Below are 144,179 nucleotides of genomic sequence, written 5' to 3'. Positions count from 1 at the left end.
CAGACAGAAAGCTACCTCCTATCCACCAGGACCATGTGCCACCCTGACAGACAGAAAGCTACCTTCTATCCAGCAGGACTTTCTTTGACCCACTGTGCTGCCCAGGCCTGTTACAGTCTCTCTGAATCTGGAGGAGGGGGAGGGCAGAGTGTGGCCAGTCTCCGGAGGTTTTCCATTATCTTGTCCATCTTGTACTGGCGCCAGCATGATGGAGTGAGGGCCTTTCTGAACTCCCTCCATAATGACACGTTTTCCCCCACCTCTCTTAATAACCCAGGCACCTCTCTCAGCAGGATGATGCAACAGTTCGTCTTCTCCTCCAGCTCGTCCTCCAGGCTCTCCAGCCGCTCGTTGACTGCGTCTCTGCTGGAGGCCTCCTCGTTCATTTTCTGTTCCAGCATCTGGATCCTGTCCTCCGCCTCTGATAGCTGAAGCCTGACATCCTGTAGTTGGTTTGTCAGAGTGTCAGCCCTCAACGTTTCAGCCTGCAGATGACTGGTCTTAGACGCGATGATGTCTCTCCCGTACTCAATGTCTTTCTGCAGGACCTGGATGTTGCCTTGCTCAGTCTGCAGTTTGAATTCCAGGTCACTGACGTAGCTGGTCTGTTCCTGCAGCTGATTGGTCAAGGACTCTATCTGCAGGAAGGTATCAGTGTCCTTTCTAGAGGCGTCTCTCTGGAGGACCCATATATCCTTCTTGAGAGAGTCTATCTCGGCAGACAGCCTCTGTCGGACCTCCTGAGCCTCTCTCTGCTGGGAGCCAGACCTCGACACTTCATCCTTCAGTCGATCATTCTGAGAAGACACAAGATCCAAGAGCTCTTGTATTTTCCCAGAATCGGCCGATTCCTGCTCTGGTGCTCTGGAGGCTGGACGTGAATTCTCCAGCTGCATCCTGAGGTCTTCTATCTCCCTCTCCTTGTCCTGTTGGGCCTTTTCCTGAGCCTTTATTTGATCATGCTGTAACTCCAGCTGATCCTGTAAAGCTTTCAGGTGCATGTTGCCTTGCTCAGTCTGCAGTTTGGATTCCAGGTCACGGATGTAGCTGGTCTGTTCCTGCAGCTGATTGGTCAAGGACTCTATTTGCAGGGAGCTATCAGTGTCCTTTCTAGAGGCGTCTCTCTGGAGGACACATATATCCTTCTTGAGAGAGTTTATCTCGGCAGACAGCCTCTGTCGGACCTCCTGAACCTCTCTCTGCAGGGAGTCAGACCTCGACACTTCATCCTTCAACTGATTATTCTGAGAAGACACAAGATCCAAGAGCTCTTGTATTTTCCCAGGATCAGCTGATTCCTGCTCTGGTGCTCTGGAGGCTGGACGTGAATTCTCCAGCTGCATCCTGAGGTCTTTTATCTCCCTCTCCTTGTCCTGTTGGGCCTTTTCCTGAGCCTTTATTTGATCACGCTGTAACTCCAGCTGATCCTTTAAAGCTTTCAGCTGCATGGCTTCTTTTTTGGAGGCCTTTTCTGGCATGGTCTTGTTCCTCTGCTCCAGGACCTCGTTCCGAGCTCTCAGGGTCCTGGTCTCCTGTTCCAAGACTTCCATCTGAGCTCTCAGGGTCTTCTCGTGGTGTGAAACCCCTGAGGCTTTGTCCTGGAGCTTTTTATTCTGAGCTTCAATGACCCCGATGAGCTCCTCTTTGGTCTTATACGGATAAAGGCCAAAGTTCACCTCAGTGAAGGATGGATTCAGGTGCTTCAGCTGTTCCTTCAGCATCCTGATCTGTTTTTCACTCTCCATCCTCCGGTTATTCTCTGCCTTCACCGCCTCAAGGAGATCATTAATCTTTTTGTCTTTTTGGTTATTCTCGGTCTGTAATTTGGCTTTTGATTGTTTCTCCTCTTCCAGCTTGGAGGACACGTCTTTTAGCTCAAGGGACACCTCTTTGAGTTTGCCGGTCCGGTCTCTGAGCTTACTTTTTAGACTCTCAATGTCCCGCATCCAAGGAGGGCGATCATGGCCCTGGAGTGGTGGGCGAGGGGGTCCATGTTGTTGATTAGGGGGTCCATGGTGTGGTGGACCAGGGGGACCTCTGTACGGCAGATATGAGGGTCTGTTATTCGGTGGGGGAGGGGGTCCACGGTTGGGATATGGTGGTCGTGGGGGTCCGTGATAAGGGTAGCGTGGAGGAGGGGGTCCCCGGTAGTGATTTTGGTACTGCCTGGGACCTCTTTCCTCCCTTTCTTGGGGAGCATTTTTTTGCTCCTCAGTTTTGACCTCTTCTGCCTGGATTCGATCGCTGCTTGGCTCAGGCATTGTATCGACCATTTTTTCGTCCTCAATCTCTATAGACTCGGTGTTTTCAAGTTCCTTGTCCATTAAATCTCCCCAGCTAACTGAAGTAGTCGTGGTGTTTTCAGACATTTCCTTTGTTTGAAAAACAGCCTTGAAATCAAAAAGTCTTAAGACTTCTCGCTGAACGATAATCTCTGACCTGCGCTGTAAATCAACCTCGAAATCAAAAAGTTTGAAGACTTCTTGCTGATCACTGATCTGCTCCTTAAGTCTGCAGTGTTTGAGGTTTGCCTAGTATATATAGCCTTCTAAGAGTGACATCATCAAAGCCATTTGCTTTGATGATGTCACAACATGTCTAATTCCATTTAGGAATTCCCGTTTCCTTGGTTACCAATTTGAAATCAAATGTAAACAAACATGGCCGCCCCAGCATTTAATGCAAGGTGCAACACTAATCAACAGTTCTATCAGGAAAAATAAAATGACTAGTACTGTTTTGAAATGTCAGTAAATTGTGTTTTATTCAGTTTTAACTCAGTAGTGTTTTAAAGCTCCTGTGAGCCGTTGGCAGTCCCGCAGGCAGATTCACTAAATTCAGGAAATGTTATCCTGTGTAAACAGTCAGGAAGCATCTGAAATCCCAATGACAACTAAACACTGAAAAAAAAAAAAAAAAATTTCAGAAAGGTTGGGGCACTGGGTGTAAAAGGAGCATTCTAGAGAGGCAGAGTCTCTCAGAAGTAATGATGGGCAAGAATGACAGTGTTCAAAATTATAAACCATGTTATACCAAGAGCTGTGAGTGCAGCAACAAAGGGTCTTTTCATACTTGAGAGCCAAGATCAAGGTTCACATTTTTGGTGCATTATATATAAACTTGCAGGGCTGAAATGATTCCTCGAACTATTCGGGTGATTCGAATCAAAAAATTCCTCAAGGCAAATTATCTGCTTCGAGGCTTCGCTTAAATCAGTCATGTATCCATATACACCCATACTGTACATCCTGGACATCGCGCCGTTTGTTGCACGGCGAGCTGTGTTTCACATGGACAGCTATTTGTGAGGCACAATGTACTTGTTTTCGCTGTTACTATAACGCAACATGCATGATACGAGGCGTGAAAATCATGAAGGAAGAGAGGTTGATGCAGCGATGCTTACAGGCACGCTTCCTGCGTTTTTACGCAGCCACTGCCTGCGGCTGGCAGATATGGCACTATGCCGGTGCAGATCTCCAAGTTGATCTTGCCTGCATGACTCGCTGGAGTGAGGCAGTGCTTAGTTTGTGTCTGCAGACTGAAGGGAATTTCATAAACTTCTGGTTTATTGGTCCGACGGTTTCACGGAACACCGTCAGGCGTCATGATTCAAGTCCTGTTCTGGGGCTTTCCCTCTCTCCCTCTATCTCTATCTTTCTTCCGCTAGCACACATCATACATTTAATTATAAATTATTTAAGATTCAGCGCACTGACGTCTTGATTGCAGCGTATTTTACAAAAAGTGTCAGCATCCCAAATAATGTTATAAGACTTACATTGATAATAAATTGACACCAATTAAATAGAAACACGCTATTGCCACAGACATTGACTGAGACTAAATAGGTCAAAGTTCATCATCATGTAGTCAGAATTCAACAGGTCACTGAAGCAGCTTTATCCCTTAAAATGTGTTCTCCATGTCAGTGGATGGTCTTACAAGGTCATATTTTTATGATGGATGAACTCACAAACAAAAATGTGCTCAAATTAAAAGTGAAAACACTTTGAAATACAGACCATTTCCTGTAATCTAAAGGTTCACCTTTCAGACATCATCAGACCACTGTGTGAATGATGGAGCTTTATTGTTGCTATAATGTGAAATATTACATGCATGTATAAAGTAGAGGATGTTAATATGATTGTGTCCCTTTACTTAAATGAAAAATTGGAAAATAAAAATAAACTACAATAGAAGAAATAAAGTGTTGGTACCCAAAATTTCCTGGGAGAGGATCCTTAAAACCCCAAACATGGCATAATCTAATGTCATTATTTAACTTCCTTTCCTTGTAACGTTAAGAAATTTAAACTGTCATTAAGCACTTCATTGCACTTTGTAAAATACACTTTCTTTAAAGAATAATACCAATTTTTAATATAGAAGTAGTTTATTTAAGGGACCCAGCTTCTTTTCTCATTTCTCATTCATTAGTACTACTTCTCTTGAAAAACCCAAAGTGACCGATTAAAAAATGCAATATTTCTTATCAGAGCACTCGATTAATCGACAGAAGAATCGACAGAGTACTCAACAACAAAAAGAATCGATTACTGCAGCCCTAATCTCAACATGGCAAAATTTGCCAACTCTTCCATGCAATTTCTTGTAGGGTGACCCTTCAGGTCCGTCTTCCCAAAATGTTTATCTTCTTCCATTGAACTCATTCTTTTATAGATTTAGACGTTTGCTTTGGGTAAGTGTCAAACCAAATGGATAAAGCTCTTTCCAGCATTAGCCTAGCATTAGTTCACACAAGACATGATAGTCATACGCCTAGCCATGATCAGCCGACAGCCAGCTGATCCTGATTATCATCTCTCAGCTCGCACAATTCTTTCTCTTAACACAGCTGTGTATTTAAACATGACTTACTTCTCACAAATCCCTGTTTGCATTAATGCTAATACACCACCTTGCTGCTGTTAGCAAAACTTCACCTCCTCCACCCCAGCTCCCTCTTTGATGGCATCAAACTTGTTGCACCCTCATATTCAGATCCATGCTAATATGGATTACTTTCTTTTGAACTAATTTTATTGTATTCAATATGCATTGTCATCTATATGGAGGTTTCTAGCCATGTGCTCCCTGGAAAGTCAAAGCATGCTGCCTGACTAACCTAGAGAGCATCTTTTGAGCAATGCCTTCCCTGCCAAGTAAAACTGTGTATCCATTTCCAATGAAACAGTTAAATGTATGACAAGAGTGTTCCCGACTGACCTGATGTTTCTGTGCCAAAATTGACTGGTATTTCGAATAGTACATAATTCATTCCACTTTAAAACTGTAAAGCTCGGGCGCACAGGTAGTCGAGTGGTTTAAGGCGCTATCCATGTATGCAGGCGGCCCAGATTCAAATCCGGCCTGTGGCCCTTCACCGCACTCTCCCCACTCTCTTCCCTATTTCCGAGTCTATCCACTGTCGTTCATCTAATAAAGGCATGAAAAAGGCCCAAAAATAAAGCTTTAAAAAAATCTGTTAAGCTGTAAAGTACTAACTTTCCTTCATTCCCTCTCTGTACCCCACTTCCTGCACCCCATAAGGCATTCCCACATCATCGGGATCGCAAACAACCTATTGGTGGCATTTGATGCTCATATAGGATGCTGTCAACTTTTTAAAGAAAAATTGTATTAAAGTGCATCTTAAACCCTGTATTTTACGCTACCTTACTCAGGTACACATGAATACACTTAAAGATGTGACTACAGTGGGGGATTCACAGGCTTTACATTAGATTTTCTGATAGAAAAAGATCTGCTTTTCACAGCCCACACTGTTGTCATGGGTTGAAGTCCAACCCTCGATATTTGCTGCACGTCTTAAATAAGTTAGTTAAGTCACATACCTTACATACTAAGGTAAAGAAAAGCCTACACTGACATATAATGAGAGTGAAACACTGTAATGGCTAATGACACTGTTTGGGATCTTCAATGTTAAATTGGCACAGGAGTCAGTGAACAGAAAGCCTGTGATCTTTATTCTTATGCTCTTTCTCTTTGCTCTTCTTATAGCTACCCTGCCACTGTGATGTTGCCGCCCTGCAGACAGATAACAGCCTGCACGGCCTACAAAAGAGTCAGGTAATTCTTTAGTCTCCGATTGGCTGATAACAAATGGCACATGCAGGAGTATGTTAGACCAAATGTTACCCAACAATACTTCTGAAATAAATAAAATAGACAAGTATAAAGAAAAAAATGATGATTGCCTTGGAATCAAATTTAATAAACATGTGAATTACTTTGCACTCAGTTGAATTGCATCAAAAGAGAAATAGTGTATCCTTTTTGCAAATATCTTTGTGTTGAACAACACACTTTTGCTTGATGTCTCATAAACACAGTGCCTGTTTGTCAGAGCGAATGTGTGTATTACGCATGAACCAGAGAACACTACCTTTTAGTTCCTGTCGAGGCTCCCTGCAGGTTTCTCTGCACCTCTCCTATTTCACTTCAAATGCACACTGAATAAACACTCCAGCACTTTTCTCACTTTCAGACAAACCAACATACACAGAAACACACTTCCTCATGACTGCCAAGCTGACTACCTGCTGAGTGTTTCACAATGAGAAACTCCAGCTCTGCGTAAGAAAAAAAAACAAGCGTGTGATCCCCGTCCAACCTTCTGCACTTCTTTTTTCCCTCCTCTGAGTTGTGAAATAGGGTTTACCCAGCTTTGAAATGACAGTTGAAATCTCTCCTGTATTCTCTTGATACTGGTAGGTTATGTATCCTCCAAGATTTAATAAAAACTAATGACTTTTAAGTGGAAAGATGTGCTCACTTTTTTAGACTTTTAATACTGGGGTACAGACGATTGTTGTTTCTACACATTTAACTTACTTTCTAAAGAAAATAAAAGCTACAGTCTTTGAGCTGAAATGTTTAAGTTATATGTGTGTTTTATACGTGGTTATTTAACACCTTGTTTCATTGGTTTTATATCAGAAATTATACAACCTCAATTTCAAAAAAGTTAGGGTACTGTATAAAATGTAAACCATTTAATGAAAAAATATTGGCTCATTTTGAATTTGTTCACCAATTTGTGATCCAAAATGTGTCTAAAAATTGTGGAACAGTTTCAGAAAAACATAAAATTGCAAAAACTATCCCACCATCTACAGTACGTACTATCATCAAAAGATTCAGAGAATCTGGAGAAGTCTCTGTGCACAAGGGACAAGCCTGAAAGGATTGGATGCCAGTGATCTTTGAATGCTCAGACGTCAATGCATTAAAGACAGGCATGATTCTGCACTGAAAACCACTGCATGGGCTCAGGAACACTTCGGTCTGTCAGCACTGTTCGCCATGCCATCCACAAATGCCAGTTAAAGCTGTATCACGTAAAGAAGCCATATGTGAAAAATATCCAGAAACACAACTGTCTTCTCTGGACCAACGTGCATTTAAGATGGACCAAGGTAAAATCGAAAACTGTTCTGTGGTCAGATGAATCAAAATTTGAAAGACTTTTTCAAACTATGGACATCGTATCCTGTAGGGCCCTATGATTTCTGCATTAAAGGAATCATGGACAGAATCAGCCAATAAAAATGGAAACTACTATTTATATCACAGAAATTGACTTAATTGGACTGAAATGTTGTTTTTTGTGAGAAAGAGGATGTTTATTTGAGGAGATATTGTGCCACCCTCCTAAACAGTACAAGTATGTCAAAGTAGCCGCACTAAACACCAGTACCAGAGTTTTTCCTCATCATCCCAGAGAGACATAGACAGCTTTAGAAATACACATAACACGGTCGGTCCATGTCCAACTTCCCAATATTTATGTGAAGTGTAAAACTATATATTAGGGGTACCAATTACCCTCGCAGTTAGAACGAAGGCTATAGTCTTCAACGGTTTCAAGTCTGACCTGAGGATCCTTTCCTTCATGTCATTCTCAACTCTCCCACTCCCTGATTTCCTACTTTATACACTGTCCTAACCAAATAAAGGCAAAAGACCAATAAAATGAATGAAAAATAAATCAAACTTATGTTGCATAGTATTTGTTTAGAGTATTCCTAGTGTTATACAGAGATGATTGGTATCCAGAAAAAAATCAATATGTAAACCTCAAAAAAAAAAGTCAGAAGCAAAAAGTTTCTCTGTACCTTTAGTCCTCAGGGGTAAGCTCAGTCTGTCCACCTGCTTCTTTGGGATCAACATCCTGTCATGCACACTGAACCACACAGAGCAAAGAAGGACTGAAGTACTGATCACCCTGTCACAATCAACCACAATTATCATCAAATGAAAAGGCAACCACACTCCACCATCTTCACAATTGCCCCAATTTAGACCAAACTACCGGACCACTCACAGCTCCCACAGAACGACCTGCCAGTGATTTCTGAAGTAAAAGCCAAGGCTGTGATGACCAGGGATCTCCCAGATCTTCACGTCTGTCCCAACAATTTGTTGACTGATAATCATTGTGATGGACAGGTGGTGGCCATGGTTCAATGAAGTTCAAAAGCAAAACTGATTTCCTTTACATAAATCATTTGCACTAAAACAGCCTCTCAGGCAAAGAGAAATCTGTTAGCTCGTGACAAATCTCTGTTTTTTCTATGCTCTCCTGTCCTATCCTGTTGTATCATGCTACAGAGTGGTTCAAGGCATGGGCTTATTGTGAATGTGCCCTAAGTTAAAGCATTTTCATCTGTCTACAGCAAGTATTCATTAATCTGCATAATAATAAATGACAATAGAAACATATTGCAAAGACGCCCATTTGAATGTTTCTCTCGCTTAACTGCATTGTTTTGATTTATGTTTACAGTTTCATATTTCCTTGCATTTGTTGTAACACCCAGCAGAATTAAAATGGAACTGTTTCTGCTCTGTTGAATCACTTCACATCGTTTTACATTATGTTGCATTTCACACATGGAAACTAGGTAATACCAAAGCCAGGCAGCCAGGAAATATATCATTCATGGTTTGGATCATTGATCATGTTGAGATGGGTTTCATATCACTCTATAGGGAAAGATATTCATCTGCATGTACAACATGAAAAAGGAAGAGGACAGTAATCCGACTGCATCCTCCTTGTTTGAGGCCTAAAGCACACAAACTCCTGCATGTTTATACAGTTCTGTGAGAGGGTATTTGCCTCCACTTCAGATCATCAAACAAATCCAAATATTTGACAGAGATAGCCAGAGTTAATAGTTTTTAAATGATGGTTTCATTCATTAAGGGAAAAAGGCCATCCAAACCTTCGTGGCCCTATGTAAAAAAGTAATCTCCTGCCTACACTCAAAAAAATGAACTAGAGGAATTGTTTACTTTGTAAGAAATTATTATGTTCAGGTAACTTAAAATATATGCATTTGTTGGGTTTAAAGATATTTTTCTAATAAAGTCAATATAAATTTGTCACTTGTTCCCTTTAAAATATATTTGTGTTTTGTTGACATTAAGTATTTAAGTTATCTCTAAGAGGGCTGAAATACTTCTAAACAAACTAGCTGTTTGATATATTAACAAGATATTATCGTGTAGTTTCTACATAATCAATTCATGTTTTAAGGCTTAAAATGAACTATGCTGATTTAGCATAAAATGCAAGAACTTCAAATTTACGCATTTCATTTGTGTTAAGTCAATATAATACCAACAGGTCAGTGAAGCAAATAATTTTTGCCACCTACTCCAGAACAGATGGTGGCAGTAATGAGTCACAAATCTGCATGGCCCACTTCTGCAAGACAGGGAAGCAGGAAAGGGTTAAACATTTGAGAGCTGATTTTAAATCTAAAAGTGCAATTTTAACTCAATTTACAGTAAATGTCCTCCAGTTGATCTAAGCTCTGCCCACTGCCATTTTGAACAGGGTGGGAAGAATTTTCCCATCATGCCTCAGTATTTTAGATGTATTTTAGATGTGTTTTATACGTTTTAGATGTATCTAGAAGTTTAGCTGTATGTAGATGTCGCTTGCTGTACAGTGATCACTGTTGGGATTCCAAGATCCTTGTATGTAGTGATGGTGAGATGAAGCTTCATGAAGCCTTGAAGCTTTCCAGCAAATCAGTTCAGAAAAGGGTTCATTTCTCAAGGCTTCATGTGAACACGAAATCACCTGCAGGCCAAAGTGTGTAAAACAGGCAGCTGTGATCTTTACCATGTGTTCTGTGATACACTGTATTATGTGTCAATATCAGTTGTTTGGGATTACTTTGAATAATGAAAAAAATGTATGACTATAATTTGTTTATATCAATAAAGTGTATTTTCTAGTGAGTTTATAATGACTATGCTATATCATATGCATGTATCATAATAAACATGGGTTGCGTCATATGATATATGTTGAAGGCAGCAGGGGTAATATTCATGTTCTGTGTCACTTTTGGAAAATGGCATTGGTTTAACTGTCTTACTCTCCAAACTATCCAAAATATGCAAACTCAAAACTAACCACAAATCTCCTCTGTCATAACCACACATTTTGAATGGAACCACCTGGGGTTTATACTGCTGTCAAACCTCGCTCAAAGATCTGAACCACTTGCCGAACCAGTCACGTGATACAGCCAGGCAGCGAGGCCTCGGATGTCACCAATGACGTCACTCATCTGAAACGATACAAGCCTATGAACCGCTTCACAGAAATACTTCCTATATTACTCAACACACGCTTTGAAGCATTGGCACAGCATGTAGCATCACTGCTTGTATGTGGAGTAATTTATCAAACATACCTCAGTATTTCTTTCAAGTATGTAGACACCAAGTAAAAACTGAAGAGGCATTTCACAATCTTCATATTAAAAACAAGTGAGAAGTCTATCCAGCATGGCAGTTCCAACTGCCTTTATGTAGCGAGCGTAAGTATCAAGAGCTGTTCTCTTTCAATTTCAGACAACTTTACTAATTCAGAATGGACAATTGCATTTCCCAGCCTACTAAACAACAGTAGGGGTAAGACATTGCAAAGTAATTCATTAGAGCACTTGGACAATATTTTGTAGGGGTGAAATGATTCCTCGAATTATTCGGGTGATTCGATTAAAAAAATTCCTTGAGGCAACTAATCTGCTTCACTTAAATCAGTCCTGTATCCATTATGCCCATGCTGTAAGCCTGGACACAGAGGTCGCGTTTACCAAATATTCTCCGTCATTGACGGATTTTTTTTAAGGATGACGGAGAATTTTGAAGGCTGTCCGTCATTTTGACGGACTGGAATGATGAGGATGAGCCTGCATTTCAGCGCACACACACAGACAGATGCATAGACCTTTTCCATTTTGTAGACATGGACTCTCAAGGAGGTAATTTAATCTATTAAAAATCTTGTAGCCAGTGGGCTCTCTCACTGACCTCAACATCGTAGATTAATGAAAGCGCATAGGTCTCTGTGCTGACAGAGCACTGAGAGGCTTCTGCAGCCTGCAGGTGTTTCAGTACACAGGTCGGCATGCAGAGGCCTTTGCACAATGAGCCTGTTTCATGTTGTTCTAATCATGCCTGCACACTGATGCCGAAATTGTCGTTTATTTCCCTTTTCTTTCATAACAGGTTTGATTTTATGCGAAATGTGTATGTGTCCAAGGTGACCGATGATTCAAAACAGTTCCCGCTGCTTCAACCTCACTTGCTCACCACCAAAGTCTCACTTTAAACACCAAAGTTTGCTCATTTATCATGTGTATATCAACCATGGAAATATTACAGAGAGATGGGTGAATGATGATTCAGATCAGCGCCTGTTGCTTTTATGCTCTCTTGCTACACCATAGTTTCCATGTTATGAAAATATAACAGATAAAGGCATACGTTTCTAGCCTACTCACAGGTCATAACAGAGACGGAATTAAAAAGTTGTTCTCCATCTCTCCAACTTGTCTCTGCGCTATGACGCATGAGCGTGTGCTGTAGGAAGCTCTCTGTCAGGATGGATCCAGCGGGATTTTAAAGAAGTGACAGAGCCACAGGCTAGCAGTATAAAACTATTTGCCACATTCTATAAATTTTTGCAGTCAAGGCAAATACAAACGCACCTGACTCAGTGTGCAAGGTCTGAGTGCGTGACGTTTTTTTGGATTACGACTCCTGTGGAGCAGACAAATGCGCACAGCTCCACAGTGCAGCATTTTAACAACTTGTTATCAGCTATGGTTTTCATATTAACTGTCACGGCTCAGGCCGCCTCCTAGGAATAGTCGGTAATATGGTAAAACCGGGGTATTAAAAATAGCCACGGTATTGCTTAAATTACCGTCATTAAGACGGTGCCATGTGATGAGTGCAGTTTTTTAAATAAATGCCTAGAAAATATGTGTCCCTCTCCACCACCAGCACCACTGCCAAGATGCTTTAACACAGTAAATTAAATCCTGCTTATGATATTATTTCAGTTTAGCAAATGATGAAGGCGCTCAGAGCTATAGCTATAGTCTTGTGTTAAATAGATGCTAATTGGTTATTTTAGTCTCTAACATTCTATAAGCTTCCTATAAAGTGAACTTACAACAGGACAGAACTTGGCATTGCTGCACTACAAGGAAATAATATTAAAGGCCAATCTTTTATCTTTTAAAAAGAACACTGAACATTCCCTAAGCATACTTAACATTCCCTGATCCTATATGATAATAGGTTACTACGTCTCATTTTAGCTCTGGAAGGAGTGGAGGTAAGGGAGAGGAAAAGTGCACATGTCTGTGTGAAGACGAAAAACAGACAAATGTCATTTGCATCTGTGTCCTCAAGTAACTGTTTACTTTTATGATTAACATGCTTACCTGTTGATCAGTTCCAGCATCTCATCCCAAAAATGGATACCGCCCAATCTTACTGCCTCCAGTTTTATCTGTTACCCTTGTGTCCCCTCCCCCTGTTTGTCTTTATAATAATAATAATAATAATAATAATAATAATAATAATACATTTTATTTATAAGCGCCTTTCTGAACACTCAAGGTCACTTTACAGATAAAAGCAAACATCTTTGTGTTTGTGCCTCACCTGACTATCAGCAATCAAGCACCTGGCTGGATCACCTGGATCACACAACTGCATTCCATCTACTCATCTGCCTCAGTACAAGAAGCCTGGTTTCAGAGTCATATGTCTTCTCAGTGGTATTGTTTGACGTTGCAATTTTAAGTTCAGGGTTTTCTGCTGTTTTCTTTTTTCTAGTGTATCTAATATTGTTTTCCCTCATGTTCAGACCCTGCTACCTCTGCCATCACAACTCATCAAGAAAACAACTCATTCTACGGAAAGCCAGCAGCACTATAATTCATCTGTCTCCTCAGCTCTACCCAAACCAAACCAACCAGCCAGCCAACAACCTTGCCACTTTGCCAGACTCTGCAATAAACCACCTTAAAACTGTTCTACCTTCAAAACTTCAAGCCATAACATTTATCATTTCATAAAAACAAACTTTTGCTTGTATAAATCTGTATTTCCCTTTCCTTCCCTTCTTTCTGCCTTTCCTGTGAAGCATCAGTACTGTTCCTGTTACCCTCCACCTTGTTGGCATCTTGCTGCATACCTGCCAAAAGTAAGCCCACTGCTGTGTTGGTGTGCATGCTTAATTAGCAACTAAGATGATGAGTACATAATTTACTTTGTGGAAATATCCCCACTGTATTGAATTTTTGAAGAAGGGGACAAGAACAGCATCATGTTGAAACAGAAGTTTAAGAGCTTATGTTGTATTGTTTTAATTGAAACGGTGGTGTCTATTACTGTAGTCCTCTGCCAGGTTCATTGTCACATTGTGACCATATGAAAGAGCTGTAAAGGTTATGAAGCGTCTGTTATTCCTGTTATAAGGCTGCATAGTTACAGGTGATGGGCTGTAAACTAAGCTGTAGAGAGACGGTGGAGTCAACACATTCAAAGACAGAGGTGCCACCAGGACAACATAACTAATGTGTAATAAGTCACAGGTTTACATTTTCGGTAACACAAAAGTAATCTAGCATGTTGCGGTTCTCATGTTGTAAAACTAACTTAACAGTCTCTTAAATGGCAGTTATCTTGTAATGCAACAAGTTATTGTTAATTTACTTAACACTGTTGATTACCTTTACAAGAAACCTGGAGAGAATCATTGGTGAATCTGCCTGCTGCATCTTGAGAGACAATATGTAAACTGTACCAGAGTGCCAAGCTTGGCAGAGATATCACGTCTAAATGAGAAGGTGGAAATGAAGAATGGAATGCAGTGTTTACAGTGAGTATATATAAGATTAAAAAAGTCTAATTAAAAAACTGCATTTCAACTATAACAAGTTTAAGACTTGAAACATAACCTTGAGTCTTTATAATGACCCCTGCGCTTCCCAAAAATAGTTTGGAAAAAACTTTTTGAGATTCCACTTTGGAGAACTGGAAATCTCCTTTTCTCCCCATCTAAGTGCCACTTATGAGCAGTCACAATCATTTTAAAAGCAGACTATCTTCTACTAGCCATCAGCGCACTACAAGAGGAACAAGAGCAACACAGTCACCCCGTTGCTTTTCTCTGTCTTTATCCCTCTCTTCTCGTCTTCTTCAACATCAAGCCTGATTCGCGTTAAACTGATCATTCCAGGGTTATGCACTGAAGCCTGTGGCTACTGTCAACAAGGCCTCCAGTCAGACAAAGACAGAGACCATGGCATTGAAAAAGAAATAAAAACACTCCAGATGAGGCTGCAGCATGCTGCCTATGGCTCTTTCTAGACCTGTTCTATAGAGTGACACTCCTGTAGCTCTATGAGGGCAGGACATCTGAGATGTAGCACTGCTTGCTACAAGGCAACTTCACAGTCAGATCTAAAAGGGCACTGCAGGGCGACAGTAAAACAGAGCAGAAGAGAGACAGAGACAGAGAGCTGTGCAGGAAAAGAAAGCAAGCAAAATGAAAAACAACAGCAAGGCTCTGAAAAGACAGGGACAAAAGAGCTTTCCCCCTGCTGCCTGCGCCTCAGACATGACTAATAAATCACCTTTATACCATCAATCACCAGGCATCAAGTGCGGGACTCACATGATTGATCCAGATGCCTTCAAACCAAAGAAAAAACAGAGCAGATAGAGAGACTGGGCACTGTCATGTATGCAGGGGAGCACACAAGGCTCTGTATAGACACACAAGCGATTATAAGCCCTGTACAAAGTGAAAATTACCATCTCACATCAAGGTAAATGATAATTTACCAACTTTTTGTAAGACTTTGCAGTGCAGAAAATGACACAATTCAGATTAAGAATACAGTTTATTTTTAATTCTTCAGAACTTCAGACTTACTAGCAGACTCATACAGTGTACAGTAGCAGATACAGTGTAACAGGTTTTACCCGCATGTCCTGAGTAGTTATTGGGTCTTCACTGAAGACAAAACATTAAAAGAGGTCTCTAAATAGAACATCCAAAAGCCAAATCCAACTGCAAAAACTTTAATAAGACTCAGTGGAACCAATGGACAACTGACCACAAAGTCAGTATAACAACTGCCAAAACCTTTTTGAAGGTTTGCCTGAGGTCAAATGAGGATTAAAATGTCCAATAAGAAGTGATGGCTGGAAATTTTTTATTAAATTAAGATTTAGCATGGGCAAATATAGAAATATAGCCATGTTTGAGTTTCCACTTTACCCTTGAGGCATGCTAGAATCTAAATTTGCAAATTAAACTGCCAAAATACTGGTCTTACTATGGAATCTGTTTTTACTCTGTTTCCTTACACTACAAAAATTCCAATGATTTGATTGGGTATGTTCTACATTTAGAAGACCCAGAAAAGATGTAAAGACTACATATAAAATCCAGTCTGGTAAACATTTAGATTTTGGCTCCCTCAGAGGAGCTAAAAAGTGTAAACACAAGTCTGATAATGAAAGACACATCCTACGGATGTGTTGGGCTGTATTATCAGTGATGTTTCCTGGGTTTGTTGGGTGTTTTGGGTCTCATACAATACCATACAATACAATACAACACAATACAATAACTTTATTTATCCCCGAAGGGAAATTTGGCTGTCTGGAGTCTCATCTGTTTATGGTAGAATATAGTCTTATTGCTGATGGTATGAAAGATCTTCTATATCTTTCTGTCCTGCAGTGAAGAGAGAGGAGCCGTCCACCACCGTTGTTTCTTTGGTCATTTAATGAGATATGAAGTGGATGATCCATGTTCCCCAGAATGGCCTCCACCTTCTTCATTCTCATTCATAACACCCTCATCTTCATGATCTAACTAGGGTAAGTGATCAAGCCTGGACTTGTGTCCCAGATGAATAAGCCTGAGAAAGCCTCTTCTTAAATCCAGCCACTGAGGCCTTCTATGCTGCCATTGCAGTCATCATGGCTGTTCTTCTATGTGCATTCTCCTGCCCAGCAGGGTGTGTACACTGTGGAGACAGTGCCAGCGAAGCCCCTGCAGCCTACTTCCACTGGATGGCAGTGTGCTGACCACCCATTTCCAGCATACCTTGAAACAGTGCTGTGAAAATGTGACCAAAGCTGGTAAAAACTCCTGCAAGTCGTCTGAGGTCATTTTTGAGGTTTTTTTACACTTTATGAAAGCATAGATTCCAAGCTTTCAAATGGTGTACCATACACCTTAATCCGAGCATATTTTACAAAGATATGCTCATTTGAATGTTAACTTCTAGTTCCTGTTTGTTCTGAGAAAACCAGGCTCAAAGTTGCAGGAATTTTCCTACCTTCAGGCAGGCCAGGTAATGGGCGTGAACAATAGGGCCACATTTACATAAAGTCCACCCAAACCAAGCTTCTGAATCGGACTGGCGACGCTCATCAAAATATTCCCATAGGAAATCCGCCTTCATCAAACTTTCACTGTCGAGTGATCCTGAAGTTGTCCCAAGGCTGTTGATAATTCTTGCCGCTTCTTCATCATCTCTTCTACTTTCCCTTGCTGCAGGGTGCATCTTGAGGCTTGTTAATAAAAGGTGATAACTAGAAACAGCTGTATTTACGTGGAGGGGTGGCGTTTGAGCCATGCAGTGTTTGTTATTGTCCATCTCAATGGGCGAAACTGGGAACAATGCCATGCTGAGTGGCCAGTTATCACCCAGCAGTTTCGCTTTCCCCTCCCCTCAATCTCCCCGCAGCAACTTTGAAAACAGGGCATTTTAAAACCCAAAACTGACGCTTTTAAATGTCACATTTGTGTTACTTTTTTCATCAATGAGAAGTTTAAATGTCGGACTTGCATAAAATGAGAAAAAACGCAAAATGATAATTTTGAAGAAAACGACTTGTATCCATTTTTCTCAACCACCAGAATGCCAACTTGCAGGAACTTTATCAGACTTCGGTCACAATTGTATTTGTCCCCGTCCTATTGTCACACTTAACCTTTAAAACTCACCAAACAAATTTTAATATTAGACAAAGTTACCCCAAGTTAATATAAAATGTAGTTTTTAAATGATGATTTCAATTAATAAATGAAATCATAATTTTAAAAACGCATTTTGAATTTACTCAAGTTGTTCTGTTTAACATTACAATTTGTTGATCTGAAACACTGAAGTGTTACAAAATGCAAAAAAGAAAGATAAATCAGGAAGGGGCAAATACTCTTTCACTGCACTCTCCATGTAGTCTTTCCAAAGCATGGCCAATTCTCTCAGGGCAATCTGCCTTGAGGACTCTGACAAGGTGTCAACTTCTGGTGGCAAAGAAGTTCCTGAAATATGTGCTGGGGAATGAGCTGCTAACCCTGGTTGACCATTAGCTGCAAGTCCTGTGTGGTGGCGAGTTGCAGCAGATCTAGGATCAGGTTTTGGCTGTCTTGATGAACGTTATGCAGCTCAGGGAGCAGTGGGGCTCGTTATTTACCATGGCTAAGGAGATACTTTTCCCAACTATCTTTAGCACCTGGTCAGGACACCATCTGTAACAATTCCCTTGGACGTCAGGAAGCTGCCCAGGGTGTACTCATGTGTCCCTCTTCCCAGAGAAGAGGATGCAAGAAGGTGTGTCAGAATTATCTCACAACAGGAGGTTTGCTAGACTCAGCTCATCAGAAGTCATTCAGAGGGAGCCTGCATTCAACCAAACTCTCCCATCTCATCTAACCCTCAGCTGCCTCACACTTGCATCCTGTTAATTCTTGTTTCATCCACTGCTGCTCTAACTTCTTCCTGGATAAGCACTAGCCTGTCCTTGTCCTCTAGGTTAACCTGTTTAGACTGCTGCTACAGAGAGATTACTGAAAGAAAGGAGAGGTTAGGACCATTTGTTACACAGAGTTTAGAGCTTTTATTCAGAATTCAACTTAATGATAGAGTCCCAGGACTGTAAGGAAGTCAAATAAGTTTTGTCAGTACTTTGTATCTCAGCTCAGATGTGCACTGTGGCAGCAGCATCCCACACATCCACTGTGTCCTTACACACAAACACTGCAGGGGGAGAAGAAAAAAGCCCAAACTATATCACAGACAAAGTAACATGTCTCCTCTTGGAGGCGGGTTGCTGTTAGATACGATCAAAATCCCTGTTCTTGAAACAATACATCCTTGCTTCAAAACTTCCTCAAAAAGAGAGGGCTTTGTGAACTCTGACTCCTCGTTTCTCTCGGGAAACCCACCAAAACATTCTCACTCTAATGAAGTTTCTCTTTAATGCTGCTCTCCCTACAGCGAAAACGAGAAGAGAGGGACAAGCAGACGGAGAGGACAGAGCAGCGCTTTGTTGGCCTCCATGGAGGTTGCCTTCAAACGCCTTCTATCCATCGAGGCAAAAGTGCTGAGAAACATGAGAGACTTTTATTTTTAACACAGCTTTCCCTAATCTAATTACCTCAGCAATTAGACTGTGCTGTCATGAAAATGAACCCGCAGAAGGCAGCGCAGGAGTGGTGACATGCTCTGTTTGCCTTGGCCAGCCCAAAGACGGAAAAAGCGCTTCTGAGAGTTGGCAGAAAATTTCATCAGTTATTCTGCCGGTGGCAAGTGTGTGGCCAGTGCTTGTGTCTTTGCCAGCATGTGCGTGTTAAAAAAAGATGCAGGGCAGACATATAGAGCTCTGTCCGTCTCCTGTCTGTTTTTTTAAAGACATTTTTCTTCCCATGTCACTGACTGCTTCTGCTCAGCTTCACATCCAGTCCCACCTCCATTAGGAGACGGGAGTTGTCTGATGCTGCTTTCAGGACCATGTCCATACCTCCTAGGTTCTGTGAGTCACATGTTTGGACTCCAGCCTGAGCTTGCTGGCAAAAGGTAAAGCCACGCACAGACGGAGAGATGAGAGGCAGCACACGGCTTGGTCTAAGTACAGGCTGGCATGGGCAAAAAAAGGAAGAGCAGGGTGAGGAGACAGAAGAATGAACAGATAGAGAGAGAGGCGCCAGGATGACAAGGAGAGCTGGTTGTTATGTGGCAATGCAACAGTGGGGAAAAAACTCATATTTCACATCACTTGTCCTTGTTTAGAGCTCTGCGTATGAATGTGGTTGTGTCTATGTGTGAGTGCAGCTCATCTCTTTACTGCCCAGTCTCCCAGAACACTCTGTCTCACTACAAAGTCAAACCAAACCTGATTTATTATGTGTTTCCCTTGACAGGACATTATGGCTGCTGATTAGCATACACTGGTGGGCGGAGAGTATGCATTACACACACACACTCAGATATGCTGGGTTCATTATATTCAGCAGGCCAGTGCACTGCGCACTATATTCCTTAACAAAAACGCTGGTTTGTGTGGTGCTCAGGTAAAATTACCATAAAAACTGCAGCATCAGTAAAGCTTTGACAGATGCAATAGTAACACAGAAATAATGTGCCCATGATGACAAATGTGCACACAAGAGACAATCAGGCATCATTTTTTCACCTACACCGGTTCTTGGACATCTGTTGCACTTGGCCAATTAAGCATTCCTAAATCTCATGACACTCATCACACCCGCAGATTTTCAGGCATGTCTCCAAGTTTTGATTCAACTGCCACAGACCAAACATACTGTATGTGCTCACACATACACTTAAATACAAGGGTCTGTTATTGTCCCTTTTCAGGGTGTCAGTCAAAGAGATAGCAGAAATAAAGGCCGTAGAGTCCCAAACATCACCACTAAAACATTTTTGTCCACATACGTGTCCATCCACTTCATTTCTGAACTGCAGTTTATTGTTGACTATGAAAAATTTCTTAAAGTTAAATACTAAGTTAAATGTCAGTACCTGAAGGTATAAAGTTGTCTTTCAAAAACAGTTGAATTTATAGCTTTCATGTGACATCACACCCTAATGGAACAATCCCCTGCCAGACAAGATTGGCTCCCCTCTAGGACTGGGCGTCAAACCTTCCCCAAGTATAAGCTATTACCACTAGGTGTTAAAATACCAGATTAAACAGGGTCGTGCCAGTGAGTGAGTGCAAGCACAGAGAGCAGAACGCATGCCTCTAACCTTTAACAAAATGATTTGGCTCTAAAAAAAAGAGATGTTTCTGAAGTAAGGATGGGTACTGAATCCGTCACTTTTACAGGTACTCACTGAATTCCACCACTACTACCAACATTGATTCATGTAAAATCAAACGGTGCTATATTCCAGTACTTAAACACACCCTTGTGACTGTGACAGAGATGAAGAGTAGGCGATTTCCAATACAAGACGGGAGCACAGCATTGCATGCACGAGAATGTAATGACAAAGCAAGCACAACTGATAGGAAGAGGTTAAAGGTATGGCTCAACTTTTCAAAACATAATGCAGATTACGCTGCAATATTTGTGACGCAAAGTGCAAGGCTTGCCACGGCAATACTTCAGATTTGAGGAAGCAGTGTGATGACTGATGATTCAAAACCGCTCACTGCTTCTGCTCGCTGCTTCCTTCTCTCTTACTCGCTCACCCCCCTACCTCTCTCTCCCTCTCTTGCACGGAAACCTCACTTTAAACTGTGTAATCTTCCCATTTAACATGTGGGTATCAACCATAGAAATATACCATATAAAGGCACAAGTTTGCTCTCTCAGCCACTCAATCAGAGACTTGATTAAGCTCAAACATGCCAGGTACAGATTGCCTAGTGTGAGTGTCCTAAAAGTTGTTTTCATTTTGCTGTGCCATAGCGTGCGAGTATGCACCAGTATATGTATGAAGCAGTTAGAGGTAGCGTCTACTATCCTAAGAGCTTTTTGCCCTCCAGGCCTACACACTGATCATGTAACTGAAAGATATGAATAATTTAATTTGGGGTTTTGTAGTTGATTTTTAAAAGAGAAGGCCTAAGATGAACACCATTTTCAGAACCTCTATGTTTATAAGATAGACAGCCTGTAATGTATACCCTGAGAACATGGTCTATATGCAACCTGCAAAGCAAAAGCCCGTACTAGAGATAGGTTTCATCCATGTCTGCAGTCCTTCAGTTGACGGTACACCCATGCTCATTGCTCTTGGTTGAAAAAAAACACAGATACACAAAGTTGTATACATAAAACTGCTTTCACATCGGTTGCCTAACCTGCTGTTCACATCAATATCAGCTTTAGAGAGCATCATGGCCCACAGCCTGCCAGTGAAAATCTGTCTTTACAAGTACAGAATAAAATCCTCTTCATTACAGTTTAAAGTGTTCTTTCCACTGCTTTGGCTCAGCACATATAAACAGACGGATGATGGGCATTGGATTTTATGTTAATTCATATTGATATGTGATGTTTACTAAATGTAAAATAGGGCATTGCCTTTGGAAAGTTGTGAATGCAAATCAACAGTGCCTTTCAAATTGCAGGCAGCCATGAGTAAACTTCCTCTAAAACTGGGCAAAGCATATTTCTCCAAAACCCCAGACAATCTCTCTCATGCTGGCGGACGTCCAATGTCTGAGCTCTGAACATTGCTGTTTGGTATTAAATGTTTGGCCGATTTTTCATCTGCACTGAACAGATTTCTACTGGCCTGTCTACACATAAATAAAAGAGTGTTAAATCTGGATTCTCTTTTGGTCCCTGTCATGAAACACGAGCAGACACAACAACTACAAAAGATTATAGATCAAAACTTATATCAGGACAATAAATCATGGAGAAAACTTTTTACCTGGCAGATCTCTGGAGCATAAGTCCTCAGAAAACAACACTGTCTTGTTAGTGCACCAAGCTTTGCCACATGTTGCTGCACCATAGCCTTGCATGAAGCAGCTGTTTCATATTCAATAAGCCAGCTGTCATACGAGCATCACATGAGGAATAGTAACAGAGTTGGGGAAAATTTTTGAAATGTAATCCTTCAGTTCATTCACTGCTTCCACCATCACTTAATTAAACCAACTTCCCCCTCCTTCTCTCACTCTCTCATTTTATTTCCTTCTCATTCTGTCCATCTCTCTCTGCCTCTCTCTCATATTCTCAATATCCCTCGTCCGCTCTCTGCCCTGTGTGACTCCCTGGCTGCAGTTGATTGATGATGAGAGAAATCTCCCAAGGACAGGCGCCTTGTTAAAGACTGGCCAGTGTGTTCTGTCTGTGGGAGCAAATGGGGAATTGAGGGGGTGTGTTAGGGGGGATTACAAAGAAAGGAGCACCCTGATATCACCCAGCTCTGTTTCTATCTTTACTTCATCTTCCTCCACCTTCATATCTCCTTAACTTCCCCTAAACTTTCCTTTTTATATTTCATTCACCTTTCTCCTCTCCCCTGATTCATTTATAGTTCTTTTTTAGCATCTCCACTGTGGGATTGCCTCCTCACCAGGGAGAATGCAGGATGGGGTGATAGCTGTCAGGGGGGAGGAGGTTGGAGATAGGAAGAGGAAAAAGAGGGAGCCCCTGCAGTCTATACCGAGCCCCCTACAAGGCCCCTTCAGGGGGGGCTGCGGTGTATCGGACATGAGACCATCCCAGAGAAAGAGACCCGCTGCAGTCTGATTAATGACGAGGAAGCCGTCGTATTCATCACTGCCCCGCATCAGCCTGGAGAGACACGCTGTTTGTTGCCAAGACTGGTGGCTTTTCTGCCTCTGGATGTGTTTTTTCCCTTCTACTTATCCTGCAATTAATTTAGAATAATGACTGATGAAGCCAGCAGACTCGGAATACATTAAAGGTAAATATGAGATGAATTAAGGATGAGAATAAATTAGATCCAGGAGGAATATAGTGTATTGGCAGGGTATAAAACAATTTGCTGCTCTTCTTCGTCTTACATGATAATAAACTGTTCCGGGTGTTAGGCACTTTTTCATAATCTTGTGACATTTTATGGACTGAAAATAATCATCATTTAATGCTGACTGTTAATCATAGATCGAATAATGAAAATAAGAGAGCAATGACACGTGTCCAGGATAATAATTGGAAGCACCAAAGATTTTTTAAAAAAGCAATTAAATGTTTTTTTCTCTGTGTTTGTTCAATTCTTAAAGACAGCAAGCAGATCTTTGTTCATACAGAATTTAAGGATTCATTAAGCATGTTAGTCTGCTACTTTCTGAAAGACTAAAAAAAAACCACCACTGAGTATGAGGCTATGAGCACCTGAACTAATCATGATAAATTGACACCTTCCATGGTTAATTCAGAGAGCTTGTTGTGAAATGCACGAGCTGCAAGGAAATGTAAATGAATGTAAATAGCTTTGTTTTAATTTACGAGCAGAACTTATTGAGCCTCTGAGTGCCTGATTAAACCTACAGCGTGTGGTGTATACATGGTCACGCAAGGCAGATCATTACTTTGATGTCCTCCTTCACAAACACACACAAATACACACAGAGAGCAGCAAGCTTTGTTATTGTCAGATGCTCATTACAGTGAAGACACTGTGACTCTCTCTGAAATAGTTTTGATTTCTGAACCAAGGCCAAGCTCATGCTTTTTATCCCAAAATAACACACGCTGTAGTGACAACATAAGCAAACTTTGAATGCACATAAAAACAGACTTATTACAAATAATAGATTCACTCTGCATTCAGCCCTTGGCCTTGAATCTGTTCAACTGAATGCATTTCCTTCTAATGCAACTACAAACTTATGTCCTTCTTTCTGCCTTTCCCACATCTAATGCTGTCCTTTTTCTCTCCACTTCCTCATCACTCCTCTCCCAAGGCCCTCCTCAGACTCATACAACATTTATGACTGTCTGGAACATACGCTTCCAGCAGGAAACTGAAGGGCATATCTTCTTATCTTCTTAAAAACTAATACGTATGCTGTGTAACAGCTTGTAGGTATCTGACCGGGAGACTCCCTGTTATGTTTCTTTTTACACTGGAAGGATAGTATCACACCAACACTCCTGTCACTTTGCCCTGCTTAAAACCTCTGCAGGAGAAAATGCGGTCTGGAGTCAGAGACAAGTTCCCCACAGGGACATCAGCCTAATCTAGTCCAGCTTAGCTCCCATGCGATTGCAAATCAGAATATTCCTTGTCTGCTGTGTATCACAAATGCAGTGCAGAGTTCAGCATGGCGGATGGAGCAACAGTGCAAAAGCAGCAGTGGTGGGATAAGCCCCTAAGAAGTGGTACTTCTGGGAAAGCTGCATCAGTAGAGATACACTTGACTTTTTTGTTTTCCTCTACTCTCTTCTGTAGCAGCGCATTGACTGAGCTCTGCAAAGTTTACCAGCGTCAACTTGACAAACTTCTGCACCTGGGATCTGTCTAATATAATCACAGCAGTACAGAGCAGCTTCGCTGCTTTGCTCAAGGGCACCCTGATGGTAGTTGCTGAATCATTTCGGATTGAGATTTGCACCAACAACTTTCCTGTTACAAGCCATTTCTCTGCCCTAATGGCTCCTTCTGCTGCGCTTGGATCCTTTTCAGTAGCAGCATGGTGCCTTGCTTTACAAAAACAACTGTCCTTGTTGCAAAGGTCACTTTTCTAAAGTGTAGCATTGAACTTTATTGTGAAGCTAATCACATACCATGTGTAAATTGATACAAACTGCAATCAGAGGGAAAAGGGTTAGGATCCCAGTGGTTTTAGGAGATGATGATATTTTAAAAAAAATTGTAACACAGGTGGAGGGAGGATAAAATCTTATGAAGTTACAGAGCTAGAGGGTACTGTGGAACTACTTTTAGACTCTATATACAAGCTGAGGGTATGTAGATTTTGACTGATCAAAGGAGAGCCTGTAGGCAAAAATACAATATAACCTCAGAAAGTTATAATCAAACCATTTCAGCATGGCTGAGTTTGTGAAAACTGTGCATACTTTTGTCCTTGAGCTGCAGTTCTGTCAGAAAAGCAACAACAGAAAATAACTATCAGTTTACAGCACATCCTAACAAGCCAACAGCAATGAGGAGACATTACAGCTTTTTGTTTTGATAAAAGGAAGACAGAAACAGGCAACTAAAACTATGTTTTCCCATGTTGCATAGAATTCACCCCCATTACTGGTCTTTCCACAACTAGCCGTCATCCCCTTTGACACCATTTGCAAAGTATTGCCCATGGCAAACTCTGCCATTCCCTTAAACCATGTGTTGTGTGTTTCAAGCCATAACTGCAGTAAACAGTCTGGGTACATTGTTGTTATAATGCCTTTCATTATTACATTGTTTGGAGTGTTTCTCTGTGTACAAACTGCAATCACAAATTTCTCTTACATGGGACAATAAAGAGGGAATCTGAATCGGATCTTTTTCAATTCCAAACACTCAGCTTTGCTAGTAAATGCATGCCCAGTCTGCACAGATTACTTCCTGAATATTCCTTGTAAATGGGTGCAATCTGACACTTTTTGAATCAGTGACAACCTCTAAAGCATATCAAACATGAAGATTTGCTAAATGGAAATATAAATGCAACACTTCTAAAGAAGCAGAAGTTATAAATACTTCAATAAATCAATTCTGAGCATCAGATTGTGACAGATAACTTGTAGCTGCTTCAGAGCTCCATACAGCAGCATGGAGAGATTGAAGCCAGTAACCATAATGGGCGATTTTTACAACGGCCATTTTATTGGACCTCACTCTTTTATGTGGCGCAGAGCCATAATAGACCGCCACTGAAGTCCAAAGTGAGCACACTGGTGCAGCTGAAATGGAGTTTAAAGGAGATTCCATCAGTTAATATTTCAGACAGTCTTAGATTTCACGCCTGTACTCGTCCCATTACTTTCAATCATGTGCGTTAATAATGAAATAGGTGGTTTTCTTTTGTTGCTAATCTATCTTATTTGCTATTCAGCCACTTAAGGCCATTTCACTAGAGCTCATATTAGAATACTGGGCCCAATGGGCATTAATATTGGATGAAGTGGGAATATAATAATGTGAGTTCCTTCACTGGAGGCAAACCGCTCTCCATGCCTTTCTCCCGGGCTCTGCGGCAATATGTATGGAGAAATATTAATTACTGTCGAAGCTTTATGGTTATTATTATGGTTTCACATTATGCAGCTTTGGGGCCATTGGCAGTGGGATGCTAAACATGTGAGAGCCACTTAAGATGATGAGGAGAGAGGGAAGAGGGTTAAAGAAAGAATGGGGCTTTCTTAGACATGCAATTTTTCTTTTTTTGATCTTTTAATGTATTTTTCCTTATTTTTTGAGCCCGTTTCTGTCTCCAGTCAGATAGTGATGCATGTTGTTGGATTTTTATTTTAACTATGTTGATTTTTATATTAATTATGTCGATATTTACAAAATTATTGAGTCTAAACCAATTTCAATTACCAATATATACGGTACAGAACGTTTAGGCATGTTTGGGTCAAAGTTTGAGGCTAAAGTAAGGCGTGTATTTGGCAAGATTGACACAACCCCAGTAGTGCTCTGGATGTTCCTGTATATTTCCAGGGGCATGGGAAAATAATCTGTTGAAAAAATAAAAATGTACACACCTTTAGGGCAGAGTAAGGGGTGGATATGGCAATCAAGCATGGCCTGGGGTACTGTCCGGGTGGGTAGTAGGGTTGTCACAAGCCCCTGGTCATGCCGTGGATGTACCATGGGCCCGAAAACCACCAATGGTGTCTAGGTGTATCACCGGGTGTGAAAAGGTCTGTACAAAAGAGATGCCACTGAGATTAGCTTTGGCTGCCAAGCAACACACAATGTGTAAAGAAATTCTTACATGTCTAAAACCTATGTACACACCTAGTAGTCAACACCTAGAACATAAGTGCACTTTAAAGTTTAAGGATGAACAAAGAAAAAGACTTCAGCCGACATAGGTCTGTTAGCTAGGGCCCGACTGTTTAATCTGCCTGCCAATTTAATCGGCCGATTATAGCCTATTGAAAATAATCAGTAATCGCCCCACTTTTATTTTTGCAAATTAAGACCAGGGGGATACGTGGTTTTACTTGGTTTGGATGTCTGTGTTCTATTATTTGTCCAGTAGAGGGTGCTCCAACTCTTTTAATAAAACACACTCCATATTCATCTCCTTACAGCAGAGACTGCAACTCAGTGCAGCTTGACTGAGCAACAGATTTGTTGAAGAGAACGGTTTACCTCAATGGTAAGTTTATAACTAGTTTGTGAAATAAACAATAACTCCATAAGTTTCCTGTTTTAATTCAACCTGCTTGTCCATGGGTCATGGTGTGCTTCGTGCCTTGTGTTGGTCATGCTTATTTATGTTAGCAAGCTAAAGTTAACCTAGCTTAACATTAGCTCGGTATAAACTTTGGCCTCATCAGCAACAACACAATGAACATAAAGGTGCAATACCCCACAGCAATAATACACTCACTCTTGTAGCCGTATGCCGCCAGATAAGAGCAAAGTAAATCAGAGAGAGTTACGACAAGCGGTCAGGGTGGGGGACTCTGGTCGGAGGTGATTCAAGGGGATTTCAAAGTTCAGAAAGATAGGGGAGAAATTGTGAATGCATATTTAGAGGGCATCAGAGGCGCATTTCAAACCATGTTTCACCAGAGACTTTTGTGTCGATACTTATCTACTTACATGTTACCTGAACAAAATAATAAATATGGCTTTTTTAAATACACTCACTGACCAGTTCATTGGACACATCTATGCAATGTAACGTACACCAATAATCAATTAATCCAAAAATGTTCATGTAAAAGTTTAATCGACCAAAATGTGGTTGTCAGAATTTTCTTATTCCCTAATATCGGCATCGGCCCCCAAAAATCCATATCAGTCGTGCCCTACTGTTGGCCTTGCCTAAACCCTGCAGACTTATTCGTACATACAGCCAGTATTCATGGCAGAGATATATAAGATGTAAATATCGGCATAGATTTTCAGATCTGCTGATAATGATAATTAACTTTTTAAGTTAAAATCTTCTGATACCGATATCTTGCTGGCAATATCATGCATCCCTAATTTTAAAAATATGTTTGTAAACATTTGGTTTTCTCCTCTTACCCATTGCCTTCCCACACCTTTCTTTCCTCCCTTTCTCCTTCTTGCGCTTTATCCTGTTTTTGATAACTTTCTCCTTCCTCCTCAACCTCTGCCTTCCACCCACTCTCTGTCTCCCTCCCCCTCTCACAGGCACAGTGGATCAGAGGGTTTTAGGTGATAAATACCCTGGACCAAGGGCTCACCAGCCACCGATTCCTGCCACTTTACTGTGTCACATTGTGGCCGAGGCCTCATTAAAAAGGCATTAGCCTCCTCTTGGTCCCATGATGGAGACCGTGTCTGGCTCAGTCACTGCCGCGGGGATCTATTTAAAAGTGGCGGCAGGAATGGATAAGGAAAAGAGAGATGGGGGGAAACAGAGAGAAAAAGAGATGGCTGTGTAATGAAAGGGAAGATTTGGCTGGAGCAAGGAAGAAAAAGGCTTCAGTGGTATCATGTGTGGGGATGAACTGAAGTCCAAAAGTCCAAGGAGGAGGAAGCAGAGATAACTAGCTGGAGCAGAGTCCACTTACTCATACCCCATGAGATCATGTGCTTTCAGAATTTAATTGATACCGGCCAATTAAAGACACTCAGGTTTCACCTTGAGGGGGGGTCAGGAGAGGTGGATTCAGGGGTCGGGAAGAGGATGAATGGGGTGCTGGGGGACGAGGAAATGGAGAGGTGCGAGGTGAAGAGAGCAGCATGAAAAACACAAGAGTAAGCGTTTGCAGCACATCATTAGTAAATAAGTAGTCTGGAGGTGATGACAAGAGAGGAAACAGTTGAGGAAGGAGGCTGAGAAGAGAGAGGAGGAAGAGGCTGACAGTTAAGAAGAAGGTTAGGTGGGATAAATGATGCAGCCCTCTTTCGAGCTACTGTTATAGCAACATTTAAAGTGCTGCAAAACAGAAATTCAACATGGTTTTAATTTTAGACTGCAATGGAGAAAAAAATTGAGGAAAATGTCAGTATTTGGCACTTTGTTTTGTATTTCAGTAACAAGTTAAATTGATCCTTAAATTACACACAACAATCCTCTAATGCTTAAGGGTCCATGAACCACAAGAGGCACAAATACATAAAAAATGATGCAATGTTTTACATTTTTTTCATTTTGCTGTCTAATATCCCAAAACAGGATTAGAAGCTGCCGTTAAACCTACATGTTTTTTTAGCAACAAGATCCTGACAACTGTTTTGCTTCAATAACTCTGGACTAAACTAAACAAAGAGAAACCTCATCAAGAGCTATTTTGCAAGGAAACTGAAAAAAAATTACAGGAGGAATAACTTTAAATGACTTCAAGTAAGTTCAACATCTCAGGAGGTTCACAGATGCTAACTTTGAGTGCAGTGAGCCACCTGCACACGCAGATGGTCATTTGAGTGGGTCCAAGAAAAGCTGAGTTGCTCTCTGGTAAACTTTGTGGATATATTTTTGTTTTGCAAATAGTTTTAAGCTTGATAATCTTAATACCACTTTCCCTCATCATAAAGGATGACACATAAGTACAGCATGTGATAACTAAGAGCAGAAAAACTCCACTTTTGTCCAAACGATGCTGACAAGAAGCCTCTGCCCCAAAGAAAGTTTTAAATCTGAGTCCTCCACACATAAAATTAAGTTGATGATTACAGGTTAATGTTTTCTGACGGATATACATTTTCTGAAATATGAATCATCGTACCATATTTGATAAGAATGATTACACATCAACCAATTATTTAGGTGGTGATTTCCTTTAATGATTATCTTCCCCTTACTTTATCATAAATCTAACCTTGCAAAGCTGATGGATTAGCCAGATTTCATGTCTGTCATCAGGCAGATCTGACTTGCAAAACTTCAATCTGAGTTGTCTGTGCCTGGTCAGAGAATGACCTGACCAATCAGCATCACTAGAAGAGAACAAGGTGGTAGCTACTGACAGAGTTTAGCTATACTGCAAGCTGGTAAGTTATGGGATTTAGCCACAGCAGCAGATTCTATCACATTCATAGCATTCCTTTACTAAAAGGGCTAAGAATTGCCCTTAAAGCTTTTCCTGGTGAAAAACACGCTTTTGCTCTTCTTCTGACTGGCCTGGGCATGAGTTTGATTAACAACTGGTTCCACTGATAGTGAACAAGAATAGTGGCTGCCCGTCAAGCTGACTGCCCGTCAAGTTAACTTCCTGGGGCTGCACACGTTGACTAGGTATGGGCAGTAATACAGTAAAACCATATCCCTGGGTATTAAAAAATAGCCATGGCATTGCTTTAATTACAGCCTTGAAGCTGAGTGGTAAGCTGTGTAATGAGCCTATTTTTATAATAAAAGCCTTAAGAATACATGTCTGTATCCACACTGTAGCACTACTGCCTGTGTTTGAGGATGGTTTAAGGTGACATATGAAATCCAGTTAATTACTTTGGGCCAATTTGGCAATGACAAATGGGCACATATCTGTCAGCACATACATATTAGTGCACCATGGTCTGGCACCACACCTGGTCTTCACTAAAGTCATACTGTTAAACAACTGGTTGTACTGTAATCCACATCAGTGTGAGTATTTCTTTTTTCTGTGTCACGATCGTGATGAGAGATGATGAAAAACCACAGGTGCTGTGAGCTGCATAACTGAAGTAATCTCAAGAAACTTTAAAAAAGAGCAGAAGCAGCACTGGGAGTGGAAAGGGATAGGAGAGAGAAAAGTAGGAAGAGGAGAGGGACAGGAGAAATAACAAAGCAACAAATGAAAAACAAATTTATGGCATTCTTTTGGCCATAAACGTATCTCCCACTTTGTAGGATATGGCTATTATTTGTCAATAATGATGGTAGCAATGTGTTAAGAAATGGCAATAACAGCTAAGATTGATAGAAAATAAAACAATGCACTATCAGCATTAGCAGCCAGTGTGATAATTAACCGACCAGCAATTTTTAAAAACATCTACAGTTTTCTTCAGACCTTTTTTATTTGATATGTACATGAAGTTAACTGTTGGTTATTATAGCCTTTAAAGTAGTCTGTAACTTTTAACTAAGCACCCCGTAAAGTGAACTTGCAGCACATTTTTACATCTCATCACTCTGATTCACCCATAATGAATGCAGACATAACATTCACTCAGTCAAATGGATGGACAGATGGATGTGGAATATATCCCATGCAATGGATTTGTTAAATAGTCTATCTAGTTGTGTTAGGTTTTCATAAACTTACAAATATCTCAGCCACCAGAGGGGAAGAAAAAAAATTATAAAACAGCCATTTGGAAAGGCATATTCATCTTAACTGATGAAAAATGCTTTTAATATATTAAAAATAGGCAAATAAAAATCATAAATAAAGGAAAACGTAATGTGCTGTGGTCACAGTTTACCCTGATTTGATAGGTGCTTATTTCATTACATGATATGATGTGATAGAGTAATGAAAATCATGAAATGACAGCAAGATAGTTTGGAGCTTATTTGAAAGTCCTCATGTCTGCTCCAAGTGAGGAAAGGGAAACAGAACGAAAAGTTGCATCCTTATTTATCGAGAATGCAGATTTCAATATATCCACCCTCTGCCCTCCTTAGACAGCCATAGAAGGATGAAGAATAAATGAGCTGATAGCTGTCACCTTCACTGTGTCTGTCCATCCACTGACAGACTAAAAAAGTGAAAAGGCGATTGTGGCAACTCAGTGAATAACTCAGTGGTCAGACAGGTACTCAGGTGCAGAGGAATGTATGAGCTATTAAGGACTTCTGGGTAAAATAGACACTGACAGAATTTTGTCTGAGAGTCAAGGCAACAGGTGAGGAGTACGCTTGGCAGGCAGACAGGTAGACAGAGCTCACACTGTGGCTGAGAGAGCAGACAGGTAGGAGAAAGCTCCAGAAAAAATGCAGATCAAAAGGCTCAGGGTCAAACAGGCAGGCTGGACTCAGGTGGAAGGAAGTAGATCAGCTAATGTGATTTTTGAGAGTAGTTTTTTTTTAAGAAAGTCTACTGTCAGAGGTTACTTCACAGGAAATCAAGTGTTGAGAGAGAGAATGCGAAGCAAGACACTGTGTTAGACCAGGCTGCTATGCCGTGAGTGATTCAGAGGACAGACAGGCACACAAAGTGGAAAGAACGATGTAACTCTGCAGACAGGTAGATAAGAAGTTGTCTTGTAAATAAAATCAATATGTTAGACACAGAACTTTATCTTCTCTCTTTTCCAGCCCTCTGAGGTCTTTTTGTTCTCCCAGGCTGTTTGTTTTGCTTGTTCTCCTTCAAGGATATAATGTCTTCCTTTGTGTTCAGGCCACTTAATGAATCTTCAAACATTTGGTATCTACTGTCTTCCCTGATTCGGTCATAAAACAGCAAAAACAAAGACAAGAGTGTTTACTCTGCTGTTTTTGTGTGCTGTGGAAAACCCCTTGAGAGATTTATCTCCAACAAATTGCATCTGTTGTTTACACAGCTGCATTAGTATAATAAAGTAGAAGTTCTATTACCGTAAAAAAATGAAACTATAGCTATGAATCTTAGCACTTTCCCTCTCATTTTTCACAACACCCACAGTCTGTCATGTCCTCTGAAAGAAATATATTGCTTATCCTCCTGGCACTAAAAACTCTGCATGTCTTTCTTACTCATACTTTGTTTCTGACTTCAATTTTGAACTTAAAACATCATGTTCTTCTCTTTAGGCATACGATTTTTAAGCCAGATCAGTTCGCAGAGTCTTTGGGGCCTATATTCATCAAGCATTTCAATGCCAAGTACTAAAACTTTTGGGGTGAACTTTGAGGTAAGCTGTGTTAGTAGAAGTTTAACAGTTTTGTGCAAAGTTTCATGATAAAAGATGGAGGGCAAAAAAGGTAAGTCTGTCCTACTTAAAGCTAAGGGACCACCTGGACCAGCTGGTCTTGCAGACACACCAGTTTATTTAAAACTGACACTTAATGCTCTTTTTAGCAGAAGCAAAGTTTGGTAAGGAAACTAAGAGCAAGTAATGAAAGGCAAGATACCTAAAATAAGCTATTAGAGGGGAAAGTGTACAAATGCATATCTGAATCACCATTTTAGTTTGCTTTGAACACCTGTACCCCTTGAAATAATCTCAAACTGGCACGACCCAGGCCTTGTGCACACGTAGGCGGGTGTTTTCAAGAACAAAGTTTTTTCTGCAGTTTTGACCTTCCGCATGCATGCAAAAAGCATTTTAGGTCCTTGAAAATGCACTTTTTGGAAAACTTCTTCTGGGGTGAAGATTTTTGGAAAGTCTGTTTACCGCATTTACATGCAGACAGGGAAAATGGAGGTTTATGCACATAATGTCACCAGGCCTGCCCACAGAATTGGCTCGGCCCCTGGAAAACCCAGTACGTGGGCACTTCCCAGAAGTGATCTATTGATAGCATCAATGCAGGTGTGTTGGATCAGTAGCAATGCTGTTAGCGTCCGGATAACAATGACTTCATTTTTGAGCTGAAATATGGGGTAAGCAATCATTAGGTTCTGGTGTTCAAATAATTTATTCATGCCATTTTTAAACCCTTTTTATCACTGGTTCCACCCATTTTGCCAAATTTATTTCCACATTAAACCAAATCCGCCACTTTTTAGACCATTTTAGCTACATTTAAACCTTTTCACTACTTTAGCTACTGATATTTGCAGCTTTTTAAGAGTTCACCACTGCTACTGCCCATTTTGTCACTCTTAGCCTTTTTTTGCCACTTAAAGCCCATTTTTGTTTTATTTAATCAATTTTTGCCACTTTCAACTGCTTTTCACTTTTCTATTGTCCACTTGTGACACTTTTTCATTTTGTTAACCCCTATTTGCTGCTAATCCCTTTTAGACCTCTTTTTTGCCACTTTTAACCAATTTTTGCCACTCTCTCACCACTTTCCACCATTTTATTACTCACATTTGCCACTTCAAACAATTTGTGAAACACTTTTAAACTGCTTTTCACCCTTTAACCGCCTGTTTTTGCCACTTTCATCCTGTTATGTGGACAGGATTATTTTTAATATAGATGAGGTCAAATCTCTGGTTTTAAAAACCAGGACAAGGCTCAATATGACTTGCAGGCAGCACTCCTGCCTCCAATCACCTCATTTGATGCAGCACACCTGATGAAGATCTATAATCAAGAACTTGCTAGGTTAGAGGGATGGCGACATGAAACCTTCAGAACGTCTTTGTACTTTCTACAATTTTAGTTTGTATTTCAGCCTCTCAGTTTTACCGATTTTTTAAAATTAAAATCTAGAAAGTGATTTTTTTTTTGTTTCTGTACCATTTTCCTTTTTTTATAGGTTAAGTCCTTCAACTTATCGTCGGTTTCTGAGTCTGCTTCTGGGTCATCTACTTCCTTGTGTCACCAACATGCCATTTAACTAGATATCAAGCCAAGGTAATCTGATTATCAAAAAACAAAACAAATGAATTTAGTTTGATCAAATTCCTGCCATTTCAGCACCAAGAGAATAAGCAAAAAAAAATGTTTGTATTTTACATACAGTACACAGCTAAAGTACACTATACTTTCTACTGGAGTACAAGCATACCACAGTGAGTCATTCAAAATAGTTTAGTAATGAAAACTAATTTGTCCATAACGTGTCCACATCGTATAAGCCTGATGCATGTATGATTTACATGACCTGCACACTGCTTCAACGCTATGTTCCTTCTATAAAATACCAATGATACTGTTCAGTCTGAAAACAGAACAAGGACTGTTATTCACAAAAAAAATCAAACATTCTCCACAGAAGAGTACACAATGAAAAGAAAGATAAAAGCTATAATGAAATATGAAATAATAAGAAATTAAAATACCTTCAAATAGGTCCTGTCACTCCTGGCTATGTCATTTCAGCTAGCAGCAACAAAAGGAACGTTATATCTGACAAGTACGCTAACGGACAGACAGACACAAATACACACTCACTTCTACTTTTACTCGGTTCTTCAAGATGGTCTGTCTTGACGTGCGAAGCTGGTTGTTATCCAAGTCCAAGTCGTTAAACGTCCCGTTGCACTTGTTGCTGTCATAGAAGTTGCCTCCGGGTCTCCTCACGTCCGTCTCCGTCTCTGCTAGCTTACTGGAAAGTTAGCATTCAGGAAGCTAGGCTAAAAAGTTAGCCGTTACCCATAAGAACAAAGGGAACGAACTGAACTAGTTTTACCTGTTTTTACATTATAAAATGCAGTATACTTCGGCAAGACAGCTACAACAGAGCAAAATTTCTATTTCGCAAACGGCTTGTTTTCCAAAGTTTTGCTAGTTCGCTGCGCTACAGTCATGCCAACTACATTCGTTTAATGACGCACTTAATTTAGCATTTCCACACACCATGAACGAAACTGCCTCATTGTTACTTTTGACCACAGCAGCCACCATAGCACACTAGTAAATACAGAGAGGGAGTAAAAATATTGGCTTTACGTAAAATAAACCCCTCTAGGGATTTTTCCTTATTTTACATTTTTCATTTGGGTAATTTCACATCGTTCTATCAATCATTTGTGTTTCTTACCTGGTTCTTCTATTATTATTACGGTTCTGACAGTAAGGCCCAATATTTAGTGGCCTTTTACTCTGGTTACAGCGTGATCTAAAAATAACTACATTGCAAAGAAGGTGGTTATTTTGTGAGGATTTCTGTTGTGTCAGGGAACCGTCACAGGTAACCAAAACGGGAGTAATTTAAACCATTTTCTGCCCATGCACATTTACAAAGAAAGAGAGTGAGCAGCACAGACTACAATGCCAAAAATGTTTCAGCTGTGCAAAAAATATCATATGTCCAATTGCAGGATCAAAACATATCATTTTAAGGTAAATTCCATATTACCTAAAATCTGGATAATCAAAAGTAAAATGGAAAACTTCTCTGTCATTTTTGCATTGGCATTATTAGACTGCGTGATGGCACTAGTGATCCAAATTTATGTGGGAGAGGAAAGAAAAGCTTTAAGGCTTTTTTTTTTTTTTTTTTTAAATCGTTGTTTCCCAAAGTGTTGGCTAGGGGCCCAAGCAGTTCTGCAGGTGGGCTGTGAAAGGTCATTTCCAATAACTAAAATTCATAGAAATTAAAATGAAAGAAAATAAAACGTGTTGAATGACCAAATATACTTGATTACATATTATTTTTGGCCTCAGGGGCAACAAAAGACAGAAATTTAAACTCATGTCGTCTTTTAATCCTTTATATTGTGTACTGTATACAAATGGTGTCACAGTTTATCTGGTATTGGATTAACTGGTGACACAAGGTTAAACATTCTACTATGCTGCATGCTTCACAATTGAAAGCATTTATCACTCTTTGGAGCCATTAATGCTACTTGGGAAGAGTTTGGTGGGCCTCAGAGTCAGTTTGCAGATATAAATATTTGAAAAAAACTTTTTGACCCCAATAGCACTTTCTGAGCAATGTCAGTGTATCTGGAAGCAAAGCATTTGCACAGAAATTTCCCTGATTATAAAAGAAAAGTGTGATTAATAACAAGTAGATATTTGAGTCGCATGTTCTGGTTTCAGGAAGGTCCCAGAAGATTTTCAGGTCTCAAACTGGGCTGCAGCATATTGAAGATTGGGAAAGGCTGACTTACATAAAAACATTCTTTTTTCTCCCTTACAAAAAGAAACTAAATTTCATGATAAATAAGTGTATAGAAATATGCTGAAACACAAGAAACAAACTGTTAAACCTCCAAAATTTCTGGGCTAGGACACACAAGGTGTACTGGATTTCTTTTAACACCATTTGGGAGGAAGATATAACCCTGTGTGCATATATATTGTAAGAACTGAACTTACCTGGACTAACCTGGACTTAACTGAACTTGTATTATAATTAAGATTTAAATACTTTGTCATTTTTATGACTTGATTAAAAATTGGCCCTCTCATCTCACCATATATACCCATCACATCCTTCCATATTAGAGACTAATGCACCCACATATAGGCTTTACTATATAAATAATGGATTCAACCTGTCCTCAAGCAGCACAGATTCCTTAAATTTACTGCTGAATTGAAAATCTATTGAGAGGAAGGCATATAAGGTTTACCTCTGGAGACTATGTGCATGTCTTAATCAGCTTCAGTGCACAAAACACCTCTCAAACTGACAAAATACATTTAAACTTTGGTATAACTTAACTTTTCACTATAAAACAAGGCTATACAAACTCCAAGCATAAAGAGGAAGTTGCTGAAAAAGCTGGACATTAATGAGACGACAGGAACACAGAGAATTTGCTGATGCACATAAAACTTTCTAATCTAATTAATAATAAAATTCCCCCTTCCCTCCGTATCCCCTCTTATTATGGAAGTCTATTTAATTCATGCTCGGAGGGCGTCGAGTTCCCTGAGGACGCTCTTACAACAACCCTTCACAAAAAAAGGTCAAAGAAAGTTGAAAGGCCATCCGTCCCCAACCTTATTCACTCACAGATGATTTACTTCCTGTGTTTGTAAGCAGGCACTAGTCCAAAGATATTTGTGAGGTGAACTGGGACAGGGGGAAGGATGGTGACAACAGGGTTAAGGTGGTTGTTTATTATTATAACAAATGGCCTAAGGTCAGAGAAAGGCAACCTCATATTGGGGTTAATAATATGAAGCATGATGAAAAACCTATGTAATTAATGCATACATGGATTTATGTATGAAGGTGTGTCTAAACAGGCACATTTAACACACTGGATGTCTGAATTGATTTTAGGACTTATGGCTTGATTTTAAGAGATTAGGCTTCACAAATATGCTGCATTGCTGGTAGTATATCTGTTCATCTAATCAGAGGAAGAAAAAGCATAGAAAGATGCCTGTAGACTACAAAAAGTCTAGAGAAACTTCCATCTGTCTTTGTGCATCAAGTTAATACTGCAATGCTAGACCATTTTTTTATATTTGGACAAAATCAGTAGCAACTGGCTGTATGAGTGTAATAAGAAATCTTTTTGTGATGCATAGCAGATGAGTTATCTTAAGGCCAGTTTCTACACAAAACATTCTGCTTTGAGAAAGTTACACCTAAAGAGTTCAATTCAACACTGCAGCCAATTGTATTTGGCCCAAGCCGGAAGTGGTGTTAAATTAAAGACCCTGCAAAATAAAATCCAAAATTTGTGTCTTATCACACCAGATATGTTGAAATATGGTTGCTGTAAACTAATGAAAACACTTTAGACCATTAGAAAGTTTTTCACCTCTTTCTTGGCGTGGTTTAAGTTGGGTGGAGCTAATATGTGGAAGTTAACAGTCAGTTAAATGCTGTTTTTTTGTTCATTGTGAAGTAAATTTGCCAAATCTATCAGCCACAGTGGTCGATGGATTATTTAAAGCATCATAACAGAGATTTGAGCCAGAAAATGGACCTTGTCTCTTCTTCTAGGGTCAACAAAAGGTAAAGAGGCAGGATAATGGAGTGAGTGCTTTCCAGTTCAGACTGAAGCATTTATTTTTTATTTGAGAAGATTGTATTTCTCCTGAGTGGGCGTGGCTTCATCTCACTCAACAGACACACCCACATCATCCTGGAGCAGATTTTACTGCCTCATTTTTCATGATTTTGAGCCTTAATTTTATAAACATAGAGATGTTTTATTTGACTGAAATTTGACCTGGGGGTTCATAACACAGTGACCTGTCATTAAACAAACCTAAATACAGATCTATTTTCACTTTACAGGGACTTTAACTATTGCTGTAATGTTAGAACTTCAGAGTTAAATGAACTCTTAGTACAGTAAAAATGTAACACTTGCTCACACCGTATAGAGAAGTTAAAACTTAACACAACAGGTTAATAAACTCTGAAGAGTGTTAAAATTATTTTTAACAAAGGTGATAATTTGCTAAATTTAACATTTTGTATTTATCACAGCTCTTCAGTTCTCTAAAAGTGTTAGATTTTAACTCTCAGAGTGTTGTTTTATCATTGAAGTATTATTTAGTGTATTGAAGTATACTTCCTCTAATACCATTTCTCTATCACTAAAGGTGTTAATTTCAAACATTTCCAACAGAACGGATTGATGCACATCACTGACCCTCAATATTTCCTTAATTTTCCAATTCACATAAGGTAAGTGAAGCATCTATGTTAAAACAAGGTAAAGAATCAAATTCATTGCAAGGGAGGGCCCCTTCAGGTGGACTGATTTTTTTATATTGTCTTTATAAATTCACCCTGCAAACCCCAAAATCTGGAAGCGACAAACTCAGTGAAGGACTTTGCAAAAGTGTTTAGCATAAAAAAACAAAACAATCAATCAGAAACATGAGAAAAGGATTCCCAGTAGTCATCACTGTACACGTCAAGACACATTAACACGTTGAAAACCTCTGCCAAAAGGCATCGTGAGAAAACTGCCTGCATATTCCCAGATTACAAATGGCAGTGCTAGGCAAAGCCAAGCTCTGATGACTACTGAGTTGGACTTACCCTGAATGGATCGGCTCTTTCAAACAATCCAACAATGAAGTCGATTTGACTCAGAAGGGAGTTGAAATTAAACTTTGGGTGTTGAATCAGCTGTGACACGTTTAACACTGAGATGTCAACACTGAAACTTGACACCACAAGGTGTATCGTATCAACAGTAAACCCCTGTTTTGTGTTTCATGGATGCATGCCTAATTGCAGATTTTTCCCTTTTGAGGTGAAATTTATCTGTAAAATCAGTTTCCTGTTTAAAAACACCTTATGGAGCATAGATTTTATTGAATAGAGTTCTGAATTCCAAACAAGAGCCAAACATATTCTGGGGCAAGGTATAGAATGACATGTGAGAAAGGAGCCTCAGGCCAGACTTGAACCTGGACTCCCACATACATGAGGCACTCCCATGTTGAATAAAATTGCCTTCAAACTAATAATATCAGAAAATTTTCTGCAGCTTTGACAGTTGAAAATGGCAACCATTCTACAACTAAATGTCTAGTGGTTAAAAATGAAAATAAATGTGCTTCTTTCAGTAATATCAGTGAAACTATTTTGTTTTTTTTCTGTCTTTAATAACTTGTAAACTTACAGCCAGAGCCCAGTATATCAGTTGAACTGTCATTGTCTGAGTGTGCTGAGTTTATATGTGGGTGGTTGCTGCAGTGTATACAGGCGTTTAGAAGGACAGACAGGCATTGCTGAGAGGGGATGTAGCATCAGGGGTGAGGAGAGGTGATATAGCCTGGTGAGCTGTAGTTATGAGTAATGGTCAGTGAACTAGGTTGGGTCAAAGATCAGTAGCTCCAGGCAGTCTAACCTCTAACCTTTTCTCTGGCAGATTTGTGGGTTTGCGGAGTGGTTAAAAGCCCGCCCGGACACACCTTTAACACCGACCGCCTCGTGGAATCAGCCGTATGATGGATTGAGACAGCGCTGAGGTGGTGACTGCCATCTGGGAGGGTGCGATACAGAGGCGAGTGATTGACTGGGATTTAGTGGAGACGGGCTGGACTGTGTGGCCTGACAGGAACTGATAGCCTCGCCATCATCATTCTGAGTCACAATGACAGGGGCGGTCTGAACTCTGTCTGTGAGGTCAGAATTGGCAGGCGACAGATTATAGACAGCTATACTAAGTGCATGCAGGATATTTCAATAACTTTTTGTTATGATTTTAGCTGGGGAAAAGTTTCTTTTTAGTTTCACATGATCAAACTTGGAATATTTAAATAAGTGAAAAATGAGTTATTTTGACTTTTTATAATAATTGTAATTGAATATTTCTATGTATAGACTTTAATAACATCAGTTATTATCGTCTCAGTGATGTCACTCGGTCACTGAAGAGGATGATGGCAGTCAACATGTTAGAAATGTTATCTCTATTAGAGGTGCTGGAAAACATTTAATTCATGTTAGAACCTCAGATATTAATTTCTGTTATTCTGAATTTTAAAAGTACTTGACTTCATCCTGAATCTCTTTTCAACAGAGACGAGTTTTAGCATCACAGTGCTGATATTTTCAACTTAATTTTCCACTGGAATTATGTAGACCTGACTCATTAACTGTGCTGATAGTCATTTTTCTGTGTGCATATTCTGGTTGATAACCACACATAGCACACAGAAAAAATAGGCAAGTCCTCTATTCCCTAGGATCTCCATATGTGGGAGGTGAGAACCAGGTGCGTGAGACATGATGCTCCAGCAGTCAGGCAGTCTGAAAGTTTCACAATGAACTATTTTGCAACTTAAGCGCAAATAAATGTCTTTATTTTAGGTTTGTCTTCGTGTGTTTACATTGTTGTTATCAGCTGATTAAACACTACAAATACTGGCTAAAAGCCCCATTGCCTCAAACACCTGATATGCGTTTTAATTTCAAATTCTAAATTACAGCTCCTTAGTACCAAGACAAGTGGATCTTGAAGCAAACCCCTCTTTGTAACAAGTAGGGATTGTAAATCGGTAAAAAATGGATTCTAAATCAACGCCTGACCCCAGAATCCTGAGATACTGAAAGATTCAGAATCTAGAGCAGCAAAGAGGGGGAACTAAGGCTATAAGCAATGGCCCACCTGCCAATCAAATCAGTCTTTCCCCTAGATATTTCATTAATACAAACTGTTACTCCTAATATAATCAATAAACTGAGTTATGAAACATCCCTAATACAGTTTTGAAATAAACTTAACCAAGCCAGTAGTTTGAACCAGGCTTTAAGCATGTTTCTTCAGTGAGGGCTGTAACATTTTTGGGATCCAGCCTCAAGCAAAGACTTAGGAACTTCAGGTTTCTTGCACTCCTGCGTTGGTTTTGTTTTTAATCTTTGACCTCTAGATCAGCCCATGTGGACGTGGGTGAAATGTCTTCTAGGTGCTACAGGAGCGCTGTGGCAGACTCAAAGTTACGGTACACGTGACCTTTGCCCTTCAACCCACAATATCAGTCCATCTTTGAGTCAGAGTGAAAGTTTGAGCAGAATCTGAAGAAAGTCCCTCAGGCAAACTTGAGTTATGAGGCTATCGACAACAGGATGGATGGACATTTATAGATATCTAGTTATTTGATTCAATATGAGAATGACATTTTGTTATAATCATCGCACAAATTCTTCAGTAATGGCCTGAAGTGGGTTCTGAAATCAGTTTTGAATCAGGCCTAACATCAAAGTGTGTGTTTCTCCCAGATATGACACATTTTGTCAAAGCATTTATTTAGAATGAGGTCAATTAATGGATGAAGGACCACAGTAGTGAAGCCCTGAAACCAAAATCAGCTCATTGTACATATTAATGCACCACCATGGAATGTAATACACAATTTTATGCAGCCAGTTTCTATAATTACTAACACTGTAAGGATTATGGAATGGTTTACTTTACCATTTGATTGTTCGACTGAGACATTTACACTTTTACACATATCTAACATTAATCGACTCATCAGTTCTCTCACATAAAAACAACACACACCTTTTCACTGATTGTGCACATCATATCTCAACAAACAAATCCAGCCTATTATGCTGTCCTTTGAAGCCCTTTTAGTGCACTTAAGACACATTTCGAATTAAAACTGCTCTTTAATTGTTGCAACAAATCTCATCAAGCCCTGTCAACACTTAAACGTCATTAAAATGACATCAAAAATGCATTTTGCCTGCAGCAATATCAGTTGAAACTTTTTTTTAGTCTCTGATGTGAAACAAAGTCATGGAAAACCACACATAGGAAGAATTACATCAATTGTATTTTTCCTATGAGGAAGATGAGACTATAACACGCAACAAAAAGATAATTGATGATAAAAACTCTGACAAAAAGTATGTTTAGTTCCCCAAACATTTCTATATCACAATGTTAATGCTGTTGAAAATGCAAAATCTGTTATATTTACCTATGCCCACTTTATATAAGCAGAGGTGAGAGAGAGGGATGAGCACATGTATGTTCATATGTAAGACAAAAGCCATCCAAACCTACCTGGTCCTATTTGAAATCTGAATGAATGAATGAATGAATGAATGAATTGACTGATTTACCACATTTTTTTGGAAAGCTGAGTTCATTTTTTCTAGCCACACCTTATTACTGCCAGTTGACCTGTTAAATCAAGAAATCCCTTTAATAGACATGAAGTAGGTTAAAAGATCTCACATGTCATGCTGTGATCAAAAGAAATTCAAGAACACATGAGAAACAAAGTCACTGACATCTATCAGTATTGAAAGGGTTACAAAGACATTCCTAAGGCTTTGGGACTCCAGGAAACCATGGTGAGAGCCATTATCCACAAATGGGGAAAACTTTGAAAAGTGGTGAACCCTCCCAGGAGTGGATGGCCACTCCAAGAGCACATGGATGACTCCTCCAGGAGGTCACATAAGAACATCTAAAGACCTGCAGGCCTCACTTGACTCAGTTAAGGTTGGTGTTCATTATTCAACAATAAGAAAGAGACCACTGCTGACCATAAAGAACGCAAACGCTCGTCTCAAGTCTTTTCCCAAGACTTTTGGGAAAATATTCTCTGGACTAATAAGACAGAGGTTGAACTTTATGGAAAGTGGTGCCCTGTTACGGCAAAGATCATCATACCAACAGTCAAACATGGTGGTGGTAGTGTGGTGGTCTGGAGAATGTCCAGCCATCAGTTTGTGACCTCAAGCTCAAGCATACTTTGGTTATGCAGCAGGACAATGACCGAAAACACACCAGTAAGTCCACCTCTGAGTGGCTGAAAAGAAAAAACCAAAATGAAGGTTTTGGAGTGGTCTGGTCATACTCTGGACTTGAATCTTAAACTGGCCATTAATGCTAGAAACCCCTCCACGTGAAGGAATTTAAACAATTCTACTGAGATGAGTGGTCCAAAATTTTGTCACAGCAAAATACTCATTGTCAATTATCTTAAACACTTGCTTACAGTTGTTGCTGCCAAGGGTGGCACAACCTTTCACCTAAAGACTCAAATTAAGACTAAATCTAAAATAGCTTCCAGAATGAACACTGTCGCTCTTGCCATGTGTATGGCTTCCAGATTTTTGATCCCTTCTTTGCCTCTTCCAGTATTTTCCTACTTCTCTTTCCCTTTATCCACCTTAGTTTCCTCTTACACCCTCACGTCCTCTCTATCCCTGTTACACCCACTCTCTGTAAAGCCTATAAATCACGTGGTGATAGATTGGCCCCATTGGGAATGTCTCAACCCGAGGCAGGGAGCGAGGGCGCCTCACCAGATATGGTTCCTCTTTGTTCTGAAACCACGTCATGGGGGGATATTTACATGAAGGGCGCAGATCCCAGTCATCCTGGCTTGAAAAGAGAGGAAAGAAAGGCTTTATTCATGGAAACAGTCCAAGGACAATAAAAGGCTGCGATAACAGATATTTCCAAGGGACCAAATTGCAGGTTATATTTGGACTGAGACCTCTGTTGGGACTGAATACTACGATCGTCTCTATTTATATTGCAGCTTTGTGGTTTCACAGAGAATGGGCCATTCAGGTAAAGTGTGTGTTTGAGTTCAAGAGGCGTAACCTAGAAAGTGAAGCATGTAGGTGTTGTGTGGAAGATGTGCAGGTGTTACTCGTTTCCTGCGGACTCAATCTTTGATAAGTGGTTCATACTGCAGGTCTCAGCACTGATGTCTTTATTCCCTGTTTTTATGTTGACAAGAGTTTGTTTCACACGGTGAATTAGATGCTTCAAAATGACCTTCATCCCAACATGATGGCTCTTCACATCCCCTCGCCAGCCATCACCATGGAAAACTTGTGTGAAAGACCCGCTGTGAGGGGCTCACACCATCCATCACACCTTGTCGGAGACACAGAGGTAGCTGTCATACAACTCAAGAGGCTTGTTTCACTTTTCTAAACTCTTTATCTTTGTTCAGGATGCAACAGGGTCACCTTACATCATCATGATTTTATAAAAGGTTCCTCCACTAGAAGTCACTCATGCCTGAATCTGAACCCCAGGCATGTCTCAAAAATATTTATACAACACAGCAAGGGTTAGAAATTATAACAGCAGGAGTGGCAGAGTTTAAGACAATGCCAGCTGGAGTTATCACCTCATTGTTAATGACTATTATACTCTCTAAGCTACTGACAGGTGCTACACATAAGGCCACCCAAGGTGTCTTTCCAAATGTGACAGTTTGTGTTAAAGATAATCGCCCTGAAGTGTCTAGTGGCATCCCCAAATTCAGGTCTCTCTGTCTATTAAACACAGTCTTAATAGAGGTCGAGAAAAAATCAGTGTCATTGTCTGGACAAGTGGTTATGCTCCCATGTACAGAGATTATTATCTTTGAAGTGAGCCACCTGGGTCCAAGTCTTGTTTCTGCCTTCTTTCTGCACATCATTCCCTGCTCTTGCCTCAGTTTTTAACTCAATCCACCAATCTATCAAAATAAAGGCAAAAAAGCCCAAATCAAATCTAAAAAAATAAATCTGGGCAGCTTTCTGTAACTTAAACAACAGCAACCACAAACTTTGTCTACTATGAAACATCACTCTTTGGAAGTACCATAAGCCATTAGACAAAACCTTTAGACCTTTAAAGATATTAACTTCAGAGTTTGGATGATTTAGCTCCCTTCTGTGGTCATATCAGAAACAAATCATATTGCATATTTTGTTACCACCTATGTCAGGAAAGAACGACACAAAAACTTAATAATATCACATTAAACTTAAGGTTATGGTTAGGGTAAATGTTGAAGTCAGGGTTAGGATAAAAAAATTAAGTTAAAATCCTGACCTGTTAAACCTGATAACAAAACTTTTAATAAAGCTGAATAATAACCACGTAGCTCAAGTTTAAGCTTACAAAGCTACATCAGCAACTTAAGCTTATGCTTCATTTGATACAGCCAATTTAGCTTTATTAGCTACATAGCAACATTACCTCTGCAGCAATGTTAGCTTGAGCTATGTTTGCTAAAATTCACTTTAGGGAAAGGTTAGGATGCCTACAATTAAAACACAAAAGCCTGCCTGACCAGCAAAACCAAATAACAAAACTTTCAATAAAGCTGAATAATAGCTACATAGCTAAAGCTAAAGCTTACAAAGCTACGTCGGCAACTTAAGCTTATGTTACATTTGATGAAGCCACTTTCACTACTTCAGCTACATAGCAATGTTACCTCTGCAGCAATGTAAGCTTTAGCTATGTTTGCTAAAGTTCACTTGAGGGAAAGGTTGGAATACCTACAATTAAAAGTTAACACTGACCTGCAAAACCTAATAACAAAGCTTTTAATAAAGCTGAGAAAATGGCCTGCTTATATGAAAAAAGCTTGTCTTCCATCAAAAACTCTAATTCAGCTAACATAGCCTACATAAGCTACAAGGGTAATGCAACTTATTAGCTAAATCTAAAGCTAACAAGGCTACATTAACTTATAAACTATACAACTAATATAGCTAAAGCTAAAGCTTAAACAAGAACAGGTATGTTAGCTACATTATATTATGGCACACTTGCTAATGCTCGACCCATTTTAGAAGTAGTTATGTGAACAGTGGCTCACTTTAGTTACGTTAGCTTTAGCTAAAACTAAATAGCTACACTGGCTTCTGTAGTAGCATTACCTAAGTAGCTGTAGCCTACACTTTTAACAGTTTTGCAAATCTAATAAAACCGCATTTTTCTGACATAAAAAAGTACTTTGCAAACAGTACTGGGTTAGCGACTTAAGCTAACGCTATATTTTCTAAAGCCAACTTAGCTATGTAAGCTATGTAGCTATGTTAACTCTGTAGCATCATTAGCTTGAGCTATGTTTACTAAAGCTCACGTTGCTTCATAAGCTAGCTACATGGTAACATTACCTTTGTAGCTAGCATGTGATGATAAAGGGAACTGTCAGCTCTAAAGTGTACTTTGGCAGACCATAGTACTATGTCAGGTCTTGAACTAGTGCAAACTATATCCTGTAGCACAAGAGAGGGTGTAAGAGGGCCTGTGATTGGTGCCACTCAATGAAGGTGATCAGTGCATGATGGACTACTGGCTGTGTCCAGTCTGATCTAGGATCAGTGAAGTGCTGTCTAGAGAAGTAAATTGCAGCTAAGATCTTGTTTAAAAGTAGCGCGTAAGTATCCAGCCTTATATTTGCTTACCAAGGTCTTTAAAGTAACATGTTTTTAAAGTAATGCTGCCTGTAAAAACTGTGTCTTTGAGAATGTCATTTTGAAAACTGAAAACACACAGCTGTCTGTTTCTCTCTAAAATGACAAAATATTTAGACATCTGGCTGACAGAAGAAGAAACACCATCATTGCACAAAGATGCTATGAAAGAAACCTTCAAACCAGCACCAAGAAACAAAACATTGAAAACTGTTCTTGAAAACACATCAGACATTCAGAGCAACTGTGTTTCTGTAACAGAAAACAGGAAAATAAAGTCCCTTGCTAAGCCTGCCTGTAATTGCTTTCTATTATGAAGTGGTCAAAGGACAGAACTGATTTAGCAACCTGAAGTTTCACTCCTCCTTCCCTCCTTTGGCTCCAGCCGCTCATGGGAGACAAATCCCTCCGAGAAATCTTCTGCAATAATGCACAATGCACAGCGACAGGGAATGAGACTTTTTAATAAACCAATATAAGGAGAAAATCCCACTAGGAGGCAGGAACAGGAGCCTTTTGTGAAAGTGTCTTGTTTTGTATTACAGTGTGGAGTTTTTTGGTAGGGGGTCTGCTTCAGATAAGAGTAAATAAATCCTTTTATTGCCTTGATTCTTTCAAAGATAGACTCAGCTGTGCAATATAGTCACAATATCAGGGGACTGGAGGCAAATAAGGACAGGAGCAAGGTAAGGAATACATCATATGATTGATATTTTTATACTTCAGGTGCATGCTAAGAGTAGTTTGCAAGCACTAATACAGAAGTTTGTATCACAATGCAAGGCCGAAAGCTGCAGAATTGATGTTTTTCTGAAAATGTGGCAAGAGTATGCATTATTAAAATGATTAAATCTTGTGATAAAGGTTCCCCTGCAGGCTTTGCTTCAGTTAATGATTACACCTTAACTCATAACCTGCAGACATTCTGACCTTTCTAAACTCAGCCTGTTAATAAGGTCATATCTGACAGCAGTGTTTCCTTTCATTACCTCTATGTGACACCTACTCACCCACTCCCATACAGTAGTCCTGACACGTATTGATTGAGTATTAAAACTGCTATAAGGCTCAGCCTCAGATCAATACACAAATACTTCAGAAAATCTCTTTTCTGTAACGTCAAGTCCTCAAGTGGTTTAAATAATTTCTGTCGGCACAGATGATCGCCCCCCTGAAATTACTTTTTTTATTCGTGTCTTATTAGGGTTTATGTGATAATATGGCAGTGATTTATTTCCCCAACTTGGCCTTTTCACTCGTGAACATTTTCTGACGCAGTCCCTCCGTGCAGCAAGTGAAACGGCTTGTCATTCAAGAGTAAGTTTGGTGAAAAGTCCATTTAGTACTTTTTATCCCCTCAAACACCACATATCAGAGAGGGAGAGGCCGAATATCACTCCTCTCAGTCCACTATAACATGCAAGAACCCTTCTCAGGTACATTTACCATTCTATGTTTACGGGAGTTTTTTCCTGATGAATCAATAAAAGTCACTTAAATCACATCTCTTTCCCATTCTGATGCTTAGTCTGAACTTCAGCACATCACGTTAAATATCTACATACCTCAACAACCATCAGTTGCACAGATCTCCACACATAAATATCTACCTGGTTACACCTGCTTCATCTACCAACATCAGCACTACCTATATTTAATGAAGGTTGGTACATCTAAGAGCAGATCAAACTCACCTTTGATAACAAATATCAACACTCTCCTCTGCATCTACCTCTTCTCCCTTGCTGCATCTTACTGTCATCTTTCTGCATCTATCTCGTCTTTTCCTGCTACAACTGCTTCTCAATTCCTACTTCTACCTCTTCTGTCCTCCTGCATCTACCTCTTCCCTCTGTCTGAATCTCCCTCTCCTCTCCTCCTGTACTGATAACTTCTCTCTTGCTGCATCTGCTTTTACCCTCTTGCTCTTCTCTCTATCTGCGTCTCCCTCTCCTCTCGTCCTGTATCTTCTCTGTTCCTGCATCTCCCTCCTCTCTCTACCTGCACCTATCTCTTTCTTTCTTGCTTCATCTTCCTATCCATTCCCTGCATCTTCCTTGTCTCTATTCCTGCCTTCACCTCTTCTTTTTCTGAATCTAGTTCCTTTTCCCTGCACCTACCTTTTTCTGTCTTGCTTTATCTTCCTATCAACTCTCTGCATCTACCTCTTCTCTCTTCCTGCACATGTATCTTCTTTATTGCTGCATCTCCCTATCCTCTTTCTGCATCTTCCTCATCTCTCTGTCCTTATCCTGTGCTCCTCTTTCCGTATCTACCTCTTAGGATAAAAATCGAACATGCTAGACTTTCTTTCTTTCGATGTGAAACTGGACCGTCAGGTCCTGAATCCTTATGACTGTCAGCTCAGGTTGTAAGTGTGCTGAAACCATGTAGTCCTCCCTGAGCTTTAAACAGGCCATTAAAACTGTTAACGACCCTTCCCGTGTTCTACATACAGAGAATGACCCTCTAGCCTCCTTCGGGAGGTTCCCGGCTCCCTGTAGTAGACTGAACAGGTTTAAAACTTCATTTATTCCTGTGTCTAAAAAGCTCTTGAATAGTGGTAGGATATGCCCTGGAGAATGAGTTCTCTTTAAAATTCTGAAGGTCCTTTAGGGACCTGATGTTATTCATCTTATTAGACATTTTTGAAATTATTTTAATACTCACTGTTTCATGTGCACGATGTTAAATATTGACAAGACAGATTACTCTCTTTGTGGGACAATAAAGTTAATGAATCTTGAATCTAAAATGCATTAGTTGCTGCCATATTTGGGTTAACAAGCTTTTGAAGAGGTATACCTAATAAATTGGCCAGTGAGTGCACATTCTTTATATTTAATGAGTATTGTGTATTGTAAAAAAAAAATTATAACAAGTAATTTTGAAAAATAGTCAAAGCTACATAATGTGTCACAACATGGATCGTGTTGTATTAATTTAAAGGACTGAGGCAAAAGGGGAAATAAGCAAGAGAGAAAACACAATCCAGTTGATTCAAAACACATCAGTGTTGGATTGAAGAGAAAAAAACTTCCCTGCAGTGCTTTGATTCTTTCAGGTAAACTTGTTTTACATGAAGCTGAGCATGTCAGCTGTCACTTCTTATAAAAAGAAAAGAAGATAAATAAGAGTCTTTCAGCAGGATGTAATAGCAACAATAATCCGTACTAAACCTGCTGAGCTACGTATTACTGAATTTCTTGGCAGGTGGAACCGCGCTGTAGCTTCGCTCAGTCGCTTTGAATAAAGCTATGATCACTGAAACTTCAAATAAGAACCACTGTACTCAAACATGCCAGGGGAATGCTGAATCGGCTCTACCTCTGCTGTGATTTCAAAGAAGCGCCAATCACGGTGCAAATAATAAGCACTGAAATCCATTTTTGTAGCATTTCTAAGGGAACAACATGCACATGTGGAAGAGGAGAAATCATTTTAATGCATGAACAAGAGCTGGGCAGGAATAAAAATGGCTTGTTAATGTCAAAATATAGGAGGTTTTGGCACGCCGGTAGTCGAGTGGTTAAGGCGCATGCCACATACGCAGGCAACCCGGGTTCGAATCCGGCTCGGGGCACTATTTCCTGCATGTCTCTCTCCCCTGTTTCCGACTCTATCCACTGTCATATCAAATAAAGGCAAAAAGGTCAAAAATAAATCTTAAAAAAAAAAAATGTGGGAGGTTTTAATAGAAATTTGTTAATTTGGGATTCCTGTAATGTCTGTCCTTCATACATAAAAGGAAACATTCAATTTAAAGCATCCAATCCACTAGTTTTAATGTGATGCACTGATTATGCAGCAAGGAGGAGGAAAAACCGCAACTCAGCAACGTAACAGGCATGATGTATTTCTCAGGGTCTTTAATGCTGTGTATTTTTTCCGGAAAAAACAGGCGAGGAAATGGCCACCTGCCACCAGACACTCTAGGGTCGGGCACTTAAAAACACTTTGCACATTTATGCGAGCGAGCGGACAGGAGCCGGGGTCTGAAGGTCGACAGCTCTGTGATGCATGACAGAGGAACACGGCTCTCTGCTAACGGCACGTCGGTGTTGCTTACAGCGAGGTCAGCGATTTACTCACTTCACTCCTCCACTCTGGATTTGTGCTCCAAGACACTCAAGCAGAAACGCAGAGGGATGGGCCAGAAGCCTTTCCGCACTCACCTTGTGTGTGCTGGAAGGGCTGTTATCATGCTTGTGACACTTTGTGTTAAGGGGAGGTAATCGATATTTTACATTGTCAGAGTCACATGTTCAAACTGGCCACAGAGCTATCAGACAACCAGGCAGCCTCCCACAGCTTTCAGCTTGTTTGGAGAGATGAGGCTTTCGTTCACTTTGTATTCAAGTCACTGCAGAAAGAAAATCAGTGAGAATGAAATGCACCCTGTAACCATGCACAAAATTCTTTAAAATGTTGTGGACGAGCTGCATGTGTGAGCTCAATCTGGCATCCACTGACCCACCTCACCAAGATTTCTTCCTGCCAGCCCCCAGGTTACATATTTGCTTGAAGTCTTGTGAACTGATGCAAGAAGAGGGCAAGAAACCTGGGCTGTTTTTAGTTACACACACCTTAAAAGTTCTTGAGTGAAGTCTTCAAGACAAGATATAACACAAAAAAGATGCTGCAGAAATCCAAGATAGCGCTACCAGTAAAACAGAAGGTTTTGATGGACCTAAGCTTTGCTTTGCAGTGCTCATGTGCATTACAAATCCAATGGAGTCTAGTATTTTTAGAGAATGCCATACTTTACTGATAAACACCCTTAGCCTCAGTTGTTTTTTGTTGTGATGCTCACATTGCCTTCAGTTCAACTTTTGGAACAGCAATGTGCTCATCAATGTCACATCTCCCCAACTGGCCATTAGAACCAAGACGGGGATGATACCAGCTTGGTCCTGAAGTGATCATAAAAATACAGGACTGTGCAGAAGTTTTAGGCAAGAATTGAGGGTGTAGCAAGGCGAGTAAGCTGCCTGAGGGCACCATTGGGCTGAAAGGAGGATTAACACAACCCCAATTGTGCTCTAAAAATGTCCTTGCATTTAGGGGCATGGGAAAATAGTCTACACCTTTAGGATGGAGTAGGGGTGGATATGGCAAGTAAGCATGGTTTAGGCTACTGACCAGGCGGGTAGCAGGGTTGCCACAAGCCCCTGAATGTGCTGTAGATGTCCAGAGAGCCCCAAAACCACCGGCAGTCTCCGGGCATATCACCAGGGGGGAAAAGGCCTGGACAAAAGAAATACCATAGAGCCAAGGTCAAGCTACAGCATTGCATGTGTGGAGCTTGACTCTGCCCCCCACCCCCAGTCCTGGGGTCTGGTAGCAAATAGTTAATCTCTGACAGCCACTTTCACAGGCCGTTCATCAAAATGGAAATACACACTAAAACTTTCAAAATAAAATCAGAATAAACTTCCATTTAGGGTAAGGGTAAGGGTTGGGACACCAAAAGGTCAAAGTCAAACCTGACCTGCAAACCTGATTACAAAACATTTAATGAAGCAAAGTAAACAGTCTGCTCACAAAAAAAAAGGTTGTCTCCCTGGATATCACAAATGATTTAATCCTGCAGACCTCCTACTACACGTGTAGCCAGATGAAGGTGAACAAGAGGATGGAGGCTTACCAGTATTTCATGTGTAACTGGGCAAACAGCCTTGGCTTGACTTATTTTTGCTCGGGTGAGTATATCTGCTTGGAATTCACTGTTTTATCTATTTCAACTCTAATTAATTTTACATGGATGCAGTACTGACATCTTCTGTCAAACAAACTCCACTCTACAGAGTGATTTTGTATGTTTCTAGAAATGTTGCCACTCTGATCAGTATTTCTGTCCATTTTACCCGATATTTAAAGTTGATTAACAAAGTGATTGTGGGTTTTTCCCTTATTTTGACTGGCTGTAAGCAGCACAAAACTTAAACATTTAAGCTGACATGAAGTCATCTGAAAACCACTTGTTTTGGGTAGATAGGTAGAGGCCTAGTGTGAAGCATCAGACCCCCCATCATACCATCCACCAGTGTACCAAATAAAGGAGAGGCTGCAAATGAAGACAAATTTATCCCAGAACTTATTTTATCATGTCGCTCTGCTTCAGTGAATCCAAGAGAGACAGGTGTTTCACAAATGATCCAACAATAACCAGCGTCTCACAACAACAGTACAATCCCGCTAACTTCATCTCTGTGTGCCGTGCCCAGAATCACATGTAAACACCTGGAGAGACGCTGATGTCACACCAAGCCTGTGAGCAGAGGTTGTTTATCCTCTGAACTGACCGTGTTTACTGCAGGTAGTGGCAAAAGCAGGTGTTTCTGGAGAGTGTTTAAGACAAACATAAGTGGTGTACATATGGGTTGTAAAGGTGAGGCATATGGGTTCTAAGCACATTTTATAAAAATCAAACATAAGGAAGCAGTGAAAGAATATCACTGAGCATAAGTCAAAGTAGACAGGCTTTATCAAGGTGAAGCAATGAGGAAATGTCAGCTTGTAGGTAAGCTGTTAGAAATAATGTGATTTTTTTAAATTACTTCTGCTTGAATTTGAAATAAGGACCAAGCACAGGTGAATTCCTGGGAACTCCAGAAGCTGTAAGATATGCTTGACAGGATAATTGCTGACTCTAAATTGCCCATAGGTATGAGTGCGAGAATTACTGGGGACTTACCAGGATTGGTGGTATATATGCAATGGAAGTATAAAGAAATACAACCCCAGTTCCAAAAAAGTTGGGGCACTGTGTAAAATCAAAATCAAAAACAGAATGCAGTGACTTGCAAATCTCACAAACCCATATTTCATTCACAATAGAGCATGGCACTGTCATCAGGCCAATACCTTGTATCTCCGTTTTCCACTATCTTAATTTATTTCTTCATAATTCAGTGCTATTGGTCACCCTTTACACCTATCAGTGAGTTTTTACAAATTTTCAACCAAAAAAGTGTCACAAAGATTCTGACTATACCAATTCAGTGTTAAATTATTTGGAAAAAGAGCAGGTTTTTTTCATTCACTGAGAAGTGGGGAGGTTTAGGCCCAATGCCAGCGATAAACAACATATCAAATGTTAAGCTGAGACATTTCACCATTTCAGACGAGATATTAGTTCATTTTGATTTGTAATGACAGCAACACATCTAAAAAGGGACAACAAAGGCTATAGGAGCAAAGCTAGAGGAGCATTTTGCAACTAATTTGCATTATTTATTTAGCTTATAAGCAAATGTAGCTTTGTTAGCTTTAGATTTAGCTAAATAGCTACATTACCTTTGTAGCTAATATAGCTTCATTAGCTTTAGGCTTAGCTACAAAGCTGCGTTTTCATGGAGGACAAGCTTTTTCCCTGCTAGCAGACTGTTTAGTCAGGTTTATTACATGTTTTGTGCTTAGCTTTAGCTAAAACTAACATAACCAATGTAGCTGGATTAGATTTAACTAAAGCTAACACAACTAAAGCAAGCCACTGTTCACACAACAACTTCTAAAATGGGTCTACATTTAGCAAATGCAGTATAATGTGCAATAGCTTTGCTTGCTTTAGCCTTAGCTATTTTAGTTGTTGAGCTTATAGGCTAGTGAATGTTCTTTAGCTCCGTCAGCTTTGGATTTAGCTGAATAGCTGCATTACCTATGAAGCTAATGTAGCTATGTTAGCCTTAGCCATAGCTACGTAGCAGAGATTTCATGAAAGACAAGATTTCACCATTACATGAAATATATTAGCTCATTTTGAATTTGATGGCAGCAACAAAAGTAGGGACATGGCAACAAAAGGCTGGGATAATAAGTGGTCCTGATAAAAAAAAAATAAAAATCTGGTGGAGCATTTTGCAATGATTTAAGTTAAGTGGCAATCAGGAATGCTGCCATCTTTTCTGGGCAAAAGCTTATTTAAAATGGAGTGAGGCAAAATGGAAACTGTTCTGTGGTCAGAACACTTAAAATGGGAACTTGTTTTTGAAAACCACAGGTGCCAGGTCCTTAAATGAAAGAGGAGAGGGACCATCTACAGTTGCTGAGCCTGCTTCTCTGATGTTATAGGTTGCATTAGTGACACATATTTGGCCTAGTTTTCTACTTTGGTTATGCACAGGATGTATTGATTTGTGATTACTTTTATAAGTTACAGCTACGACTGTATGGTTTGCATGGTTGCATAGGTCTTCTGGGAAATAAAGGATATATCTATATAACTAAAAAATCATCAATAGGGGGACTTTAACACAGGTAATCTAACCATCCATACCATCTCCCCCACATTACAGTAGTTCAAATAGAAGCCCATAGCCCATCATGGCTGTCTCCAAAGCTACGGTTAGAGTGTGCTGTTCATAATTAATTGGAGGATGTTATCCTCGTCTATTATGATTAACCTCATTTAAAAATACATTGCATTAATAGGGGAGATTCCATTGGCATTTCTGCTCAAATATGCACCCATTAATCCTACACCCAGCGTATCTCAGATGAGTCATACTAAGTAATAACATCCCCCTCCAAACACAGCCTGTGACAAGGTGAACGGTAAGGCATTTGAACTTATAGCGTGATTTTCTGTTGGAGGACACAAACGCACCCTTTGTCTCCTCCCTGCTCTCCTAATGAATTGGTTTTAGCCTGTTTTGGAGCACATTATCCTTCCCTCTTCTCCTAATTTTCCAATTTGCTGTGTCATTTATACCTAATTGAGGACCGCACTAGGCTGTATTACTCTCACAAATAGGGTGATATAGTTTATTGAAGGTCTGCTTTATACAGAGAGGCTGGTAAACCAAACATCAATTGTAGAGTGTGCAGAAGATGTGGATTTTTACCCAAAGCTGGGGAGCATTGCAAAGAGGCTTTAATTATTTCTCAAAGGCAATCCCGGCCACTGCTCCTGCACTCATTTTATGGTCACTTTCCTTTTCTTTCTCTAGAGGAGGTAATGAATGGGGGGAGAATTCACTTTATTTTATCCCTGCTCTGTCACCCTGCCTGGTATTTGCATTGCATATTTGTCTAACCAAATAAGAAATGCTTGTTTTCAACCTGCCAAAGCCGAGAACCAGCGGAGGAATGAATGACAGCGCAGACCTCAGGTTAGTGCCTCCGCTATTAGTGCTCCTCACATCAGAAGCCTCTGTATGCAGGCTTCGATTCATCCAATTGGAGAAGTGCAAGCTTTCGTCTTTGACTTTTCAAACTATTAATAGCCAGACAATTGCTTACAAAGGAAGTTTTATCAAATCATATACACTAAAGTTTTAGTTAGCATAAATACAGGACAGCATAATAATTTATCCTGCCTCAGTGTTAAATTACATTTAGGAAATTTAAGACAGAGAATACACAGAGAAGAAGTCAAGTAAACTGAAACTGGTTGACAGTCCTTTGTCTGCCTTTGATCTAAATAACCACCATATATTTACTGTGTATGCACAGTTTCAGTAAAACACTGAGATTGTTGGTTAAAACCATTCCACTCACAAGATAGAAAATCTATAAGAGAAAAAACAAATAGGTCAACAATGGGACAGTCCTGAAATCATTGTCCATGATGACTCCACCCCACAATACAACCAGCCAGCCCTGAAGCACTGTGCTGATCGGTTTTTTCCTGTTTTTTAAAGACACCTCGCTGGAAACATGCCATGTGCTAGCCCGCCCTTAAGGCCACCACCATCATCCCCATCCCCCAAAAGTCAATCACCACAGGAATTAATGACTTCAGATCTGTCACCCTGACCTCTGCGGTGATGAAGTCTTTTGAGCACCTTGTGGTGTCACACCTCAAAAGCATCACAGACCCTCTCCTAGAACGCCTGCGGTTCGCCTGCTTTTAACACAATAATCCCAATACAGTAATACAAAGGGACGGGCTCTCCCAACTGAATGTGCAACACTCCACCTGCAGGTGGATCACAGACTTCCTGTCTGACAGGAAGCAGCAGGTAAAGCTGGGAAAACTCTCCTCTGCTCTTCCCCAACAGCTGCACCTCCAGCCACCAGTCAGTCAAGCTCCTAAAATTTGCTGACAACACAACCCTCATCTGACAGACCTCTGGTGGGGACGAGTCCACCTACAGGTGGGAGGTGGACCATCTGGTGACCTGGTGTGGTCTGAACAACCCAGAGCTCATTGCTCCAAAGACAGTGGTTTTAGATTTTAGGAAGGCGCACACCCTCGCCCACATAAACCTCCCAAGTCTCCACTGTGGACTCTTTCCACTTCCTGGGGACCTAATCCCCAATAACCTCAAAATTGCAAATCTCACCATCTATAGAGCATAATATCATCTAAAGATAAAAATAATCTGGAAAAATATCTGTGCACAAGGGACAAAGCCAAAGGTCCAAATTGGATGCTGATGATCTCTGGGGCCTTAGGCAGCACTGCAGTAAGAACAGGCATGACTGTACTGGAAATCACTGCATGGACTCAGGAACACCTCCAGAAACCACTGTCTATTAACACAAATGCAAGATAAAGCTATATCAAGCAAAGAAGGAGCGTGAACACAATCCAGAAACGCCACTGTCTTCTCTGGGCCAAAGCTCATTTAAAATGGACAAAATGGAAAACTGTTCTGTGGTCAGAGAAATCAAAAATTGAAATAATTTTGACGCAGTGTCTCCACCTTGTCAGGATGTGTTGCTGCCATCAAATTCAAAGTGAGCTAAAAGTATAAGACATGCGTTTCTGAGATTTTCTGTTTTAATTAACACTTTACACAGTGCTCTGACTTTTTTTAAATTTGGGTTGTAAATTAGAAGTCTATTTACTCTTTGTTTTACACTTTAATTTGCAAAATCCTTTTTATGTGCAAAAGGCCTATAAATACACATTTTTAGAATTACAGAACAGCATTTCTCATTTTAGTAGCCTGTACATGCTCCTGCTGTCATTTTTCTACCAGCGTCTGTATTTGAGAGCCAGCTTGGGACCACTGAATCAAAGGTTTGTCTCTTTACAATCAACAAATGGTATTAACCTCTTGCTTCGCCCCAGAGCAGCCTGTTATTTCCAGGGCTTCCTTTCCTCAGGATTTTGTTTTTGGCAGCAGATGTTCCTCTCTCCATCCCCGCCTGTTGTCAAGGGTGCCCGAACGACAGAGGGGCCGCCCATCAAAACACCATCAGGGCCCTGCTGGCCTCCAGATGAACACATGCCCAGAATGCATGATGTGGAGGCCGTTCAGTATCATTTAACGCTTCCTCCCGTCTGCCTCTTCACTCTACCATCATCTTGTGTTGTGCTTGCTCTCCATCACCAATCAAGACTGAAAAAAAAAAAATTTGGGTGGCATTTTTTTTGTGACAAACTAACTCAACGGGAAAAAAAGTCTCAACCCCTGGCTGGTTCAAACGAGAGATGGTGGCAGACGGAGGTACGGGAACGTGAATAAATTGATTAGCAGAGCACTTGACGGATGGGATTTATAGGAGGCCTCGACACACCAGAGAATTAATTTTGCTGGCAGAACATGCCTCTGCCAGGTTCATTCGTCTTGGCAGCAAATTTGGCAGATTTCCAGGTCTGGGGGCTCAATTAAGCAGCAGCTCCAGCAGTTAGGGGAGGGAACAGCTTTGTTTTTGAGGAATACACGGCAGTCATGAGTCAGACACGTGTGTTAATGAGGACAGATTTGGGGAATATGAGATGAGATAGAGCATAAGGGAGGGTGAGGTTAGGTGGTTAAAAGGTGACTGAGAGGCTGAAAATTGAGTCAGCTGGAGGCGGGGCTTATGTGGAAAAGAAAGACAAAAGGGAAAGGGAAGAATGGAAATCTAGAGCTCTATTCACTCATGCACCCCTGAATTTTTTTTAACAATCTCATTTCTGCATTGGTTTATGCTCCTGTCTGAGGGTATAATTCCCACGGACCACCAAAATTGGACAAAAGTGGATTAGAAAAATATTGCCTGGTCTGGTTGCTGCCATGTGATTGGCTGATTAGATATTTGTATTAAGCAGATGAACTGGTGTACCTAATAAAGTGATCGGTTGTATCTTGATTTTATATCCTGATCTTATATTTGTAGGCTACAGTGCCTATAAAAAGTATTCGTACCCCTTGGCCGTTTTACCATTTACTGATTTTATAAACGGTCAATATAGTCAGAGTAAAAACAGATTTCTACAAGGTTATATAATCAAAGAAAAATCTGTAATGTAAAACAAGTGACTACATAAATATTCACCCGCTTTTGGAAAGCAAACACTGCATATCACCACAAACAGTGGTGGCAGCATCATGCTGTGGAGGTGCTTCTCGGTGAATCTACTAGATACTGACTTGAAGGGAGTGAATATTTATGCAGTCACTAATTTTACATTACGCATTTTTATTCAGTGGGCATAACTTTGTAGAAATCTGTTTCTTTACTTTGACATTAAAGATGTTTTTTGTCTTTTTGTCAAAAAGCCAAACAAGATTAACAATGATTGATGTATAGCAGTTCAGCATTCAGCGCCCTGAGCACAAAAATTTACCTTGGCATCAGTTGTCTTTGTTGCTGCACTCACCGCGCTCTCAGTGACCCTGCATAGCTGATGGATTGGCTCCATGTCTGTCATCAGGCAGATCTACCTTGCAAAGATCCAGTCTGCTAGTTTGTACCAGGTCTGAAAACAGGCCTAACCAACTAATGTCATGGAGGAGAACAAGGTGGTCACTACGGGCGGGGTTTAGTTGTCCTGGAGGCTGATGGCAATAGCTGCTGCCTGTGTAATGATTGGCTATAGTATAACTACAGCTTTAATAGAAGTGGACAACATTTCTTTATAAAACAAAGAGCAAAGACTAGCACTGAATGCTTTTCATGATGTAGATGTTTTTCACTCTTCTGTCGACCTGCTTGGGCATGAGTTTGCAATCAGTTCGGGTGGGGTTAAGTTGTAACGTAAGCTATTGTGCAACGGGTGCTACCACAGAATGATGTAGCCGTACAAACACATGCCACATGTTTTCATTAAAACAAGAGGAGAAAGCCAAACTGAACACCTCCCTTGGAGGAGAAGAAGTTTTCTCTCTTCTAAAGTTTTATTCACATCACGCTCCACTGTTTACACACGGTGACAACTGGGCATGCCTGCTACCTCATTTTGTCACGTTGCTCTGATTGGCCTGTAATGAATGTGACAGACAAAACTTTTAGTCCAATCACCTACTGAGAATTTTTTGCCCCTCCCAAGTGCCTTATATGGGAGCTTTCCAAAATGAATTTGAAATATCCATGCAACATGACACAGTCTATCTGGCGTGTCAGGTTGAATGCTGAAAAGCTGGTTGTGGACAGGGACACTGACATGTCTATTAAAGACTCAAGAGACTGGTGCTACAGTGTTACATCGACTCTAAAAATCACATACTGCTCCTTTAGAGACTGCTTCTTAGGATCTATTTTCCATCTGTGCTTTAAATCGCCCATTTTCCTTGGACTGTGAACATACAACTACACAGAATGGACTCTAAAACCGTTCTGCTTGTGTTGAAGCATTTCTGCACCGTCTCCCTCCCTCTATCTCAGGTTCCAGTCCCTCATCCTCAACATCTCAGCGGATGATTTATGTCGCAGTGTCGCTCTGTGACCTCAAAATCCGCCCCATCCATACCGCACCTGTCACTGCGCCGCTTCCTGCGTGCTTACTGAAAACCAAGCCATCCGTGGAAAATGGCAATTTTCCACCCACCTAGAGAAAAAAAAAAGGGATCCAATTCATTCAGAGGCAAAACGGGGGAAATTTCTATGATATGTAGAGCAGGTGCGCGAGGGCTCAGCGCTCCGCTAACGAGGGAGCTGAACTGCACGCACCGCTGGCCACAACATCTGTCGTTCACAGGGATGCAGAGTTTGGTTTTTACCTCTGCTGCACAGTTCTCACAGCGAGAGACAGCACAGGATAAAAGATGGATACAGATGGAAGGGACCGGCTCAGCTCGAGCTGGGGGCACAAAGTTCCCTCGCTCTGGCTTGGAAGCATATGATGCACGAGGACTCCGGTGGGAAAAGCAGAGTTATAATGTCTGCCGAGGCCCAAGGTGAGGCCCGGCCTGACCCCGTTCACCGTCCCAGGTGGAAAGCCTAACGAGCTCATCAGACCTAACGAAGCTTAACGAGCTTCTAATTGGCAGCGTTATGATGTCCCTGAAGGTCAGAGTGCAGGTTTGTGTGCCAACAGCGGGACTGGCTGCAACTTCCTGCCAACAGAACGACACGTGACCCAACTAATGTCCCTCAGTGTAAACAAAGTCAGGGAAGGACAAGAGGAAGTTCTTACATAAGCAAAAGCAAGAGTTTGTTCACTTATAATGGAGGAAGTTCATTCATGTGGACAACTTTAATATCTTTAAAGCTGATAATATTTTTCCTTTACAGTGTAGAAATACATCCATAAAATCCATAGTACTGCACAGTAAAAGACTACAACACAATACAGATAAACAACTGAAATCAAAATACAGGCAGTCACAAGTCCAAAACATAGGTGTACCACTACTAAAATAAACCTCAAACTCAGCTGATTGGCAGTGCACCACTCTAATCTTTAGTAACAATCTTGAAACAATTAAAAAAAGACTAAACAACAAAGCTGGATTGTGTACTTTAGCCTTTAGAAACTGATTTTCCCCCAAATGAAACACATTTGTGAAGGTAAAGGTTTTTAAATGGCAAATGAAACGTTGGTTAAAAGTTCTACACTTTTAGATTTATAACGAGATGTTCATTTTCTCCGTCAGTAGTCTGATGTAAAATGGATGTCTATTAACAAACTGTATAGTCAACAGGCATACAGCTTTGACACAGACTGTAGCTGACGAAGCAGAAAAACTAGTCGTTTTTAACCACACATTTTTATATGGTAAAATGCTGCCATCTACTGGTCACTGCGCCAAGATGCAGCCTGCTTAAGGTGTCTGGTAAACCTTTCCAGTGAATTGTGGCAATAAAAATAACACCCATCCATCCATTATTAATGCTTTTAATACTTTTCCAGTGCATGGAGCTCCAGATAAACTGAGCTGTCATCCAGTCCATCATGGACAAGTCTACAAGATTAAGGCAAAGCGGTATATTAAAGATAAATCAAGTTGTTTTCTGATCAAATAGCCAGCAAACTATAATAATAAAATAAGCCCACTATTGCAAATGTATACAGTGACCCTGTACATTTTTGGATATAAATATATCAAAAGAACTCATTGCAAGCAATGAGACATTAAGGAACTGCAGTAGTAGGTGTCATATTTTGGTGGGGGGTTAAGCACCCCCCAGAACCACAAAGGATTCAGTGCCATAGATTAGTTAGTTAAATACTGCCATTTCACACAATAAAACTGAAATAGCTTAACAAATAAAAATATATGAATGTGCATGAATATGTTCAGAAATATCTTATGTTGTTTAAAGAAAAATTTTGATATTTTTAGTTCAGTTTGTTTTTTGTTTGTTGCCTCAGGGCACCATAATGCCGTAAGGCCACTTTTGTGCTGAAGCAGTGGTACTCAACCCAGCATGCATGTTCAGATGCCTGCCTTCTTCAGTACAGCTGAATCAAATGATCCACTTTTTGTCCAGCACCTACAGCCATTTAAATTCCAGTTGATTTAATTGATTATTAATATCATACTGACTGTTTTGTATCAAAGACTTGCCAGTCAGATAGCATCTTAGATGTGCATGAGTAAGTTTTGGTGCATGTGTAGATGACAAACAAAAACGTCCCTGGAAAAGTATCATCAAAGACTCATTAAAGTGTCTGAGACACACTCCACATAAAATTCCCCCAAAAATCCATGAGGGATTCCAAAAGTTCATAGTTTTTCCTGTGAAAATTTATTACATTTTCCTGAAAGGACTGCTGATATGTTCGGAAAATAGTCCTAAATATTCTGCTGAAAATTCCAAAAAATCCTTGGTTCCTTGAGAAAGTCAGAGATTTAATGGAAAAGTTGAGAATATTCCCTAGTTTCTGGGTTAAGAAAACTACACAAAAAAACTTCCTAAACCATTCAGAGAAAACTCATTATAAACTGTCCTAAATTATAAGCAGAAAACTGAAAGATTTCAGTTACATTCAGAAGAAAATTCGTGAAATATTTCTCAGATTTTCCTGGAAAAGACTGCTGAAAGGTTCTATGAAAAGTCCTAGACATCACTGTTGAAAATTTCACAAAGTCCCTGATTCCATGGGAACCATCTTTACTTTTACAGTAAAAGTCCCAAAGAATATTACTAAAAGTTTTCCTTTCTTTTATTTTGGAAAAAGCCTACAGGAACCTGAAATATTGATGAGCAATTCTTACAGCTTATTGCATGTTTCAAGAAAAAAAGTTTACAGTAAAAATCTGATTCCAGAGAAATTCACAGTGATAATAATGGAATAATAGATTGTGATAAGGGCTGACATTATTCAGACTTATATTCAAAGTACTTCGCCAACAAAGTTATATGGCAGGTTTTGAAGGTGAACAGAAAGACGTCTCGCACTCTGCAGGGCTCCAAAAATATAATGAAGAGCTACTCTGTTTGAAACATCACATTGGTGCAATAAATGATTATATTTTTGTAGCCCTGCAGTGTGCGAGATGTCTTTCTGTTCGATGTCAGTCTCTTTTTCGGCTCAGCACCTGCCCACCTAGGTTTGGATGTGTGTGTAGACTTTTTTCTCAGGTTTTGAAGGTGGACGTTTTTGTCCTTAAAGCCCTAAATGTCTTATAAACTTTAAATGTGACACTGCACAAACTGGCATTTAATTGGTTAAAATCCTGAATATGTTCCAGTATTTGGTGAATATGATGAGGATTGATGTTGATTCAAAGATTTAACCCAAAAAAAAGGATTTTTCTAACACTTTGATGAATGTTTTTGGAAGAGGACATTTGTCGTTAAAGACAATATCAAAAGACTAAACTGATAGCAGAGGATTGAGGGATTTTATATTAACTCATGTTCATTATCAGTTTAATGGTTGTTAATAGTCAGAAAGCCTTAAATTTTTTTGTGATGACTTTAACACCAAGGGAAAAAATATAGTTCAGTATATTTATATAGCCCTGCAGTGTGCGAAATGTTTTTGTATTCATCATGTTCTCTTGGACGCTCGCTCACTTTGATTTGGATGTGAATGTTCAAACTTTCCTTTGTGCAATCAACTATAAATTACCACTATATTTTTTTACATTAAATCATAATGAACCATTCCATATTAATTAGAAATAAACCATAGGACACAAATTAAAAGATGTGGTCAAAATCCTTTATCAGCTTTAGAACAAGGGAAAAATATAAAATATGTACAAAAAGGTCATATTTGGCCTAAAGATGTGACTGTATGCTGATTTATGGAAACACAGGATGATTCAACAATGACAAAAATATAACGTACACAAAAATGTAAAAAAGGGATGGACTTGGAAAATAGAGGAAAAAAAGATTTGAGAAAGTAGACCACATGTAAGAGTGAAAACAGCACTAAAATGAAAAAGACCTGAGCAAAAGTCAACAGTAGGATAAAGCCTAAATGACTTTAACTCGTGCAGATGTGACAAAAGTAGTGAAATGACACATCTACACCACATTTAACAGTTCTCATTAGTTGGATGCTTTTCAGTGAATGTACTGTGTAGAAAGAAAACTATATCCAGTAAAAAATAACTAATGGCAAAACCAGTTTTTTTTTTTTTTCAGAACATTTGTGTGTGATAACTTATTTAAAACCCCACCTTTCAGATGTAAAAAAAAGAAGTGTGGCTCAAGTCACACTGACGATAAAAAGCTTCACAATAAAGTCTAAGAAGTAATGTACAAGACTACAGCAGATGGACGGGTCACTCTGACGTTCCACACAGAGTTGTGAGGCGATTCTGTCAAGAAAGAAAAAAAGTTGTTGAGACTAAAAACCTTCAAATTATTCACACAAATGCCAGAGGAATCTTAAAGCAAAAACAGGGCAAAAGAAGCACAGAGCTAAAGAAACGATAAACACCTGCAGCAGTCGAATGCTCCTTAGAGCCGTTTCATCCAGCAGAGACAGATCCACCGAGTCCATCTGACTGGCCAAAAGCTGAATGCTCTGTATCAACAACATCAAAAATAATTGGTTGGTAAACCAGCTTTTAGCATTAGATTAATACAAAGACTTTTATACTGTCCTAATAAACATTTATTTGAAAACGAAAGGCCAACACACAGGCATACAAAGAAAATCTTAAGTTCTTCTGTACCATAGTGACAGAATATTGTCAAGTTTGCAACAAGCATTTATAACCGCATGTATATTAGATGAGAAGTAATTACTGTATGTTGATTTAATTTCTGCTCATTGCCTGATATTCCGGCTTAATTTCTGACTTTAAAAAACATTCTCTTGTTAGATCTCTGAGCCCAGCCCACTGTCACTCACCTCTCCGTTACCGATGGGGACATTGATGACAATGTCTTCATTTCCACCAGCGATGGGAGAGCCATTGACTGAGATGCTGTAGACCCTCTCTTTGTGGCGGGGAACTCTCACAGCGGGGGTCTTAGGCAGCCTGAAATCAGAAGATAGTACATTGAGTGTTAGAAAACTCTAGACTGTGTGTAATGTCACTCTATATAGCAAAAGGAAACTCAAACTTTTCAACTCTACTGCAATTTAAGATCTGGGGGATGTGTGGGCAGAGTGGTTATCCACCAAGTTAGAATTCACATCTATGATTTTAGGTGTTCCTCAAGGACCCATGGTACATCAGTATTGCTATGAGGTTTATTCTCTGCTTTGTTTTTACTAGAGGAGACCCACTATGCCACAGATTTACAAGAGTTTCTGCAGCTCTGTCTTATTGTAACACATTGAACACTTTCAAAAGTGTAGTTTAACTTTATGTAGTGTGGACCACCACAGACAATTTTAAAGTGGTAAATACTCTATATGAGTTTAATTGAGACATTTAATTTTGGAGTGTATTTTACTTTATTACAGAGGTGTGACTTTACCTGAGCAACCTGGTTGGAGATCTATTCTCTTGTTGTTTTTGCCAATAAGGAAAGTTCATATTTACTGTACAACTCCTCAGCAGCTACTATCAGCTACTCAATACCTACAGTAAAATTTAAATGAAATGCCTTTTGCTTTTACTTGAGAAGATTTACAAGCCAGTACTTTTAGTTAAGTAAATTTTGACCAGAGTAACTGTACTTTTACTTGAGTACAATAATCATGTAACTTTTTCCATCTTTGGATTTTTACAGCCAAAAACATTGGTTTTAAAATATCGGCAGGAATTTTCATATGTGCCAATACCGGTATCATGCTCATAATGTCGTGCATCCCTAAGAAAAAACACATTTTTTTTTTGCAACAACTGTTCTTTAAATGAGTATTAAAATTAGTACAAATTCCGGCATTATAGCCAAAAGCAAGTTTGTAATACCTAATATCTGCTTACCTTGGGTCGAAGCGCGGTGTGATGAGAGGAGTCGGTCCCATCATCAGAGAAGAATCCAGTATACTCCTGGCAGGAGTGACCAGTGGCTTCCTGTTTGATCTAATTCAGAGATATCTAACTTTTAGTATGAAGATAATTGATGAAAAAAACAGAGATCGCCTGAATAATAGTGTTCTTACTTTCTGATGGACGTGTTCTGCTTGCTGACAGACAGTGCCTTTGTTCTCTTTGATGTAGTTGGAGGTTTCTTTGCTGCTCTTCCCTGATTTAGGAACAAACATTTAAACGAAATGAAGTAGCTGCATAGGAGCGCTATATCAAGAAAAGGCTCTAATATTTGTGATCACTAATGTTTTTTACCCTTTTGTATATATTTGAATAGAAATAAGCCGTTACCTTTCTTGTGGTGCTGGGGGTGTTTTCATCCTCTGAACTGGACTTGGATCCAACTTTCTTCTTCGACACTGTGAGTTGAATGTCAGATAAATGTAATGAAATACACTTTAAGATTAAATTACATTTCCAAACTTCATTTTTAACTGTATTAAAACATTTGGTCCTTTGTTCCACAGCAGTCTTTTTAGTAGACTTGAAAGGGTGACAAATATTTGGAAAGAAAAACAAAAGCTTCATGTCACATACCTTTCTTGACTGACTTCAGAAGGGCTGCATGGTCCTCAGCAGCCACCACACTCTCAGCAATCGCAGCCTTTTCTTCTGTCTGAAAAAGTGACATTAATGCAAGCCATGTTTATGATACCACAAGGTAACCCTGTAAATCAGTACAAATGATCTGAGACGGACCAACAATCAACTCACTTTTGTGTTATCCACCTCTGGTGACTTGGGTTTCTCAGGCTCTGTAGAGCAATGGGTTAAAAAACATTCATTAATGATAAGGTTTCATTTTTGCAACTATAAACAAGATGTCTGAACTCACTCAGAACAGAACAGAAATGTATAAAAATTCAGCCCATTAAAAATACATAGCCATGCTTTTAAGGAAACTAGCAAAGAGTAGTGAAGAACTCTCTGCCAACTTGGCAAACTTCTCAAATCAATGCTTATGGATTTTAGATTTTCATCTGACCAATCTAAGATAAACTGTATGGACTTACTGAAGTGTTCCATCCACGGCGTTTGCCTGATGGCGCTTGGGAGCTTAATGAGTGCCATGTTGTAACTGTTGTCGACATCTTTCAGCAGCTGGTTGATCTTCTCTTTCATACATATGACTCTGGTTTCCACTGCAAAAACACATCAAGGCTGTTTGTTTACACATGTGCACTTCTGAAAATCTGTAGAAAGTTTCACACGTGCTACCCCTGGAATCTCCCCGAGGTGGTTATTCACACATCTCACAGAGGAGACCATTATTTGTCCGATTAAGACTCATTTCAAGGCACAACATTTAGACCCTTGTGACATTTCAGATTAAATATGGATGTCGCAGAGGTGTGCCGGCTTTGAAGGTAGCACAGTAGGGGAGAGCCAGCAAGGTAGAGAAGCCCTGCATGTGCAATCCACAGATTTTCCACAATTCACCAACATGGGCAGCAGGATATGTTGTAAAAAAGGTAATGCAGACATCACAGCAGAGTCTGAGGCTGTTAATGAAACAGCAAAGGAGGAAATACTAGCAGTCAAGAAACATACAAGTACAAGTACACATTAATGTGCACATATATTGCCAATCACAGTATATGAACATAATCAAACCCTTTCACTTGCTTGCAGGGAATTTTATTGAAAATGTGCTAATCTCTGTAAGTTTTAAGAGGTTTTGTGAATATGAAGGCACCTGAAGCGCTTCTTATGCCTGTATGTAAGATTACAGAAGGTGACAGTTCATGGACTAGGTAAAGGTACTTCCACATTAAGACTTTTTTAGACATTAAACTTGTCATCGCATGATGATGCATCCTTTGCTATTGTAAACTAATATAATAGAAGCAGGATTGCAGATCCGCCTGTTGTCAGTATCATCTTGGGGATGAAAGTACGACATGGGCCACAGCATGGCTGCACAATTTGGCAATAATGTGCATTTGTGATTGTACTGGATAATACTGCAATTATGATAATGCTATATTTCATCAATGGTATGATGAGTCTACTTGCTTGGTTGTCAAGGAAAATGCAGAAAATAACGATAGTTTTGAAGTGTGTATTTCTCAACTAGAAGCATTTAAACATTAAGTTGCACAAAACATACAAGGCCTACATTTTTACAGCAATGCTTTCAAAATACCTTTATATTTTCCCAAACATAAGAGGTTTTCCTGTTTTGAAAATAAAGGGTACTTCTAAAAAGTGCAATAGTGGCTAATGTAATCTTAAAAGCCTTTCTCCAGCCATTTTTGTAAACCTTTCAAGTACAATACTAATGGCAGCCTTTTATGAGATAACTGCAGAGCCTGGTATCTTGATCGCAGCTGTGCACTAAGCCATAGTGTCCTATACATTAGATTTTAGTGGGGGAAAATTTAATCTAACATTTGTTCTCGTGTTGGGCCTGTATATGTAGGTATATAAAGGTGTGTGCCTATGTAGATGTTCAAGCATGTGCATACATTTGTGTAGGTATATATCAATTTATACATATTTATTTCTCTGTTGTATCTGTACTTTTCTCTCACTGGTGTTTGTTTCTATTTTTTGCATTTTCTTTTCTTCAGTGTACAGCGCTTTGGTCAGCTACTACTATTTTTAAATGTGCCACAGAAATAGTTTTGATGTAATTTTGATTTGATTATTTACCCAGTAATATACATAAACTACTTTAACATTTTTTAAATATACTAAGAAATAACACATTCATTGTGTCTGTTTTTAGCTGTGGATGACTGAATATTGTGTGCTTTAACATGAATAAAACATAGACAATAAGTGCAATAAAAACTGCTTATTTCTATATTATTTAACATACAGCGTTTTACATTACAGGTTACTGACAAAAAAGCACTTTTGTGTTTTCTTTTTGGTAATGTGCAATAAAACAGCGCTTTAACAGCCATTTCAGCTGGACTGTAAAACACATACATGATTATTGCAGCTAATTTGTTTTACAATGAATAATCAAAAATAAATCTATTTATAATTCCAGTGTTTGTGTAATTCTTGCTGAGTAAAAATATACAGTTTTAATATCATAGCTATTACCTAGGCATACTAAAACGTGCAATGAGTAACCTGCAGCAAACCTAACAGGTTTAAGGTCTGTGTTATTTCTTACTGAGTGCATTAACAAAAGAATATTACTTGCCGTGTCAACTAAGCAGCTAAATGTAAAGTATATTTACCTTCGCTGTCGAAATCCTGCAGAAAAGCTTCAAGCTTGGCCGTCCTTGGGTTGTTTTTCCGTTTGTTCGTAGTTCTTTTCCTGGGAGCCATTTCTGCCTGGAAAGCAGCGAAATAACGTCTACTTACCAGCGTAAGATCACTAGATAGCTTTACAAACCGTTATTTTCACATGGAAAATAATCTACAAAGGACGGTGCTGTCTACAGATGGATTTAACTTCCATTCATTTTAGTAACGTTTAAGGGTTAGCAGCAAAAGCTAACGTCACTAACTTGGCAAGCTAGCTGGTTAGCAACACGACTACTTTACTCTTAGGAAGAAACTAAACTCGGGGTATTTACCATTTCAGTCAGAAACAGAAAATATAATTCAAAAAAATCTGAATAATAATGTTACATGTGGTAATAATGGCTAGATAAATGGTTATTTACCGAATGGTATTTCCTGCCTCCGACCCTCAACTTTTCCGTCGACCACAAAGCCGATTTCAAACCTTCGCGCGGGGCGGGACCATGACTGAAATCAGCCAATCAGTGGTCGTGGTTGCATTGCGTCACGCAAAATACTCTCTAACCTATCCTAGCAGCAAACGTCAGTGTTTACATCAGTAAAGCGGAAGTGACTCCAAGCAACATGGTAGAAATGTGATGTTTTCAGCAGCTGATGCTATCAATATTCTGGAGACTTTGTGGGATATTTTAAGAGAATGATATCCATCATAACGGACTTGTGAAATTCACCTCTAAAATCCTATTATTGCCTTATCTCTGCTTTGATTCCGTGGTGAATGGATGTTTAAAAGCGCCCAAAATGTCCAAACCTGCACTCCTTTCTCTTCATCAAGCACTTAGGAAAAGTTTTCAGAGTCTGGAAAACAACCAGCGGATCTGGAGGAGCGCGTTGTCCGAGTGCAGCCCTCTCATTGAGTCTCTCGGGAATCTGGTAGAGCAGTCGAGAGCTCTTTCTAATGTCCAACTCTCCAACACACCTCTGAGAGACTTTCCTGATCTGGAGGAGAGGCTGCGGTTCAAACTTCTGCAAGCTACGGATACTGTACTCTTCAAACTCAACGAGAAGATGTGAGTAATTGGAAAATTAGTACAAAAATAACATCATGTGATGTGATTGATTTATAGCTACTCAACAGCAGCAGGCATGTGGTGGTGGTGGGGTTATTTTCTCCCACTTACTTGGGATAGTAGGACCTGAACAGTTGTTGGGAGTCTTTGGTCAGACAGACAGAAATGGTATTAGTCATTGAGAGGTACAGTGGAGTCATTCTGATGCTGGACCACAAGAACTGGTTAAGGGAAAACATCAACTAAATTTACACTAAATGTTCTAAATTAACCGGACTTTTTCCTTTAAAATATACAAACAAATTCTCTGAAATTTCAAAGAAACTGCCTAAGATATCTGTGGAAATCCTTAAACATGTTACTAAAGTATGATATAAACAGTACCCCAAAATTTCTGCAAATATTTCCAAAAAGTTTCAGTGAAACTTTATCATAAAGCCTTCCCTAACTCTGTCATAAAGCCCAAAGATTCTGACAAAAATGACCCCCCATATATTCCATGTCATGTGTGGAAAATTTTCAAGCGAATTCCCCTGAAAATGTCTTATCAAATTCCAAAAAAAATTACAAATAATTTCCCCCAAATTCCTTTCAAAGCTGCAATCCCTGCAGTTTTCACCAGAAAAAGAAACTTGTTGTAAATGGTAGTAGGAATCAGAATATGCAAGTAGGAATTTTACTGTCTGTTTATAGTTGCAATTTATATCAAACTACACTGAAATGCAAAAAAATACCTTTATAAATAAAAACTTGGAGGTAAGCTGGAGTAGCTTTGATTACAGCCATCCACTTTTCAGACATGTTTATTTATCTACAATTTTAAGCTATCTACATACCTGTTGCTCCCCAGGTCCTCTCTTCAGTCCGTCAGAGACTCAATCAGTAACCAGGTCTCTGCAGTCCTCCAGCTTTACGAGCAGAACTCAGACAGTCTGGATCTGATCACTGTGACCGAGCGCTCAGCCACTGCCCCATCAGTCTCTGACATGCTGGGGTGGCTGCAGGATGCCGAGCGTCACTATCGGCAGCAGTATCCTTTCTGTTCATGTTCACATCAGGTTTTGTTTGTGTTACGTTCTGGGACTTTCTTTCCTTAACTGTGGTGTTTAGATTTCTGAGGAGGAAGACTCTGCTGCAGACACTCAGAGCTGATGACCTCTCTTTGATGGAAGCAGCTCCCAAAAGATGGAAATCCATGGAGTCTCCCAGTGCGGAAGCCAGAATCACTGGTAAGGAAGACAAATATGATGTTTCCAACCTCAGGCTTATGCTTCTAACGTACTTCCTAACTGGCCCATAATTCATCATGAGATACAAGCAGTTCATAGCAGATGATATTTAAACATATATATGCTTTTGGTGTTTGGCAAGAATCACTTTTCTTCTCATGGATAAAAAAACACTATGACTTTGTGACATGACTTGATAATAACAAAATCAATAATACAGGATCAGGAGAATCAGGCCAATGTTTACAAATCAATAATTAAGTTTAAATTGAATTTTTGACTCTGAAGATAATAGATATAGATGAAAATATGTTATATACTAGTATATATTTGATTTTTTTTGTTGCCCCCCCCCCCCCTTTTTTTGGACTTATAAAATAAATGATGACTTATAAATCAACCCAAAAGAACTGTCATTAGTGTTGAGGAATCATTCACATAGTCATTGACATAATTTGAACTGATGCCAGTTTATTAAGCGGATGTTTCAGTACAAGCTAAAGCACAGTGTTAACTAGATCTACAGTATAATGGCAGTCACTTTTATTAGCTATCATTGTCAGTAGTGAGGGACATTTAAATATATGATCCTAAAAATCTGGAGGTAAACTGTCATTTTCCCTTTCTTCTTTCAGATACTCTCTGCAAAGTGTCCTTTTTTGTTGCGGCCCAATAACAAGAGGAACATAAGTGGCCCTCTGAGCAGCTCTGACTCTGACTGACTTTCATTCGTGAAAAAGGAGCTTTATCTTAAAAGGAGTATTAAGGACACCGTCACCGATACCTCAGATGGACACTTTTCCTATGGATGCTTGAAAAATTACCAGATTTATCACATAAATGTCCCAAGAGATAATAAATAAAAGCATGGCAGAGGATGTCAGCATCTTTTCACCTCTGATAGATGACGGTGAAATTTGTTGTTGGGAAAAGTGACAAACCAGAGATCAACCAGCACACACGTGAATAAAGAAGGTAGCAAACACCTTTACAGAAGTATATTTTACAAACTTTTATTTCACACTTTGAATGTAGGCACACTCATTGAAGGCTTTATGTGACACATCGAGGTAATGACACAGTCAGAGAATAACTGCTTATGTAATCACTGCAATCTTCACAACACAAGCCATCATAGAAGCCATCATCCCTTTGTTGTGAGCAGACATTAAAGGCAAGAGGCTTTCTTCAGGCTTTTCTAAAAAAAATCACAGTGGAGTAAAAGCACAGATCGGAAAAAAGGAGTGGGCAAAGCCACCCTTTTGATATCCCAATTACAGCAATTTGTTCGTGTCATCTTGTGTTAAACCAACCTCAGGCCCAGGATATGCAGGTAGCAATGTGATCCTAGGCCAGCAGGGACCAGGAAGGGACACTATGGTGCTTTTGCATGAATTCAGGCAACTGGCCCTAGTGTAAGGACACCCTAAAAAATCTGAGCTCCCCTGGGACGTACATGAAAAGTGATACATCAATGTCCAAGTAAAGAATTAATTTAATTGCATTTAGAGATAAATATCACTCTTTCAATACAAGCTTATTTCCCCTTAAATATAGGCCTACACAGACTTGTTTTTACATAAAACACCATAATATAAGCTACCCAATAAGTTTTTTTTATCATAACTTGGTTGAAATGTGCAAATTTTATTTTGACATCTTAAAAGGAAATACAGCCACGCACCCTAGAGACTCAAACCCCAGACTGGGACACAAGACAGTCTGGCTGCAGACAGCAGATCTTAGATGACCCTCCTTGCAGACTACTACTGTGAGATGCCACCATTATCAGGATGGAAATACATGCTAAATCTTAAAAATATAATCGGATTAAACTTCTAGGTTAGGGTTAAGGCAAGGTTTGAGGTAACAGTAAGGCTACCTAAAGTTAAAAGTCAAAAACCTGACCACTTACAGGAAAATAACCTTGTCCTTCATAAAAACACTATAATGTAGCTAAAGCTAACAAAGCTATGTTACCTAGGTAGATAACATAGCTACATAGCTTATGTAGCCAAATCTAAAGCTAATGAAGCTACATTAGCTATGTAAGCTATGTAGGTAATGTAAGTACATAGCTAAATCTAAAGCTTACAAAGCTACATTAGCTATGTAGTTTATGTAGCTTTCATAACAAACATAGCTTAAGCTAAAGCAAACAAAGCTACTAAAGCTACAAGGTAACATAGCTTAGTGCTAACATAGCTAAATCTAAAGCTTATAAAATTAATGAAACTGACAAAGTAGGCTCCATAAGTATTATAGTTATGTAGCTAAATCTAAAACCAAGGTTAGCTTCATAAGCAACATAGGGAATGTAGCTACATAAATAACAAAGCTAAAGCAAACAAAGCTGCATTTGTTACCTGGGAGTGAGCTATGTCTACTAATGCTAGGCCATTTTCAAAGAAGTTACACTAACAGCTCATAGCTACATTGGCTTTAGCTAAAGCTAACAAAGCTAAAACAAGCCACTGTGAACATACCTATTTCTAAAACAGGTATATGCATAATTGAATCCTGGATTAGACATCTGACAAATTTCCTGGCATTTTCTATTTGTTGTTTAGTTTGTAATGTTTGCACTGCGGTTATTTCATGTCTGAGACAAGCAGACTGCAGCCAGACGCCTCTCTGCTAAGGACCAATAGTATGCTTTGCGTCACTTTGAAATTAAAATGTAAAATTAGACCATAATTTAACACTGAACCTGTTTTAAATTAGCCTTATTTAGTCTTTGTTTAAAAAAATCATTACTTAAAGTAATATTTAGTTTTTGTTTTTCTCTTTTCAAAGTTTTATTCTGATTTTGTAGACAAAAAAACCTCAAAAGCAGCCAAGTCTAGTTTTAGTGAACAAGAAGTGACTACATTTTAAATGTAACAACCTGAGATTTGAGTCTTTCCATCTCCTTACAAAATCAAACCTACTTTTCTCAGTTTGTTAGCTTGTTATTGTTCTGTCTTCAACATAGAAGAAAGGTTATCAAATAACACATTTAGCCCTATTTTAGTCAACAAATGAATATTAAAGAAGACTCAATATCTCAAATAAGAGTAAACTCTTAGCTTGTCGGGAAAATGTATTTGCAGGAAAAAATATCAGAAGGGGGTCCTTGTTATCAGACTTTTTGTGCAGCCTGTGGAGTCACCCCAGGCAGGTAAACACAAGCTGTGTCTCATTTTTGGGGTAGCGTCCTCTAAAGGATTCAGTCTTTGTTGCTTACCACTCAGGCTGATTTGGGACAATACAGTCTGGTCCACAGAGGATTCTCTGTTGAGACCTCTTTGCACGTTTTTTTAATATTGGTACTAATAGTTATCAGATCCAGTTCACACTTATTACTTACATTCACTAACGTATTACTCTACCAATTTAGTGTCAGCTGGCTTGTTTGATCTGGAGCGCAATGACTTTTGAGGTATGTTCGACTACAAGGGATGCACCATACTCTTTCCTTTGTTCCTTTGTCTGCTGGGGAGAAGAGGACACATTTGAAGGAGTCTTTGTGTAGGACAGCCTTTGTTGCATTGCTGTGCTGTAATTGGTCATCAAATGTACACTCCAAAGGATGCATCCCCTGAATTGGGACATTGTGATTTCATTTACTCTTACACTTCTTACATCCAGTCTTTGAGTAAATGTCAGATTTCAAAACAGCTTGAATGTTTTAAATACTGCTGACAAGTTTACAGTTGACATTACAGATACAAAAGCAAAGTAAAGGTTCTATGTATATCAATAAATATATAATTATAGATCATAGATTAAAATTCACAGACTTGAGACATGGGAAGGAACCAGAGTTGCAAAGTTTAATCGTATCCATCCCCACTCCACCTGTCCTCTTCCTAGACGTACTCCTTCAAAGGCAGACTGTTGGATGTGATGGGTTTCGGAGGATCTGGCGCCGGTGAATTAGCAAAGCTCCGGCCAATATACCCCCTTCGGTACCTGCCCCCTCTCTCCATAAGAGGGCAGGTGCTGCTCAACACTGCCCCACTAATCATGAGGATAACAGCAGCAGCCCAGCCCAGATAAATAGCCTGACCCAGCTCCCGTTTGTGCATGAGGGGCACGTTGGGGTTGTAGAAATCCTGGACGACGGTGTTAGCAGTCCAGGAAACCGGAATGAGTACGCACAGGCCAGTGAGGATGAAGAGTACGCCACCAGAAAGCGCTATCCCAGCCTTGGCTCGGCGATCGTCCCCAGCACAAGTAGTGCACTTCATGCCGCAGCAGGACACGGTGCAGGAGAGCCAGCCCATGAAGATGGCGAGGCACATGAGGGCGCGGGCGGCCTGGATGTCCGGAGGCAGAGCCAGCATGGAGTCGTACGTCTTGCACTGCATGTGGCCCGTGGTCTGGTAGATGCAGTTCATCCAGATGCCCTCCCACTTGATCTCTGAGGTGAGGATGTTGCTGCCGATGAAGGCCGAGACCTTCCACTGGGGCAGGGCAGTGACGGCTATTGCCATGATCCAGCCGGTCACAGCACAGGTGAAACTGATCAGCTGCATGCCCGTGTTCACCATGATGACCTTGTTTTCTTCTTTGAGCTTCTTTGTAGTCCTTTTAACTTTAAAGTCCACTTTAGAAACCAATAGACAGTCTTTTGAATAAGGTCAAACTTCAGCTTGACTTTTACTTTCAAACTTCCTGCTTTTTTCGGCCCAAACTTTGTCTCTCAGCAGCCATGTTCTCCTCTTTTTCTTTTCCTTTTCAACATCTGCTTCCTACTTTTATCTACTTCCACGTGTCTTCCTCGATTCCCAGCGTTATCCCACTCACTTTTTCTCAGCAACCACCAAAGGATTACTCTCTCAGACACTTTCTCCTCCCTTTCATTCCTGAATTCGACTCAATGCATTATTGAGCAGCCGATAGCTGTGCAGCCACCTGTGGCAGCTTACAGGAGCCCGATCAATCAGGCTTCACTGTCCAGGCCTTTGTGGATGAAATGGGTCTCAGCCAGGCTTTTTATTTTTTCATAGAAGAGGATTCTCCACGTCCAGCTTTGGTTCAAACTCAGGAGTCCAGTTTTTTAACTGCAGTGTCACAGTCCTGGTCGGTGTAGCCTTACCTAAGTGGATCAGACTGATAGAACCTGATACTTGGATTTCAATGCAACTGATGCTGCTATGAGTGTATCCTGTCACAGCAGGGCTCAGATGCTTGATTACACAGAGTAAAAATCCTCAAAATCCAATGTTTAGTCCTGAGAGAATCACTGAATCAAACATCCTGTAGAGAAGAGCAAAGAGATGATATTCCAAGCTGGTTTTGAGCAGGTTTTTCTCAAAAATCTACATCAAACTTTGACTTGAAAACTGTGGTAAAAAAGCACAGATTTACAGAGCAAGACTGGTCATCAGATGCTGCTACTGCTGGCTGAAGAGTCTCCTTGTTGACAATACAGCAGCGCTGGGGTCCAAGCCTTGATGAGGCCACTTCACCCTCCCCCCCGGCTGCTTTCTTTACTGGCAACGCAGCCCAAAAGGGACGCTTTGCCTCCAATAAAGGTGTAAAAACAAATCAGTGCTGTCTTCTTGAAAAAGCATTTTTAGTCCAACAGCGAAAGCAAACTGAACCTCAGCGGGTGAAAAAAAAAAATGGGGAATCAGGAGGGAGGGCAAAAGAGGGTGAGACAACAAAAGGAGGGAGGGATGGATGGATGAGGATGGAGCGCTGTCCGTAGGTGGATCAGTTAACACAAAGACAACAAGCAGGGGGGGCCTCTACGACGAGGATTACACACGTTGCGGTGCTTTCATGCCACACAAACTCGCATGTTTGTTTTAAAGGAGCTTTCACTGAAATGAGCTTTCACTTTTAGCCCTTTTTGTCTCTGATGAAAGGGAGAAAAGCTGCACAAAAGGGGGCATTTAGGCATTTCTTTTTTGTTGTTAAATTCTGAAAAGCCATGTGTTAAATAGACAGGTCACAGGTGCGTAGAAAAAGATAAAAATGACAGTAAGCAGTGTTACATTCAACAGGATTTTTAAAATCCAGCCTCAATTTTTTGTGTATTTTCAATGAAAATCAACAAAGCTGAAACATGAGTGCCCTTAAAGGTCATATAGTATCCATATATGCCTAGAAAAGCAAGAGAGGTGAAAAAAGTAGTCCCTGGATGCGGCATATGGATGTGACAGCCCCTCTTTGTCTTCATATTCACATTTTTTCCCTTCCAGCCCAGACCTCTCTTGCTCCATCTGCATCACACTGAACCTTGGCGTGCCGTTGTGCCGATGAATTAAATATCACGGCATCAAGATCTGCGGTTCGGGTTTCCCTTTCTTCTGAAGCCTCTGCTCGCCTTGGTAACAGTGCCCATGACAACCGGCCAGGACACACAGGAAACAGGAGAGAAGAGGGGACAACACACAAAGGGAAGCAGAGGAAGGTGACACATACCAATGACGGCTGGAGTCCAAAGTGAGCGGAGAGACGGGCAGATGTGGCCGTCTGACTTAAATATGCAATACACAAAATACTACATTTTGCATATTTGTCACACTGAAATGTTTCAGATCATCACAATTTAAATTTAATTTTAGACCAAGATAACCAGAGTAAATACAAAATACTGTCATTAAATTATGATTTCATTTGTTAAGGAGAAAAAGTCATCCAAACCTACCTGGCCCCATGTGAAAAAGTAACTGCCACCCCTTGTTTAATCATTAATTAACTGTGATCAAACCACATTTTTTGGAGGTCGGGGTTCAATTTCACTTGTCAGAATCAGGCTTGATTACTGCCAGACCTGCTGAATCAAGAAATCACTTAAATTGAACCTGTCTGACAAAGTGAAGTAGGCTAAAAGATCTCAAAAAGAAACACATCATGCTGCCATCTAACGAAACTTACTGACATCTATCAGTCTGAAAGGGCTACCTAGCAATTTCAACAGTTTTCGGACTCCAGTGAACCATGGTGAAAGCCATTACCCACAAATGGGGAAAACCTGGAAAAGACACTCCTTTTCAGGAGTGCAGGGCCTACTAAATCTACTCAAAGAGCACATCAACGACTCATCCAGGAGGTCACAAAAGAACCCAGAACAACATCTAAAGACCTGCAGGTCTCCCTTGATTCAGTAATGGTTCGTGTTCATGATTTGACAGTAACAAAGAGACTGGACAAAAATGGCATCCATGGGATAGTTCTGAGGCCAATCATGAATTCTGCCCTCTACCAGAAAATCTTGAAGGAGAATGTCCGGCCATGACTTTGTGACTTCAATCTCAAGGGCACTTGGGTTATGCAGTAGGACAATGAGCTGAAGCACACCAGAAAGTCTACCTGTGGATGCCGTAAAAAAAATAAGGTTTTGGAGTGGCCAAGTCAAAGTCCAGACTTAAGTCTGATCGAGATGCTGTGGCATGACCTTAAACAGGCCATTAATGCTCGGACACCCTCCAACGTGGCTGAAATAAAACAACTCTGCACATTAAATAATAATAAAATTTGTTAAATGATCTGAAACGTGACAAATATGCCAAAAAATACAAAATCAGGAAGAGGGGGAATGCTTTTTCACAACACTGTAAATTATGATGGGAAAACAATCTAAATGTTCTTGACATTGGCTAGTCTCATATGCTGTTCTGATTGTATGTAAAGTAGTGAATAAGGCTTACTGAGTAAGAAAATCAAATATGGCAAAGCCACAAAAATGCCTCATGTAACTGTTCGGAGAACAGCTAGGTCACTGGGTTAGGAAATAGATCATTCATGTTTTACTGCTGTCAGTAATCATGATCCCATTTACCTTAGCAAAGATTGCCATCTAGTGACTAAATACACATAGGCCTCTGTGTTAACTAGTCTAAAAGCTCTTCAAAGCCTGATTAAAGGGTCCTAACTGTTAAAAAATGGGCCCAAATCAATGGTGATGCCTTTATAAATACTGCAGAAGAAAACCAGATATTAGACACCCCCATCAGACTCCCTGATCCCCAGAACCAGCATATAAAAATGTTTCTTTCTGCATTACATCAATGCACATCAGACTTATCTCTTCTATCTACAACTGCACACTGTGTGATATATCCTTTAGAAAATTGCACTATACCCTCTTCACCGGTAAAAATTTTGTCCTTTCTTGCACCTTTGTACATAATTTCATGTTATCTTTTACTTTGTTTTCATTTTGGAACTAGATTTGTCTATAACATATTTAAGTTTATAGCCTCTTATTATTTTTATTCTTCCTCCATGTCATCTGTTTTGCACCAGGAACAAAGTCAGAATCCTTGTATGTGGAAATGTGTTTGGAAATAGGAGCTGATTCTGATTATGTAGCATGGATGGTGAGCTGAATAGGATGGAAGAGCACTTCCTGGTTCAGTATTGCTCAAAATAGCCTACCACTGCTAGCATGATTATTTAAAATTTAAGTGTGCGAAAGAAATAAGTGAACATTGCAGTGAATGAGAAAAATTTTGCTTTAAGAAAAATACTTTTTTTTAAATTGAGTAAATAAAAATTAAGTGGCTGAGTACCTGGTACTTCAATACATTTTTTTTCAGTGAGTATTACTTAAAGATTTATGGATAATCAGTTCTATTCACTAACACGGTTTACATTTTTCAATAAAGGTAAAGAGAACTTTTTAATGATATAATTAAGACAAGAACACACCGGCTTTGTAATGGGCATAAAATACCAATTTATTACTTTGCACATTAACACAAGAATTCCCTGCAGGCTAAAAAAAAAAATGAATTTGAACATGTCACATAATAGCAATACCAGCGTTTGAATGGCCCTCTGCTAGGAGGTGGAGCTACAACATAACCCCGCCTCCTCACAACTGGAAGGATTCCGTTCATTCACAGAATCGGAATGTTCCAACTCTGTGATTCTATTGCTATGAGACAATCAGACACAGCTTCAGAGACCACTAGCAGAAAGGAAAAGAAACAGAGCAAAGCTATAACAAATCCCCCCGAAAAACAGGAACTGAAAGAAGGGCAAATAAAATACACGATACACAATGTCAAATTACAAATCTGTTAAGATATAACAATATATCAAAGTGAGAGGAATTTAAAAATAATTCATGCTCTCTGAATATCGGGGCACAGAAAGATTTATGGATCTTTTTCTAAAAAGGTTAAAAAGAGGGAATCCTGCTCCAGGACCCCGACACAAAGAGGAAGTGCATTCGTGAGGGGTCAGCGTAGTTGCCATGGAGACAGGAGAGCCCCAACCAGGAGGTGTGGCCACAGGTACAAACCAGGAGCGAGGAGACTTAAGTGGACGCTCCCCTGCAGTAACCTGGCAAAGGAGGAGAGGGCTTCGTTCTTTCACATGGTTCACGTTTGAAGAAAGTACCTCGTTTGGATTTGAACACGATGCAAAGATCCGACCCCCTCCCCTCCAGAAAGAGTGTACCTCCTAAAATTACTGACATTTGTGTAGGAATCTTTAAAATGTGTCTTGGAGAGACTGGACAAATATTGCTAGCCTAAAACAGTCCCACTAAATCCATAAACATTTACCCAAAAAAGCATTTATATGTTTTCTTTCTCATAATAAATATGATTCCAAAAAAGTTTTTTTGTCTTTTTTCAAAAAGGACGATACTCTGGCATGCAGGCGAGCAAAGTCTACATTTTGTTACTTGAAAAAAGAAACATTGTCTAAAGCCTACATAACTATTCCACCAAATGCACATTCCCACTGATTGATACAAGCAAATCAAATGAACTAAAAGTTAAAAAAATAAAAAGTACAGAGACACAACTGCGAGAGTAGACCAACAACCACAATGAGTAGAATTATAGCTTTGTTTATCCGTGTTTGAAACTAGAACTGGGTTTAATATTGCTTTGCAATGTTACAAACAGGGAGTGACTGTTCTTCAGACTGGAGTTTCAGGATCTAATCTTGTATAAAAACCCCCTTTAGAGATGCCAGATGAATGTTTAACCACAGCCGGGTTTGCTTAGAGCTAGTGCATGTTTTAAAATCTGATCTGCCCTTTTTTAACAAAAACTTATTGCATGCAATGCCTGGACAACCCCCTTCCCTATTATCGACCCTTGCCTTCCCCTTACCAGCTCTCCTCGGTTCCTGCCCGCGCCAACGCCCACGCCTCCAACAGGCGGGTGCTCAAACTCATTCATAGTAAACCTGCTGCTTTACGGGTGGTTTATTACAAAAGCGTTTTCACTGAGCCGTTCCCCCCCTGATGAGGCGTGCACGTCGACCTCCCTCCCTTCAGTCCCTATCCTGCGTTTTTTCCCCAATTGCGACACCAGGGGGCACCATAAGTGTTTGTACACGGGGTCCGAGGGCAGTGCTTATGCTTATTGTCGATTCATTTAATCCAGTGTTAAAAATGCATAAAAATCTGGAACAAACACAGTCAAATAGCTTTAAGAGACTTTAAGATGGGTATACTTCAAATACACACAGATAATAGAAACCATTTTTAAAAAGTCTAAAAATTCAACTCATTGCCTATCGCTTCAACAGAATCCCTTAATCTAGGTTCACTCTGATTACAATCCCTGATTGTCTCCATCTATCTGATCTTAATCCCACAGAAGCCAGCTGAATGATAAACACAGCGGCAGATCTGGAGTGCTACACGTTACCTTGAACCTGCCGCTAGATTTGACGCTCGTCCTACCGAGGTAGCATCCGTCCTGGGGCCTTACTTCTTCTCATTATGAACCCGAATGCTACAAAATAAAACCCAAAGCTCTACCCCCTTTCACCTGCAGCTCGAAAACTGAAATCTATTCCTGAATCGTACTAGTAACTATAGAACTGGCTTTGTCCGCCAACCTTAAAATTTCATCACAATAGTAACAACATTGACAACAACGATAACAACAACAACATCAATGGTAAACTACTAAGTCTAAACAACAGTTCTTTTTTTAAGATAACCACAAAACATCTTATATTAAACTTTTACAAATCTGCTTTGTTGATTCGTATGTATAAATGCATAAAGGTAAGAGAGATTGAGAGTGCCCTCTGTTGCTTGCCTAGCGTCCCGGGTCAGTGCAATGAGTTGGCCAGTTAGCAAAGGAGACCTCAAAATAAACAAAAAACTACATTGGTTTCCGGCCCTTGAAACTAATACAAAAAGAAAAAAACAAAGTAAAGCAACGCCCAGCAGTGTCGTCATAATATCTTTCAGGTCCAAAAAAAATTAAGATCCTGCTTTCACACAGAAAGGCTGATAAGACCGTATTCTGCGTTTATGCCTTCAGCCGTTCAACAGGTCCCAATGCTGAGCCAGTCACAGGCCAGACCGCGGTTACTACTGCTACACGTCAGACCTGAACTCACTTAATATTCAAAAACACTCAATTACTTCATTTTTTAGGCACACGAAGGCACCTTGTTTCTAGCATTGGCATCAAGCTAACTCATAACTGAACGCATTTCGATTAAGAAGTGATTCAGGGCTGCTACAAATACCCACACCAGCCTCTGTGAGGCCTGTTTTAAGTCATATGTCTCAAAGTTGCTCTATAGATGTAAATATATGCTTATATGTACTGTATGTGTGAATATAAAAACAACAAATCTGAGGCATTTACAGCAGTTATCTCCTTGATTTCCCTTTACAATTCAGTGGCCTGCCATGAAACACACGTGCGCTCACAAACACTCATATACAGCAGAACATGTATATACAGAGATGCACACATACACGCACTCACACATAAAGACTTCTTTGCTAAGATGGGAGGAAAGTAGTAATGGGCATGACACCCAGGTCACCTCGCTTGTAAAAGACGGTAAAGGAGAAAAAGTTAAAACACACGCTCATAAAAAGGAAAAATATATATATATCATTCTCAAAAGGTCGACTCCCCTCCCTCCAGCTCTTTTCCTGTATAGTCCCCTCCCCTCCACCCAATAAACCCAAGACCTTGTGACAGATTTTTGCCCAAAGGGGCTTTGAGGTAAAAGTAGATAAGAGTCCTGCTTAGCTGGGAGAGCTAAAGAGCTGCGCTGACACAAACTGTGCCAATCCACTCCCTTGCTCAGTGTATCTTACAAACACAAGAGTGCAGACATTCAAATAGAAAAAAAACAAACTCAAAATAATGGCTCAACTTGTAGTATGTACGGTTTTGTTTCTTCTTTTGTGCAGTGGAAACCCCTCTGCGGGGCTCGCAGTGCTGGATTGCTGGTTTGAAAAGGCGGCTCGGGTTGGGAACGCTGGTTGGAAATTGTTCCTTGAAACAAAAAAACCTGCCGGGTGTAAAGACGCGGCAGATTCCCCCGTCCAAGAGCCGCTTTGGTGCAGATTCAGAAAATGTAGAATGAGTGTGAAGAGAGAAAGACGGACTACAAGGAGAGAGAGAGAGGTGGCAGAAGAAGAAAGAGAGAAAGAGAGAGAGGTAAATAACAGAGAGAAAGGGAATCCGCGGGTGGACTGGCTGACGTGCTTGCTAGCTCAGGCGAAGTACATGGTGTGCTGGGTATCATAGTGGATCTGGACTGCTTTAGCCAACGCTTGAGGGTCCCGGCCGTTACTTTGGCCCGACACGTGGCTGCCTTCAGCACTGCAAGACACAAAGAGGCAGAGTTTACTTTGAGAGGATGAGGAGGGGGGAAGGATGAAACAAGAGTATGTTCTTACAGTCTGGTGCCTGTAGAAACTCATGAGCCTCTTGTGACCTAAAATCAATCCTAAAACATTTCCTACCATCTACAACATTTGAAATCATCAACTTATGCATCCATTATCAGAGAGACCAAAAATTTAGATCACTTGGTCTAACTTAAAAACAACTAAACAGAAAAAATTTATTCTTAACAGATGCATTTAAGAATGACTAAACACAACCCAAGCGTTCATTACGCTCTATTGCTGAGGCACTGAAAAAGTTTGGAAAGTTTCACCCTAGACTAGCGAGTGAAACCCTGAAAATACTGATGTAAATACAATTTACTACTGGTTTTAAACTCAGCCAGATATGAGATGCTGAGTCTCACCTGTCATGGTCTTTGTCCACCAGGTGATAGCGGGCTCTGAAAGCCACCAGCCGAGCGTAGTAAGCTGGTGCTGGGATGGAGACTGAGCGCGTGCAGCGGACGTAAGTGTGGCACAGCTGGTAGGTGAGGAGCTGCAGTTCATCGGCAGTGAAACAGTTGTCATCCCACAGGACGTGGTAGTGGGAGGGACGACTGGTTCCCTGAGAAGAGAAGGAAGATGCCATGATACATGTAAACACCGTAAATCAAATTTAATCAGGATAGGACAGGTCATAAAAATGTTTTAAGCGTTGGTGTAGTATGGGTGAAAAGTGGCCAAAAATTGCAAAAATGGCCAGATAAAGTAGTAACAAGTGGTTAAAAAAAATTACAGAAGGTGATTAATGAACTATTGCATGAACTGGCATGTATTTCCATCACTTTGGTTATCTGATTTTAAGGATGACCAACTGTTTGTTCTGTTATAATGTTCTTATCTGTTTCTAAAAATCCATACATAAAAATAAAGTAAAGGAAAGCACACTGTTAACAGTATCTGTTTTTCAATGTGCATTAAAAGCTGCACATTAAGAGACAGCAGCAACGTCACTGACATGCCAAAACATTCTCACTGCTCCTCTGCAACGAGCACTTCATTTACTAAGTTGTCTCATGTACCTGAGCAGGGTTTCATCAAGAACCGCCAATGTTGGCAGCAGGGTTTTTGTCTGAATGTTGTATAAAGCAGTGAGGAGCTCCGTTCACCAACATGGTGAGAGAACAACTGTATGTTTAAGCATGGAAATGTCCTCATAGCGATGTTACCAACAGCACAAGTTTGACATCCACTGCTGCCATGTGAACATAGGTGATCATGACTTACACCAGTGAAATCAAACAGTGGACAAAACAGCACACAGTGTGATGTTACATGCCCAAAATCCTGCTCCCATAAACACTGAAAACGCTTTTAAAAAGTGTCACCCTCCATTCATTTTCACTTATAGTGACCTAAAATGCAGTTTGCATGCAAAAAGCACAGAAAAACCGCCGCTTTCAAAAGTACCTGCCTATGTTGTGGATACTGCTGATGACAAAGGCAACAAAAATAATCAGAGTACACTCGTGCACAACTTTTTAATAAGAATGCACAATATTTTACTTTACTGGAGGTTTAGCATGGACCAACAGGACCTACATCAGCTTAGGTCTTGTCTTTATTCATAATAATTTCTTACACTTTAAAGTGTGTTTAAAAAAAATGACAGTTAATTTGATAATTCTCAAACTTTAAATTGTGTGTTTTTGGGACTAGTTGAACTACATTTCAATATCTTTTATCATTATGAGCTATTTTGTAAACATCAGCAAAAATCCAATATTGCGCATCCCTCCTTTTTTAGGCATGAACTCCAACATCGTTGAGGATTAACTCCAAAAACATCAAGTGGGGTAGCGGAGATGGTCAAATTTTAGATTGTCTGAGGTAGCTGCAGTCAAGTGACAATGTGGAAAAATTAAAGGCCAGTTTTAGGAGAACCACATATGCAAGACAGTCTTGCATGTTAAATAGGTGAGTTATTTACTGGAAGCAGTGCTTAAAAATGTGAAGGATAAAAAGAAAGGGTACCTACTTCTTCAGACACTGCTATGAACCAATTATAGATTGGAACGTAATTTAAAAAACTCATAAAAAACTCACAAATGTGTTATGTGGCATGATGTTTATATATTCTTTAGAATCACTGGTTTAACACGGTTACTGTATTATATAAAGAAACGCATGCAGCAGCTGGGTCTGAAAGTGAAACTGATGCAGGAATGCAATAAAGCTGCATTATTTCCAATGACCAGCAGGAGGCAACGCCAAGAGTAGAAAGAAACCAAATTTCTACAGATGTTTTATTAATTATTGAGTTTTATGGTCTAAACCCTTATTTCAAGCTTTATTCAATATTGCATGTTGTTGAATTTGTGAATTTAGGTCCCATTTAGAGTAAACATCAACAAAAAAGGCATATTTGGGGACTTGTCTACCTTGTAATAGATATTTTACTTGAATGTTAACCAGGACAAAGGCTTTGCCTGAATATCAGCCCTCTTGTCTAAACATTGTAATTTTCTGCTTTAAAAGAAGCAGATGGAAACAGACAAAAATCTGCCTGGGGGAATATTTGTACTATTTCTGCTTGTACACAGAAACCTTTAAGGTTTATCAAACCTGAGCTCAGACGGAGCTCTGTTAAAACGCTTTAGCATGCACAATCACTGCAAGGGTCTCTTCCAGTTCCAAATGTACATCCATTTAGACTCTCAGGCAACACATAAGGATAGTTTGTGGGAAATTCATCATTTTGAATAATTACCCAAAAGGTCAAAGTAGCATTCAAGTAATGCTGTTAATGTCTTTAAGCTTCATTACTGTGGCAAACACAGAATCTGATTCAATAGTTGGTTTTCACCATAATTTTAATTTTTTGTGTAACTATGCCAAATCCATGCATGCATGCATTACTTGCCTTGCTGAACTGAAACCCAAACATACAACAGTGGTTTTAAAACCTTTCTATGATAGGTAAAGGTGTGTATCCCTCACCTGAATCCCTGCATGGCTGCACAGGTAGAAGTCAAATTCGGACGGGTGTGTGATGGTGCTGTCCACCGTGGTGCCTGCTGGGACGTTTCCACTCTTCCCGACCTGAAGGGTGACATCAGTAATAACAGTTTAGAGCTATGTCATTAATATGAAATGGTTAAATTAATACACATCAGTTTGGTGAACCGACCCGCTCAGCTTTGTCAGAGCAGAAGAGACGAGTATGATGACGTTTCTGGACCACGATGTAAGTAATGCCTGGCCTGTAATCCTCCTCCAGACTGATACAGGCCTTCCTGATAGCTATCAGCTCTGGCCACGCTACCTGAAATACACGAAAAGAAATGCACATATTCTCTATATTTAAGATCACTGTTGCCATTTAAAAATAAAGCAGTGTCTCCTATAACAGTTCAGAACAGCCTGATCTTATAATGAATCCATCTGTCTTTAATTGCTGTTTAATCACATTTGGACTAAAATATGGCAGAAAAAGTCAAAGATCAGTATGAATTTAAAAGGCATAATCACTCACCTGTTTCATTTGTCCCTCTGACACACCCCCGCGATAATAGATGATCCGTGTGGGCTTGAAGCGCGTTGATTTGTAGAACTGGATGAGAAGCTCCCGCACCATGTTGGTCAGGTCTTGGATCACCTCTTGGCTAAAGAGCTGCTCCTACAGAAAAAAAGCAAAGACAACTGTAAGAGGTTAAAAGGAAAGGGGAAAACTTTGAAAGGAGGAAAACAAGGAGAGATCCGTCCATAAAACTAGATTCAAAATCTGACATATGGTAGTATTAGGGCCGCTGTTTTCTGCACTGGCAGCTCTCACTCTCAATGCAAATCCATTTTAGTCCAGTGTTTTAGTGTCAAGTATCATGAGCGCAAGTATTCACCTAGCATCAGCTGTTTTTATACTGCACTTACTGATGGTTTTTCCTCACTGACTATCAAATTCAAGATGGGGCGGGACTAAAGCGTTGACAAATTTGGTTGGTCAACATCTGCTGGTAATATCAGAACAAGACTCTTTACATTATTTCCATGGTTTCTTGGGGATATTTACTCAAAAATAGAAAAATATTAAGCACTAAAAACTGTTTAAAATTTGACTTTATTGCTGGTGGGACATTGGTTACACCTTGTGTTATTCATGCTGTACACATTTATGACATCGTTTTCTGAAGTGAAGTTGGTGAGGAGTGAGCTATCTCATATTCTTACTATCTTTGATGAGAGTTTCACATGCATATCAGCAATCGTGATGAAACAGGGCAATAAAACAGCACACACTTACGAGGTGCATCCCTTATTTCAAACAGTCTAGCGCACTGATTCTCAACTGGTGGGTGTGACTGGAAAAATACTGTAGCAAAAGTCGATGATGTGCTTTTATTTTGAAGGACATGTCTCCAATTCTTTGTTTGGTCACATCTTTTGTTCCATCTCAAGTCCAAACTGCCCATTTGATACTTAAAACATTTGGTTATGATTTAAATATTTAAGAAATTTGCATCAAAATTTGTACTTAAGGAGGTGTTAGGAAATGGTGGGTCCTTAAGCAAGACAAGTGGTGCAATGGTTCTCCACTGGTGGGTCGCAAATTTGTAAGGATGTAGCAAAAAGTTTGAAAGGAGACCCTAAGTGTACATACAATAAAAAGGTTTCTACATGCTGTTGAAAATCAAATCTAGGAATTTTTAAGACCTTTAAGACCTGAACTGAGATAAATAAATACCAATCTTTGAGCAGCGAATGTCAAAAATGAGAGGAATGAGGTTTCTCAGTACACTGGACTGTTTATGAAATGTCAAACTGAATAGGGCAAAAGAACATTTTTGGTCATAAACGCTCAAATTTGATGATTTTTGGCACATTGAATGCCTTTATTCTTCTAATATCCAGGACACTGAGATTTATCATACCACACTTTTGCTACTGAGCGTATGCTGTGCTGATTCTGAAAAGATTGAATATGAAAAAGCAGAATAGCGCTTTTGTCAGGAAAGACCTGTTCAAATAATGGAGATCTGCAAGAATTTTTAAGTAAACAACCTGGTAGCCCAGATGTTAGCGAACTGGACAACTGTCTCACAGTAGCACCCCCAACACTGAATTCCCTGAATTATGGAGAATATTTATGCAAAGGAGGATGATTAAAATTGTATAAAGTTGCCAGAAACAAAGACTGGACAAGGACTTGTCTTACTCAAAGTGGTTGATAAAATTTAAGCCCTCTCTGGTAAAAATCAGACTTTATGACTTTTTATGGCCCTAAATTTGAAATGTGCAATTTAAAACTATTTAAAACTTCTCAAGGACCTGCAGGAACCCTGCAGTAAATACAGACATGTAATTTTTAGATTTTGCTATGACAAAAAGTAAATTTCAGTATTTGCCACATTTTTTTTACTTATTTATCTCCTTTTCATTGGATGAAAAAGTTGTTTTTTAAAGACAACTAGGAAATTCGTTAAGAAATTGCCAAATTTCTGTGTTGTTTTGGGAACGTAGAGTAAAATAAGATGTTTGCATGATTGTTTTTTGTAAAGATGTGATTTTTAAATATGCTCTGTCCTCTCTCTTTATTTACATGTTGGGTACACTGCAACATTTTTCATCATATAAATTTTACTGGTTGAACATTTTAAAAAATTTAGAACCACTGGTCTAAAGGATACCACTAAGGAAAGCACAAGTCATTTTTTTCTAAACCAGCAACAACAAATCGTGGTGAAAAAAGCTGTGAGACAGAAAAAAGCACCAACTACAGACACAGGCCCTCATAAATATTAAAAAAAAGAACACAATTCTGGTATTTAGGTAAATGTTACAGGGTCGATCCCTTTTAACAGGATAATCAGAAAGTATTGACAATAGATTTGCAGTATCTGACTAGATTTAAGTAAACCAGGCTTGACCTTACCTGTGACATGTCTTGTCTGGACGTCTGTACTCGCACCGTGGCGCAATAACGGCTCGGGTGGCCATCCATGCTGCCCACTACTGCTGCAATGGACGGTTTCTTCCCATCACCTGCTGGAGGATGGGTGACATCTGCACCCAGGAAGATGACCGGCTGCTGGAACACGGAGGGCCTGAAAACACAAAAAGACAGAGACTGAGCAGCCTGGACAAAATTTCTGTCTCATTTGGTGAACCATAAGTAGAAAACTATGTGGAAAATTCTGTTCAGATTCAAACATCCAGACACAAAGTATATGAGGAATTTCACAATTAAGCACCGGCCAAATGATTTCCAGGAACAGCTGCACTTATATGTAAATTATGTAGATTATGACTACATCTTGAACTGCTTTTTACCACATCATTACCCAAGCATCTGAACAATCAATACTCAAGGCCAAAAAGCATTTCAGCCTCCCATCTGGACCGAAACAAAGATCTTTCTAAATGAAGTCTGACCTCTGGTGAGGCACCAGGACGTTGTTGATTCCTCCCAGCTTGGCGTTGATCTTGAGGCACAGGTTGGAGAGGGTCTGAGGGGACGTCTTCACTACGTTCTTTACCTGCACACACTGAGTTGCCATGCCGAGCAGAGTGTCACCCACACGTTTTACCTCAGCTGGAGACCAAAACAAGACGATCAGCATCACAAATAAAGGAATTCAGGGCTTCTAGATACAAAAATTTGAGTTTCTCACCATAGACGGGTGTTTTGCCAGGCAGGATGACCACGATAAGCTGCAGTCCTACGTAAGACATCTTGAGGTGTTTGAACATGGGCTCCACGCTGTCAGCTCCTTGGGCATATTTACAGAAACATGGCTGGCCTTGAATGGGCATCCCAGCATCCTTGGAGATCTTTCGTAGCTGGTCAGTGAAACTCCTTTTCAAAAGCAAAAGCAAAATGCCAATTAGAAATCAGAAAAAAGCAGGACAGAAATGCAGACAGCGTCTTAAAGATATAATACATGAGGGAGAAATTGAGGAACACAGTAAAAGCTATTGACACTCTTCTTAAGCACTGCTTTGAGCTAACACAAACATAAATATTTTATCGTTATTTTTGCAGGGTAAAAAAGCCTAACTGTGTCTTTAAGGAGACAAAAGTGGAAACAGGTAGTAAGACATGAACCATAAGCAGTAAAATGGGAAAACATTTGGATCCTGATACTCTGGCAATCTGTTGAGGTTAAAGATAAGTTCATAAGATCTGACTTTGTTTATTTTTGTTTGATAAACTGTCTAGATAAGATTATCAAACAAAATAATATTTTTCTTATTCCTGGCAGTCAAGAGGGATTATTTCTCCAAGAAAAACAAGGAAATGCCTGGCACACTCTAAAAGATAACTGCGCCAATTTTTGGGTCCACCTTTCAGACCTGATTATTGGATGGTTCTGAAGATTTTCCTGTGGTGTGTTAAGAGTAATCGCTCCCTCTCTGATCTGCCTGGAAGATGATCTGAAACTCAAGCTTATAAATATTAAGCATGTTCAGTATTTATGATCAGAAATCCTGTTGTGTGCACTGAGCACCAAAGACAGCAAAGCAGGCATGAGCAGGATTATTACATGTAAAAGTGCGATGGCTAACAGGTAAAGCTGAGCCAAAGAGGAAGCACAACAAACAAAGCGTTGACAAAAGTAAACCCGTGAAATGGAGGACCAAACGGATTTTTGTCAACACCACAAGGGTTCAAACATGTCTAGTAGAATACATCACAGTTTAACTGACAGAGAGAGAAGCTAGACTGAAAACGCCACCACAAAGGATGTAGTGGCCAACAGCTAGCCACATTTAGCTTGTTCATTTTAAAGTCACTTTTGAACATGCAGGATTTCAGGTTTTGAAAGTGGAGACTTGGGCTGTTGGTGAATTAATCTGTTAGCGTGTGGTGCATCTTGTTACACATCACGCTATGACAAATAAATGTTTTAGATCCGTCATTCACGTGTTGGGTAGCTATTTAAACTTACTGTTTGTGAGCCATTTCTTGAATATGTATTCTTTATTATGACGTGTGCTGCTGACCTCTTGGCCAGGTCACTATTGTGAAAGAGATCTCGATCTTATCAGGTCATCCTCGGGCTAAATAAATAAAAAGATGTCAAATTTTATTAAATCTTACAAATACTTTTGCGAGTGCCAGACTTAGGGAAGGGGGATAAATTGGTAATTCTGAGACTGACAATATCGTTTCCTCGCTAGTAAACAGGTGGCTTTAAAACAACTTTTTGACGGCTGTCGTTGGCTTTTTAAATGAATGACTGATTGTGACTATGTCTTATGGGTTTATTGTAATTTGTATTCCATACCGCCTTTTCATTGTGTATTGCTTTTTTTTTTCTGTATTTACTGTTGGCCTGGTGGATGAATGTGTTTGATGAACGATTTGTTTTACTGTTGACTGCAAAACAAATTACTCCCTACAGGGATAATAAAGAAAACCCTGAACCTTAAAATTGATTTTTTTTTGCTAGCTACCATCATTCTGATAGTTTTATTTCTGTTATTGGCACACAGAATGTTTGTATAAACAACTGCATAAAAATCATGTTATCTCTGCTTGGACAATTTTAAACAAGGAAAAGTTTATTAAAAGAAATGTGTAGGAGAAAAGGGCAGAAAATACTTGCAAAATAAATATAAACGTACAGAAAATAGAAAAAAATAATAGGAACATTTTCTGAACTGATCCATTTCAGTTACTTTTGTCACCAATAATCTGCTTCTTCATGCATGCAGACTGTATTTTATCCAGGTTTTTTTTCTGGTGCCAAGAACAGAACTAGCTACATCATGACATTGCTTTTCTCATGCAAAACATTGTCTTTATAATTTTATAATGCTGATCCACCTTGATCAATTGGTTGAGAGTGTTCAGTAGCAAACTCCGGTCACTATTCTGCTCCTGACAGACAGAAACTCCCATATGACTGTACTCCAGCCCTGTCATGGCAGGGAAACAGCAGCTAAAAACAGTGACTAGTTTCTTGGACTTGAGTTTTTAACAGCAAAATTGCACAACTGGTTTAGGAGACAGCACACGGTCTTTTTTTTTTAGGAAATCTTACTTTGTAATTCACCTCTTATTCACACACTGGCACCTTAAAATGCATGCTTTTACAGATTCATGTGAAACTTGCACTAACTCCATAAAACAGTGCTTTAATTTCTGTACAGGTGTAATTTCTGATTCTAGTTTTTTTTTTTTGCAATTTAAACTATAGCCTATATAAGCTTTATTTATATTACTGAAAGGTTTTTAATTTTATTTTACCCTGTTCATCTTTTATTTTACTCCAACTTTAATGTTCATTTGGACTTAATACTTGTTTTTTTCTAAGGTCTTTTTTAATTGTGCATGCTTACAATGGGTACAATGGGGGAGAGGGGTTGTGTCTACACATATAAGATGTTTCATGTCATATGTCTTGAAAGTTGCTGTTAGATGCTTAAATTTCCCTCAGGAATAATAAAGTATCCATCTATCTGATTATATGCATGTAAATTTGTCTTGTTCTCTTTGTTAATATTTTAGTCATTTGACCCATGATGTGGCAGCTGCTGTTTTTGCCATAGTTAGACGTCTCTCATTGTTCATTATTTTACTCTAAACCATAAAATGTCAACGTCATGGTGGTGCTGTAAAAAGGTCAGGGGATCTCCACATTCATAAGGATACATTATGGTGGAGCCATGACCTTTTCTACATAATTTGGTCCCAATCCATCAAGAACTTGATGATATTTTGGCCCGCAGCAAAGCTGCATACAATGCCCATCACGACAGCTCTGCCTTCAAGAAAACAACTGTATAAACTCCTTTGCATTTACATTGCTCTATCACATTCCCTGGGCTTTTCTAAAAACATTTGCAGGCTCATTATAAAGTCAGACACAACACAGAGATAGACGCCATGACTCACTTGAGCAGGTCCTCCCGGCACTGTTTCTGTGGAGCGAAGCAGGCCACGGCCCACACCTTGATCTCGATGCCGGCGTAGAACTGCTTCCCTCTCATGTCCCACACGCCCTGGTTGGGCGTGGCCACGGTCTTATTCTGCGGAGAGAGTCCCTAACCTCTTAGTCAACCCCCCGATTCCATGAGCCAAGACAAGAGAAACAACAAGCCTAGTCGAACTGTGGTTTCCAGACCACAAAGATACTTAAAAGTCCATCCAGCTCGCCCACAGACATGGTTTAATGTTTGGGGTTTATGGGGGCTCGATTGAGAATAAAATGTCCTATACACACTTCAGAGTGATTTTATACATTCACTAAAGTGTCACTGATGATCTTCATAACAGCCCATATGTGCATTCGTTAATCAGCTATTATGGAAATGCACAATCAGCATTGTAAAACTTATCAAGAGGAGAGAAATGCAGTGTTTTCATCCTCCAATGTAAGGAATCAACAGAGCAGTGCATCTCACAGACACATCATTAGGTGAGTGCTACTACACTCAGTGAGGTTGTGAATACAAATTCAAAAGGCTGTGGCTTTCAAGTTAACAAGATTTTCCCAATGCCATTAAGAGCTTTTATTCTTCCAAACAAGTGAACACAATAAACTACCTCAGAGCGGTATGCTAAGAAAGGTTAAGAACCTCCACGCCTTTGTTTCATCAAAATGATCATCGCTGGACAATTTAAAACTCTGATTAATAAAACTTGTTTTCAATTATGTTACACAAAACACACATGTACGGTTTAACCATCCTACATGCAGATACCTCAGCATCAACTTTTCTGGAAATACTTGTGCAAACACAAACATTTAAAATGAAAGATGTATGTTTCATTCATGCCAAGTGATCACAGAAAGGGAAGAGCTTTAGGTCTACATTTAAGGGCATTTAACTGGAAGCAGATTAGACTCAATATCCCAGCAGACAACCGGTTAAGCCTTTCAGAGAGAGAGAGAGAGGGAGAGGGTGCAGTGATAGGATCTTGTGTAAATTAACAGACGTATACTTCAAAAAGCCAGTGTGGGATTTAAGCCTGGTACTGGCACATTAGGGCTTTTTGAAGCAACAATCTGTTCTAAAATAACTGCTTATAAAGGGTGGGCAGCATACTCTGAACCAATTTGCCTCAGGGATTATTAAAGTTTCATCCTATCTTAGCGGAGTCATTGAACGCTGCATGTGAATGGTGTTAGTCCAACACTTGTAGTTTTTATATATGAAGCTTTTTAAAATCAGACAAGAGATTAAGTTACAATCACCCCCCAGGCTTTTAAGTCATCTCTTTTAGATGGGCCGCATTTTGATGCTGGGTGAATGTGGGTCTTATCCTCCTGTTAGTAGCACATCCATTCTTTCCCTTTTGTACACAAGTTGTGAATCCAAAATCAGCCCTTTACACCACAAAAACAGGCAGAAATGTAGAGTTTAACATCTATAATTATGTAAAAAAGGTACATTCTGCCAGGTTCCTCCTCTATGGAAATGCTGGATGTCCTTTCAGGTGTGTTTTCTTGTTGCAAGTGCTTAAAAATGAGATCTCTCTTAAAGGCTGATTTGTGATTCAGAAGGTGAATCCCAGGAGTCTGCAGAACTTGTCTCTCCTCATCTCAATCCTCCAGTGACAAAGCTAAGGTGTAATATTTACACAATGATCCTCAGCTGTGTGAGTGAAGGGAAAGTCTTTAAGAGATGCATCCGACAGACTGCAGAGATACACCTTAGGATTATAACAGAGGGAAGATCCAGGTCTTATAGGTCAGTACATGATTAAGATGAACCATTTATCTAGACACAACCAGAATTTATAGAAGCAGTTAGCCTTGTAGGACCGATTAGGAGAGAAATATTCAATGCATGTCTTTAAATCATGAGTGTCTGCACATAATAGGCTGCAACGTGAACCTAAATACTCCCATGCTCGACTACGCATTACCTGTGATAATGGAGGTTTTCTCTAGAGCAGGGGTGTCCAAACTTTTTCCACAGAGGGCCACATACAAAAATATATTAGGATGGTGAGGCCACTTTCATATTCCTCGCCATGAGGATTTTAAACTTAGTAAGACTAATCCAATGTAAGTTAATACATATTTAGTGATTGAGTATGCCTAAATGGCCAGCTAATGGCTGACAGGGGTAACAGACAGTCATTTTCAGGATTTTGGGGAGCCAATCAGATTTCTAGGGGTCCAGTTTAGCCCTGGCTACCACTGGCTCTGCCCCTGAAAAGTTATTGGTGCTGCTATTTGCTGTGGTAATCCATCAAGAATCAAGATATCTTCTTGTCAAAATGTTTGTTTACAGATTTAACAGAGCAGCACTGCCTTATGCTGAAAACAAGAAGAGTATTACAGTTAAGCACAAGCTTCATGTTTTAATGTGGGCCATATTTCATTTTATCTCTGGAATTTGCTGTGGGCCAATCAAAAATGTGCTGCATAGTTTGGACACCCCCGCTCTAGAGAGCACACCAGAGTACTCAAACAGTGTGACTAGAAAAGCACTACACAAGCTCAAGGACGTTTACCATTTACCATTGTATATACCGGCTAACAGTACAACTAAACCCTGCCTGCAAACCATCACAAACTCATGCCGAATCAGGTCAGAGGAAGAGCAAAAAGCATGTTTTCGGCTATGAAAAGTGTTCAGTGCATTTCTTTGTTAACAAAGAAATGTGGTCCAGTTCTGATATATCTGCCGCTATACTAAAGCTTTATTCAAGCTTAGCGCTACACTGGCAGCAGCCATTGCTGCCTGCTTCTAGTACAACTGAACCACATCCATAGAAACCACCTTGTTCCTCAAATGACGCTGATTCGTTCACTCCGTTCTCAGGCCTGGCCCAATCTTTCAGATTGGAGCTTTACGAGATGGATTGGCCTGACAGACATGGAATCTGGCCAATCCATCTGCTTTACAAGGTTAACACTTTGAGTACAAGACAAATTTCCCCAAGGGGACGATAAAGTGTATTGCATCATTACTGTATAATAATCAATAGTAACAGCAGATCAGCTCAGGCAAATGATGACCTGGGGATATAATCTGCACCATCTCCTCTGTGTTTCTCCAACATGTTTCTCCATCATTGGACTTCACACTACCAAGTTTTGCAGGTTCATGTTAATGTCTGAAGTGGAAATAATCTCTTTCCAGATAATTTGGATAGCATATATGACTCTGCTGCTGTGTGGACTCTGCTACATGTATTCTGTCTCTTCACTCACTCCTGATGCAGGTCATGTAGAGTTGATGCATTGACCACGGAGTAGCCATTGTGCAAATGCTTTACTTAAAGCAAGACTATTTCCATTCTTAGAAGACTGGCTCACCTACAGGGTAGATTTGCAAAATTAAATGGAGCTGAATCTGTGGATGTTTTCTACTTTTCTGCAAAATGTTTCCCCATGTCTAGCAGTTTTACTCATTAAAGATTAATTTGACTATACAGAAAAAAATCCCATCCAAACAATTCAAATTTTTACAACTCAGCTGGTGCAGCTTGGAATTTAAAACAAATGTAGCTGCTTAATTTGTCAAAAATTGCACTGAATTTCAAAATATGAGATAATTAAAGGTAAACTATAATCCTTCTCTTTAGCAGTAGCCATAATAAACCTTGTGATTCTTTTGGAGAGCAATCTTGGCAGTACCTGGTAGCTTCCAACACAACATGTTTTGCTATGCAGACTCATACCCTTATTAAGATCTCAATCACAGTAAAAATGTCTGACTGGTTATAACCTGGATCTTCCCTCGTGTCCCATCATTCACTCTGTGATGCCCCCCCCACCCCGGTGTGTTCCCAAACATGCATGCGCCCCAAGAGTGCAGCCCCTTTCCCAGTACTCACCCTGCCACAGTCCCGCCCTGTGTCTGTACTCACCCGGCCCCCATACTGCAGCATGGGTGCTGGGAGAACACGGCCGGTCACTTCAGTCATGTCATTGTGAACCACAATGCCAAATTCTTTCAGGTAAGGGTCCGGGCCCCCGACCATGCTGTTGCTTTTGACCTGAGACAAAAGAGGAGAAGTTAAAGAAAGAAAACAACGAAATAGGTTCATGTGGTCGCTCCTTTTAGTCCCACGCTGTGAGGGAAATGGCACTCACCAGTCTGCTGATCTCTTCCTGTCTGTCGGGGGCAGAGCGAGCTGTAGCTTTGATCATGGTGGATGTCTGGTTGTCCGTCAGTTTCTTGATACAGCGCTGGCCCGCTACGATGTTACAGACCTACAGGGCAGGAAGAAACCAAATTAAATGCATACAAAGGAAAGCATAGGGTTATTTAAAAGAATGAGGATGTTATTTTGTGGTAAGATTTTTTGGGCTAATCTTAGAAAAATGTTATTTAAGCTATAAAACTGTCTCTCACCTCCAGGGGAAGGTAGGTGTGCTTCTGTTCTTGCCCTACTTGCAGGCAAGGTAAATGTGGATACTTGAGCTGCAGATTGTACTTCTGCTTGAAATACTGAGCTACTGTGCACTCCATGGCTTGGCCGTTCTCGAGCTGTAAGGGGAACCTGTGAACAAATGGAAAATGTGGGCAAAGCATCCACACGTCCACACGGGGGTATAAAATAAAAACACAAAAGGAAAATGTGACCAGAGCGGCATAAATTGGATATTTACAAGGTTTTGCACCGCCTTGACTTCTTGGTGCATGGTAAAACACAAGCAATGCTGCCTTTGCTGACATTTAAGGGTGAAGAAACTGATGAGCGGAGGAATTAAACTTACGTTTGGTGGCTTGCAGGTCGGCGCGTTACATTGCACACACGGTACTTCCTCTTCATTTGACCACAGTGTGTGACCTCAACTTTCAAGCCTATTAGCAAACAGACAAAAGAAGTTGCAGAATCATGCATGCACTTTCTCCATCATATTCAAATTCTATTGTACAGTTTCTGTCGTTTTAAGGCTATTATTGGAATAAATGTTGAGGAAGCTACTGATTCTGTAAGGAGTGTTAGAGCTCTGAAATTTCTCTATAGTGTGTTTACATCAAATGGTCTAGTCTATCCAGCCTTGTTCAGAGTAAGGACTCTCTTTAGGGCTGCAGATAATTTAGTTAAGCCAGTAATAAGATCCACTTTCAGCTCCTAAGCATCTTGGTCCTTGGGTACCATTTTGGCTCATTTATGTCTGTTAAACAAACAAACAAAAAAAAGACTAAAAAGGCAATACATGCCTCCTGTGTTTGTGTCACATCAAGGGTCTCAAACAGGGGGCTGACTACTGTCTCTATAGATATCACTAAGCGTCATATGTTCAAGTAGTCCTTTCAGACTAAGCAGACTAAGCAGTACGCTTATGACAAAATAAGGGAGAAAAGCAGTTTGAATGGACGACTGTGAGTCCAACTCTACTCTTCATGGCTGGATTGGTACAGAGATGATCGTTTGCATCTCCTTCCTTATCTTTTTGTCTCTCTGTCCCCTTTTAACCCTAACAAAGCTTTGGCAGATGGCTGTTCAACATGAGTCTGGTTCTGCTTGAGGTTTCTACCTGGTAAAGGGAGGTTTTTAGTTGCTACTCAAACCATGCTAAATGTAAATGTACTATGCTAAAAGATCATTGTTGATTAATGTTGGGTCTATTTATTAAATAATGCAACAAAAAAGTACAATCAAGACCTGAGGCCACTAATTAGCAGACCGTGGTCTGGATCCAGACCCAGGTGCCATTCTATCCAGACCCCTGCATATCCATTATGTCATTCTGACAAGCATTACTAACCTGTACAGCTTTTTAACATTTACAGTAGAGCTAAACAATTTGGGAAAATAATCAAATTGCAATTTTTTTACCCCTAATATTGTGATTGCATTGTGACTGCGGTCTGAAATGCAACTACTTTTTTAAGTTCCTCATCATGTGTACTTCTCAAACATGCAAAAAAATCATTCCATATTATAACAAACACATTGTTTTTTAAATATCTCAAATTATATTGAATGGAATGATCCTTCTCCCATTTTTCTTTAGACAAAAATTAACAAAAACAAGGAAAGGAAAATTTTTTGCAAACTATTCCAGAAAAGAATGACACTTAAATGTTTTCATGATGTGTAGAGCATAACATCCCTGCTTCTAAAATGCATTAAACTGATATTTTAAAACACATTTCAGGCCACAGAAATATTTGCAATTTGAAAATTGCAGTAGTAGATATTGCAATGTAATCTAAATTTTGGTGAATTGACCAGCCTTAATTTACGGTGATCAATTTTGACCTGTGCAGCTTCTCTAGTCTTAATGATAGTGACACGCGATGCTATTCAGCCGATGCTTCCTACAAGGAACAGCAAGTGAAGTGTGTAAAAAAGCAGAGATGCTGTGCTTTGAAATTAGAAATGATGACAAAAAATACATACTTTTTAAATTCAAACTGATGGAATTTTATACACCTTGTAAATTTCAGATCACCAGCATTCATCTCATGCACTAATATCAAACATTAACGAGTCAAAGCACTCATCTTTGAGCAACCACACCAACATCTGATCTGGACTCCTAACTTTGGTTATGAATCCATTCTACACATATAAAGAGTAATTGATTATTGATGCCCCAATAGTAGAGTGTCAAAAAGTAGACAGGTGTTGTACCAGTTTTTTTGGTATCTTTCTCCACTTTGGTTGGCGGAAACTACCACAAATCATACCAAACTGAACACAACTAGACCATTAAGTAAACTCACATATCTATGCCATGACATAAAACAACAGGAAATCATTAAAAAGCTTCCAACTGTCTCTGGAATTAAACAGGAAGAAGACATTCGACAACTGCTGATTCAAAATCTGAAAGAGCAACCAGCTCCTACAAGGTTTTTCTGTGTTTCTTAGTCATGATTGAAGTGTGGACAAAGACTGGAACACCTCCAAAAGGCAGAAATGCACTCCATCTAATTAAATCTGTATTTAAATAAGAGCAGTTTTGTGCAGGAAATGTGCTCTGAATGCTTTATACTCTGCTGCAGAGACAAAATCATTTGCATGCCTGAGGTTAAGAATGAGTGCTCAGCGTTTGCTTGGATTAAACCGTGTTGTGTGTATGTCGTGGGCTCATACAGCACGAGTATGTGTCATGAGTGGGAGTAAATTCTGTAGCTCTTACACACAGCTTTAAAGCAAGAATGTATATGCTCTGCTGGCCCACACTGTGCCGTAATCTCTGGGGTGAAGTAAACACACAGTGAGTCACAGCTGCATTTCTGCTAATGTGGGCTCTTTAATACTCGGGGGGTATATGTCAGTGTGCTGGTAGAGAGTGCTCACCTCTTATTTCCTTGGTGAATTTGACACGCTGTGAGTCAGTGAGGGGTTTGGTCTGTTCGTTGATGTTCTGTATATCCAGCACCTCACACATGAACTCAATCACAGGCTGAGCACGGTAGAAAGCTGTGGCTGACACTAAGGGGTAAAAACACATGAAACTGTCAGAAAAACAATCATAAATCAGCAAATATGGACAAATATGACTTTAGGTTTTATCTGTAGTATGGAATTCAGTGGAGAGGATGTTGGAGTGAAAGCACTCTTATTAAAGGCGGTTCAACTCTTCACAACAATAATGAGACGTCTTCAAAAAGAGTCTGTTTATGAAGGAAGGCTCATGTGAACACTGCGTTCTTGTGATTTCCACAACTCTGCTTTTGGAAATTTTCTGAAAACTCAGGAGTTCAGAAGTTGTAAACTTTCACCTGATGTTTTCAAAAATGCTGGGGGTCTTTGAAGTTTGTTTTCCAGTGGATGTTGATTATCTTAACAACCCTATTTTTATCCTTTTGAACTTTCTGCTTTAGTTGCAGGCTTGCTAGCTTTGTACTTGTTGGCATTAGACCTTCAAGACACAGTGACAGTATTTTAACAATAATGCTCAGGTTTTAACCTCTTGAATTGAAATATCTTAACTACCTGCTAACATTTTCATGTAGAAAACATTAATTTTGGCATTATTGGTCCCAGTATAAACAAACAAACTAACTGTCTCATAAGAATCTTTTAGTAGAACATCAAAATATGAGATTAGAAACACTTTCTATGATCTCTGTTTTAGTCCAGTTTATCTTATTATCAAGTATATCCCTCCACTACACGTTCACTCTGAATAGAATTAGAAACTGCCTTAAGAGCCAGTCTTTAGACTAGTCTTAATTTTTTCGATAAAAACCAGACTAGAAATGTTCGTCAACCTTTCATTCCATGAGGAAGAAAAGACAACAACAAGCTTAAAACAGATCTTTAAAGATAAAAGAACTGATAAAAAGTACGTTTAATTTTTGCCATTTATGCCGAATTATTAGAGGTGGACAGTCAGATAATCAAAATACATATTTCTCCAATTTGCATAAAAGCTGTCCAAACACAAGCAGAGGTAACAGAAGAGGAGTACCGTTTTTTGTTTTTTATTTTAGGATTTATTTTTGCCTTTTTTGACAGAGGACAGTAGACAGGTAGCAGGGATGAGAGATTTCGGGAGAGACATGCAGGAAAGTGCCACAAGCTGGATTTGAACCCAGGTCGCCTGCGTACATGGGGCACGGCTTTAACCACTTGACTACCTGCACCCCGAACAGGAGTACGTGCATTTTTATGTGTGAAGCAGTGTGACAGAGAGAGTACGAGCTGTTAGGTAGGCAGAACCTGCAACTCCTCCACGTATGGCAGCTAATAAATTTCCCTGGCAAGAACATTCCCAAGAATAAATCTAATAAGAATAAATGTAAAATAGCTGCCACAATTAATACTGACATGGATCAGGTCTTACCATCAATATTGAGCATCATGTTCCACATGGCAGGACGGACAGACTGATGGAAACCAAACCACACCTCTCTGCCTCCACCCAGAGGATGGTAGTAGCCCTCTGGAGGTGAGAAAAAGGAACGCCCCACAGGAGTATACCTGAGAGAAAAAGTACAGACAATGAAGCAAAAGGGTCAAATTAGACCAGCACAAACTCATAAACCACCTTTTAAGGCTGATATCATTCAGTGTGGTCGAAAATTTTTCAGACTGTTCTTTAAGTCTGCAAGATCCCCTAGGGGAAGCCCTAATGTTTAAATATATAGAGGTATGAAATATTAACAGTGGTTTAAAATCCAAATAACCCATCTCAGGAGGTTTAAACCCGGTCAAAAGTTTGGTTGGGCCAATGAATCATTTTCAAAATGCTATCTTGTTTCTAACCGATTTAATCAAAGTCAACAGGTTTTTCAATGAACTCAGATGGACACAAACATCTGAGGCTTGTAGTTCAGCTCCAACAGTTGGTACAAAAAGCTGCTGTTCCTGTGAGTCACCATGCACAGTAATTATATTTTATAATACGGTTTGATCAGGAAGACACATGACAGCAGGAAATTAAATAATACAGACAAATAAAAGCTGAGAAGCAATAATACCCGGCAGATGTGGGCGGTGTGTTTGTGAGATGGGCCGAGGTAATGAGTGTGTCATACCTCATGGAGGGCAGGTGCCGCGTGATGACATCCAAAGCCTGAACCGAGTCCTCGGGGACCTCGTTCAGGTGACCTGACAGAGCCTCCAGCAGCATCTGAAGACTGACCACAGACACCCACTGCAAGGACACCTTAAACGTTTGATCTTTTCCCTCACCAGGTAGAGTCACCTCCAGGTCCACCTGAAGACGAAGCGGGGAGAAAAAAGAAAAAGGAAAGGAGAAACAAAAGATGAATGGAGGTAAATCGATTTAAGAACAGCTGACAGATGAACAATGGTGAATTATAAATCTAAGACAAAACTGAATGATCCAAAGAACAGCTTAAATACACTTTTACAGATTTTCGTTTTTTTTTTTTTTTTTTTTTTTTACCCAAAAGTTCTTGATTGGTGATGATCTTCTTTCAATCCCAGGGACAGCAGACCAGTTGCAGGAAATCTGTCATGTGTTGTGACTACCAGGGTGTGCAGAGGTTGAATTTAGTCAACTGAAGCAAATGTTTCTACCCCAAGAAAACTCCTGCTCATGGAACTGTAACATGATGCATTAAAGCGCAAGCAGCTGCAGATTAGGTGGTACTTAGCAGTACTTTTGTTTCCTAACAAATTAAAATACAGGCGAATATTCAGCCAGAAAACAGGAGTATCTCTCACCATCTGTAAAATCCTCTACCTGAACTAAGGGCGCTGCTTTCTTCTTCTTTCTCTTTTAATGGAAAACTTTTGAGGAATTTTGTCTTTATTCATATTAAAGCTTAAAATGCACACCATGTCCAAGTGCAATTCCAAATGCAATATAGGTTTGATTAAGCTTGACTCTACGTGGTTTTGGTACCAGGCACTTAGTTTAAAGCATTTACTTATTCCTTAGTACCTCCTCAGTGCAGGCAAGGTTGTGGCATCCCACACAACAACAATGGAGGACACTGAGGTTATAGTGCACCTGGTTTCTCTCATTTTTTTTAGGTATTGCAAGCCACTAGACAAAAATACTGCTGAGAAGTGCAGGAGGGTTTGAAGGGTAATACAGAAGTATGAAGCCAACGACAAGAGGGGTTTGACTCCTGTATTTGACATCCTATTCTTCCCAGTGAACATGCTCTCGGTCCACTCTGTGGCTGGCAGTGTCTTGACATGGCATTTTAGCATTGGCTCATATTGCTTTGAACCTTGCTGGAGATTATTCTAAAGATAATACTAGGAACTGAGTGAGATCCCTAATGGAAAACTGGAAATAATAGATTCATGATGAGTCAAGCCAGGACCACAAAGTGGAAAACCACCAAGGGATGTACAATATTACTGGCAAGATGCAGGTATGGGCAGATATCACCTAAGAAAGTTTTATTATCATTGTAGCCAGATGTGAATGTTTCTGCAGATATTAACAACCAACATGTTAGCTGTAGCTAACCGCTGCATGCAAGAAAACGCTTTGTGGGTACCACTTTGGCTTGGTTGATGGTGCAGGTGCCCGTGCGCTGGTGCTGCTGGCCGCAGAATCGTTTCTCGCTCTTGGTGCATGTTTGCGGGCGTCTTGCCCGCTTTCTTTCCCAGTGTTTCCTGTCTCTCTTCAGCTGTCCAATAAAGGCAAAAAGCCTCAAAAATAACCCTACCAAAAAAAAAGTTTTGTAGAGTTTTATCACTCCTACAGACTTTACATTTTTTTGCTATCTTAAAAGTTTCTGGCATGCTACACTGTGCGACTGTGCAGACAGTACAATAACAACTCACACTAAACACCAATGAAATACAGGTGGTACAGTGGTATGCAAGAAGTAAACGTCCTCCTTGTAGGAATCCCACAAACTTCTGCTTTAAGGGCATTGTCTCCATAAATGCTAGCATCGTCTCCATAAATGCTAACTTCTTTGTTTGTTAGTGCCAGTGTTGCGTTTATCGTTATGTCATTTCTTGCTGCATTCCTATTGGTTGGTTAGTCGATGTAGGTCGTAGCAGCAGTCACACCTTGAGATGGTCGTCCTAATTTCTGACACTGTCAGAGTTTTATCCCAGGCTATCTTTGGTCGCAAGACCATAACAAAGGCCGTCCGTCAACCTGTCTCACAGTGCAATCATCGTTTTAGAGCTACGACCAAAGATATCACTATGATTGGTCATCTTTTGTCAGGGACAGCCCAGAATCACACATGCTTTAGGCAGGGCCAATAGACCAATGTCAGCTGAAGTGTTTGTTTCAGGTTTGAACTACCTATGCTGTTCTTATATATATTGATACTGATATCGGCCAAAATGAAAAAGTCAGTATCTGCATATCAAATCACTGCGAAGACCCCAATATTGTTCACCCCTAAAAAACCCCGTTTGCGGATGAGGTTGCTGCTCTTCCAATTGAACTAAACCTGCACCAACAGCGATGAATCATTTCTTTGTTGGACATGTTGCCATCTTGTAATACAACCAAAGGCAGAGAAAAAAAATCAAAGCTAGGCAGTTTGTAGTGTTCTTGCCCTCAGAATATGTAAAATAAGGGCCCTGATAAAGTGAACAACAGATTTTACAGCTGCTGTCGTTCTGTACCCCTGAGACACAGACCATCTGCATTTTTTAATGATCTACCCTTCCTAAACAGAGACGGCATACTAGAGAAAAATCTGATAAAGAAAACAACTCTTAAGATTTTTCCTTATACATAAATGTTCATCATCAGTCTGTCAATTGCAATGAAACATGAATATTAGAAAATAACCTCAAGGAGGTTACAAAAACATCTGAATTCCTGACAGCAAGATTTCTGCACTGAATGCAATTAACAGTACAAGTAAAGAAATGTGAGAGCATACAATAAACAGGCGTCTCGTTGTACAGAAATATAGATTTCAGGATGGCTCAGCAGGCAGACCCACAAAAAAACTGCTTAACTGTACACTTGTCTAGCACCAAGCTCCTAAGACAGACAAATCACTGGGTTTATTGCCTTAAATACAAGCTATTACTCCCTCTATAAACCTCCTGGGGCTCTGATTATTATTAGCATGCCAATGACATTTAAAAAGACGCTGATGGCACAGAGAATAGTGTTTCAAATACCGACCCTGTCCCTCCCAATTGGCAGTGGATGTGCTGTGTACATGTTCCTCTTCCCATCGTAGCCAGGCTGTCGGTCTCCAAAGATCTGCATCTTGAAGTGCCGCACCATCGTGTCCACCACCTCCCTGGAAGAGGACAACAGGTTAGTGAACAACAGATATACACATACTAGGAATTACATGCCTGTGACAACTAGGGCTGGGTATTGCCACTGATTTCCTGAATTGATTCGATTCCGATTCTCAAGGCCCTGATTCAATTCAATTCGATATCGATTCATGTAGGGATATTTTGGTAAAAATAATCCTATGTTGTTTATACAATTAAGAGATTCTCTGAGAACTTAAGTTGGAAATAGTACAAAACATGTTCCAACTATATAAAAAGAAACATGCATCATATTATCTATCATATTATGCACATTGTATATTGTATTAAATGTTACATTATGCTAACTTTATAGAAAATCTACATGAGATGCGGGTTTATTACTCATATCTTTCCAAATGACTGAGCGCTCCGTCATTTCCCTGCTGTAAACAGCGGGGTCGTGCGTAATTTGCGCGATGGTGAAACAGAGGAATAGGTGGCGTAAAACAAAGCAGACTGTACAGAGCGACATATACAGGGGTTCAAAAAACAGTCGGGTTTTGCTGCTCTTGAACCTAGCATCCCAGATGATCACTATTGTGTGTGAGAGTGAAACAGGTCTGTTGTGCAGCAGCAGCTTAAGCGCTCTCCACCGAGTCACCTGCAGAGCTCTGCAGCTCGCACTGCACCAGCGGAGGTTTATGTTTAAGGAAGAGATATGCAGCTCATATTAATAAAGTGCCCAGATATCTATATCAGATGATTGGGTGTGAGATTTAAACCTTGAATCAGAGTCTAAACACTTCCAGAAGCGAGTGCAAGTCAACTTTCAGGCTGCGTGAGTGATGTAAGTCTAAGTGGCAGCGCGAGGAGCCGAGGAGAGAGAAAAGGCATATATTAAAAGATCGATCTTTGGATTTTATGGACTGTTAGTGGGTTTTTTTTCTAAGGAACTGATAGTGACAACACAAAAAAGAATTGTAAAAACTTGTTTAAGAAATGTAAAATTTTTATGTTAGCGACAACATCTAAGATAAAAAGTACCCCGCGTGTAATTTAAAAATAGATTTACCTGTTGACCCTCCGAGGCCGTTTCTCAGGCTTGATGTCGATATCATAATGATAGACATCAATCTTGGGAATCTGAACCTGGAAGTGGTTGGCAAGGAGCCGGATGGGTTTCCCCACCGTGCCAAGGCCGGGACGCCGTGGAGGCTGAAACAGAGAGGTTGGTGCGGGCGGGCCTGTGGAGAAAAAGAGAGACAAGTCAATCTACTGATTTATGCCACCAGTTACTTGCTCATTGATTTTCCAAGAGACAAGTGTAAATTAGCACAGTCTTACTTTGTGGAGGTGTAAATCCCAAGTTTTATCACAAAAGCCCTTTACAGTCTGCCACTAAATTCTTTCTGATCTGCTCCTTTACACATGACCCTCACAGCGCAGATTTTGGAACAGAGTTCAGTGCTTTTTATGACAGCTTTTGCCTTACATCCATTTTTCATGTAATCTGGCATATTCACAATATCAATGAATAAAAGTTCAAGAACAAACTTGAACTGATTTTGTAATATAACTGCCACCACCCCTGCCCACTTCCTGAAAATTACCTGCTGTGTTTACAGAACTGTCTACCAACTAGTGAGTAGTGTCTAATATGAGGCTGGAAGGTAAAGGCCAAATAAAATTGGGGTGAAAATTTCAACACTTGAGGAGTTTTGAGTATGCAAGAGAAGGCTAAATGAGAAAATAATGATTATTTTGATGATCCAATGTTTGCTGCTATTGCAAAGCCTGTCATAATGCAGTTTTGACATTACTAGTATCTAAAAATGATGGCATCAATAGTTTTGCTTTGCATTGAGGCACATGCTGTTTAACAACTGCTACGGCAATGCGCACATGCAAACAGTCACATCTTAAGATGTGCCAGTTAGTCATGAGACCTGAGCACGTCATGCTGCTGATTCTGTAATGTTGGATGTGAGCAAAAATCCCAAGTTTTCTACATTCATGTCTGATATCACCATCAGCTAAAGAGCTGATCACTGTGCCTGCACACTCAGACTGTGCAGGATACTCAGACTGTGTCCTGCACAGTCTGAGTGTCCTGCATGTAGACTCCGGCTACAGGTGAAGCTGCTGCAGTCACAGATACACTAAAATGACACAAGGCAGACATTTTACTAACTTTACCCACTGTCCTTCTCTATCAACAGACATAAAAAAACCCAAATACTGATCTATAAAAATGCAGAAAAAGGCCCAAGATTTTTCTGGTTAAAACCCCTTTCTATTAAAAAATGCAATGTACAACACAGAAACAAAAACTATCACAGTGTCACTTTTTCTAATATTTTTTAGCCCTACTTGGCATCAGTCAAACTGATGATCCTTACATCAATACAAAAACCTAAAAAAAAAAAAAAAAAAAAAAAAAGCTCCATAACAATGTCCTGCTTTGGCCTGATATTTACTGAAACGCAGCATTTTTTTTGTCTAACCAGGTGTCTCCCTGATGAAATATTGTGTTTCAATAAATACCAGCACAAAGCAAGATGGTTTGCAGGAGCTTTTTTGAGTTTTTGTAAGCCTCAACGTTCTCTGATGCACCTGTCACATATTCGGATGTGCAGAGACCTTGTTTAACATATCCTTGCATCAACTCCTTAATCCAGAGGAGTTACATAATCATGCTTTGAATCAAGGCTGTTAGGACCTTAACGTGAACAAAGCTTAGGACAGAGTGCGTGCGTGCTTATCTTTCCAAAACGTCAAATGTAAAGATGAATGCACGCGGCACAACGCCAAGCTTGTTCCAAACCATCTCATCAGTGACACCTGCTTGAATGCACTGAAATGGCCCCGCGGACCACAAACCCGCCCTGATTGATCCGTAACTCTGGCCCCTGACCTACATGGGTCAACAAGAGGCTGCCGAAACAATGACCCCCAATTATCCTTCAGCCCGCCCCCAGCTCCACCCAGACATACAGGGCACCCACCCTGCACGGCGAGACAAAGAGGGAGCTCCTCTCAGACAGACAGCAGCAGGGCCATATGGGGGGATGCCACACACAGTCTGGGATTACCGTTACATGCACCACGTACACCAAGACACAATACATACAGTACGTGCATGTTCATGTCTGCAGGTAGCTAACAAAGGTGGAGGAGACATCTTAATGCTTGTTTAAAAATAGCACGTATACCCTACATGGTAATGGCTGCAGGGCTCATTCTACTCTAGGTAAATTCACTGATGGTACATAATTTATCATAATATCACTACACTAACACTGGGGAAGGAGGCACTTTAACGCCTGCTTTGTCTTTCCTACTTCATCTGTTGTCCTGAGCAGCTATTCGCTATACACAAGAGAATCTGCAAAAAGCTCTAGAGAGGAAAAAGTACAGTACATCTTCGCTTATATTTCTGGAAAAACAGACAAAAGCATGCACAAGCTTAAGGGCATAATGATAAGGCTAAATATACAATAAAAAGTTAAAATAATATTGTGTTGGTGGTATCTTAGGAGGCTTGGAGGAGGGCGCTCAATGCTTTTGTCAACTGACAGCTAGGGGACCGCGGGGGTCCTCCTGAACTCCATGCACCCACACACGCTCCAGTTAGCAAGTGAAGCGCGAGAACACGGACAATCAGGACCCTCCCCATCGCTTCCTAACATGCCCTCATCTAGCCTGGGCCCCAAATCATCTCCCCTTCTCCCCACAACCCACGCCGCCTCCTCCTCCTCCTCCTCCTCTTCCATCGCCATGCAAGCAGCTCGTTTAAAAACAAGATTCCCTGTTTACTTCCCCAAATTGTTTACCATAAAATTTGACAGATTAAGCTATTTATAAAGCTATTTTTTCTGTCACGACTTGCTCTAAAAATCGTCTGATGATTCACTCCACTTTGTCCTACTGGCCTTGTTACTGATGGCAACAACAGGCGTACAAAGTGTTCTGAGCGGTGCTGAAAGCTGAACATTGTGTGTTTAACTCCACATTTTGTATTACAAGCACACTGAAGAGTTTCAAGTGTATTGAAATTCAGGAGTAGTACAGAAGCATGCATTGGATGCAGTGTAGGAAAAGCATTAAGGCAGGAAGATTAGTTTTGTGTATGCAGAGAGATGTATTACTAAAACCAAAAGCAATTAAAACTCTTTATCACAACTGCAAACTGGCATCAAAAAGATAAAAGCACAGCTGAATAAACCTTGTTAACTTAATCTTAAACATTAAATGTTGTCTAATGCTGCAAAGTTACTGTATTCAGGGTTTCTGCAAGGTTCAATGAGGTTAATCTAAGGCCTTTACAGGCTTGTACAAGATTTTCTAGTGCACATATATCAGTGACAAATTTCTGTTTTCAGTTAAGTTCGACTCATATCAACCAGGAGCAAACATAGTCAAAGGTACGGAGTAATATGGTTGACAAATAAATTAAGAATAAGGTAGAGAACATGTTTAAAAAAAGACTAAATCTTATGAAAATACACAACTCAAAACAGTTCTATCAATCAGACTAAATTTCACATTTAAAAAGCGAATACTAAACAACTTTTGTAATGTTTCTATGAAGGTTGCCAAAACTTTCAATGCCATGCATTTAGATAATCTCCACTGGTGCTGACAAAATAAAATAACATCAGGTCTTACATCAAACTTTAAACAAAAGCTGCTCAAAGAGAGAGAGACATCTGTTTACAGATTTGCAGTTTGATAATGAAATGTTGCCAACGTATTTGCATCGTCTGTGTCGGCCAACATCGGCCACTGTTGAACAACAATGCATGCAGAGAACTCATTAGGGGTGCAAAATATTATCAGCGGGATTTCGGTAGATGTTAGCTTTAGAAAGTTAATCACTGGTACTGGCAGATGCGAAAATTTCAGCTAACATTTACATCTAATATATAAGCTTTAAATATCAGTTGTATGTTCAAATACAATTGTGGAGTTTTGGGCCGGCCTACATCAGCCTATTTTATTTTGTTCTTTTTCTCATGCCTTAAACTTAAAGTGTGCTATAAGGAATTGAGCTGTTTTAATTGTTCATCCTTAAACTTTAAAGTGTGTTTTAACCCCTTAGAAATCCCGGTGAAAAATTAGTCAAAAATACCTATAAGAATACCCAAATTAAACCGAAGACTAACTGAAAACGAGGATTTTACACCTGTTTTTATGAGGAAAAGTCGAGGTGTTTTAGACTAGAGGCTCCAAAAAGGATAGAAGTTGGCAGACATTTTTCTATATAACATTGCTAATAACTGCCTGGAAAAGGGGGCATTATTACTAAGGATAAGTATCTAAATCCAGCACCGACATAGTACCAGTACCAAAACAACCAATACCTACCAGACTGAATGACAACACAGATATCGATACTCCATTTCAATTGCCTGCCACCCCAGTGGGCACACTCTCCATTTTTCTTAATCCATGTTCCACTGGCATCTTTGAAAGATATTTCTGCAAACCATTTACGATACCAAGACAACTTTATTGTCCCTCCAAATCTCAACACACTTGTCTCCATCAAAAGTATTGGTTCAGGCACCAGTATCAGATAAACCCCAAGCGATATCAAACCCTTATTATTCCAGCAAATACAGCGGACTATTGAGAACAACAATGGCAAAATTGAAATGATAAAAACCAGTTCATGGATCTTCATTGATGTCATCCTGTTTATGGACTAAAAGTTTGATTGGATTTAGATTGTAGGGACTCTTTCTGGACTGTTTTTGATGGAGTGTGATGATCAGGTGAAGTAGAGCTTCTAATGGTGAGCTGTGTCACTTTTATTATTGTTTAACTGGGGCTGCTGCCATGGTGGTTTTATCTGGGAATGATTTACATGGTCACGGTCTGGTGGTGAGTAACATGTTATATTGCCATTTTGTCTGAGCTACAGTTGCAAATCTGTATCGATACTGATATCAGCTAAAATGGATTTGTAAATAGCGTAATAACAAATCTGATTTCTGACAATCGGATACTGACAAAGATCTACTATAACATTTATCTTTTGTGTCAAATAAATGTAATGCCAGCCAAGACGGGAATCAAGTAAGATCTCTCTTTCTTGGGCAGAAGTGGTAACGTGGTTGACAAACTGAACTGTTTTCATGGTCAAGAGAAAATGTTGAAATAGTGTGAGTGTGACACCAACATCACAACATCCCACCCTAATACATACAATCAGCACATCTCTACAGGTTGACAGTGCTCACATTGTTGTTACTGAGGTATTGAAACAGGTATCGATACCATTACATTTTACAACACTCATATCAGAGTTGACAGATCAGGCATTGCAACAACAACAGATTGCATAAAAAAATGACGGAAACAAAACTATGTGAATTTTCTTAAGATAGACTCATGGATTATTAAAGTCACTGCTGATGCGCTAGATAATTCTACCTTGTCTGCAAGCATAATGGGAACTCAGCAGGGAGTTTAAGGCATTGAATTATTTATCAAAAAGCCCAATCGATGAAAAATAATCTTAAAACTCCCATAACTGCTCACACTAGGCAACAGAAATATTTAAACCCTTTCATTGCTTTGTAAGGCATATTAATGAGACCAAGGGCCAATCCCATTTCTACCCCTTAGCCCTCCCCCTTCGTCTACCCCTTGCCCCTTGAAACAGAGGGGTAAGGGGTAGGGGGGGAAAATAAACAGAGGTGACAATAAAGCCTCGACCACTTTGTTTATGTGTTAAGCTTCTACATTTATTTATACAATTAATAGCCCTGGTTTACATGGCTACATACTGAAAATACAATAAACTCTAATCCCTAGAAGCTAAAGACTGAACATATGAGAAAACACAGGTGTTGTATTTTCTATAATCATTATGCTGAAAATATTTTTACATTTATGTGCCTCTTTCATAGTCCCTTTGTGCCATTTCACAAGTGAATGCAGAGCATGGTGGGAAATTCATCATACCCCTTGGTTTCAAGTGTGGTCCTGGAAAATCTATGTTTCAAGGGCTATGTAGCCCTTAGCCCTTAATTCAAAAGAGAATTGGGACACCCCTTCACCTGACGTGAACGCTCAAAAGCAAGGGGAAGGGTTATGATAAGGGCTAAGGGGTAGAAGTGGGATTGACCCTAAATTCAATGTTTTAATTCCTTTGTAACCCTGCAGCAGACTGAACTGTCTGAATTGGGTGTCTTTGTTTCTTTCCTGCTGTATGCACTGCAGCAGCAGGTACACCAGTAACTGTATGATTCGACGTGTGTGAGGCAAGCGAGTTCGAGCTCTTCCTCTTTCACTTTCACCAAAAACAGAGCTGCACCTATATTTAGCGTCCACAGCTGCCACACTACTACACTTAGAAATGTGAGTGTCTCATGAAATGCCTGAACCTATCCTTCCTCCACAACCCCAGCTACGTTATTGAGGTTCACACCACTGACAACTACAGCCGTATGGATCTCAAAGTTACAAAGATATGACTGCAATTTACAATGTTCTAAGAGGCCAAAAGTTCCTGATTAAAGCCTTCATTTATCATCTATATCTATACAATCAAACTCTGCAGAGCTAGAGTATGTTAATGACTTGTATTAACTGAACAACAGCCAAAAGATTATTACTTTACAACTGTGTGAGACAACAAACTTAAGACGCTGCAGCAAGGAAGTGTGGGGTTTACACGATAATGTGACAATTTAAAAAAACAGCTGAGGATTACTCTTCAGCCGGTCAACTTGCAGAATAAAAGACCACTTGTTTCAGCTCTGAATGGGTTTCTGGACTGTATTATCCTATTAGATGTGGCTCATTGTTTTTCCTTCATTCAGCATCGTCTCAGGTTGGTTTATTTGTGCATTCACAAAGGCAACAAGTGGAAAATGAGGCAGATACAAACACATATAGGGTGTTAAATTTAAATGTTATTAATTTTAAAATAAACAGAAGTTTGTACCAAGTTCGTAACAGTTTGTAAAATGTACCATCTACAAACTTTTAGAAACTTCTCAAACTGTCTTTAAAGTGTGGATTGGAGCAGTAACGAGTCCTTAAACTTGGAAATGTGTTAAGTCTTAACACTTCTGAATCCATCGTCTCTTAGTCCCTCAGATTTTTTTTTAACAAATTCTCAGTTAGATGCCTGAAATAAGATATGCTGTAAACACAAGCAGAAGAGATTTTAACAGTTATTCAACATTAAATACATCTGGAGTACTCAAATCGTGGATTTTGGTGCTTTTGTGTCTTACTAAAGGTGGTCGCTTATGAGAACATTAGGTGTCATCGTCACCTTTACCAGTCTGCTTTCTGAAGCGTGATTTGCACTAAAACTCAGACTCAAACTCAACAATTATATGGTCACACTGAAAAGGACGTCTAGACGGCGTCAAAATAAAGGCCGGAAGCTTAATGGTTGTTTGAAGTCAGTCAGTAGTTCCTTTACTGCCAAACATTAACTTTTTTTACTCTCACTGACTGCATTCACACTTCAAAAATAATACAAGTGGTAATATCTGGAAATAATTATGAAGAAAACACAAGTTATGAAATGATTTCCTGAAATAGCTCATTTTCAGCAATAATTCAAAAACCCATTAAAAAAAAACCCAATACGTTTTAGGACGATGTTGCAATTTTCCTCAGATGACAAAAACATCACCCTGCAGGCCCTTATTATGTTTATTTTCTATTATTTTTACTCAAAAGTGATTATTTGCACCAAATGGCTAATTGAATAATCTTTTCGGCCAACAACATGATGCTCGATAAAACAATCAGGAAGCAATAATGCAATAAGAATAGTTATAATGTATACAAATAAGCTGCTAGAGTAATGCATGTGGCAAATTTTAAGTTACTTCAGCTTTCAATCCTGCCACTATCACGAAATACTCAGCTTTCACTGGTGTGATTAAAGACATTTAAGTGACCCAAACTGGACAAAATCTGTTATGAGCCAACCCTAACCCTGTCCTGATCTTGCCATGTGTGTAAGTAGGCAGCAGCTCTAGGTAAACATCGATTAAGCCATTGATAATTATTGGGGTAATATTTTAATACAATTTTGACATGGACAAAACCTTTCATTTCTAAAGAATGACATTTAGTGTCACTTTCAAAACAAGAGCCGATTGCTCTTCTGCTTTGAAGCGTTTACTGAATAACCAGCCGCTTTAATTATGAAATGCTGCTTCCCCTACATGAAGTTACTTCCAGAGCTCCACTGGAGTAAATCAAAAAAGTTTCTACTGCTGTAAAATCTAGTTGATAGTTGGTTGTGGCTTATATACTGATGCCGCCAACACAGCCGACCAGTATCAAGAGCTAAGACGTGCAACATCATGACTACACGTGTTCATGGTACTAAAAGAGAAAAACAGCTGCAGACAGACTGGAAATCGTCACACAGAAAGAAAGTTTAAACTCCACAAACAGACTGCAGCGTTTATATTGGGGTGACTAATCGTACATGTTTTCACGGTATTTGTAGATTTGAGGCAATCTTTAGGTCCGTTTAAGTATAATTAAATCTCTCTTGATTTGGATTGTGGGGACTGTTTGCGATGATGCAGGGCTGCTTTTGTTTAAATGATATAGTAGGGATGTCTGATATTATTGGCATGGTATCAGTATTGACAGACATTAGCTTAAAAAGTTAGATATCGGTATCGGTCGATAGAATTTCAAGTATCTACAACAAATTAATGGCGATACTTTTAAGCAGCATATGTCGGCTTAAATATCAGGGAAATATTCAAGTGTCCCATCGAGTATAGGTGGTCGTAAACCCTTAACATTTTCAATGAAACCCCAAATGAAAAATGACCGCTAGACTGTCTACTTTCCTGTTCCTCTCTCAGCTTCGCTCGACTCAGCTTCTCTTTGCACAGAAGACACCTGGTGTTTTTTTATCATAAAAAGGGTTTGTATATATCGGTACAGGCTAATATGAATTAGAAATATTGGCATAAATCTACTAATGTTAGTCAGGAGAGTACAGTAAAGCTTCAAACTGTTAGTTAAATGACTTAAAATTCTGAATGCATAATATTATCAGCATGCAATCATATTGGCAGTTATGAAAATTTTTACAACGGGTATTTTTCCTATATAAATCTTCCTTTATCAGCTGTAAATATTGGCCATATGAACAAATATGGCTGGTGGAGGTTTAGGCTGGACCAACAGACCTATGTCGGCTTTATTCATCATAATTCTTTTACACTTTAAAGAGTGTTTTAAGAACTGACATTTGTTTATTTGTTCATCCTTAAACTTTAAATTGTGGGCTATATGGACTTACACTTCAGGTCTGAACTACATTTAAATATCAGTATGGATATTGGTTCTGGCTAATATGAAATTTTAAGAATGGGCATTTTGGAAAAAATCAAATATTGTGCACCCTTACTTCAAATTGTGGTCAGTGGTCTGACAGGTGTTTACACTGCGGCTGACTTGCTGGTTGGATCTTGAAATGGCTAAATTCATGCAATGTCTAATGAATGGCACTGATATACGACAATGTTGTAATTAATTGTGATAAAGAGGAGAAAACACTGATAATCTGAAGGCGTTGGGACTTTGGTACCGGATTAACTATTACTGAAGTTAACATCTTTGTTGATGGGTTAACGGTATATTAAGTTACATTTTTGTTAACCTCACCTTCCTTAGGTTTGAAGTATTTTATGAAAAAAGCAACTCATCCTGCTTTATTTAAATGTCTAACCTGTAACTCGTCTTTAATGTGGAATCTTTTAAAGCTCTATCTGCAACGTCCCGTTACCCACCTTTACCAACAACTACGCTGAGACAGGGGTAGCAGGCAGATAAAATAGCTCTATAAAATAATCTCTTTTTCTCTGGAGGTCTAGTTTGCTTTAATACATCTTCAGTATTAAGTTCAGTTTCACTACAGGGTAAAAATTCCTTTCAGGAGCTTTAACCATAAATGCCAGTTGTGAATAAAAACAAGAATGTGTCATTCAACAAGACAGCCTCACTTAAGCTCGTTTTATGTTAATACATCCAGCCTGATTGAAAAAATTGTGCTGGTTTTGTGCATTTTCCATCCCGTTTAAGAGCTGTCATACATTATTGAGGAACACAGAGTTCACTAACAGAACAGCCAAAGAATCCTTTTTTGTGTGACAGAAAACTCATTAATAAAACATTTCAATTAAAGCTATAAACTGCGTGAAATAGACCCTCCAGACTTGTCAAACGTAGCGTTTATTTAGGCTTTGATTTAAACAACCTGTCAAGCAAGCATTCCTCTGCAATTTTATGCTTTTTCTCCTTGTGACAAAGAGCTGCGTTGACTTTGAGTCACAGGGGAAGTGAAATTAGCTTTTCCTGGCGCAGAGAATGACAGACGCACTGAAGAAACTCCTGTGCAGCCTGAGTCTTTTCTGCACGGATGGCTCGCACGTTCATTGAGCAACACAACAAAGCAAATAACGTCACCTGAGTGTGCTACTACTACGCTGAATTTACTCTCTGTTTATCTAAAGCTTAAACCATAAGAGTATGTGTACAGCATGCTCCCGCTCAGAGAGAGTGAGTGTGCTGCTACTCATGTACTGTAGGTGACTAATGCCATGCGTGTCCCTGGTAACCACAGGCAGAGACAGCTGGGCTTAAGCTAAGCATGAGGATGAAGGCTTGGCCCGGTGATGAGTCAGAGACAAGCAGCACTGAGTGGGGAGCGCGCAGACGCCCACACCTGCAAATCACCTGGATTAAGGTAAACTACACTGGACTACTGTGAAAAAGGCAGAGCTACTGAAAAGAAAGAAACATCTTCCACTGAGTGCAGAGAGCCTTCAGAGTTGCCCATTTCCTCTTTTAATTTGTCAGCTAAGATGCAATGCTTTGCATTTTATATATTCATATTAATTTCACCCCATAGTCTTAATTATAGGCAATAAAAGAGCCAGTAAATGTATGCACAACTGGCAGTGATTTTTTTTTGCTGAAATTAGGCAGATGCTCAATCTTTATGGTGAGGTCATTATAAAATACTCTCAAATTTTACCAGGACATGCAGCTCTCTCATTTACTTTATTTCATGCTTTTGTGTTTCTTCCTCCTTCTCTCAGGATAATCGCAAAGTTGAGGTTCAAACATATTTTGCTATGCTTAAAACACGGATCAATCAGATTGTCAAATATCAAATTATCTGTAAAATGTTTGCATTTATTCAAGTCACTTTTAAGCCACAAAAGTATCTGATTACTAGGATTTTATGGATCTTGGCTCATCTTTGAGCATCATTTTATAGACATAAAACTGGACTTCTTGACACACTGGCATTTTCCCTATTCCTACAGACCAAAACTTCAAGAGATTAATCAGCAGATCACCACTGAAAAAATATTGTTTGCAGCTGTATTAAAAAAAACACTGTCAACTGACTTTTTTCAATTTAAAAGAGAATTGAAGAAAACTCTGCCTTTCCTGTGATAATCTGTGCATTTGTTCAGGCTGATTTTCACCATTGCGTCTCCCACCATTAGAAAACGACAGGAAGCATGGATTAAATTAAACTTTATGCGTGTAAAGACACCACAGTCCTACAACCCCAGGGAGAAAATTCCAATCACACTAAAGTAAAGACCAAAAAATGTGCACATTGATGAAGAAATAACTTACAGCTGAACCAGAAAAGGCTGGCAAAAGCTTTCTGAACACCATGTTCTCCAGGGGGATATCACACGCAATCCAGATCTATTATTGGCAGTTTGTCTATCAGCTTTAGAAAGCAATACAGTGACATTGTTGCAACACTTTGCTGCTCACAAATAAAACCTAAAACACCACTTTTAAAAGCTGAAACAGGACTTTTTTACAGAACAAATATTCAAAGAAAAAAATTGAGTACACAAGTTACTTTAGACTGTTTATCCAGGGCAAAGGACCAGTTTAGATTCAAAATGGTTGACTCTGATGAAGCCAAAAGGTGATGAAATATTAGTCCTTTGAACTACATGAAATGTGAACAGCAAATCATGCACTCAGGTTTTTCTTAGGATTTTGCCTGTGTGAAGGAGTCAGTTTAATCACCTTTTCAACATCTAATATCCTTTTCTAGACGCAGTGACCTCCATCTATAGAGGGGCTGAAGCAAAAGAGACTCAAATTCTATCATTTTTTAAAATACACTTATTGAATTGGCTAGACATTATGTCAGTAGTACAGAGATAGAGACAATGGACACACTAGCAGACCGCCTATTTAACCATTTACATACATCATACTTATGACTGGCTGCAAAGCAAACACAAACAATAATCTCATATTAGACCTCCCTTTAGAAAGCATCAGCCACTGTTATCATTGGTACGAACTTGATGGCTTTCAGGCTGATTAAGTGTGATAATGAAGGCCCAAACACACCTGTGGATGCTCTGCAAACATTCCCCTAGACCCTCACACAGCACCATGCATCTGTTTAACATTCATTCAGTGCTGCTGAGCGTATTCCCTCCTTAAATAATGCATCCATGTATTCCCTAATGCCACCACCTTAAGTCTAGAGCATGAGGGCAACGATTTTCTCTTCCAGCTGCATTCAATCCTCGTGCATTAAAGGGCGCATTTGACGATCAAAATTAATAGTTGTTATGGGGGAAACGGATGTAAACAGACTTTTTCCCATGGCTTGATAATATAGGTGCATAGCATCGCTGGGTGTATGGTTGATGTTTTACCGCGTGCTTTTTCATTAGATCGCTGAACGGCTGCAAATAAGTGCCTTTGTTATCATATAGGAGATGAATAATATGGAGCTGGCCTGCAGATGTGATCGATAAAAGCGCCATCCAGCTCTGCTGTGCTCTCAGAGTCGCATCAAACCTGCACATTACGAGGCACGAAAATACGCACGCTTGCTTATTTGGCGCCAGTAACATGTGTTTATTGGCATTTATTATGTTTTCCACTCGTCGTTGTCATCTTGTGGACGAGGGCAGCCCCGAAGAGACGCACTGTTCCCGATGGCGATGGTACACATTTACGCGGTTTAGCAGAAAACAGATGAAACACACAGGTGCGATATTTTGTCAAATTTCGACAGTATCGCGTGGCTAAATGTTGTAAAAAAGGTCGTAGTATTGTGGTCAAAGGAGAAAGAAAACACATCGTGAACAAACATCAACGTAAACACACCACGACGCGGAAGGAAGGAGGAAGGAAGGTCCTAGTTAAATCCCCACTCACACACAATGCCAGCCCCGACACGACGAGCTTCACGTAAATAAAACCGCACAGACACTACTGAACAAACGGTTAAAAAACACAAACACCCCTCATACAGACATGAAACGTGGCCCCCCCTCTGATGTTAATAATTTCATAAAGATACATTATCATAAATTCATAGACACACGGGCTGGGCCTCGGTTTGTTTTCCCGTCAGCGCGTCGAGGCCTCGCTGCAGCCGCGGCCCCCAGTGAAGCGACGCATTTGCGCACACGCGCCCCACACACGGCTCGCGCTCAGCGCTCCTCGCTCGTTTCGCTATTTTCTTAAAATGTACTCACCGGGTCCGAGCGCTTCCATGGCCGAGGCCTCTCTCTCCGTCTCTGTCCCGGCCTGGCGGCTCCGTACCGACGCTGAAATTGGGGGCGGTATCGCGAAGCTTAAAGTGGCTAATTTAAGAAAAGGGAATATAGATAGACGCGAGGATGACTGCTGACTGGACTGACTGACCTGAACTACCGCCGCTGCTGCTGGTTCTGGGGATTTGTAAGTGCGCATGCGCCAGTTAGAAGCTGTGTGCACCGCTGTGCGCATGCGTAATTTCCTATCCTCGTAGATCAAACTTTAATGGTCGTAGTCAGCGGGAGAAAGGGGAGAGTATGGAGCATGCAGTATAGATACTAATGAATAGACACTTAATATACGATTGAAAAGATATCATGGGGTGCCACTGGAAATAAAGAAGGATGAATGATTTGGACAAATAAAGGGGGTAAGAAGTATTTCTAAGTACAAAAAACATATCAGAGGATTCACCATAATCCATTACACTACAAAAATATAGCTATACTGCATTTTCAGTACTGACTCAATGATAGTTGAGGAAAATTATCCATCTCTTCATCGCTTTATCAGATTAATCTGCTGCAATCCACCCAGTGTAATTAGCCAGTGAATCAGTCAGCCAGAAAAGAAAACCAAACAGGACTTAAAGCCCCATACTTAGAGGGCCCTGGTGTATGCTCCCCTGTTAATTTTATCTCAGTTATACACACTATTTTCTAGCAATGTCATACACAAAAAATGAAAATAACAAGTAATCTGTACTGTATATTTAAGCAAAAACAATTGCTCCAACTAAAAAAGGTCTTATAGGGTCGACATTATTTTCTAATATCACAAGGTCCTTAAACTGTCTTCATTATTTTGAGATCCCAACACAAGATGTTGATCTTGCTTCATAAAAAAGCAATTGTCTAATCTTCATGACATAAAATTGTTTAGGAACGTAATGTGAAAGTACTGATTGGCATTGCTAATCTAAAAAAACAAAAAACAACAAGAGTGTGTGGTTCCAGTAACAGATATATTTCTGTCGACTAAGACTCAGGTTGTCTAATTCTACAATATTTTGTTGAGTTTTGTCTCATTATGTTTTATATTTAATTTATACGAGTTTTTAGAAATGAAATAGGGCTTGATTTTGTCCCTGCGGCTTCAAAAGTAAATTAACATTTATTTATAACATATCTATTCATATGTTGGTGTTCACTGAGGTAGAGATTGTCTGGGGTTAGCCACAGTTCAAATTTTATGAATAACCTGAAAGATATGATTGGGGGCTTTATAGAAAGGGCTTAAGCCCTGTAAGCCAACCCCTGGCTCTGCCAGTGGTACTTCTAGGAAAATTCTTCTTGTATTTTTTTGTTATTGTCTTTATTATGTAATAATAATAGTAATTTTGACAGAGTTGTTTGAATCACTGTATATCTGGAGAATGTCATCAACAGCAAAACATTGCCACTAATTTTGTACGACAACAGTCTTGTATTAAGGAATTTATTATGGACCACTTATCAGTGAGGCTAGGCCAGTAAAGCATACATACCCTGCTAGGATGACACATTTTAAATCAAAAATGAATTTCAGACTGGGAAGTTGTATTTGAGCCACAAAGGCTTTCACATAATCTTTGTAGATGCAGCTTTCACTACTGGTTTGTTCGTTCAGTTTTGTTTTTATTTTTCCAAAATGTTTTGTTTCAGTTTAGTTTTCATTCATTTTACTGTAAGTTTAAGTTTGTTTTCTTTGATATGGGGTATTTGTCAACAACAAGACCCCAAAGGATCAGAAAACAAAAACCTACAACATACAGTTTTTAAAAATATGTTCATGTAGGCTTATCTTTGCTTTTAATTTCATTATCTCAAATTTAATTGTTGAGTACACCTCAAGACCTAAAACTCCCTTAGTTTCAAGGCTTCTTTATTCAAATCAGACCATTTTATACGTTTTACCTGGGTGTTTTTTTCCCCCTCTTTTTTGCAAAGCCTTTTATTTTAGTTTAAGTTAACTAAAATTACTTTTACATTTTAGTGTTAGTCATTTAGTTTTAGTAAACTGTTATTACCTTAGAAGAAGGTTCACTGAAAGCATTTTCTTTTTTTCTTTCTTTCTTTCTTACAATAAATAAAGCTATAAATTAACCCCTGTCCACAACAATCCTCAACCCCGCCCGCCCGAAAATTCCCGGTATTTAAAATCAGTTCCCAACAAGCTGTGTCGTCACAGTAGGCGGATACAAACCTTCTAAGGGACCAATGGGAAAGCCAGAAAGAGTCGATTGACACCCCGGTGACGAAAAACTGCGGGCCAGCTGTCACGGCGCGCGAAAGATCAAAATTTCTATTCGGTGTGTGGGGAACAGGCGGGAGGAAGAGGAGCAGCCCGGCTAAAGTCTCTCTAAATGCGCTATAAACAACGAAAATAGTCTTTGTCGCGCAGACATTTATGTTTGGACGTCTGCTGTGGCCACAGAGATTCGACAAAGCGTTGACTCCGTTGGTTTATTTTGATAAAAAGCGACAACTTCGGCGGACAAAGATGAGCCTCGTCCTTCCTCAACAACAGGTGAGGAATTGGTTTAACACTTTACATGAACACAGTAGACTTGCATACATGTCTTTGTTTACAATACGTTATTTTAACAGATTAGCACGGCCCAAAATATTTTAGATACAATGATTTTAAGGCTGCATGTAATGTTAGCTTTAGCCAGAGAGCTAACCCGCTGGGTAATGTATAACCAGATGGGATAATGGTACTGGTCAAGGCCTGGCCTCGTCGATTGCACGCGTTTTACTTTGACCACTCTTAAAATACTTTTAAAATGAATTAGCCAAGCGATTACTCTTATATGCCTTCTACTTGTTCCTAAGAAGTGTGTCTGTCATGTATGTTTCATGTATGTAAGCTGCTAAAGTTGAAAGGAAGCAAAGACGCTAGCTCCGGCTTTGCTCATTGTTTGGTTTAATGCAAGGCGCCATTGATGCAATTTAACAACCATTTGCTTTGTAAACGTGCAAAATAAACTTAATGGTTATTGTTAACATTGCAATAGCATTGTCTTTTACTTCAAAAGTTATAATCTAAGTATCCACAAAAACTTCTGTAAAAAGTTGGAAAGGTAATCCACCTACAGTTGAATGAAATGAAGTGCCTGGTACGGTATATATATTAATATGTAAGCGCCCGTATTACAATAAATAACCCTTACCACCACAGTGGGACTTCTGACATACAATTTCAGATAGAAAGGTGACTTACTTCTGAATTGCACGGATATATGGTTTAAAATGAGCCTGTGTGCTGACATTATAATCAATGCAATTATAAATCCTAAAAGTGACTACCAACTCTGACTAACAACTACTGCATATATCATCTTGTGTTACTGAGAAACGCCATGCCTCCAGTTATTGTTATAAAACATAAAATGTTAACCTTGAACACTTACCTTTAACATGTAAAGCATTTAGACCAGGCCATATGTTTTTAAAATGTGAAAAACTTAAACTCCTTTTTTCTAAATTGCACTAATACATTGGCTTTATTACAATCCAAAATTTTATACAATTGTTTATGCAATTTTGACTCGTCACAGGGTTTTCTTGCAGTTTTGGAAGATAAGAATAAGAAATTGTCCTGCACTAGGAGCCTAGGACTTTTACTTTGTTGTATTAGTACTGAAACAAGTATTGATATTAGGGCTGGGTATTGCTGTCGAATGCCTGAATTGGTTAGATTCCGATCTATATGGTCCCGATTTGATTTGATCTGATTCAATATCAATGTAGAGATATTTTAGCCACAAACATATTTTGCTTCAACATCCAAGAGATTCTCAGAGAACAAACACTGGAAATAGTACAGAGGACAATCCAACCAGACACATGATCAAGAATATCAAGGTTTGCATAAAAAATGACCCCACACTAGTGATATTGACATTATGTATTACATCCACGTGACGCATCTTGCGTATGCATATCAAGCTATTATTGATAACATGCATTAGATATCCAAAATAAAATGACTGGGCATAAGAGTCAAACCTCAAGTCTGAGTCCAAAGGCTTTTAGAGGTGGGTGCAGGTCAAGTTTCAAGCTGCATGAGTGACGGCAGTTTAAGACTGGTTGAGCAGGGCCTGCAGGGCCGGGCTATATATAAAGATCGGTCTCTGGATTATATAAATGGATTTCTTAATTAAAAAAACAAAAACTAATCTGAATTGGGGATATTTTTTTTATTTACCCAGTCCTTCTCAATATTGTATGTTTATTACTGGCATTGTATTTGATTTAAATAACCTGGTATTGTGACAACTAGGGTTTGATCAAATTGCAGTATGGCCTGCTTCAATTTTGAAGTTGTCGGTTGTGAAATGTTTCTTTAACCTGAAATGTGTGCCAAAATTCCAGTTTAAATTTTCTTCTATTTTCACCTAAGACAGCATGCCCTACATTAGTGGTTCCCAACCTTTTTTTTCCTTAGAGCCACCCTACTTGTATCAAGGAAAATTAGCCCCCCCCCCCAGGACCAGTCTGAAAAAAAAAAAAGTGATATATTGTGGTCAAAGTTAGTGTCAGTTTCAAACCTTTTCTTTAGATCCAAAAGAAATAGTCCTAAACTCAAATCTTCTTGGCCAAATACCATTGTATGAATTATTTAAGTGTGATATCATGATTTCAGATAATGTGTGCAAATCTGACTTTTAGAGCCTCAGAGCAGACAGGGCCTTGTGCCCCCCTGAACTCTCCTATGTCCCCCTAAGGGGGTCCCGGACCCAGGCTGGGAAGCAAGGCCTTACACTAGGCAGTCATTCAGTGTCGTTTTTAAGAATAGTGTACTAAAGTTTTACTTTGTTTTTCTTAACCAAAATGAGAGAAGCGTAAAACGATCACTCCCTTTAATACAATTCATTTTGAATTTGCACTATAAATCGAATAATCACAATTAGATATATTTTCAAAATTGTTAATCTAGCTAATATTGTGTTGGGTGTTACATAGAATGATTTATTGGCTGTGGTTTTTGAAATATAGGTAAGATGAATAACTTAAAAAATAATTGCATATTAGATTGCAGTCACAATGTTGAGGGTAAAAAACGTAGATTATTTTCCCAGATCGTTAAGCCCTAATGACAACTCCAGTATTCCTCACATTACAGTTGTACTGCATTGTGGGTAACGCTGATACAATAACACCCAAACACAGAGACGGCAAAGCCTCCATATGACTTTATGAGAGTTTAATTCTGTTTTCTCTCTCAGGCTGAGGGGCTCCCAGCTGTGGCCCAAACAACAGCAGAGAGCGACTCAGACAGCGGGGTGGGCTCTCCAGAGGAGGAGGTAGTCACAGAGGCATCTAACAAAGAAGACCTAAAAGGTAAACAATGGATGATAGTCATGCCTAAGGTAGGCTAAACGCTAAATGTAAATAACTGTTGGAAGTACGTTGTTCACACTTGTATACTTGTGCACAGAGTTACAGTATTTAATGTATATCAAGCAATGAAGTTAGACATAACCACAAAAAGTAAATGAGTATTTGGAACCTATAGATAAATCTACTTGTACAATCTCAGTATTGTTTCTTTGTGTAGATGTTGCACAATAGTAGGGCTCAATAAGAGTTTGACTCCTACAGATGTAAGATTATTATTTTACTTTAGGATAAATGTTTTAAAGAATCATTGTAAACAACCAACAATAGAAGATAAGATAAAAAAACTGTTTTGTTTCTAGTTTATACTTTTCCCCTGAGGATTATAAACTACTTCCTGATATGCTGCAGTCTTAATAGTTTTATTTAAAAATTGTACTGTGCCAGTGCTGGTTAACTATTTTGTTTTTCAGATTCTGATGACGATGAAGACATCACAGTTCACAGAAAGCCTCATCGTAACGCCATCAGAGACAGCGACAGTGAGGAAGAGGAGGCTCCGACAGAGAACAGCGTGAACATGACCGAAGCTCTGGCTTTATCGGCTTCGAGCGGAGACGAGATGGAGACCGGAGAGGCAGAGGGGAAGGACGAGAAGAAAGACAGAGGTTCGCAGAAGACCAAGAGAATCAGCCGCGCTCCGGTTGACAGCGAGGACAGTGAGCCTGAGCAAGACAAGTGTGGCAAAATGGAGGAGCAACAGGAGGAAGTGGGGAAGGAAGTGAAATCGTCCAAAGAAAAGAAGAAAAGAGAGAAGAGTCAGCGGCATCGGGAGAAAAAGGAGAAGCGAAGCAAAGCCGTGGAAAAACTGAAGAAGAAAAACAGACTCTCTGAGTTAGAAGAGGTTAGAATAGTTTGGTGATTTTTTTTAGTAATACTTTCCCCTTATGCTGCTCAGATCTTTATATGGTGCTTTTCATGTAGTATATCAACATTTCTACTCTAGTAGTCTTGTTTCTGAATGTTTGAGTGGAAAAATGACCATGTAGAAAAGGTTAGGAAAACGCATACTGCTGAATATATCCTTAAATACTATTACAATATTTAGATCATTATACATGTTTGCAGTCATCAGGAATGATCTTTAAGTGAATTATGCTGCAGACTTCTATGTGTCAGGGTTGGAAACTACTACATTTCTTGATTCAAGGTGTAAATATCGTCTCAAAGTTAGGAATTCTTGACACGGATGATAATATACCAAAAAAAAGCTAATTATGCACCCTCTTCCTCAGGACACACCCCTCCCTCGAGCTTTAAATGACAGCGGATGCCCGCTGGGCGACACAGACCTGTTTGACACTGGACTAAATGATGAATCAGAGGAGGAAGAAGAGTCTTTGGAGGCCATCAGAGCATCTGTGAAGCAAAAGATGAAAAAGCACAAGGTATGAAAGCACTGTAATTAGTCAAAATGTTCTGGCTATAATTTCATCTCTTTCTTTTTCATACCTATGCAGAAGAGTCATGTACACAGTAAAGTACATTTAGTGAATGAGTTGCACAATAGTGGACATTGATTGATGCAAAGGCATGAAAGGTTTTTGTGTAATCAGTGCTAATAATCACCACAGGATCCTCTTCTGGATGAGGAGGAGGAGGAAGAAGACGAGGAAACACTAGAGAAGCCCCAGCGTGCGGTATGTTGCGGCAAAATCCTTGAATTTATCATAAATAATACAAAAGATGACGCCCAGAGTGAAAGAACTGGCTTTATTCTCGACATGTGTTTTGTATTCAGGAGAGGAAAGCTGCACGCGCCAGCAAAGATGCGATGAAGCAGCTCCACAGCGAGTCTCAGAGGCTGGTCAGAGGTCAGTTCACAAGAAATGCTTTTCTTTTATCTTCTGTGTCGATGTGGTCTTGCTTTTCTGGTTTAAACTTCCCAACTTCCCTTCAGTTGATGCAGGCCGGAATCATAATTTGAAAGTGTGCTTTATTGTGAATCCAGTCTCCCTTTAATTACTATGAACATTTCAAAACCATTCTCCTTTTTATAACAAAACAGATGTGATTTATAACCATATGTACTGTATAACTTCTGTTAATCACAGTGGCTTTCATTTATTTTCAATCTACCACACATCCAGTCTTTATTTGAGACCAGTAGTCACACTTCTTTGTAAGACAGCCGGTCTCTGCCAACCTGCTGCACTTTGGGGAAAAGGAGACACCCCTGTAAATATAATCATATCTGAATTTTTCAGTTGTTTCAAACAATTGTTCCAGCATTTAAGATAACGTATAAGAGATAGATACAATGTTTGCTTGTGTAATTGTAAACTACATGCACTTTAGTTCAACAGCCTCTGACTGAGATCTGACTTTGTCAAAATGCTTTTTTTAAAAGTTCCAGGGCAGATCCACCATAGTCAGACTCTGGGGTTTAGTTTCTCTTTGACAAATGAGTAGAAATATGTAGTTTCATGTAGGGTATTTGTACTTTTCAGGAGGATTGATCATTTTAAAATGCATAGAGGTGAAAAGTTTGACAATCTGAATTGAGAGTCTAGTTCCTCTTATTTTTATGTGGTATCTCCTTTTTTTAGAGAGATTAATCTTTGACACTTTCTTTCCTCTTTGTAGAGTCTACTCTTGGGCTCCCCTACCACATTCCTGAGCCAAAGACCATCGACCAGTTTTTTAAGAAGAGAGCCAGGCCAGAAGGTCCTGCTATGGCTTTGTTGAAGTAAGGACAAACAGCAGATATCCTATAAAGCCAGAAACTACCAACTGTAGTTATTGAAATTCTATATTTAGTGCTCTGACTACCTACCAAAAAGTATTTAAATAAGCTTCATATTTCTGTCAGTAACATAACCAAAGCTTAAAGTCTTCCTAAATAAATATAAACTAATGAGATTTCCTCTCTTAGATCTACAAAGTATTCAGCCATGTTGTTAGAGACACCATCCGCTCCTCCAGTTCCCGCTGACCCGCCCAGTGAGCCTCCTCTACCATCCACAGAGCAGAACCCTGCTCCCTCTCTGGATCTGTCCTCCACTCAGATCCAGCCCATCCCTCAGCCTGCAGCCACCTCGTCCCCTCAGAAGGAAAGCCCGAGCAAGGCCAGAGAAGGTACAGAGAGCCTTGATCCAGAGCCAGAATCTGGACCGATGCTTTACCTCTCTGAGAGCCTGCAGGAGTCTGAGACGACAGATGTATCAGTGAGACCTGAGGAGGAAGAAACCTCTGATGCACCTGTAGATCAGAGTCAGAATGCATCGATGATGGACATCCAGCAAAAAGAAGCTGAATCTGGGGCTTCAGTGGAGCCAGAAGCAGCTCAGAGCATGAGCACAGATTCAGCCCAAGCAGAGCCATCTGTACTGCCACAAACTAAACCCAAGAAGGACAAACTAGCCCTGCTGAAAAAGCTGGGACTGGACCCTCCACCTGTTGCTAAACTGTGTCCAGATGATGGGGCTTTTGTTCAGCTCGAGCCTCCACCACCTAACCCAGGTGAGAACTTATTCTTTTCAGATTTCATTAAACAAAATAACAAACAGGTGAAAATGGCCGCTATCAGGTCAAGAATTTATATTCATTTTTCTATTCTACCTAGGTCTGGAAGCCCTCAAGGTGCGCTACCTTCGACATGTCCAAGCACCTGCACGTCCTCAAGGAGAGCGCACAATGCAGCTCAGCATCGTCCGCAAAGACACTACTCCCTCTGGTCAAGAGGAGCTGCACACTGAGACGGTCGCCGTCACTGTTAAAGATGGAGCGGAGGAGCCTGTAGTCACCAAACCAGGTATACAGCAGTAAAAAAGGTAGCACAATGTAACCATTTTTTACCGATCTTACAAGTTGTGTCTGTATAAATAACAAACCACCATGTGCTATCCTGTAGGAAATTATTAACTTTTTTAAAAAATAAAAACTAAACAGATAAAGAAATATTTGCATATAACCTTCAGGGAGAAACAGATGTACTTTGCATGTAACTAATTAAAATTTGCAATTCTTTTTAAAAGTTATACAGCGTCCTCAAGCATATTAACTCAATTAAGCATATGGATATCTCTTACAGCCCTTGTGCTTATACTTGTTCAGTCTGAGTAACTTTATCTGTTTCACAGGGGAAAAGCTTTCATGTCTGAAGCAGCGCCTGCAGCTCGCCATGGCCCAACGCAGATGGGAGGAGCGGACACGCAAGGCCGAGCTAAACCGTCTGGACAACGAAGACTGTGGAGAGGAGGAAGAGGAGGAGGAGGAGATGACAGACGAGTCTGAGGAAGAAGAAGTATGAGGATGTTTTTATACCTATGAATAAGAACGAATGGCCTTTCCTGTCTTTGTGCTTACTAACTCTGACCTTCTCTTTTATCAGGGAGTGGATGACTTACTAGGAGGGGATGATGGTGAGGGAGAGGAGGAGGAAGGTAGTGTGGCTCAGAGTATCAGGAGCACTTCTCCTGTGGCTCTGATCAGACCGTCTCCAACTCCTGACCTAGTTAATACAGATGGTACACTCATGCTGTTCCCGGGTAACTCCTGCTCTCGGACCGGGTAAGAACATTTAGAGTTTTTAGTTTTGTAAATGTTTTTACACTTTATCTTTATAAGAGAGTACACAGCAGCTTGGTGATTACAGGTCAACTTTGAGTAAATCTTACATGCTCAGTAATTGTTAACCTATTTAGTAGAAAGCTCTTGTTCAACCACTACATGTTGGCATGTTTCTGTCTTAAACTGTTGCTTCTTTTGTTTTTGTAATAGATGTATATTAGTAAAGCTTTACATGTACTGTTTGTCATTCCAGTGATGGTGTAAGACGGTCTGGACCCTCTGGACAGGACAGCAGCAATAAGATGGGTAGGTAGAGTAAAACACTTCAGTCTAATTTATCAGGACTGTTGGCTGTCATTGAGAAAAACACTTGATCTAGGGGAAACGGTGCATGATGGGACTTTAAAGGATATTTATACTCCTCTATAATGCTCTATCATCTTTCTCTCTGCAGAAGAGGACGACTCGCTGTCCCTGGTGAAGGACAACAGCCACAACAGTAGCTTTGAGCTTGCAGGATCCATGATAACCTCCTACCAGCCCATCAATCATCAACGCTCTGCAGGACGGTGCATTTCTAACTCCTCCATGTTTCGCTCCCCTTCTCCATGCCTCTTTAGGCCAAGCTTCCTGGGCTCTGCCTCTAAAGTAAGATCTCATTTAACACTCTTTAAAAAAGATGTAATAAATGACAAGATTAAGGAGAATTCAAGTCAGAGTAGAAAATAGGTTTTGCAGTGTACCTGGATATAGCTACAAAGAAAGTCGCATAGCATAACAAGTAGCATAAAACTTCTGTTGATCTCTACTGAACGTTAAAGGTAAGATAAGATGATTACATTTAACACAACCATAACATACTGTTATTTACAATAACAAGCAGTTAACAAACTGTTGCCAGCTTTTTAAAGTTGTATTTGTGAATGTTTTCAAACTAAAATGATTAAATTCATTTTTTTCCCTCAGAGCTCAGGAAAACTCTCCGAGCCTTCTCTCTGCCTCCCTGTTGAGGACTCCCAGGACTTGTACGCACCTCCTTCTCCAGGAGCAGACTCAGGGCCCTTGGTTGGAGCAGCGTCCGGTCCCGGTCTTGGCGGAGACTCTCAAGGCCGTTTCTCCCTGGAGGACGACACACATTCTCAGTTACTGGACGCAGACGGTTTCCTAAATGTGGGTCCCCGTCCTGGCGCTCCTCGCTCCCATAAGAGACAGCTGATCCTGGACAGCCTGGATGAAAACGCCATGGATGCAAACATGGGGGAGCTACTGGGGTTGTGTTCAGGGGGGTTTGGGACAGCGGAGAGTGGCTCGAGTCGGGCAGGGGGCCTCGGAGAGACGCAGGAGGAGGAGCTGCTCGGGCTGTGCTCTGGAGCGTTTCCAACGACACAGGCAGAAGAGGAGAAGAGGGAAGGAGAGAGGAATAAAGATGGAGGACATGAGGAAGAGTCTGATAACACCATGGAGCAGCTGCTGGGGCTGTGCTCGGGGAAGTTTCCAAGTCCAGGTAAAGGAGTATGTGCTGTCCTCCTTTTTTCTGAGACCACCTGCTGTGCAGGACCTATTACCTCAAAGTAGCAGCGAGTACAATCAGACAAAATAAGCTCTGCAGACAGGTGGAAAGTACAATGCTGGTCAGTAAATCACTTCTGAACTGCTCTTTTAGGCGTAGTCTAAACCAGACAATAACAAAAGAAGACCTAGACTCCTAACATTGCTTTATTTCTTATTTTTAATGATCAACAATTGCATCCTTAATCCTACACATTTTCTAAGATGAACAAATAATTTGACAACATATTTGCAATTTAGACTGTTGTCTTTTTTTAAGACAGCTTTGGCTTAAAAGTAAGACTGAACTGATGTTTTTTTTTTTTCAAATAAAATAACAGATTGTATGACCAAGTGGTTTCAAAGTATCAAAGATGTTGGCAACCTTAATTCTTAGCTGTACTTTTTAAACCAGAAATAGAAAATAATTGTAAAAAAATAAGAATTATCAAACAGATAAAGAGTCGATTCAGTAGGTCCTGTAATCCTGTTGGTTTTCTCAGTCTTTTATTGAAAGTCTCTTATGTTTTTCCTTTTATCTGCTGGTTTCACAGCCCCTCAGTGAAGGACAGAAACAGTCTGAACAGTATTTAAAAAATCTGTTCTAAACAGAAAAATACACCTTTTGTAACCAACAGATTCTTTGTAAGGCTGACTGGGGTCTGGCTTCTTTTGGTCATGTGCTTTTAAGTTAATTTTCACCTTTCTTGTCAATCCTTCCCTATGTTTTATATATTTTTCTGACCCCCGTTCTTAACCACCTTTCCTTCTGCAAGCAGAACTTAAAGCTCCTTAGATTTCACATTTCTTAGTCTTTTTTCTTGATTAGATCAAAGCAGAAAGTCTTTATTACTCCTTGAGGGGCAACTCTGTTTGCGTCAGAGGTCCACACAAGCTGAAAACATTACAAAATTACATGAATGCGTGTCTGTTTGACATAGATCCCATGGATATCTTGATAAACAGGCAGTGAGATTCAATACACTACTCCAACAGCCCAAGTGTAACATCAGCAGTACCTACAGCTTATTAAAAAAAAAATGTAAACACATGCACATGTAAGCACATGTAAACATCCTTTCTGATGAAAAAGTCAAAACTCTGCATGCAGAGGAGGGATGAGGGTGTCCCAGGATGGCCTTTGCCTTCTGAGTGACACGATTAAGACACCCTCACAGATCATTTTGTTTGACTGATCCTTGTTTTATTCACTTTGTTTATTTAAATGGAGACCTAAGTTGCATCAGTAATCATTTTAGGTAATGGTTTATATTTTTAGCCGCTGCTGCTGTCTGTATATCACTGTTTTTCCTACATTTTTTAATGGTCAAGCTGCTCCAAACCAGTTTCCCCCAAAGGGATTAATAAAGTAGTTTTAGTTGAATTAATAATGAGGAACTATAAGGCCCTACTTCCTTACTTATTTAAGTTCTGAAATTTTAAAATGTTTGAATGTCTGTTTCCGTTGTTTTTCTCTAGATATTCACCATTTACCTCTGTCTTCTTCTCTGTCAATTTTAGTTTCCTCTGCCACGGCTTCTCCAGCACAAAAAAGGTACTGTAGAAATTTACAGTTTTTAATTTTTTATGCACTTATTTTTTTCTCATTGCGATCGTAACAACATGGTAGATAAGTGACAACAAATGGCTGATTCACAGTGCCTTTTAAGGGATGATATTTATGCCTCTGTGGCGTCTTCACTGTGAATGTTGTGGAAATGTAAAGGGCGGATGTTCAAAGAGACCCCTGCCTTTGTGCTGGCTTCAGTAGTAAAACCAGAGGTGAAAACAGGATCGCCCATCCAGCAGAGGAGTGCAGCACTTCATCTGCATGTTTGAAACACCAAAACATATGGGGACACTTATATCAGGCTGTTTTTTAATCAATCTGTATGATTCAAGGATTTATGACAGTGGAGCTTTGTAACAGAGCTGTAAAAGCACCATATGTAACTTTTTTTTGTCTACATCACACAACCAACACAAATCGTGTGTGTTAGGTTCAAAATCTCTGCACAGCTTTAATTTCATTAGCAGTTATCCATGTAATCTGATTTTTCATATACAATATCAGATTGTCACTGTGCTCTCTTTGTTTTTGAAGTCAAAAGAAGCCAGAGGAGAAAGAGGAAGAAGAGCACGTGGAGGAAGACGACTGTGAGTTTCGTCTTCTGTCGGACGTAGAGAGTCACAGTGAACAGGTATGCCTCATCACATGTAGTTCTAACACATGTAAGCTCTGCTTCATAGGAACAGTGTGGAAATAAATTTGTTAATGAGTCTGTTGATGAGTAAACTTTTGGCAACTCCAGGAGGATGCTGATGAGGACGGTGAGGAGGATGAAGATGGAGAGGATGATGAGGGGGATGCCGGTGAAGAGGAGGACAATGAAGTAGAGGAGGAGGAGATGGAGGGTGTGTTTGCGCCTCACAGGCCCAAGAAAAAGAAGAAAATGTAAGTGTTAATCACAGCAGACGTTATTTTCTCTTCACAGAGTAGAACAAGAAGTCATGTTAGTTATTTTTAAAAGGTTTTAAATAATTGTTTGACCTTCCTCACAGGCGTTTGGCTGATTATTTGGAGTCCGAGGCAGAGCTGTCAGGCAGTGATCAAGGCAGCGACGATGAGGACGATGACAGAGGGAGCGAATACGAGGAAGAGGAGCTTCTTGAGGAGCTTCCATCTGATGAAGAGCTGCAGGACCAAGTCAACAAGATCCACATGTGAGTAACAGTAGCAATTACTAAACTTCTGTGGAGGAGGCTGTTCTCATAACTTCTGATGTCTATTTTTTAACAGTGTGAGGTTGTTTTTTTTAAACATCTAGCTAACTGTTGATTTTGTTCGATGTTGGACTAGAGATGTTGCTGTTTGTGCTAACATAGGATCAAACGAAACCCCTAATGTGTAATAACTTGAAATTCTGATTTATCCTTATGATCCACCTCAAAACTTTTCTAAATTAGTCAATTCTTTAAGCCATTGTTTCTTTTAAAAAGCTTTGAAATAATTGAGAAAGTGCCTTTGTTTGTTTGTTATTGAACTGAAGTTCAAATTCAGTGTAAATTTTCTTTTTTCTTATTGGTTCTTCAGGAAGCAGATCATGGATGATGACAAGCGGCGTTTAAGGATCTATCAAGAGCGTTACCTTGCTGATGGCGACCTGCACTCGGATGGCCCTGGAAGAGCTCGCCGCTTCCGCTGGAAAAATATTGGTGAATATCACTCACTGATGATTAATGAGTTTTAATTTTGAACCACGTAGGAATCGTACTTTTAAAAAGAAAGCATGTTTGTCGAGCATGCCTGGGTTCATGGCATTCTTTTTAGTCTTATTTGGAATAAGGTTATTTATGTTTTATTTATCTAGTGTGTTACACCTTAGCCTTTAAAGTGCATCTGTGAATATTTTGGACTACTTTTTTCACTAATTTGTACATCATAGGACTTATTGATTGCCCTTTGGCCAATAGCTGCAAATAGCTGTGGTCTTGTCAGGTTTTTGCCCTTATTTGGGGGATTTTTATGCATGTTTGTGTGGGACAACAGATGGCAATTAGCAACTCGCTAAATGTGGTGCAACCATGTTTTCATTTATTTTGTATGAATGATCACTGTCATTGCACACTGTCCCTTGATAAATAAATAATCTAAACTAAACTTATAAATATTTTACTCCATTTATAATCACTTAATTTTGCTGTAAGAGCAGTTGAAGTTCGTATCACTCATTGAAGAGACAGAAAAGGAAACTGTGAAACACTCAGTATGTATATCAAAACAAACATAATCTTAAAATGGGATCATTTCATTGTAAGCTCCTGATACGAATGTAAAAACTTACCAAATCTTCCACAACCCGTTCTGTGTTTTTCTTTTCTCTGTCCAGATGATGGTTTCAACATGGAGCGGACAGGAGCAGAGGGCAATGAAGAGGAGGAAGAAGATGAAGACATGGACCAGTCAGAGGTCCAGAGGAGGAAAGAGCGATTAGAGAGAGAGCAGTGGCTCAGAGAGCAGGTAGGTGGTGGGATTTATTACATCACATACTTGTAAGAAATAAGTTTAGAAAAGGGAAGCAGTAATAAAAACATCAGTTTTACATTTTGCAATATCAGAAATGCTATTTTTGGCACATTGTAGCACACAAGTGACAATTTTCTCCATAAACCGTGCAAAAAAAGAAAGAAAAACAGACTCTGCAGGAGGGTGTGTTATTGTCTTCATTTCTCTCTCTGTGCCTTTTGTAAGTCTGAACAAAAAGCCAAGAAAGGAGAAGATTTGGACGCAGAAGACGAGAAGATTGGAGAAGAAAGTCACTTTATGAAGCTGGCCAAGAAGCTGACTGCCAAAACTCTACAGAAGAAAGGTCAGTGTTATGTCCCGCCAAACAAAAAGAAGAATCACATGAGTTGAAAAACGTAAGTGAGGAAAAACATGAAAACACAATCAACAGACAAGCTAATCTAAATGTTTACATGCTGCCTTATGAGATTGAAGCTGTTGTTGAAAAAATAGCTTTTAAAGCTGTGCAGTAAAAACAGCTGCTTTTTCAGGTAAATTCCCAGCAGGTTAATGTTGAACAAGCAAAGATGAGCTTGGACTGAACTCTGGTGAAAAGACATGTCAGTAGGAAGGACTTAAGAAAACTAAAATGATGTTTTAGATCAGCCTCATTGTAGAGTCTCACCACCTCAGGTATCTTTGATCTGCTTAACCTGTCAGGTCAGGAGACTTCCTCCAACAACAGAGGAACACAACCTTAAGGCATTATCACATTTACTGGTACACTGTGGCTCTTATCATGGACCAATTTGTTGAGAGTTTACATAATTACCTCAGGTTTGATCAGTGCCGACAGGGGTATTTTCAAGCATGTGATGTGCAAAGAAAATGCTCTCCGTTTATTCTGAATTTCTTGGTGGAGAAACCCCAGAAGTAAAAAGACTAGTCAACTCTTGGCTGGTCCATGTCTGGGGTTTTAAATTTGTTTTTAATCATTTTGTTGGTGGTAGAGCTAGAAGTCATTTACTAGCAATAATGTTTTACTAATCATATGAATAAAAATACATGAACCGTTAATCTTCAGGGGGTTTTAAAATAACTGAAATAAAATTCTTTCAGTGTGAGTAGGGTTCAGTTGCACTTAGAGGTTGAAATCAGACCTTTATTTTGAAAATTCTCCATGAAAGTTGGCTAAAAAAGCAGGCCAGGCAGTACAGCGCTATTCATAATGGAGCAATTCAAAGTGCTTTTCATAGTCGTAAACAGCACTTTAATCATATTCAGAGCAGAAAAGAAATATCACAAAAACCAGACATGAAAATACAAAATAAATCAAATAGAAGATAAGAGAGAGAGACATCAGAAACGCATGCTCTGTTTGAGCCAAACTCTGGCGTCTGTCCAAGCAAACCGAGCGGACACAGAGGGAAGAGTCCTGCCAGAAGTTGCCTCAGATCATCTCTTTCCCAACAGATGAATCATTCTTGTTCCTGGAAAAAGAAACATGACTAAAACTGAGCGCCTTCATTTAATATGAATGAGATTTTGTTCTGGATGCTTTATAGCTTCATCAGATCTAAAAAGGGAGCTTTACAGCGAGAAATTAAGGAATTTTTTGACTGTAAAATCTGCTGCAACTCCAAAAGGAAGATGACAATGTTCTCCCTTTAAATACCCTTAAATTAGATATATCATGAACTGGTTGATAAAGCAACTTCCACTTATGTTTATTTCCACCATTTGGTACCAGCTGGACCTTTCTTAACTCTTTTTTTCTATTTGGGATCATGCTTTGTACCTGATAACTTCCAAGCCAGCTGAGCTGATATTAAAATCTGACAACACACTGCTGACAGCTGATTGGTCGAAGATAATCGTTGCTAGGAGCATCGCTAGTGGGACGTCTGACATGAGAATTCGTTTATTTTGTTGCTGCTTGTAAAGTCCCTGGAACAAAACGTGTTTCCTTGCTGAGACAACAAGCGGCAGATTGAGAACCAGAGAAACTAAATCCTTGTTTTCTTCAGTTCTTGCTGTGATGAACGACAGAAAAAGACAAAAAGCAGCTAAAATGTGTTTGGTTTGGCTCAATAGATGGGTTTAACTCACACTTTAACCATTTTACATTCTTAAAACCAGAGCCTCTTGTGGCGCCACAACCAGAGAAGAAGACGACAGCAGCTCTAAACCCTTTCCAGAGACCGTCGCAGTCCTTACAGGTACGGCACAGTTACTTCAGGCATCTTTAATTTAAGTATCTAAGTGCAAAGTTATCTCTGTTTCTAAGCTCATCTTGGTTGCTAAACTATTACTGGTTTTTAACACAAGGAAAGGCCTGGTTCATTAATGAAAACATTGCAACATTACATGGGTAATAGTGACTTTATGAAAAAACAAAGAAACAACCATGTGGAAATAGGGGAATAAAGCTCAGTTATCTGCCTCGCACTTTACTGAAAAAGGCAGAAATCGTTTGCACTGATTACATTTTATTCCCTATGATCTATACTTTGTATTCAATATTAATACTTAATTGTACATTTTTATTTTTATCTTTTTTCTCCAGGTGAGGAGAGGCTCCCTCCTAAGTCAGCCTCAGTCCGTCCTGCAGAAGCTGGCCTCCATCTCAGGGGGGAATCCTCTGGCTCCCAGAAACAGCCGAGGTTTCCTGTTTCAAACTTTGTCTCCTGAGAAGGACAGCAACGGAGTAGACGCTCCTCAGAAACAGGTGAGTCAAAGGAGCCCCTATCTTTACTTGAGTATCTTTAAAGTTTAACAGTGTTCTTGTGGGGCTCTAGTAGTGTACACGATCGACAAACAGCAATCAAAAGACACAAGAATTTGGTAGTAAAGACAGCAGAATACGGTAGCAGTGAATAGAGTAATACAGATAAAACAAATGGAGAGACCCTTCATTAGATAACATTGTGAAAAGAAGTACCTGAATCATTTGAATCCTTCAAAATATCAGATACCACTAGATTTAAAAATCAAAGACCAGTAAAGAAACAATTTAAGAGTGAAAATTAGTAACTGTATTTACATTCACAGTGGACAGCTTAATTTAAAATTTGTTTGGCTGTAGTCCAGCTCTGGACTACAGAAAATGTTCAGCTGTTTTCGTCTGTTTCAGAGTAATAGATAATAAAATCCTACAACAGCCAGTTTGATTCAGCCAGTCCTGTCTGGTTGTTACTCTCTAGTAAGATCAGGCTATGCTAAAATAAGCACCCAAATTTTAAAATTAAACCCTCTGTAAGATGAAGATTGTGAAGGCTCATTATTGTGACAGTCATGTGAGTGTGTCTGGGGTTTGTTGAGTTTGTTGTGTTCTACATTCATACCACTAGGTGGAGCCAAAGCCCAATAATCCTCTTTGGACAGAAGCAAAAATAACTGTTGCTTGGCAGATTTGACCAAACATCTCTTATCACAATATTCACCTTTATTTTTTTTACCTACTTAAGTACATTTTTTTAAACATAAAAACATATTGAAAACGAGTGATTTCACCAGTTAATGCAGATTTTCAATGCTGCTTAAAGCCTTGACTCTGTCTGTGTTTGATCCTCAGACAATGAAGAAAAGGGGGGCGATGGAAACCGTGAGTCCAGCAGCAAAGAGGGTCTGCAGAGAGAACAAACCTGCAGCACAGACTAAAGGCCCACAGAGGAGCATCTTCAGCTTCCTGGGCCAGTGAGGTCACAACACCACACTAAGTCAATGATAATCGACAGGTAGAAGCACGCTGATAAAGGGAAGCATTCGATCTCCTTTACAAGTGTTTGGCGAGCAGATCGGACTCCTGGAATAAAGGAGTTAAAATGACGGGTACGCGTCGAGCCGTCTGTTCAGCGTCCTCTCCTCGCGTCCATCCTCTGAGACACAAACCCAGATGTTTGAATGTGTTTACATGTTTACATTGCCTTCAAACTGAAGAGCATCACTGAGGCCTCCTCTGGTGTCAAACACCAGTGTGGGTTCATGTTTGACTCCATCAGGGGCGTTTAATGACTGTCTGCTTGACTCAGAATCGACTGACGGAGGTTCAGTTTAAATGTTTTATCATGTAAATAGGATTAACATTTTTAATGGCTAGGGACTTCTTATATGATGGTTTAAATGTGTGTGTTTTACATTGTAAATAAAAGTGTATTTTAAGATGTTTTGCATTTTTTTCTTTTTATTTTGGGTGTCTACTTAAAGATAAATCACTTTATTCTAGGAATTAAACCATTAAACGAATAATTAACCAGTCAGCTAAACTGGTGCATGTTAAAGTCCGCAATTAGAATTCACAGTAGGAAAGACGCCGCTGTACATAGAGCACAGATGAAGATCTTTGACTCAAAACTTTTTAACCAAATGTACTTTGTTTTTTTAAAGTGGAAAATCTGTTGTTTTCCTCCGTAAGTCTTGTATCAAACTTTCTAAGACCTGAACATGCTGAAAAGATCTTTAAACTGAAAGGTATGAGTTCCCTGGTGTAAATTTTGATGTCAGTTCCTCAGTTACTGTCGTTTATTTAAACTTCATGTTTTCATTAATAGCAATAACATATGAGGACAAAGGCAGTTTGAAAATGGCAGCATTAAGTACCTGAAATGTGTTTGACTTTAACTTTACCCATGCTTTTCTTCACTTTTCTGTCAAACAATCTATTCGTGGGGCAACATGACTCAAAGATAATGCATTTTCAGGGTTGTATATCCTTGTACCACAGATATAAAAAGTGATTCATCTCTATCATCTCTGGGATTTAGATTTTTGCAATAACATTAATCATTCGTTTAATTTCCAGTTCCAGTCTTCGATGCCATCTGTCCTCTAAATATACGGCAGCTTGTGGTCAGGCCAGACAGCGCTCATCTCTCAGCATCTTTTTTCCACTGAACAGCAATCCTTACACGACTGTCAATCCCAATGTTTTAAGAATAGGTTTGTTACAGCACCATTTTAAAACTTGGACATGATTCCAGTAAAAAAAAAAAAACAATATTGATTCCTTTCAGTGCCACAGCAACAAAATAGAAATCCTACTTCACCTTTTTTCTCAACATTTATTTTTTTTGTGACATTTTAAAATTTTATCTCGACATTTTAAATTTTTTGTCATAAATTCATCATCAACCTTTTTCTGTAGACATTTTTACATTTTCTCAGTGTTGACTATATCTGAATTGATATTTTGATTTTTTTTTTCTCACCACTTTGACCCCCCTTGATATTTCCACTTTTTTCCTGCACAATTAGGGTTTTTTTATATATATATTTTGACCTATTTTTCCATATTCCATCATTTCCTCAACATTTTGAATCTTTTTCCCTCTTTTTTTTTGTTAGCATATTGACTTTTTCTCAGCATTTTTTTTCCAGACATTTAAAACTTTTTGACATTCAAAATTAATCTTTTTCGTAATATTTTTACATTTTATCTTGTACTTGAATTTTTTTATTCTTAACATTTTTACTTTTTTGTCGACAATTCAACTTTCTCTCTTTCAACTTTTTCTTAACATTACTGTCATTCATAATGGATATTTCAGTATTTTTTCTCAACAGTTTGTCTTCTCTCCCAACATTTTTTTTAAATTTTAACCTCAATATTTCATCTTTTTTCCTTGACATTTTGATTTTTTTCTTGACATTTTGAAAATGATTTCAATAGTTTGATTTAGTTTCTCAACAATTCAACTCTAAAGTTTTTTTTTTAATTGAATGCACAGTATGTAAAATTCCACCACCAGGGGGCTCTCAAACAAAACAACTAAATACGACAAATGCAGACCAGCACTGCCCATCTTTGCTGTTTACTTCTTGTCTTAACTGATGACTATGTTGAGAACTAACATTTTGCTTTCATTGATAAATGTCTCCCTCATTATGAGAAATGTATGAATGAAAACAAAACACTAGTTTTCTGTCTAGTAAACATGCTTCATGAAGGGCTGTTTTTACTGAACAGAGTCTTCAATTTAAAACTAGAAGTAGTACTGAGAAGGAGGCTTCAGAGGTGGACGCTGCTGAGCAGTGCTGGTCTTGACTCACTGGAAATGCAGAGTGTTGGGTGGTTTCATGTTACTGAGCTGAGTTTGAACTCACACCCTTAGCGGCCTCTATAAAAAGGCACATCCCAGTACAGTTATAATATGTATAACAGGAATGGTCACTTTTAAAATCAATATAGATATTTCAGTGCAGAAATTCTTCATATTATATCTTGCGGACTCTTCCATGGTAGTGTCTTGTTTTAGATCACCAAAAATCTGACTGAAGCTGGTTAAGCTTTGCTACTTTCTCAGACTATCCATCATTAAGAACAAAGATTCTAGTTTAAAACGCATCATTTCAAACAGTTTGCCTTTTCTAACAAATATTTGAAACAGATTACAGCAGAGATCTGCCTTTTTCCACCTGCTGTAAACCTCCACAGTTTGAGTCTCCTCTGACTCTTCCTCTCACTTTTTCTTCCTGCTTTAAAACATAATTGCAGTTTAGAGACTAATGACTTGCTAA

General features: G+C 39.7%; 5 protein-coding genes and 1 long non-coding RNA gene across 9 annotated transcripts; 3 read left to right on the top strand and 3 right to left on the bottom strand.

Annotated features, from left to right (window-relative positions):
• The first annotated feature begins 33,738 nt into the window (after nucleotides 1-33,738).
• Nucleotides 33,739-41,564, top strand: LOC121524248. The gene is made up of 4 exons (XR_005993102.1): nucleotides 33,739-33,802; nucleotides 34,630-34,727; nucleotides 39,365-39,423; nucleotides 40,622-41,564. It is a non-coding gene; the product is annotated as an uncharacterized LOC121524248 (long non-coding RNA).
• A 23,130-nt stretch (nucleotides 41,565-64,694) lies between these two features.
• Nucleotides 64,695-70,741, bottom strand: cdca8 (cell division cycle associated 8). Its single transcript, XM_041809427.1, has 11 exons — nucleotides 70,616-70,741; nucleotides 70,184-70,280; nucleotides 68,000-68,128; nucleotides 67,701-67,741; nucleotides 67,524-67,602; nucleotides 67,278-67,345; nucleotides 67,061-67,143; nucleotides 66,882-66,980; nucleotides 65,855-65,984; nucleotides 65,438-65,524; nucleotides 64,695-65,315 (listed from the first exon to the last, which is right to left on the bottom strand). The coding sequence occupies exons 2-11, from the start codon at nucleotides 70,272-70,274 to the stop codon at nucleotides 65,280-65,282; spliced, it is 843 nt and encodes a 280-aa protein (XP_041665361.1). The 5' UTR covers nucleotides 70,275-70,280; nucleotides 70,616-70,741; the 3' UTR covers nucleotides 64,695-65,279.
• Nucleotides 70,742-70,802: 61 nt separating this feature from the next.
• On the top strand, nucleotides 70,803-73,370 carry c19h1orf109 (c19h1orf109 homolog (H. sapiens)). Its single transcript, XM_041809517.1, has 4 exons — nucleotides 70,803-71,263; nucleotides 72,114-72,293; nucleotides 72,374-72,492; nucleotides 73,128-73,370. Exons 1-4 carry the CDS (start codon nucleotides 70,995-70,997, stop codon nucleotides 73,166-73,168), a joined length of 609 nt encoding a protein of 202 aa, XP_041665451.1. The 5' UTR covers nucleotides 70,803-70,994; the 3' UTR covers nucleotides 73,169-73,370.
• A 2,927-nt stretch (nucleotides 73,371-76,297) lies between these two features.
• On the bottom strand, nucleotides 76,298-77,976 carry LOC121523266 (claudin-4). The gene has a single exon (XM_041808070.1). It carries the CDS (start codon nucleotides 77,025-77,027, stop codon nucleotides 76,344-76,346), a length of 684 nt encoding a protein of 227 aa, XP_041664004.1. The 5' UTR covers nucleotides 77,028-77,976; the 3' UTR covers nucleotides 76,298-76,343.
• Nucleotides 77,977-81,151: 3,175 nt separating this feature from the next.
• On the bottom strand, nucleotides 81,152-122,338 carry ago4 (argonaute RISC component 4). Of its 4 annotated transcripts, none has more exons than XM_041809624.1 (19): nucleotides 122,153-122,338; nucleotides 108,676-108,847; nucleotides 107,518-107,638; nucleotides 104,462-104,643; nucleotides 103,768-103,904; nucleotides 102,276-102,410; nucleotides 99,733-99,820; nucleotides 99,368-99,515; nucleotides 99,106-99,225; nucleotides 98,847-99,008; nucleotides 94,947-95,095; nucleotides 91,717-91,901; nucleotides 91,478-91,637; nucleotides 90,978-91,149; nucleotides 88,584-88,727; nucleotides 88,239-88,373; nucleotides 88,049-88,150; nucleotides 85,474-85,673; nucleotides 81,152-85,040 (listed from the first exon to the last, which is right to left on the bottom strand). In XM_041809624.1, the coding sequence occupies exons 1-19, from the start codon at nucleotides 122,169-122,171 to the stop codon at nucleotides 84,932-84,934; spliced, it is 2,640 nt and encodes an 879-aa protein (XP_041665558.1). In that variant the 5' UTR covers nucleotides 122,172-122,338; the 3' UTR covers nucleotides 81,152-84,931. The 4 variants fall into 4 exon arrangements, with proteins under 4 accessions (XP_041665558.1, XP_041665559.1, XP_041665560.1 ...); XM_041809625.1 differs by having other exon boundaries at nucleotides 94,947-95,080; XM_041809626.1 differs by having other exon boundaries at nucleotides 98,880-99,008.
• Nucleotides 122,339-124,500: 2,162 nt separating this feature from the next.
• LOC121524497 (claspin) lies at nucleotides 124,501-141,828 on the top strand. The gene is made up of 24 exons (XM_041809916.1): nucleotides 124,501-124,721; nucleotides 127,426-127,540; nucleotides 128,011-128,441; nucleotides 128,833-128,985; nucleotides 129,172-129,237; nucleotides 129,339-129,411; nucleotides 130,184-130,286; nucleotides 130,473-131,059; nucleotides 131,163-131,351; nucleotides 131,680-131,843; nucleotides 131,931-132,109; nucleotides 132,363-132,415; nucleotides 132,564-132,757; nucleotides 133,076-133,613; nucleotides 135,179-135,212; nucleotides 135,762-135,858; nucleotides 135,970-136,112; nucleotides 136,220-136,381; nucleotides 136,752-136,873; nucleotides 137,548-137,678; nucleotides 137,910-138,027; nucleotides 139,803-139,882; nucleotides 140,230-140,391; nucleotides 141,238-141,828. Exons 1-24 carry the CDS (start codon nucleotides 124,602-124,604, stop codon nucleotides 141,361-141,363), a joined length of 4,140 nt encoding a protein of 1,379 aa, XP_041665850.1. The 5' UTR covers nucleotides 124,501-124,601; the 3' UTR covers nucleotides 141,364-141,828.
• The last annotated feature ends 2,351 nt before the right edge of the window (nucleotides 141,829-144,179 follow it).

Source organism: Cheilinus undulatus, linkage group 16, assembly GCF_018320785.1.
Source record: "Cheilinus undulatus linkage group 16, ASM1832078v1, whole genome shotgun sequence".
Lineage (NCBI taxonomy): Eukaryota > Metazoa > Chordata > Actinopteri > Labriformes > Labridae > Cheilinus > Cheilinus undulatus.
Note: the sequence above shows the minus strand (reverse complement) of the source record. Positions and strands in the feature narration are given on the sequence as shown.

Coding starts and splice junctions, on each gene's coding strand:
- ago4 (XM_041809624.1), bottom strand. Junction 99,009..99,105: donor AGGAAGAGATCAGCAGACTG/GTGAGTGCCATT, acceptor CTTTTGTCTCAG/GTCAAAAGCAACAGCATGGT. Junction 91,638..91,716: donor TGGCAAAACACCCGTCTATG/GTGAGAAACTCA, acceptor TTTGGTCTCCAG/CTGAGGTAAAACGTGTGGGT.
- c19h1orf109 (XM_041809517.1), top strand. CDS start 70,995: ATGTCCAAACCTGCACTCCTTTCTCTTCATCAAGCACTTAGGAAAAGT. Junction 71,264..72,113: donor TTCAAACTCAACGAGAAGAT/GTGAGTAATTGG, acceptor GTTGCTCCCCAG/GTCCTCTCTTCAGTCCGTCA. Junction 72,294..72,373: donor GAGCGTCACTATCGGCAGCA/GTATCCTTTCTG, acceptor TGTGGTGTTTAG/ATTTCTGAGGAGGAAGACTC.
- cdca8 (XM_041809427.1), bottom strand. CDS start 70,274: ATGGCTCCCAGGAAAAGAACTACGAACAAACGGAAAAACAACCCAAGG. Junction 67,346..67,523: donor TCTGAAGTCAGTCAAGAAAG/GTATGTGACATG, acceptor TTCAACTCACAG/TGTCGAAGAAGAAAGTTGGA. Junction 66,981..67,060: donor CAGAACACGTCCATCAGAAA/GTAAGAACACTA, acceptor TCTCTGAATTAG/ATCAAACAGGAAGCCACTGG.
- LOC121523266 (XM_041808070.1), bottom strand. CDS start 77,027: ATGGTGAACACGGGCATGCAGCTGATCAGTTTCACCTGTGCTGTGACC.
- LOC121524497 (XM_041809916.1), top strand. CDS start 124,602: ATGTTTGGACGTCTGCTGTGGCCACAGAGATTCGACAAAGCGTTGACT. Junction 132,416..132,563: donor GGACAGCAGCAATAAGATGG/GTAGGTAGAGTA, acceptor TTCTCTCTGCAG/AAGAGGACGACTCGCTGTCC. Junction 136,113..136,219: donor CCCAAGAAAAAGAAGAAAAT/GTAAGTGTTAAT, acceptor CCTTCCTCACAG/GCGTTTGGCTGATTATTTGG.